This window comes from Cherax quadricarinatus, unplaced genomic scaffold (assembly GCF_038502225.1).
Source record: "Cherax quadricarinatus isolate ZL_2023a unplaced genomic scaffold, ASM3850222v1 Contig32, whole genome shotgun sequence".
NCBI lineage: Eukaryota > Metazoa > Arthropoda > Malacostraca > Decapoda > Parastacidae > Cherax > Cherax quadricarinatus.
Genome location: NW_027195058.1, coordinates 3,662 through 147,840, shown reverse-complemented (window position 1 = coordinate 147,840; position 144,179 = coordinate 3,662). Strand labels below are relative to the sequence as shown.

The following is a 144,179-nucleotide window of genomic DNA, read 5'->3' as shown; positions in this document are numbered from 1 at the left end:
CTGATGTTGCTAGATGAAATATATGGGTGGGATGGCAGGTTGGTTGCTGACCAAAGTTCTGCATATTTCCTTGAAACTTGCTGTCTCTGTTCACCTAGCAGTAAGTAGGTAACTGGGTATTAGTAGATTGTTGTGGGTGGCATCCTGGGGGTGATAGTATCCCTTAGATGGGGCTGGGCTTTGACATGAGCCGAGTAGGGTGCAGTGACACGTATAGCTTACTGCTGAGACCGTTCGGCTCACAACCAGGAGGTCCCGGGTTCGAAACTTTGGCCGGTGAAACTTAGTACAAGAACACAATAAAGGAGCACTGCAGCAGGCCTACTGGTCCATGTTAGGCAGATACAAGTCTCCTGGCATTCCTGTTGCTCCTACTAGCAGTAACTGGGGCATCCTAGTGTTAGACAATTGTTGTGGGTAGCGTCCAGTAACATATTGAGAATTCAAGACCTCTTGGAAGTCATATCCTGGGCAAAAACGAATTTGATGTTGATGAGAGGCTCTTGATCTAAAGAATTGAACTCAAGAACATAAGAAAGAAGGAAAACTGAAGCAGGCCTACTGGCCCATGTGAGGCAGGTCCAAATCACCTACCAGCTTATGCCACTAATTAACTTTCATTTCCCAGGCTCTGTACCACCCCCCTTCCTTCCTATGAGATTAGTGGTGCTACCTAAATATAAAAATTGGCAAAAATGGCACTACGTAACAAAATTCTAGACCTCTTATATACCCATATTGAGAGTAATTTATTGAGACCTCAATAATAATAGCAATTGATTATTAACCATTTTACTGGAAACTACACATGTTCACATAGGTTATCTTCCTAAAACGATGTACTCATGGAAATATATTTGATGTTTCACATATATATACTTGTACAAATCATTATCACTGGTCGTGTACTGGACGTGTGAGTCTTGCCGCAGTGGTGCCACATCTGTGTTCGACCTTAAACTTAATACTCGCAAGATATTTTCAGACTTAATTTTTGTTTACAGACGGCTGTTTCGAATTTTAACTATGTTTGCACTAAAAAAATATAATTATTATAGGCATTAATTAGTATTAAATGATTAAAATTTATTTTTAAAACAAAAGAAAAACTATGCAAACATAACTTAGGTTAAGGTTAATAATACTATAATAGCACTAAAAATCCACTTTTCTAGTGAAATGTATTAAAATACGATACATTAATGTATTAACGATATTATTTGGAAAGTCTAAATTGCGATTGGTATTGCATTATCTGGGGTATTTCCAGAAAAAAAGACCTAATTTATTAAAGCACCATACACATGTGACTCAGGTATATCAGTTAAATTCAGATATAGCTGTTGAAATGAAGGAATTTACCAGTAATAAGATATTTTGTTAGTACATAAGATTATTTGTGTGTATGGCATGGTGAGGTGTTACTCAGCTCTGGTAACTGTGTCACAGGATCAGCCATACTCGTCCTGTAACACGGTGGAGTAGGAGGTAGCGACAGTGTTTTGTCGCATTTTCTCTCAGGTTAGCACCTCTAGGCTTATTTCATAGCCAAAATTACTTTTGAAGTGAATTAAGGAATACGTTGGAGCACATCCAAGGCTTAAAATAATACTTGTGTTGAATGAGAGTTCAGTAAATGGCGGTGCTGAACAGGACGCGGGTTGATGACACGGAGATTGTGTTGCTCATTTAATATTTAGTCGTATTTAGCGAGATAATGAAGGGACTGCAACTTCTGACTCTCCGGAATGTTACGGCCAGTGTGTTAAAGCGTCGGAAGTAGTGGGAATGTTGGAAAGTTTGTATAAAGGTTGTGTTGGGTGGTAGGAGTGGCTGGTACAGCTGGAAGCTTCCCAGGTTACGACGTGTGGACGTACGTCATCACTTTGGGAAAAATGAACGTATTTGTCCACTTACCATTATAAAATGGGGCCAGCTAATAGAAATTGATTATTTAATGAAGGAATATAGTGGCACATGATTATAAGCGGATGGAAAGTGGAGGTGAAGACTTATGTCCAAGGAATTACAGCTATCCTTTATGCCTGCTGTATAGCCCTTGTAGCTTAGCGCATCTTTTTAGTAAGTAAGTAAGTAAGTGAATTTATTCAGGTATACACAAATACAGTTACATAGAATTATCATACATAGCAGCATATGTGTAGAGAACCTAGGATAACCCAAAAAAGTCAGACAGTGATTATAATAACAATATCCTTTATGCCTTATATCCTCCCATTAGATTGTACTTTATTAAGTTTATTTAGGCACAGGTACACGTAAATACAATTATCATGCATAATGTAAATTACTGAGGATAACCCCCAAAATAGGTCACTGACATTTTTGGGTTATCCTAGGTAATTTGCACTATGTATGATAATTGTATTTGTGTACCTGTGTCTGTAAACTGATTAGCGCTTCCTGACGAATGTATGTAGCAAGCTGTTTAATACCACAAATAATTTCTAGAAAAAAGATAAAGTAATACCACTGGCAGTATTTAAAAAACCTCATAATCCATTTTTATGAATTCAAGTTTCTGTATATAGCAGCAGTGATGACGTCACACCACAACCCACTCCTTTTTCTCCTCATAATTTGGTAATTAAATAAATATTTTTTTTTTATCAAAATGTACTTGAGTACTGTTTTATTTTTATATGAACTCTCCGATACTAAATGTGCTGTTCATTGGATATAATATACCTATGACGAGTTTCACAAGTTTAACTACTGAACCCGGCCATGGGCCAGGCTCTGAGTGTATTTACAGAAAAGGACCTTTCTGTAAACAGTTTTACAGCTGGTAAGTAAGTAAGTAAGTTTATTCAGGTATACACAAATACAGTTACATAGAATTATCATATATAGCAGCATATGTGTAGAGAACCTAGGATAACCCAAAAAAGTCAGACTGAGTGACTTATTTCCATTGGTCTAGGTTAGGTTGCATTGGGTTATGTTATTAAGCTTACTTATCAAAATAAAGCTTCTTTCCTGTTTAAAATATAACACCCCATTACATAACCCTGCTTAAAAAAATTTGTTTAGGCAAAATAAGAATATCATTTATCACTTAATTAATTTCCACAACAAAGAACTTTTTCTGTGTAATAAATAACATGGTTTTTTATAAAGTGCTATGATTTCTGTCTTGGGGAAAATGTACATAATGACCAGTGTATTTTATTTGATAAGTTATACAAGTGTTACAAGAATGGTTAATGATAATCTTCATTTTTACAAGCACATGTACAAGGTTATACAGGCCTTGCTGACATAAGACATACTATATAGAAAGCCCCCTTGTTATGCAGAGCATTTCAGGCAGATTAGGTCAATTTTGTCACAAGATGCGACCCATACCAGTCGACTAACACCCAGGTACCTATTTTACAGATAGGACAGGAGGCATCTTAAGGAAACACGTTCTAGTGTTTCCAGCTGTACCGGGGATCGACCCCCAGACCACAGTGTGTGAGCTGAGTGCGCTAACAATTAATGCAAATGAGATATGGGATACACGTAGTGTTTAATAATTTTATGGAGCCTTGAAGAACTCTACTGGGTTATTCTGGGTTGGATCTACATAATGTACATTGTGTCCATTATAACTTTACACACAAGACCATTGTAAAATGTGTGTAATGTAGTTAAAAATAGATTTATTTGACTTAGTTCAAATACCTTGGATCATGATTATCTTCCCATTCCTTGAATAAGACCTGTTTACATTCTATTCCCCAAGCTTAGCACTTCTCAGTAAATAAGCATATTCCTTTTTGGGGGACAACACTACAAATTGGGATTTATTAAACAGTTGTATCCCAAGAGGGTTTATATTGAAATGAATGATTGCAAATAATAAATAATTATTTTTACAAGTGCATGTACAAGGTATAAAGACCTAGACCCTTGTTATGCAGAGCATTTTGGACAAATTAGGTCAATTTTGTCCCCAGGAGGCGATCCACACGAGTCAACTGACACCCCAGGTACATATTTTACTGCTAGGTGAACAGGGACAACAGGTGTCTTAAGGAAACATCACCTAATGTTTCCACAAGTACCTAGGATCAAACTACGGGACAAACACTAATCACCCTCACATACAACCTCCTGGAATTATTTCTACAGTTGAGACCTTCTTTAATATATTTATTTATTTATTTATTAATTTGAACATGATACAGAGAAGTACAAGGAATACAATTTTTAAAGTGCAGAGCATGCACTTTATTGGTATTTAAATGCACGAAGATTTAATGCAAGGTAATATAATTGGACTACATATGCAATTTATTAGATATCACTGAGGTTGGGTAGCACTAAAATATAATAAACAAAAAAATAATTGTATCAAGGGTTAGGCTGGTGTGTGTGCATGTACTTGTGGGCATTTGCAACTTGTATTTTATGATACAAGGTCATTGGCTTCATTTGATGATTTGGTTCTAGGTCTTTGAGGTACAGGCAGGCCCCACTTATACAGCAGGTTAGGTTCTGGGCTACTACTGTAAAATGAAACAGCCTTTTTTCAACTTCAAATGCATAAATTTACACTGATATATTTATTATATATATTTACACTATAATATGTTAAGTGAGCAATGGATGTAGGACATCCAATGTAAGGAAACACGCCCAGTGTTTCTACCCTTGCCGGGAGTCGAACCCGGACACTCACCATGTGAAGCAAGAGCTTTTGCCACCAGGCCATGGGCCACTGTTGGTAAATGTATTTATTGTAGAAAGTCTGAATAAATGAAGACGGGATAATTGAAAACCATTGTACTAGTGAAATGCTGTAAAGCAAGGCCCTACAATTTATAACATTCATCATCACCCAGCACATTGAATTCTGAGAAGATGTGTCACCATAGAAGGCACAGAAAAGCATAATTTATGTACAGTTTTTGTAAACTAGTAATTATTTTATTTAAAAAAGTATGCACTTAAGAGAGGGGAAACTTAAGATGTTTTGGTCCAACTTGGACCACTGGCAGTTGTCAAAGTCTGACTGATTTACCATCTTAAGTATCTCGTCTTTTTGAAAAAATCTACTTCGATTGCATTTATCAAACTTCCACTCTGTTGATAAGACCTTGTACATAATGTTTAAGAACAGCTAAAAAATTTCATATGAACTCAAACAATGCATCAATCAAAAGGCAGGACAAGGGTAAATTCTTGGGACTACACCTGGACACCAAACTAAAAATCACTGCACACCCAGAACATTTCTAAAAAAAAAAAAAAAAAAAAAAAAAAAAAAAAAAAAAGTGTGGCATTCTTTTAAATATACTGTTGTGTATCTTGGACATCCTGTTAAGTATCTCAACCATCCCTACTTGCCTTGTACTATTCTAATCTATTCCTACCTCACTTACGTTATTTGCATGGGGATCACCAACAGCTAATCACTTGTAATAAAGTTGGTAGAATTACCGACAATATGTAAAGTAAAAGGACACAAGTGCAACTAATGTGACATTTATTGTGGCAACGTTTCGCTCTCCAGGAGCTTTATCAAGCCATTACAAACAATACATGGACACAGAGGGTATATAAAGGCTCAAGAGTGAGGTGAATACTAGTGAGGTACCATTTCGATGTTCACTAGTGGTAGTAGTAGTAGTAGTAGTAGTAGTAGTGACAAAAGTAATACAATATGGTAGAGCAATTAATTCGTACATGAGTAAAAGGATATAAAAGCTATTACTTGGGTAACATAAAAATAGGTTGGACAAATATAAACTGGAATGAGGCAGCTTGTTTCAGTGTTCACTCTCTGTGCTTTGTGTAGTATAACAGGAGAGACTATGTGATGGCAGGGTTTACTGTTTTCAGGAGGATTCTTGCTAAGACTTCGGAGATGGTGAAGCTGCCGTTGTTTTGTTTAATTGTATTCGAAACAGCGATCAGTGCTGATTCGAGGCACTTGCGTCTGCGGAAATTAGTTTCTTTGATCACTAATTGGGCGTCTCTGAATTTCATGAGATGATTGGTGGAATTTCGGTGTTGTACACAGGCGTTGTTCAGGTTATCGTTCCTACATGCGTAAATGTGTTCATTGAGGCGGGTGTCGAGGTTTCTGGCTGTTTCACCTACGTAAATCTTGTCACAGCCTCCACAGGGTATAGTGTAAACTCCTGCATTGACTGGTTCGTGGTGCTTGGATTTTGTCCTGGTTAAATCCTTTATTGAAGTGCTAGAAGCGATGGCGACTCTGGTGTTAGCTTGTGAAAGCGCTTTTGAGACGTTCAGTGCAACCTGACTGTTGGGAAGAATTATAACTTTGCTGGGAGTGGTGTTGATGCGTGGAGAATTTATGATCTGAAGAGCTCTTTTCTTGCAGTCTTTGATGAAAAAAGAAGGAAAATGTAACTCTGTGAATGTTTGGTGAATGTATGTACACTCCTCGTCAAGAAACTCAGGACTACAAATTCGGTATGCTCTTAGGAAAAACCCGATGATGATGCCTCTTTTGGTCTTGGTATCTTGACTGGAATAGAAGTGTGTGAGATCATTTTTATTGGTGGGTTTCCGATAAACTTGAAATCTTAGGTTGTTGTCTACTTTGTGAATGAGGACGTCGAGGAAAGGTAGCTTGTCATTGGACTCTTCTTCTAGTGTAAACTGGATCGCCGGTTCAACTGCGTTGAGCCTTGCCTGAAGATCCCGTACATCAAAACGTTTTGGAGTCATTACGAGGACATCGTCCACGTAACGTAACCAAGTGACGCTTGAAGGGATGATGTTGGCGAAGTGTTCGGACTCTAGGTGTTCCATATATAAGTTGGCTAGGATGGCACTTATGGGGGACCCCATTCCCATGCCATAGGTTTGTTTGTAGAGCTTGTTATTGAAAGAAAAACAGTTGAAATTAACACAGAGTTCAATTAAGTCAACAAAATCTCCGGGAGGTAGAGGAAGATTAAGGTCCTGATTGACTTTACGTCGTAGAACCTCGATGGCTTTTTTGGTAGGTACTTTTGTGAAGAGGGAAGTCACTTCCAAACTAAGCAGTTTGGATGTGACTTCCCTCTTCACAAAAGTACCTACCAAAAAAGCCATCGAGGTTCTACGACGTAAAGTCAATCAGGACCTTAATCTTCCTCTACCTCCCGGAGATTTTGTTGACTTAATTGAACTCTGTGTTAATTTCAACTGTTTTTCTTTCAATAACAAGCTCTACAAACAAACCTATGGCATGGGAATGGGGTCCCCCATAAGTGCCGTCCTAGCCAACTTATACATGGAACACCTAGAGTCCGAACACTTCGCCAACATCATCCCTTCAAGCGTCACTTGGTTACGTTACGTGGACGATGTCCTCGTAATGACTCCAAAACGTTTTGATGTACGGGATCTTCAGGCAAGGCTCAACGCAGTTGAACCGGCGATCCAGTTTACACTAGAAGAAGAGTCCAATGACAAGCTACCTTTCCTCGACGTCCTCATTCACAAAGTAGACAACAACCTAAGATTTCAAGTTTATCGGAAACCCACCAATAAAAATGATCTCACACACTTCTATTCCAGTCAAGATACCAAGACCAAAAGAGGCATCATCATCGGGTTTTTCCTAAGAGCATACCGAATTTGTAGTTCTGAGTTTCTTGACGAGGAGTGTACATACATTCACCAAACATTCACAGAGTTACATTTTCCTTCTTTTTTCATCAAAGACTGCAAGAAAAGAGCTCTTCAGATCATAAATTCTCCACGCATCAACACCACTCCCAGCAAAGTTATAATTCTTCCCAACAGTCAGGTTGCACTGAACGTCTCAAAAGCGCTTTCACAAGCTAACACCAGAGTCGCCATCGCTTCTAGCACTTCAATAAAGGATTTAACCAGGACAAAATCCAAGCACCACGAACCAGTCAATGCAGGAGTTTACACTATACCCTGTGGAGGCTGTGACAAGATTTACGTAGGTGAAACAGCCAGAAACCTCGACACCCGCCTCAATGAACACATTTACGCATGTAGGAACGATAACCTGAACAACGCCTGTGTACAACACCGAAATTCCACCAATCATCTCATGAAATTCAGAGCCGCCCAATTAGTGATCAAAGAAACTAATTTCCGCAGACGCAAGTGCCTCGAATCAGCACTGATCGCTGTTTCGAATACAATTAAACAAAACAACGGCAGCTTCACCATCTCCAAAGTCTTAGCAAGAATCCTCCTGAAAACAGTAAACCCTGCCATCACATAGTCTCTCCTGTTATACTACACAAAGCACAGAGAGTGAACACTGAAACAAGCTGCCTCATTCCAGTTTATATTTGTCCAACCTATTTTTATGTTACCCAAGTAATAGCTTTTATATCCTTTTACTCATGTACGAATTAATTGCTCTACCATATTGTATTACTTTTGTCACTACTACTACTACTACTACCACTAGTGAACATCGAAATGGTACCTCACTAGTATTTACCTCACTCTGAGCCTTTATATACCCTCTGTGTCCATGTATTGTTTGTAATGGCTTGATAAAGCTCCTGGAGAGCGAAAGCTAATCACTTGAAACCTGTTGTTACTCAGCAGAAATCAGCTCTTAATATAATATTTATTTACTACAAGTACATGTATAAAGCTAGTTTGTCAGTTTTATCCCAGGATGCTACCCACACCAGTCTACTAACACTCAGGTTCCCATTTTACTGATTGGGAACATAAACAACCGGTGTAGAGAAACATGCCCAAGGTTTCTACCCTCACTTGCTGTGGAAGAAAGAGTTTTAATTACCAGGCCATGGAGCACCCAAAGAATAATTACATTCAGGTTGCATCAATGTACCCCTCCCCTATTTGAAGTTTAAATTTGCTTAATATTCAAAATATTTACTTTATACTGTACATGCTATGTATATAGGTCACTCAATGCAAACACTCTGGATAACTGCAACAGAACACATGAACATTACAAGAAACAAATATCTCTTCAGATATATACCACATGTAGAACTCTACCTGTTCAGTAACCCCATGCCAGTAAAAGGCCCTAAAATATGGAGCTCTTTGCCTGAAAATGGCAGTTCCCTATTTGTCCATGGTTTTAATATTACTTAAATATATCCACTATATAATGATTGTAAATGCTCATGCCTTGTTGTCACCAGTTTAATTCAAATACTCCATAAAAAGCATCACATTGATCTGGTGTAACTCCATTTTGATCATTTAAAACTGTCCAGTCTTTCACATATAACCTGTCTCATTATACTTATGATCGGGATGAGTTACTCATGATGTACTGATATCCAGTGCCTAAAATAATATTCTAGGATTAGAATTAGTACTTTAGTATCCAAGTTTTAGGATTAGTTCACCTGAAATGCTTTGTATAATAAGTGACTTTCAACCAAATGTACCTTTATATCAAATTGTACTTGTAACAAAACTGTAACCAAATGAAATGTTTATCTTGAGTAGCAGGATGACATCACAATAGAGATGGCCTTCCAAACTGCAACATCACCTACAATGAAGGAGGGGTGGAGATGTTGCAGTTCGGAAGGTATCAGACCTGGCAAGACACTAATTTAATGAGTGATGGTGAAATTGTTAATCTTTTTTGGGTCACCCTACTTTAGTGGGAGATGGTTGTTGTACCAAAACAGAGAGAGATATAACATGGGCACTTTAAAAAGACAAGATGGTTGTTGAAGGGAGGGAGGGTAACGTGTAAGAGAATTATGATATATTATTTTATTTTGCACAAAAGTGGGAGGGTTTAGTGGGGATGTAAAGAAAGAAAAGATTTGATATTTTAATTTCTTAAATTGTCTTAGATACTGGGATGAGAGACCATATACCTTTGTATTAATTGCCCTAATGTGTGATATGGTATGTAATATTGATTTTCTTTCAGAATTTCATTTTAATGTACATATTAATTAATACTGTTTTTATTGCAGGTTCAGATTTGTATCCTGGAAAGAAGTTAGTACCTACAACCTACTGCATTCAGCAAAGTGCTGGCTACGATCTGCTCTCCGAGCAGCCATTTACTCCCAGTGTACTGAGTAGTTGAGTAACTCCTGGAGTGGGTTGTGACTGCATTAGGTTAGTGAATCAACTCCTCCCAAGCACTGCGGCAGATTTCAACGGGTGAAGGCACCCAAGAGCTGTCCAAGCAGAAATTTCCTTCAAGTTTAGTTGAGTAACTCTCCTGGTGCGGGTTGTGACCGCATTGGGTTGGTGAATCAACTCCCTCCCTAGCACTGCTGTTCCTTTAACGGGTGAAAGCACCCAAGGGCTGTCCAAGCAGAAATTTAATCCCAGTTTAGTTGAGTAACTCTCTTGGTGCGGGTTGTGACCGCATTGGGTTGGTGAATCAACTCCCTCCCTAGCACTGCTGTTCCTTTCAACGGGTGAAGGCACCCAAGGGCTGTCCAAGCAGAAATTTAATCCAGTTTAGTTGAGTAACTCTCTTGGTGCGGGTTGTGACCGCATTGAGTTAGTCAATCAACTCCCAAGCACCTTTGCTTCTTTCAACGTGTGAAGGCATACATGAGCTAAGCCAAAGTTTCCTCCCAGATCAATTAACTCGACTAGTTGCAGTGTTCGTAAAGATTTTGCTAAAATGGTTGCTCCATATGAAATTGGAGATCCTATGCGTTCCTTTGTTCGTGTCCCAGGAAGTGGAGCAGACAAAGCTGCAAAGCCTATTTGCTGGGACCTTGCTCGCTCTTCAACAGTTGCTGGAGCAGTACCTGTTCAGCCAACAATCCCATCAGCCATCCCAATAACTACATTGTTCAAGCCAGCAAAATCTAATGAAGAAAATAACAGACCTAACAGTGAAGAGCAAGGAGCTGTAGCTCAGGTTGATGAGCAAACCGAGGAAAGAGCATCAGCAAAATCCATCAGTAAGAATGCCTCTGCAAGCAAGCAGGAAAGCTCTGTGGCACAGGCAGCAAGACCAACTGAAGAACCATGTCCAAATATATCAAATTGTACACCTCTGAAGCCTGATGGTGGAGGACAATCTGCAGGTGCACGCAAAAGAAAGCACATCATTGAGTCTGGAAGATTAGAACAAGAGAGTGGACCTTCACTCACAAAGGTTCAGTGCGTGTCACAGGAAATGGAAGAAGACGGTAAAATTGCTACTACTTCTACTGGTGCATCATCACAAGTACAGGAGGAATTATCCAAACTGACTAAAGAACGTGATCAACTACGTCAAGAAAATGAAGAGCTCCGAAACAGGTTGACCCTGTTCCATGATCTCTTCAGGAACAAGAAGCGCCTTTCATTGCTTGTTAGGCGCATGGGCATAATAAACTAACTGTTGCACTCAGATGCAAGTGCCATTGAGTCTGGAAGATTAGAAGGCAGGGAACCTGTAAAAGTGTGTGTTGCTTCCGTTACTGGCAGAATCATAACACGGATGAATTATCTAAACCCCAAGAGCAAGAAGTACCCAACATTTTTGAGTTGCTTTGGCATAAATTTAATTGCTGCATGCAAACATAAATGCAATTGAACATGGATGGCTAAAAAAGTGAGCTCATGTTCAGTATTAGTTGCTACTAATAATGTGATAAATCTGAAAACAAGCAGCACAAAAATAGACTGAGCCTGTTTTGTGACCTCAACAAGATGCACTTGACAAATTAACCATGGCAAAATAAAAATGCCATTCTATTAGCACATGACTGCTCATTATTAGTGTTACTTTGCCGGCACTTCTCCAGAAGGAAATAAAAGCTGCAAATTGGGATAGGTTCTGTTGATTTGCATGATTGAGTAACACTTGATCTGTTTGGTTCTAATGTATTTGTATGTACTGTATTACTGTGGAAGAATTTTGAGTGAATGCTTGTTCTGGAGCTTAAAAGAAGATTTCCTCAATTTATATATGTAATTGATGTGCAGATTTTTACAGTACTGTTCCACTAGTTAATGTAGGGAAAAATGCCTTAACTATAAAGTTAGGGGTTTCTTCTTTTTTCGGTTACTCTTATCGTGGTGGGAGACAGTCGCTGTGATTTATAAGTGTAATACAATTTGCAAATAAAGAACCAATCAGCTCTCAATTAGTGACTAAATTATTACTCCAGGAATAATTTAGTGACTTTAATTTTGTAACTCAATGTTTAATTTTGCAACTCAATGTTTCTATCAAATGCAGACCTAATTACACACTTCCAGTTAACCCTCTCACAGTTGCAATGTTCAAAATGCAACACAAGGCAAAATCTTAATTGAATGTTTAATCTCCTGTAGTTTAACTATAATAGGATGGTCAGAGCACTGATTAGTTCCTTTTGTCTCCTCTTTACAGATACTAGTATTAGCTGAATTCAGTCATGACTACTCGTGTAAGATTATTGCCCTAAGATAGGTAGTGTGAACTCGCTTTAAATAAAAATGTTGTCCTTTCTATAACAGCCTCTTATTTTCACACTTATCAAGTACTACTGTTGGTACTGTTTACTTTGAGGAAGTGTTGCATATTATATCAATAGGTGCAATTGCTTTAACTTAAATCACATAACCTCAAATTATTAGTTCCATTTGTTTTAAATGTTACAAACATTCCTTTGCCGGTTTATAAGCAAAATTAATTTTTATATATTTTTAAATTATTTTGGCATATAGTTTAGAACTATTGTACCTACATACAGAATTACACAAAGTAATTTTGTAGAAAAAAGATTAGATTGTGAGAGGTCTTATCTGGTCATTGAGAAACTGCACCATATATAGTTAAAGAAAAATTAAACAAAAACTTAGGTTGAAGTGCACTAATCTGAATGCCAGTTTTGAAATAGTTTTGATAGTTCATGTTAAATAATGTCATAATTCTACGTTTTGATTCAGTGCCAGTTTATCTGAAGTGAATTTTTTTTTTCTCCGAATTGTAATTTTTGTTACTTAGTTCTTCCATGTGGCTAGGTGCCAGTTTATGGCTGGAATGACTTGTTCCTCCAGTTATTCCTTGTGGCTAGGTGCCAGTTTATGGCTGGAGTGACTTTTGTTCCTCCAGTTATTCCTTGTGGCTAGATGCCAGTTTATGGCTGGAGTGACTTTTGTTGCTCCAGTTCTTCGTTGTGGCTAGGTGCCAGTTTATGGCTGGAGTGACTTTTGTTCCTCCAGTTATTCCTTGTGGCTAGATGCCAGTTTATGGCTGGAGTGACTTTTGTTGCTCCAGTTCTTCGCTGTGGCTAGGTGCCAGTTTATGGCTGGGGTGACTTTTGTTCCTCCAGTTATTCCTTGTGGCTAGATGCCAGTTTATGGCTGGAGTGACTTGTTGCTCCAGTTCTTCCTTGTGGCTAGGTGCCAGTTTATGGCTGGGGTGACTTTTGTTGCTCCAGTTATTCCTTGTGGCTAGGTGCCAGTTTATGGCTGGAGTGAATTTTGTTGCTCCAGTTCTTCCTTGTGGCTAGGTGCCAGTTTATGGCTGGGGTGACTTTTGTTGCTCCAGTTCTTCCTTGTGGCTAGGTGCCAGTTTATGGCTGGGGTGACTTTTGTTGCTGCAGTTATTCCTTGTGGCTAAGTGCCAGTTTATGGCTGGAGTGACTTTGGTTACTCCAGTTCTTCATTGTGGCTAGGTGCCAGTTTATGGCTGGAGTGACTTGTTGCTCCAGTTATTCCTTGTGGCTAGGTGCCAGTTTATGGCTGGAGTGAATTTTGTTGCTCCAGTTCTTCCTTGTGGCTAGGTGCCAGTTTATGGCTGGGGTGACTTTTGTTGCTCCAGTTCTTCCTTGTGGCTAGGTGCCAGTTTATGGTTAGGGTGACGTTTGTTGCTCCAGTTCTTCCTTGTGGCTAGGTACCAGTTTATGGCTGGAGTGAATTTTGTTGCTCCAGTTCTTCCTTGTGGCTAGGTGCCAGTTTATGGCTGGGGTGACTTTGGTTACTCCAGTTATTCCTTGTGGCTAGATGCCAGCTTATGGTTGGAGTGACTTGTTGCTCCATTTCTGCCTTGTGGCTAGGTGCCAGTTTATGGCTGGGGTGACTTGTTGCTCCAGTTCTTCCTTGTGGCTAGGTGCCAGTTTATGGCTGGGGTGACTTCGGTTACTCCAGTTCTTCTTTGTGGCTAGGTGCCAGTTTATGGCTGGAGTGACTTGTTGCTCCAGTTATTCCTTGTGGCTAGGTGCCAGTTTATGGCTGGAGTGAATTTTGTTGCTCCAGTTCTTCCTTGTGGCTAGGTGCCAGTTTATGGCTGGGGTGACTTTTGTTGCTCCAGTTCTTCCTTGTGGCTAGGTGCCAGTTTATGGTTAGGGTGACGTTTGTTGCTCCAGTTCTTCCTTGTGGCTAGGTACCAGTTTATGGCTGGAGTGAATTTTGTTGCTCCAGTTCTTCCTTGTGGCTAGGTGCCAGTTTATGGCTGGGGTGACTTTGGTTACTCCAGTTATTCCTTGTGGCTAGATGCCAGTTTATGGTTGGAGTGACTTGTTGCTCCATTTCTGCCTTGTGGCTAGGTGCCAGTTTATGGCTGGGGTGACTTGTTGCTCCAGTTCTTCCTTGTGGCTAGGTGCCAGTTTATGGCTGGGGTGGCTTTTGTTGCTGCAGTTATTCCTTGTGGCTAAGTGCCAGTTTATGGCTGGAGTGACTTTTGGTTACTCCAGTTCTTCCTTGTGGCTAGGTGCCAGTTTATGGCTGGAGTGACTTGTTGCTCCAGTTCTTCCTTGTGGCTAGGTGCCAGTTTATGGCTAGAGTGACTTTGGTTACTCCAGTTCTTCCTTGTGGCTAGGTGCCAGTTTATGGCTGGGGTGACTTTTGTTGCTGCAGTTATTCCTTGTGGCTAGGTGCCAGTTTATGGCTGGAGTGACTTTTGTTGCTCCAGTTCTTCCTTGTGGCTAGGTGCCAGTTTATGGATGGAGTGACTTGTTGCTCCAGTTCTTCGTTGTGGCTAGGTGCCAGTTTATGGCTGGAGTGACTTCTTGCTCCAGTTCTTCCTTGTGGCTAGGTGCCAGTTTATGGCTGGGGTGACTTTTGTTGCTGCAGTTATTCCTTGTGGCTAAGTGCCAGTTTATGGCTGGAGTGACTTTGGTTACTCCAGTTCTTCCTTGTGGCTAGGTGCCAGTTTATGACTGGAGTGACTTGTTGCTCCAGTTATTCCTTGTGGCTAGGTGCCAGTTTATGGCTGGAGTGACTTTTGTTGCTCCAGTTATTCCTTGTGGCTAGGTGCCAGTTTATGGCTGGGGTGACTTTTGTTGCTGCAGTTATTCCTTGTGGCTAAGTGCCAGTTTATGGCTGGAGGGACTTTGGTTACTCCAGTTCTTCCTTGTGGCTAGGTCCCAGTTTATGGCTGGAGTGACTTGTTGCTCCAGTTATTCCTTGTGGCTAGGTGCCAGTTTATGGCTGGGGTGACTTTTGTTGCTCCAGTTATTCCTTGTGGCTAGGTGCCAGTTTATGGCTGGAGAGAGTTTTGTTGCTCCAGTTATTCCTTGTGGCTAGGTGCCAGTTTATGGCTGGAGTGAGTTTTGTTGCTCCAGTTATTCCTTGTGGCTTGGTGCCAGTTTATGGCTGGAGTGAGTTTTGTTGCTCCAGTTATTCCTTGTGGCTAGGTGCCAGTTTATGGCTGGAGTGATTTTTGTTGCTCCAGTTATTCCTTGTGGCTAGGTGCCAGTTTATGGCTGGAGGGACTTTGGTTACTCCAGTTCTTCCTTGTGGCTAGGTCCCAGTTTATGGCTGGAGTGACTTGTTGCTCCAGTTATTCCTTGTGGCTAGGTGCCAGTTTATGGCTGGGGTGACTTTTGTTGCTCCAGTTATTCCTTGTGGCTAGGTGCCAGTTTATGGCTGGAGTGAGTTTTGTTGCTCCAGTTATTCCTTGTGGCTAGGTGCCAGTTTATGGCTGGAGTGAGTTTTGTTGCTCCAGTTATTCCTTGTGGCTTGGTGCCAGTTTATGGCTGGAGTGAGTTTTGTTGCTCCAGTTATTCCTTGTGGCTAGGTGCCAGTTTATGGCTGGAGTGAGTTTTGTTGCTCCAGTTATTCCTTGTGGCTTGGTGCCAGTTTATGGCTGGAGTGACTTGTTGCTCCAGTTTTTCCTTGTGGCTAGGTGCCAGTTTATGGCTGGAGTGACTTGTTGCTCCAGTTCTTCCTTGTGGCTAGGTGCCAGTTTATGGCTGGAGTGAGTTTTGTTGCTGCAGTTATTCCTTGTGGCTAGGTGCCAGTTTATGGCTGGGGTGACTTTTGTTGCTCCAGTTATTCCTTGTGGCTAGGTGCCAGTTTATGGTTGGAGTGACTTTGGTTACTCTAGTTCTTCCTTGTGGCTAGGTGCCAGTTTATGGCTGGAGTGACTTTTGTTGCTGCAGTTATTCCTTGTGGCTAGGTGCCAGTTTATGGCTGGAGTGATTTTTGTTGCTCCAGTTATTCCTTGTGGCTAGGTGCCAGTTTATGGCTGGAGTGAGTTTTGTTGCTCCAGTTATTCCTTGTGGCTTGGTGCCAGTTTATGACTGAAGTGACTTGTTACTCCAGTTATTCAATATAGCTAAGTGCCATTCCATATAAATAAAAAAATTTGTATACTGCTTCCTATGTTTAGAAATGGAAGCTTAAGTTACTTAGTTAATGTGTGTTAAGCAAAGGAAATTTCTTCATTAAAAGTAGGCATACACTGAGGCCCATTGTATTATAGTTTAATATCTGCATCTGAAAAATTGTATTTTGTATGATTTGTTCAGCAACGTGCTTTGTTTGACTTTCTCGTGAAGTACCCTTTTTTGATGCAGATTTTATAGCTGGGGCTTTGTATATTGCTAATTTGTGAAACGGACCCAATTGCTACACTTCATGGCAAGACTTGATGCTTCACTCCTCGGATGTGTTCTTCTGTCAAGTAATGTTGAAAGATTGTTGCAAGTTTTAGCTTGTGCTAATATTGCTACACTTAATGGAAAGTACATTAACCTGTTAAGTATATGTGTTATTTAATATATGGTTGGTATTAAATAACAGTGAATTGAGTATAATTATGTATGTAAGGGAAACATTGTATTTTACAAATATGGAATCTTTGATAACATCCGCCTAGTTCTAAATGCATGTATAGTAATAATTTGAAACTAACCCAAGAATTGAAAATGGAAGAGTTGTTTTTCACCTTGATAGTGGTTCTGGATGGATAAAAATATTTTCCAGACTAGTTTCCAGTTTTTGTCTTAAAAAAGTTTAGATATCAGTATTGTTGCTAGACTTATTCAAAATAGATACATGAATTGCACATATTAGAAGAGTTCTGTCCTTTTACTAGTCTCAAGTTAGAAGAATAGGATCAAATTAAATGTTAAGTAAGATTGCCGTCAGGTAAAGTCGTGTGTGTTTTGAGAATAATTGAGAGGCATGCATCGACAGACAAAAAGTAAAAAATTATGATTTCTGTTAGAGTTGTTTTATATGAGGGAAAAGTTATCAAAATTGTATCTGATGGCATAAGTGAAAGAATTTTGGAAGAGAACCTTTTTTTGCCATTGAATTAGGGTTAAATTTCAGTTTATTGTAAATACTTATCTTTTATCTTTTTTGTGTCTACAAGCTTTTTGTTGGTGGACCTTACTTTCAACATTGATTGAAAAACTGCGCTTTGCTTTTGCTTTTTTTCCCAAACATTGTCAGTTCTATGTTAAAATAGATTATTCTGGTCATGTTTCAATGTCTGAATGTCACTTAGCAATTGACTATGGACTTTAAGGTATTAAAAGCATTTCACACATATTTTGCTTAGTAACAACATTTTTAATTAAATAAAATTTAATTGTTAATATGACGTCATTCAGCATTGAAACTGTCTTAATTTTTTTTAAAAATAGTTACATGGAATGTTGTAAGCAGTTTATCATGGCAGTTGCCTCGCCTGTCAATAGAGAGGGTTTCCTGCCTTCAATATTTTGTGTTGTCATAGGATAATTAACCTATGATTCATTTAATTCTTATGCGTTCTCATTTGTTACTACCCTGTAATGGATTAACTCAGTTTTTGCTGGACTCTGTAAAGGATTAGTTACATTTCATGAGTTCTCAAGATATTTATTACCCTGTAAAGGACTTTGTAAATCATATGGTTCTGCCGATATTATTACATGCTAAATAACCAACTTATTATAATCAAACAGCATTGTTTTTCAGTCTTTTACATTGTGGTAATATGTATTTTAAACTAAGTTTGAATATTTAGTGGCAAATGTTAATTCAAATCTATCATTTGTAAAAAAAAAAAGCCTCAGTGTCATTCAGTGATGCTAAGGCTTTATTAAAAGGCCACCAAAAAAAAAAAAAAAAGTTTTTGAACGTTTGATAGTGTAGGGTTACAATATATTTTCTTAAGCGTGTGTTAAGACTATATTCATGAATTAATAATTTAATACATTTTGTAGTACAGTAATTAAGAACCTTTTACCGTTACTGCTCGAGCATTTACAAAAGCTCTTTACAAAAATTATTTTCAAGTTGTCTGGTTAGTAGCTCCTTGATTTCAGATTATTAATTTATGATTGTTGTCAGTTAAGATATTATAAAGGATCATATAATGCTTTTTTTGGTGTAATAAACAACAATCTCCATTATTTCTGTCTGTTATTTCATCCTTTGTTTAGCTAGGTTAATACTGGAAAGATAAGCTATAATTGGAATTTAATCATGACTATGTCGGTTATAATTGGAATTTATACATACATGTTGACCCTTTTGGGTTAAACGCTTGGTTATGATTATAATAATCAGGTATAATTTAAAATTGCTTAAATGTTACTTAAAGGGAAGTTCATCGACAACTGTAACTGGCTTTGGTACAAGAAATTGGACCTAATTTCAATATTCTTGGATCGAACCAGTTTGCTACCCATACACTTCCCTTCTTACAGGTGCTGTATGACATCTTGGGATGGGGGGGTTTAGCGCTTACTCCTATTTATTATGCGTAAATGTAATATTTGAAAGATAATTCTTACCTGAATTTAAGCATAAATACTCTTCGAGGCGCATTTGGCCACTGAGGGTTCTTGATCCAAACAATGGGAGCTACCTTTTTCTTAGATTCAGCGCTGTATGACCCTTTTGGGCTTAGTACTTAGTTATGATTATTTTTCTTGCACTGAATCTGATTGCTTCACATTTTCCAGGTAGTGTATGACCCTTGTGGTTTTACCTGGTGGATCAGGGCCTGATCAACCAGGCTGTTACTGTTTGCTGCACGTAATCCAACGTACGACCCACAGCCCGGCTGGTGAGGTACTAACTTCAGGTACCTATCCAGTGCCTGCTTGAAGACAGCCTGATGTATGCTGGGAGACAGTTGAACAGTCTTGGGCCCCTGATACTTATTGTTGTCTCTTATGCTAGTTGCACCCCTGCTTTTCATTGAGGGGATGTTGCATCGTCTGCCGAGTCTTTCTTTCTTAGGGAGTGATTTTCATGTGCAAATTTGACACTAGTCCCTCTAGGATTTTCCAGATGTATATAATCCTGTATCTCTCCCTCCTGCGTTCTAGGTTTAGGAACTTCAAGCGTTCCCAGTAATTTAGGTGGTTTATCGCAGTTATGCGCGCCCTGAAGGTTCTCTACATTTTCTAAGTCATCAATTTCACCTGCCTTGAAAGGTGCTGTTAGTGTGCATAAATGTGCTACGATATATGTACCCGAGGGTTGTATTTGTGTATATATGCTGAGTTTACTTTAATCCCTATTTTTGGGAAAATTCTGTAATTGAAATTGAGAACCCATCAAAAGAAGTGCCAGGATGCTGGTGGGGGGGGGGGGGGTATTATTGATCCAAGGAATTGGACTTTACCCCTCTCTTCCTTGGATCGTATTTCACTGCCTCAAGATTTCCCAGGCTCTGTGTGAACCCCTCTGCCCTGCGTCCCTTTGTGCCATGCACAGGTCGAGAGCATTTTGTGAATCTGTGTGACCCCTACATAGGGGTTTAGCACTTCCTAAACATAATTTCATGAGCATTATATGCAAACCCTTGTAATGTACTTCCTTGTGTGTGGGTAGACTGGTAGAGGGTGAGGCTAAACTGAGTCTTGTGAATGGTGAAGGGCTAGTGATATAAGGAAATGGATCACTGCTTCAATTCCTCAGTATGACCCCTAAGAGTTTAGCGCTTCCCAATGAATATATTGTGAAGAATGCTTTCCAGAGAGGGTCCTTGATGCTGGTGAGGTTCTTGATCCATGGACACCTCTAGGGAGGTTCCTTGATGTGAGGGGCTCTTGATCTAGGGAATTGGATCTGTGCTCCAATTCCCTGAATTAAGCCTGAGTGCCTTCCATCCCCTCCACCACAGGCGCTGCATAATCCCTACGGGTTTAGGGCTCCCTCATGATACAGTGATCCAAGGAACTGGAATTATCTTGTTGGATCGAACCACTTAACTTAAGGCCTCCCGTTTCCTCAGGCACTGTATGACCTCTATGGGTTTAGTGCTTCCCTCTTTAAACCCCTCAAAGGGGGTTCTAGACGTTGGTGAGGGGTTCTTGATCCAGGGAATTGGATTTGTGCTTCAGTTCCATGAATTGAGCCTGATAGCTTCCATCCCTCCCCACATGCGCTGTACAATCCTACGGGTTTAGCGCTTTATTATAATACCCTCTTTTAAAATATACTAAAAGAGTGCTTTAATGTAAAGAATTGTAGCTATCCTTCATGTCCTTAGACTAGATATTATTACCTCTCATATGCTTGACGGTGGTGAGGGGCTCTTGATCTAAGGAATTAGATCTGTGCTCCGGTTCCCTGAATTGAGTTTGAATACCTTCCATTCCCCCCCCCCCCATGCGCAGTATAATCCTAATGGTTTAGCGCTCCCCCCATGATTATAATACCTCTCATTTCCTAGGCGATGTATGACCAATACGGGTTTAGCGCTTCCCATGCTTAATATATGAACATTTCCCTTTAAGAGGAAAGCCTTGATGCCGGTAAAGGGCTTTTGATACAAGGAGCTTGAGATACTCCTCTACTTCCATGACTAAAATAGTTGCTTCCCATTCCTCTGGCGACGTATGATCCACACGGGTTTAGGGTTTAGCGCTTCCCCACAAAAATATGATGCGGATGTCATTAATTACTCTCCACCAGAACTTGAGAATTTATCATTGAAAAAAGCGCTACATGACCCCAGGCTTTTTTTTTTTTTTTTTTTTTTTTTTTTTTTTTTTTCAAAATGTTCATAAGGCCTTCACAAGGAAGGTGCCTTCAGGGGCTGTATGAGGTGCGCGGCGCGAGAGCGAAATTTTTCTTCGAAAATTTATGGAAATTGAGTTATTCATATATAAAAATAGCTTAACTCTTTGGCAACACAATGGTACAAGAATCAATGTTCTACGACGTTTCTCCCCTCAGGGCTGTATAGCCCTTGTGGCTTAGCGCTTCTTTTTTGATTATAATAATAATTCTCCCCTCAGGGAAGGTTCCTTGATGTTGGTGAGGGGCTCTTGATTTAGGGAATTGGATTTGTGCTCCAGTTCCCTGAATTAAGCCTGAATGCCTTCCACATCCCCCCCCCCAGGCGCTGTATAATCCTCTGGGTTTAGCGCTTCCCCCTTGATTATAATAATAATAATAATCTACGACGTTTCTACAAGAAATTATTGCTGTATGGCCCTTGTGGCTTAGCGCTTCTTTTTGATTATAATAATAATAATAATAAAAGAAATTATAGTCATTTATATCAGGTATGGTGACGGCGATGTGGGCAGCGCGTCTGCTCTCAGCCCATATATTTTTTGGAATTTTTTCCTTTTTTTTTTTTTTATCGCTTTTTCTTGCATTATTCTTTCTAATATAATAATTGACGATTTGGCATCATATAAGAGTAGGCGGAGCTTATACGTAGACTTCTAGCCAATCAGGAAGCACCTGAGAACACCGGCAGTATTCCCGCTCCAGAGGCAGGATAATGAACTCCAGGTAGGTCTAGTCACAATCATTACAAGTTACAAAGGTATTTACAGATTACAGAGGTACACAATGGGTCCAGGGACCGGGCTCCAAAGTTTTGATGGCTGAACTAGGTACAAGGTAATGAACTCACAAGTTACAAAGGTAATGAACTCACAAGTTACAAAGTAAGTAAGTAAGTAATGAATACTGTAAGAATGGGAGTGATTATATCGGAGGATCTCACCTTCAAGGACCATAACATTGTATCAATCGCATCTGCTAGAAAAATGACAGGATGGATAATGAGAACCTTCAAAACTAGGGAGGCCAAGCCCATGATGACACTCTTCAGGTCACTTGTTCTATCTAGGCTGGAATATTGCTGCACTCTAACAGCACCTTTCAAGGCAGGTGAAATTGCCGACCTAGAAAATGTACAGAGAACTTTCACGGCGCGCATAACGGAGATAAAACACCTCAATTACTGGGAGCGCTTGAGGTTTCTAAACCTGTATTCCCTGGAACGCAGGAGGGAGAGATACATGATTATATACACCTGGAAAATCCTAGAGGGACTAGTACCGAACTTGCACATGAAAATCACTCACTACGAAAGCAAAAGACTTGGCAGACGATGCACCATCCCCCCAATGAAAAGCAGGGGTGTCACTAGCACGTTAAGAGACCATACAATAAGTGTCAGGGGCCCGAGACTGTTCAACTGCCTCCCAGCACACATAAGGGGGATTACCAACAGACCCCTGGCAGTCTTCAAGCTGGCACTGGACAAGCACCTAAAGTCAGTTCCTGATCAGCCGGGCTGTGGCTCGTACGTTGGTTTGCGTGCAGCCAGCAGCAACAGCCTGGTTGATCAGGCGCTGATCCACCAGGAGGCCTGGTCACAGACCGGGCCGCGGGGGCGTTGACCCCCGAAACTCTCTCCAGGTAAACTCCAGGTAACGTTTATACATGGCTGCAATCATGAACAAATTTTAGAGTAATGAGCAATTCACACTTCTGTAAATTGTGAGTTCATTACCTTTGTAAATTGTTTACCTGGAGTTTACCTGGAGAGAGTTCCGGGGGTCAACGCCCCCGCGGCCCGGTCTGAGACCAGGCCTCCTGGTGGATCAGAGCCTGATCAACCAGGCTGTTGCTGCTGGCTGCACGCAAACCAACATACGAGCCACAGCCCGGCTGATCCGGAACTGACTTTAGGTGCTTGTCCAGTGCCAGCTTGAAGACTGCCAGGGGTCTGTTGGTAATCCCCCTTATGTGTGCTGGGAGGCAGTTGAACAGTCTCGGGCCCCTGACACTTATTGTATGGTCTCTTAACGTGCTAGTGACACCCCTGCTTTTCATTGGGGGGATGGTGCATCGTCTGCCAAGTCTTTTGCTTTCGTAGTGGGTGATTTTCGTGTGCAAGTTCGGTACTAGTCCCTCTATGATTTTCCAGGTGTATATAATCATGTATCTCTCCCTCCTGCGTTCCAGGGAATACAGGTTTAGGAACCTCAAGCGCTCCCAATAATTGAGGTGTTTTATCTGAATTCATTACCTCTGTAACTTGCTCAGCTATCAAAACTTTGAGGCCCAGTCCCTGGACCCATTATGTACCTCTGTAATCTTTTGACTACCGCCCACAGGATGGGTATGGGGTGCATAATAAACATATTAAACTAACACAGAGGCAGGAGAAATACTTCATTGTTAAGCTTATACTCTACGGCTTATTTATCTATCAGAATTGATCTAATATGATATAATAAACACTATAAATAACATACAAACATGTTATATGCTCTAGACTGAATAAAATAAGCCATAATATGGCGAGTCCACCAGCAATATTCGATATAAAATTATTACCCCTCCTCCCCATGTCGTATTCTTTGATCTTGAGTAAGAAAAAACGGTATTTTGAAGAGGATAACCGCAGTAGAACACCAGTTTACTAAGGAAAACACCGAAACAAAAGCGATTTTCGCTATTTTTTTTTTTCGAGACGGAGGGCCGGCCGGTGTTCCAGGCCTATATCTCGGAAGTAACTTATTCACTTATTTCGCTTAACCACGCCTTTATTACTTAATTAAGTGGGATAATATTCACAGAAATTGTAAAATAATGATTGTTCTTAATTTTAGTGATGCACTTTTGGAAATATTCCAAATATTTTGGGATTTATGTGGGAGTAAAGGACAGATTGCAAAAGTCTAAGAACTAACAAACTTTATTTTTTGTGGAATAAAGATAAGATATTTAGAGGAAAGTGCAACACCAAACAATCGTATTAGCATTGTTCTCTGGGTACAAAGTGCCCAAACAACCTTACGTCGTGCCATATAGGACTACCCTCCTGCCAAAGGGCATTTTCAGTAAATCGTTCTTCTTTCAGTTGTTGTTTGGGATATCTTATTGACAAATATTTACAGTAAATAATGTAAATACTTCGTCTTGTGCACCAACAGTGAAAGAAATCTGACGGAAAAAAAAAATAGTTGTTCTTCTGCCCCTTCATGCTGCTCTCGAGCCGAGGACCTAGAGTTATCCTCCCTCCTTTTTTTAACCTGAATACTTTCAATTTTTCAAGACGCTATTTGATCCCTATATTGCTTATTAAAAATAAGCAATAAAATTCGAAGATCCTGGAGTATACCTGGAGAGAGTTTCGGGGGGTTAACGCCCCCTCGGCCTGGTCTGTGACCAGGCCTTATCGTGGCTATATTTGTGCTATGTAACAGCGACAATCAGTTCTAACATAACGAAATCATTATTTTTCATGCACTTTCCATAAATATAAAAGCAGAAGTATTTGGCGCTGTTTAAGTGTACCACTGAACGAACCAGAGGAATTTAGCACTTCATCATAATGATAATGATAGTGTGTATAAATAGTTTAGGAAACAGAGAAGCTGATAAATGAAGCACTTGTGCAACATTTGGGAATCTATTCTGGAAATGTTTCGCTACGCAGTGGCTTCTTCAGTTTAATGCAGAGAAAGGTGGAAGATGAGAAGTTTGAGGTAATCAGTCCCTCAGCCTAGAGGTGATGTGTTCAGTCCATCAATCTTGACAAAGACTTATGTAATTATTTTTGCAATTAAAATACATGTATTCTAGTCTGGTGTTGACAAAGTTACGTGCAGTCGCTAGTGCAGTCGACAGACTTGAAACACCATTAACCATTCATTATCCCTGTGGAACACCTGGGTATCTTTATTCGCCAACCAGTGACTATCAGTCCAATACACAGGTCATTAATTGGAGATAGATGAAATTCAACAGAATGATTTTGAATAATCTTCTAGGCTGCAGGGCTGTTTACCTCATTCTGCTTTCTGCACCTCTGGATAGAATTGATAAAGCCACTGGCTGGGGGAAAAAGTCTGAAAAAAAGATACCCAGGTGCTTTATATGTGCCCAATTCATCAAAGACAACAGGTGTAAGGAGACTTTACCTTCCAGGTATATAGATTCCATGACGCCGTTGAGGCCTTGATCCAAGGAACTGAACCTATTCTCCTTTCTTTGGCTCGAATAAAAGTCCTCAGGTTATTCAACTCTATATATCGTTGGTTAGGCCTCATTTGGATTATGCTGCACCGCATTACAGAATGGATGTAAGATGTTTAGATTTTGCCACCGAAGTGGCTAGTTTATTTTGCGCTGGATGTATTGCGTTATATAACCCTTGTGGTTTAGCGCTTCTTTCTTATAATAATAATAATAATAATAATAATAATAATAATAATAATAATAATAATAATAATAATAATAATAATAATGCCCTAGAAAACATACAAAAAAGGATGACAAAGTTGATCCCATGTATCAGAAATCTTCTCTATGAGGATAGACAGAGGGCCCTGAATCTGCTTTCTCTAGAAAGGCGTAGAATTAGGGAGGATATGATTGAGGTGTATAAATGGAAAACAGGAATAAATAAGGGAATGCAAATAATGTGCTAAAGATATTTAACCAAGACAGGACTAGCAACAATGGGTTACAGTTGGAAAAAAATAGATTTGGAAATGATATAGGAACACTGGTTTGGTAATAGTTATGGATTAGTGGAACAAACTCCCGAGTAACGTAATTGAAGCTAAAACGTTGTGTAGTTATATAAAAATAGGTTAGACAAATACATGAGTGGGTGTGAGTTGGGCCTGACTTGCTTGGGCCAGTGGATCTGATGTAGTTCTTCTTCCTTCGTAAGTGGAGGTGACTTGGACCTGACTGGCTTTAGCCAGGAGGTGACTAGTTGAATTTGCCTAGCATGGGCCAGTAGCCAGTACACCTTCTGCAGTGCTCCTTATGTACTTATGTACACAGTTTATGCCCCCGCGTGCGGTATGACCCCTAGTGGGTTGAGCACTTAGTTATGATTGCAACAATAATAATAACAATATAGCCCGGTGTCTATTATTATTTTTTATTTTTTTATTAACACTGGCCGATTCCCACCAAGGCAGGGTGGCCCGAAAAAGAAAAACTTTCACCATCATTCACTCCATCACTGTCTTGCCAGAAGGGTGCTTTACACTACAGTTTTTAAACTGCAACATTAACACCCCTCCTTCAGAGTGCAGGCACTGTACTTCCCATCTCCAGGACTCAAGTCCGGCCTGCCAGTTTCCCTGAATCTCTTCATAAATGTTACTTTGCTCACACTCCAACAACACGTCAAGTATTAAAAACCATTTGTCTCCATTCATTCCTATCAAACACGCTCACGCATGTCTGCTGGAAGTCCAAGCCCCTCGCACACAAAACCTCCTTTAACCCCTCCCTCCAACCTTTCCTAAGCCGACCCCTACCCTGCCTTCCTTCCACTACAGACTGATACACTCTTGAAGTCATTCTGTTTTGCTCCATTCTCTCTACATGTCCGAACGACCTCAACAACCCTTCCTCAGCCCTCTGGACAACAGTTTTGGTAATCCCGCACCTCCTCCTAACTTCCAAACTACGAATTCTCTGCATTATATTCACACCACACATTGCCCTCAGACATGACATCTTCACTGCCTCCAGCCTTCTTTTCGCTGCAACATTCATCATCCATGCTTCACACCCATATAAGAGCGTTGGTAAAACTATACTCTCATACATTCCCCTCTTTGCCTCCAAGGACAAAGTTCTTTGTCTCCACAGACTCCTAAGTGCACCGCTCACCCTTTTCCCCTCATCAATTCTATGATTCACCTCATCTTTCATAGACCCATCCGCTGACACGTCCACTCCCAAATATCTGAATACATTCACCTCCTCCATACTCTCTCCTTCCAATCTGATATCCAATCTTTCATCACCTAATCTTTTTGTTATCCTAATAACCATACTCTTTCCTGTATTCACTTTTAATTTTCTTCTTTTGCATACCCTACCAAATTCATCCACCAACCTCTGCAACTTCTCTTCAGAATCTCTAAAGAGCACAGTGTCATCAGCAAAGAGCAACTGTGACAACTCCCACTTTATGTGTGATTCTTTATCTTTTAACTCCACGCCTCTTGCCAAGACCCTCGCATTTACTTCTCTTACAACCCCATCTATAAATATATTAAACAACCACTGAGACATCACACATCCTTGTCTAAGGCCTACTTTTACTGGGAAATAATCTCCCTCTTTCCTACATATTATTATTACCACAGTTAAATCCCCCTCCCCCAGTTTCAAGAGATTATAGTATTCGTAACTGGAAATGAACATGTTACATGCTGTTTTATTGATTTTCATGTAGTTGATAGGCTTTAAACTCCAATAACTAACCAACTAACTAACCCTCGCTCAGTCAGGTTAAGGAACTAGATAGGGCCAGTAACTGGATGGGCAACCCCTTGACTTGGGGAAAACAATGGTAAATCAGGAGCTTCCTGTCTCCATCAAAGTATCCGACATTTTCACACACTGTCCTCACCACCGGTATTATCAATACAATGTGCATTAGGGCGTTTTAAATGTAAAAATTGCAAGGCAACGTGAAACTTTTCAGGATTGCGTGCAGCCAGCAGCAACAGCCTGGTTGATCAGGCTCTGATCCACCAGGAGGCCTGGTCACAGACCGGGCCGCGGGGGCGTTGACCCCCGGAACTCTCTCCAGGTAAACTCCAGGTAAACTCCAGGTTATCAACCTCCATCTTCTCACGAACAGAGTTTTCTATGATATAGTCACATGAAGTAACATTAATAACAATAACAATATAATCTACATTTCTACAAGTACATGCACAATGTATACAGGTCTAGCTGACATCAGTAAGATCAGATAGGGGATAGAATTGTGGAAAATACTGAATATATATTTTAAAGAAATACAGTAGTTATATGTAAATAGATGGCCATACTGTATTTAATAAATTTTTTTATAAAAAATGGGAAGCTCTGTGCCTGCGCAGAGGAGACTCACCATTGTTTTTTTGAATTTAGTAACAAACGTTAGTGAATATTGGGAAGAATTTTCGTGCTCTAGAGGTAAAAATTGGGCTGACACCTCTCAAATAGGAGCCGAAATTGTTGGATGTGCATTCCTGCATAACTTGAGATATCAGGCGACTGGACAATACAGCTCCAGGAACCTCAGATAAGTCTGTTAATGTTGTAACTCTGGCCAGTGTTATTTTCATGTATAGACAGTGAGGTTTTCTGAGTATGATACACCTTAATCTCCAGTCAAATTGGTGAGTGATATTAAGATATACAGTGGTCCCCCGCTTTTCGTAGTTCCCAGCAATAGTAAAATTCGCCAATCATAGAGGTATTTTCGTATAAACATGGACTCGCTTTTCATAGGTTGACTCGCAAGTCGTAGTTCATCTGGGACATGTACCCATGGCGTGAGCCAGGGCAACAGCCAGTCTGGCATTGTTTACCAGTGAGCGAAGGTCCCCTCACGTGTTCCAGTGAAATATTTCATAATATTCCATTTATTTTAGTGCTTGCAAGTACTAAATAAGCTACCATGGCTCCAAAGAAAGCTCCTAGTGCCAAGCATGTGGTAAAGAAGGTGAGAAATACGATTGAATTTAAGAAAACCATCATTGAACAATATGAAAGTGGTACAAGTGTGGCCGAACTGTCCAGGATGTATAAGAAACCCTACACAACCTTATGTTCCATAGTGGCCAAGAAAAATGAAATAAAGGATGTTGTTGTTGCAAAGGGAGTAACTATGCTGACAAAAATGAGATCACCAGTACTGGAAGAGGTTGAGAAGTTATTATTGGTGTGGATAAATGAGAAACAATTAGCAGGAGATACTCTTATGACTTCGTTTATTTGTGAAAAGGCTAGGCAGTTGCATGAAGATTTGGTAAAGAAATTGCCTGCAAATAGTGGTGAAGTGAGTGAATTTAAGGCCAGCAAAGGCTAGTTTGAGAGATTTAAGAACCGTACTGGCATACACAGTGTGGTAAGGCATGGTGAGGCTGCCAATTCGGACCACAAGGCGGCTGAAAAATATGTGCATGAATTCCAGGAGTACATAGAGGCTGAAGGACTGAAACCTGAACAAGTGTTCAGTTGTGACGAAACAGGCCTCTTTTGGAAGAAAATGCCAAAGAGGACCTTCATTACACAAGAGGAAAAGGCAATGCCAGGACACAAGCCTATGAAAGACAGGCTGACGCTAATGTTCTGTGCTAATGCTAGTGGGGATTTCAAAGTGAAGCCATTACTAGTGTACCATTCTGAAAATCCTAGAGTGTTCAGGAAAAACAATGTTATGAAGAGTAAATTGTGTGTTTTGGAAATCTAATAGTAAGGTATGGGTCACGAGGGAAATTTTCGTCGAGTGGTTCAATGAAGTGTTTGGCCCTAGTGTGAAGGAGTATCTCCTGGAAAAGAAATTGGATCTCAAGTGCCTGCTAGTAATGGACAATGCACCTGCTCATCCTCCAAACTTGGATGACCTAATTTTCGAGGAGTTTGGGTTCATCACAGTAAAGTTCTTGCCCCCGAATACCACTCCTCTCCTCCAACCCATGGACCAGCAGGTTATTGCAAACTTTAAAAAACTCTACACAAAAGCAATGTTTCACAGGTGCTTGACTGTGACCACAGACACTCACTTAACCCTAAGGGAATTTTGGAGAGAACACTTCAGCATCCTCCACTGCATAACCCTTATAGGTATGGCTTGGGAGGGAGTGACTACCAGGACTTTGAACTCTGCCTGGAGAAAATTGTGGCCAGATTGTGTCGACAAGAGGGATTTTGAAGAATTTGGGACTGACCCTAATGAGCCTATGTCTGTTGTAAAATCAATTGTGGCACTGGGGAGTTCCATGGGGTTGGATGTGAGTTTGGAGGATGTGGAAGAATTGGTGGAAGACCACAATGAAGAGCTCACCACTGAGGAGCTGCAAGAGCTTCAGCAGGAAGAGCAACACATCGCAGCTCAGAAGCTTGCTGCAGAGGAGGAGGAAGAGAGATGGAAGAAGGTGCCTTCTTCAGAAATTAAAGAGATTTTTACTATGTGGGGTAAGATGGAAAGCTTTATGGAGAAACATCACCCTAACAAGGTTGTTGCAAGCCAGGTTGATAACATGTACAGTGACAAAGTCTTGGGCCATTTTAGGGAAGTGTTAAAGAGACACCAGAAACAGAGCTCTCTCCACAGTTATTTTGTGAGACAGGACTCCAGTGACTCTCAAGGTGGTCCTAGTGGCATTAAGAAACAGAGAAGAGAAGCAACCCCAGAAAAGCAAATGGTACCTGAGGTGTTGATGGAAGGGGATTCCCCTTTCAAACTATAAACAATCCACTCTCTCTCCTCCTCCAGTCTCCCATACACTAAGAAGAATCTCCAATAAAGGTAAGTGTTATGCTGTTAATGTTTCATTCATCATTTCCCATTGTATTGTTTATGTACTACATGCATATTTCATGTTAAAATTTTTTTTGTTTTAATACTTCTGGGTGACAGGAACGGATTAATTGTATTTACATTATTTCTTATGGGGAAAATTGATTCGTAAATCGTAAATTTCGTTTATAGTAACGGCTCCAGGAACGGATTAATTACGAACAACGAGGAACCACTGTATTCTCCTTCTGTTATGTAAATGTGTGTGGGTGTGTATATATATATATATATATATATATATATATATATATATATATATATATATATATATATATATATATATATATATATATATATATATAATCATTCATTAATTTTAACATGCAGTCCACAAATTTATATATTTACCAGAATTCCTGGTGATATATATTTCATTTGTAATTAATAGGTCTAGAGCAACTTGTGGATATGACTGTAGGTATCGAAGGGGGACATTTTTGCGACCTAGGTGTCCCAAATTCCTATTTGTCTATGTAACTTTGATAAATAATAATTATCTTTGTTATCATTTACTGTTATGTACATAATGAGTTACATTCAGATAAATGCAATTTTCCACAAGAATTTTGTTTGGATTTTTAACCCCGGAGGGTTAGCCACCATCCTTTGCGGATGATACTAGGATCTGCATGAGGCTGTCATCTGCTGAGGACGCGGTTAACCTCCAAAAAGACATAAACAAAGTTTTCCAGTGGGCAACGGTAAACAATATGATGTTCAATGAGGACAAATTCCAACTACTCCGTTATGGAAAACTGGAGGAGATAATAACTAGAACAGAGTATACTACAGACTCTGGCCATACAATAGAACGGAAAAATAATGTAAGGGACCTGGGAGTAGTAATGTCTGAGGATCTCACTTTCAAGGATCACAACAGTGCCACGATCGCACGTGCAAAGAAAATGATAGGATGGATAATGAGGACGTTCAAAACAAGAGATGCCAAGCCAATGATGATCATTTTCAAATCACTTGTTCTCTCTACGCTGGAATACTGCTGTATATTAACATCTCCATTCAAAACAGGTGAAATTGGAGATCTAGAGAGTGTACAGAGATCCTTTACTGCACGTATAAGTTCTGTCAAGCACCTTTACTGGGAACGCTTGGAAGCACTTGACTTGTACTCATTGGAACGCAGGAGGGAGAGATATCGTAATCAACACTTGGAAAATCTTAGAAGGAATGGTCCCGAATCTGCACCCAGAAATCACTCCCTACGAAAGTAAAAGACTGGGCAGGCGATGCAAAATGCCCCCAATAAAAAGTAGAGGCGCCATTGGTACACTAAGGGAAAATACCATAAGTGTCCGGGGTCCAAGGCTGTTCAACGGCCTTCCATCAACCTACATCAGTCGACTAACACCTAGGTACCTACTTGTTTGCTAGATGAACAAGACAACAGGTGTAAGGAAACACGCCCAGTGTTTCTACCATTGTCTGGGATCGAACCACGGATACTTAGCATGTGAAGCGAGAGCATTACCTATCAGGCCACTGGCCAATGACATACTATTATATAGAAAGCCCTTGTTATGCAGAGCACTTCGGGAAAATTAGGTAGTGTTTGTCCCTAGGATGAGACCCACGCCAGCCGACTAATAACAAGGTACATATTTTACTTCTATGTGAACAAGGTAAGTAAGTTTATTCAGGTATACATAAATATAGTTACATAGCAGCATATGTGTAGAGAACTTAGGATAACCCAGAAAATTCAGACTGACTTATTTCCATTGGGGTCCTTTTAATACCTTATTATGATACTATAAAGGAGATAATATCTTATTATTATACTAATGGCTTGACAAAGCTCCTGGAGAGCGAAACGTTGCCACAATAAAATGTCACATTAGTTGCACTTGTGTCCTTTTACTTTACATATTATACTATAGAGGAGATATACTACTAGGAATAAGGTAGACAGAGTTATTTATATTTACATGTGTGTTAGCTAAATAAAATGAAAAATCATTCTCCTCCCTTTCTGTCGCTACATTCATCAGGTACCTTTTGGCTCTCTTCTTCAACTGGTTCATGCTATGACTGGCTTTGGCATGTGCAGGCAATCTGTTCCATTCCTTTATTGATGTACAATAAAAGGTGTTTAAAGCCTGGCCACTGACTGTGGGTACTAGAAAGTTGTGCTCTCTCCCCCTAGCACTATGACGGCTTTGGTTCCCAACCTTGATAAAATTGGCAGCAAGATATTTTGGACACTATGAGCAATTTTATAAACTTGATTTAACTTCAGTTGGTTTACTCTGTCTTCAACAGTCAGCATATCCAATTGTTGTAATTCATCCTGGCCTACATGCTCTCTTGGACCCAGGTCCAGGATGAATCTTACCATTTTGTTCTGGGTGATTTGCAGTCTATCTTTCAGTTTTTTTTTTGTCAAGGCAGAGTACCATGAACAGCAAGCGTAGTCCATATGGCATTGTATAACGGCTAGACACAGTGTCCTGCGAGCCTCAGTATGTAGACACTGCTTGTCTGTTGAGGAACTTCAGTCTGGCATTCGCTTTCTTTACTGCAATGTTCCCTATCAGTTCTCCTGACATGCTTGGGTCAAAAGGGATTCCCAGATATTTTACTGAGGAAACTGAAGTGATGGGCTCCCCATTACACCGGACATTAAAATTATTTACCCTTCTCAATTCAAGTTTCGTGCCAAAGAGTATTGCTTCAGTTTTCCCGAGGTGTAACGATAGTTTGTCTACTAACCATTTGCTGCAGGACTCCAGTTCTAGTGTTATTACACTAGCTATATCTTGAGGGTCTTTACCTGACACTAACAGAGCACTGTCATCCGCAGGTGTCTTAAGGAAACACTTCCTAATGTTTTCATCCGTACTGGGGATGAAACCACGGACCTCAGTGGTTAGGTTAGGTCAGGAAACGGGACAAGTGTTTCCTGACGCGGGTCTTAGATGACCCGCCGTTGGAGCTTCTGATCTAACCGAGGCCTTCCGCTGGCTTACAGGTCCACCCCTTTAAAAATTATGGTCACTGTGGAAATTTTTTACATAATTTTCTAAATGTAGAAAATATAAATAATATAATAATTGTGTAATAAAATATGATGCTGATTTTACCCTTTCGAAAAATTTCGAGTGGGGGAGGGAGAACAGCTGCAGAGTGACGCAGGGGAGGAGACACAATTTGCAATTTGTGAACACTAGTTGTCGTGGGAAATTCTGTTAATAATTCGGCGTCTTTCGAGGCCAAATTGGGGTGTTTCGGCCTGAATTTATAATAGGAACCTGTGTTAATGTCCTCTGCTGAAGAATTGGGACAGGAAATTTGCAGGACCTCAAGAATTATGTGTGGATGGTGAAATATATGGGATGCAAACATCACTTACAGGGAAGTGCACCATTAGTCTTTGCATTTAGATCTTTAGCTGGCCAGTGTAGGGTCTAGGTGTTAGGCAGGTGTTGTGGTGTGATCTATCCACGGTAATTAAATGGTAAGTGGTAATGCAAAGTTCTTTTCCAATAACACTATTGCATTATATGTATTGTACTAATACCTGGAGGTTACCTGGAGGTTATTCCGGGGATCAACGCCCCCGCGGCCAGGTCCATGACCAGGCCTCCCGATGGATCAGGGCCTGATCAACTAGGCTGTTACTGCTGGCCGCACGCAGTCCAATGTACGAGCCACAGCCCGGCTGATCCGGCACTGACTTTAGGTATCTGTCCAGCTCACTCTTGAAAGCAGCCAGGGGCTTATTGGCAATTCCCCTAATGCTTGATGGGAGGCTGTTGAACAGTTTTGGGCCCCAGACACTTATGGTGTTTTCCCTTAGTGTACCAATGGCGCCCCTACTTTTTATTGGGGGCATTTTGCATCGCCTGCCCAGTCTTTTACTTTCGTAAGGAGTGATTTCTGTGTGCAGATTTGGGACCATTCCTTCCAAGATTTTCCAAGTGTAGATTATGATATATCTCTCCCTCCTGTGTTCCAATGAGTACAAGTCAAGTGCTTCCAAGCGTTCCCAGTAGTTAAGGTGCTTGACAGAACTTATACGTGCAGAAAAGGATCTCTGTACACTCTCTAGATCTGCGATTTCACCTGCTTTGAATGGAGATGTTAATGTACAGCAGTATTCCAGCCTAGAGAGAACAAGTGATTTGAAAAGGATCATCATTGGCTTGGCATCTCTCATTTTGAAAGTTCTCATTATCCATCCTATCATTTTCTTTGCACTTGCGATCGTGGCACTGTTGTGATCCTTGAAAGTGAGATCCTCAGACATTACTACTCCCAGGTCCCTTACATTATTTTTCCGCTCTATTGTATGGCCGGAGTCAGTAGTATACTCTGTTCTAGTTATTATCTCCTCCAGTTTTCCGTAACGGAGTAGTTGGAATTTGTCCTCATTGAACATCATATTGTTTACCGTTGCCCACTGGAAAACTTTGTTTATATCTTCTTGGAGGTTAACCGCGTCCTCAGCAGATGACAGCCTCATGCAGATCCTAGTATCATCCGCAAAGGATGATACGGTGCTGTTGTGTATATCTCTGTCTATGTCTGATATGAGGATAAGGAATAAGATGGGGGCGAGTACTGTGCCTTGTGGAACAGAGCAGCCTCCGATTTAACTCTGTTGACCACTACTCTTTGTGTTCGATTTGTTAGGAAGTTGAAGATCCATCTCCCCACTTTCCCAGTTATTCCTTTAGCACGTATTTTATGGGCTATTACACCATGATCGCATTAGTCAAATGCTCTTGCAAAGTCTGTGTATATTACATCTGCATTCTGATTTTCTTCCAGTGCATCCAAGGCCATGTCATAGTGATCCAGTAGTTGTGAGAGGCAGGAGCGACCTGCCCTGAACCCATGTTGCCCTGGATTGTGCAGATTTTGGGAATCCAGGTGATTTGCAATCCTGCTTCTTAGCACTCTTTCAAAGATTTTTATGAGATGTGGGACGTCAGAGCTATTGGTCTATAGTTCTTAGTTAATGCTTTGCTGCCACCTTTATGGAGTGGGGCTATATCCGTTGTTTTAAGTGACTGTGGAATTTCACCCATGTCCAAGCTCCTCCTCCATAGTGTACTTAGGGCACGCGAGAGGGGTTTCTTGCAGTTCTTAATGAAAACAGAGTTCCACGAGTCTGGGCCCGGGGCTGAGTGCATAGGCATGTTGTCAATGGCTTTTTCGAAATCTATCGGAGTTAGGGTAATGTCGGAAATCTGGCATACATTTATGGAGTTTTGAGGCTCATTCATGAAGAAATCATTTGGGTCGTCGATCCTCAGCAAGTAAATCAAGTAAATCAAAAAGACATGCAGTCCACATAACTTTAATTACCAGACTAACTGGTTTTATTGTTATAATTATCAATTTAATGTCATGTCTAGCTATCTGTGAGAGCTGTAGGGAGTGGACTTCGAAGGAATTACAGTTCAGTGACCTACTGTAACTAAGTCCCACTTACCTCACCCAAATCATTTGCAGATAATAATTCAGATGATGCCCGGTAAGCCTCCTGCAGGTGATTTACTCACATAATATTAATTATTTTCACAGTCATAGTTATAACCATTTAGGGACCTCAGTGTGTGAGCCGAGTGCGCTAGCAATCGAGCTACAGGACAGTAAAAAAAACAAGATAATAATTACTTACTGCCCAAAGATAATTCTTCTCACGAGGTTTCCTTCATTAGGTGGGGGTGTCGGTTGCGTTGGTGTCCCTCCCAGGGCGACCGAGACCCCAACTCTGCTGCTGGTGTGTTCTCCACATCCAGTCCAGCAGCTGCTCATGCTCAGTAACCTCTCAACTGTGTTAGTTGGTGCACGCACTTCACTTCTCTCCACCATCTCTTGCCCTGCAAAATGCTTTCACACGGAGATTTACTCTGACACTGAAGTATAAGAAGAAACTAACAAAGATTTGGGTAAGAGATCATTAACATATTACATGTGAGTGAGGTTACCTAACGCATTAGGAAGGTTAAAGGGCCATGCTCTCAGCTAAGGAAGCATGAAAACGTTTACTGTGCTTCCTTTAAGTGTGTACATTCATAGGTTAACTTTACTACATTTGTACCAGCTCCAGAGATTATCCATACAGAGTAGTTAACTGATATTTAATTTGGCAGGAAAAGTTGAATAGTTAAATGACGGTAATGTTCACACATCAGAACAGTAAGGAACCGTAAGAAGGCTACTGCAGATGTTACTGACATTTCTAGCAACTTCGTGAGGTTAAAATTGTATTCATTTGAGAATTTCACATGTACTAGCTAGTGTTAGCTATGAATTGTCATAGCGGGATGTCTACCCTATATTATCACAATAAAAACTAAGCGCTATATACCACTTACACGTGAGACTAATCAAAAGTAAATTCATATATGTTCAAACTGTTTATGGAGCTTAATTAAACCCAAATAAATATCAGGGAGTCAGTATACCTGGAGAGGGTTTTAGGGGGTCAACGCCCCCGCGGCTTGATCTGAGACCAGGCCTCGTGGTGGATCAGGGTCTGATCAACCAGGCTGTTACTGCTGTCCGTTACTGATGTCTTTTAAGTGTTAATTGCCGAAATGTTTATTTAAATACTTGACATTATATATAAGAATATTAAATTAATTTACAGAAGTTCAGTGTAAGTGTAATTCAGTTATCGGTTATATATATGTTTTAGTTACAAAATATGAATGGGATGATTGGGAGGAAGGCTGGAGTAGGGTAATATCCACATTCTTACTGAAACCTTTTTTTATCCTATTTGTCTTTGTGTCAATTATAACTCATTTTCCTTATATGGTAAACACTACTCTCAAACTGTGGTGTTACTGTGGGTTCTGTAGACCTAGTACAGCACTTGCTGGGTTCTCTATACCTAGTACAGCACTTGCTGGGTTCTCTATACCTAGTACAGCACTTGCTGGGTTCTCTATACCTAGTACAGCACTTGATGGGTTCTCTATACCTAGTACAGCACTTGCTGGGTTCTCTATACCTAGTACAGCACTTGCTGGGTTCTCTATACCTAGTACAGCACTTGCTGGGTTCTCTATACCTGGTACAGCAACTGCTAATCTTCATGTGGAGTATGTACGCTCTTTCTGTGACTTACCTGTGTAGAAGTCGATGCTCTCTGGACTCATAATTTTATATTTTTCCAACCCTTTCTTGTTTCTTGATACTCCATGTATCAAGTTTACAGCTGGAATGTAATATAACTCTCTACTTACTTTCCTTGATGTTCATAACTACCACTCTGTGACTGACATTTCTTTCTCCATTTATGGCAACACTATTCACCTTGGCATGCATGTTCATTATTTTTCCTACTATGCACATCCCTATAAGAGTTGTTTCTTTTCTCTGGGAAGTTCCTCTTCGTTCTCCGCATCTGTGATCCTCAGCTTCTCAACTGAAATTTATCTTCGCATAACAAGCGGCTTTTTATATAGTAGTATGTCATTAATGTCAGCTAGGCCTGTATACCTTGTATATGTACTTGTAGTAAATAAAGATACGTATTATTATATTATTATTATTATCTTTCCCTCTTCGAGCCTTGGCAGACGCTGTCTTGTTGACTCGGCCCTTATATACATTCCTTACATGAATCAACTTCAGCCCCGGATTTGTTTTCGTAGACGTTTGCTCCTCCCATTCTCCCTTATTAAAGTGTTATCGCTAAACCTGTAAGGGGTCATACAGCGAGGGAAGGGTGAGGTGTAATTTCTAGGGCCAAGAACCCCTTAACAGCATCAAGACATTCCACTTGATGTCTCCCATTCACAATTACTTTAATCTTCAGAAAAGATGTGGCTTCATCAGACCTTGACCCTGACTCTACGTGCTACTTACTGCCTTGACCTTACCTCAGGCTCCCACTGTTTTCTTACTCGCCTGTTAATAATAATGTACATATAGGTATATACTTCATTATGAGGAAATTTAAACATGCGAAAATGACTAGCGTGTGTGGGTGAGGCAGATATCTACATTTAATAAAAGAAAAAAAGTACCTCCCATTTCCCAGGCGATGTAAGACTAATAGTAACAATAATAATAGTAATAATTATAAATAGGAAACAAAGTCGGATGAAAAATAAAAAAAAGTCCCAGAAAAAAAAATACATTTGCCAAAAAATATGAGAACTTGACATACTCTTCAGATTTAACTAAACAACCTAACCTAATATACCCTATCACAACCTATTATTTTTTAATCTAACGTAACATTATTATATACATATCGAGTGGAACATCTACAATAAAAACTATTCACAGTATTTAAAAATAACTCCACTTTATGTGACGTTTGTTTTCGGCGAAATTCGTTTTTTTTTTTTTGTTACGCAAACATGCTAGCCACTTGTTTAGTAAGCACACAAAAACGATCCGAATGTAGACTTGACTAGTCAGTAGATTGTGACAGGATTCAAGTGTTGCCCAAACTCACATTTTACGTTACCTAACACTGTAACGTTATCCCCATAACATAAGATTTCACTGGAGAACGTAACATATTAAGGAAATTGAAATACTAAACAGATCATTCACAATGGTCTCAGGCGAAAAATTCATGGACTCATGGCCCCCGCAACTCGGTATCAGACCAGGCCTCCTGGTTGATGTCCTCATTATGGTACATAGTCTGACGTAGGCGCTACATAACGTTTGGTCGGGAATTATATGGAGTAATTTGTTAAATTGCCCCTTGAAGGGACGGTGTCGAACACTTTTGAACTGTGTGTTTATTTTTAGTTTTCTACTTAATGTCCCCGTTTTCCGTTGACTTACATAGCATTGTGCCTCCCGTTTTATTAAGGATTTATTTCGGTGTGTAAATCCGAATATACTCCTTCCAGTACTTTTCATTTGTGAATTATGAAAAATCTTTCTCGCCTGCGCTCCTAGGAATACAGTTTGAAGTATTTTAAGCATTCCCAATAACTCGGGGATTTGAATTGATGAGGACGCTTTTAACCTCACAACGCTCACCGAAGCTGCAAATTTGTCTGCCTTTTAGTGTATACAGCAGTAGTATTTCAATCGAGAAAATCTGCTTCTATATTAACCATAATTATGGTGTCTCAGTTCACAGATTACAGTTTGCAACCCATAATAAAAGGGTTCTCTTGGTGACTTATTTTAAGAGGTTTTATTGTAATAATCATTATATTCGTGGAAAGCAGTAAGTCTGTTTATTATAATTAAAGACAAATGTTGTCAACATTTCATCAAAATTAAAAACCTTACATTATTAAAGTAATCATTATTTAAGTGTAATGATTATTTGGTAATAAGAATAAATCTCTAATGGAGGGTGCTTGCCCAATTTGCTCAAAATGAATCTTACAGTACAAGGACATAACAAGGAAGGGACACAAGCCCATGCCTTAGGACATCTTTTTTTAAAAAAACGTTTTGATATAAGAGAGTTAGAATATAGTGGAGTATGCCTCTAGTGAAGACCAGGTGAAGGTGTCATCGTATTGAAATTGTACCGTGACAGCAATGAATCAACGTGTAGTAGCAGTATTATATTTTCTACCATCATAAGAGTGAAGGAGCACTTCGTACTATTTGCTTATGCTAGTTACGTCCAATTCACACACGTCCACACACCGACTCGCATACCCGTCCAACCAATCTCACCGACGTGACCCTATCCGGAAGTTTATTCCACTCTTCTACAACTCTGTTGTCAAGTCAGGGCTTCCCTGCATCATTTCTAAATCAAAATTTGTCCAACTTGAATCAGTTGCTGCGAGTCCTGTTTTGGTTAGATACTTTCAGCATGTTATTTGTATCCACTTTTTTCTTAGTTTTCCATGTGTGTACACGTCAGTCACATCCCCCTAATTCTACTTCTTTCCAGAGAGTAAATTCAGTGTCTCGAACTTATCCATGGGATCAGTTTCGTTACCCTTCTCTGTATATTTTCCAGCGCATTGATGTCCATTCTGTAATATGAAGACCAGAAGTGAGCAGCAGAATCAAAACGAGACCTTACCTATGGTAAACCGAGATGATGTTCGACCTTAGTACTTATATTATTTATGCTTCTTCATACGAACAATGTGGGATGATCGTGAGGTTACCTTGCTTCTTTTAACACACACACACACACACACACACACACACACACACACACACACACACACACACACACACACACACACACACACACACACACACAAACACACACACAAACACACACACACACACGCACACACACACACACACACACACACACACACACACACACACACACACACACACACATATATATAGGTGAGTGTAAAACGAAAGCCGGTAATTGTTTTACATGATGGTAGGATTGCTGGTGTCTTTTGTCTGTCTCATAAACTTGCAAGATTTCAGGTACGTCTTGCTACTTCTACTTACACTTAGGTCATACTACACATACATGTACAAGCATATATGTACACACCCCTCTGGGTTTTCTTCTATTTTCTTTCTAGTTCTTGTTCTTGTTTATTTCCTCTTTTCTCCATGGGGGAAGTGGAACAGAATTCTTCCTCCGTAAGCCATGCGTGTTGTAAGAGGCGACTAAAATGCCGGGAGCAAGGAGCTAGTAACCCCTTCTCCTGTATAAATTACTAAATTTAAAAAGAGAAACTTTCGTTTTTCTTTTTGGCCACCCTGCATTCGTGGGATACGGCCGGTTTGTTGATATATATATATATATATATATATATATATATATATATATATATATATATATATATATATATATATATATATATATATATATATATATATATATATATATATGTGTGTGTGTATTCATGAGGAGACTTGCTAATAATTTACATCCATTACAACGGATCTAGGAACACGGGGGGCTTCACGAGGTTCATTATCAAATAAGTTTGCAGTTTCAAAAAAAAAAAAAAAAAATGTCGACTTGATGTGGTATAATTATCACAAGGAATTTATGAATGCACCAACGGACTATCCAACTACCAGAGAGAGATCACTCACACACCAACCTGTCCTTATTTTTGCATGCAATTTTTATTTAGTGTTCAACGAAGTGAAATTTGATTGTCTAAAACATCAGGAAATGTTCTTGTAGAAAGACGGCATGTGCGTCTAATAATTTATTTATAGCCCCTATGCTAGGTTAGGTCTTATTTGATGATTAAGACGTGTGCAACCGGTAGGCAGATTCAATCGAATATTATTATTATTATAATCAAGGGGGAAGCGCTAAACCCGGAGGATTATACAGCGCCTGGGGGGGGGGATGTGGAAGGCATTCAGGCTTAATTCGGGGAACTGGAGCACAGATCCAATTCCCTAAATCAAGAGCCCCTCACCAACATCAAGGAACCTTCCTTGAGGGGATTCAATCGAATAGAGAGGTAGTTAAATATGGAGACTGCAGAAGCTGTGAAAGGTAAAGATTATATGATCGGTCCATTAACCTTGGAGTAGTTTTGAGGTGGTCAGTCCCTCAGCCTTGAGAAGTGTTCAGCTCCATATACTTTAACAATATTCACGTATATGGAACTGTTCAAGTTCTTGATCGTATTTGTCAGTAATGTATACCATTATGATAATGATATTAAATCTTTTTTAGTTTGAGTTAGGTAGACCATGTGCATATCACAACCTAATCTAACCTAGCGTAACTGCTGTTAGTAATTATTATTATTATTATTATAATCAAAAAGAAGCGCTAAGCCACAAGGACTATACAGCGCTGCAGGGCAGGAAGGAAGCGAGGGCATCAGGTGGCAAAAGGGAGATGGATGAGCAACAGGTTACGGATAACAGCGGGGCAGTGGATGGTGAAAGGGTAAAGGGCAGCAAGAGACTGAACCAGAAAGGGCTGAGGGGAGTGCGAAAAGTATCATCAGAGTTTGTGGAGTAAATCAGTCGTTGTCAAGAAGTCAATGAGAGAGTCAGGATTAAAGGAGGGTCCATCAGCAAGAAGGGAAGGTAAAGAGAGAGTAGGAGAACGAAGACGACGTTGGAGGTAAATTCTGCGTGCTCGCTGATAGAGAGGGCAGTCTAACAGAATGTGGCTAATCGATACTGGAACTTGACACTGCTCACAGAGAGGAACAGGGTGCCTCTCCATGAGATACCCATGAGTAAGACGAGTGTGGCCAATGCGAAGGCGGGAGAGAGTGGTCTCCCAACCTCGGCACTGATGACAAGAAGACGGCCAGTAACCTATGCTCAGTTTAATAGAATGAAGTTTGTTACCGAGCAGAGTTGACCAACGTTGTTGCCAACGGGTGCGAAGGTGGGTAGCTATTGCAGCAAAATAGTCCAGAAATGGAACACCTCGATAGGAAATTGGTAGGTCATATACTGCTGACCGCGCAGCAGTGTCTGCCTGTTCATTGCCCTGTACGTCGACATGACCAGGGACCCAACAAAAAACAATATCTTTATGTTTGGTAGAGATACGGCGTAGCCAAAGTTGGATACGGAGAACTAGGGGATGAGATGTATCAAATTTTCGTATAGCCTGTAGAGCACTAAGGGAGTCTGAGACTACTACAAATGATGACACAGGCATAGATGCGATACGAATAAGTGCTGCAAGAATGGCATACAGTTCAGCAGTAAAAATGCTAGCTGAAGATAGTAAATGCCCTCGTACGACGCTGTCCGGAAACACTGCTGCGAATCCGACGCCGTCTGAAGACTTAGAGCCATCTGTGTACACAGCGGTGGCATGAGAATGAGAGTGGAAGTGATCAAGAAAAAGAGAGCGGGAAGCCACCGTAGGCAGTTGAGCTTTCGAGCAAGGGAGTGAGAAAGAACAGACCCGAACAGCTGGAACTTCCCAGGGGGGTAGGGAAAAGTGAGATGCTACATGAACATATAAAGGTGGTAACTGAAGGGAAGACAAGAGTGAAAGTAGGCGAAGAGAAAAGGGACGGAGCAAACAGGGGCGGCGAACGAATAAAGAATGTCTACTAATATCGGTGACCATTCTATAAATGGAAGGATTGTGTAGATCGTGAGAGCGTACATAGTAACGAAGGCAATGGGCATCACGGCGATCAGACAAGGATGGAACATTTGCTTCTGTATAGAGGCTCTCAACAGGGGAAGAGCGAAAAGCACCAAGGCACAAACTTAAGCCTTGGTGATGGATAGAGTTAAGGCTAGAGAGAGTAGCAGGAGAGGCCGCGGAATAAATCTGGTCACCATAATCGAGTTTCGATAAAACGAGGGCTGAATGTAGGCGAAGCAGAGTTCGACGATCAGCTCCCCAGGAAAGATGAGCAAGGGTTTTAAGAAGGTTTAGCCGGCTGTGACAAGTTGCCTTCAGAGAGGTAATGTGAGGTTTCCAGGTTAACCGACGGTCAAAGAGAAGGCCTAGAAACCTGACTGTATCACGTTCGGGGATACGGGAGCCATAGAGATACAAAGGATGATCGGAGATAACAGAGCGTCTAGTGAAAGTAATTTGGTGAGTTTTGGTACTTGAAAATTTAAACCCATGTGTGGTGGCCCAAGTGGAAACACGGTCGACCGCATGCTGGAGAGAAACTGCAATAAGGTGACAGTCAGCGCCTGCACAAGCAATAGCGAAGTCATCAACATAGAGTGATGACCAAATATTGGGTGGAAGAACAGAGGCCAAATCATTTATAGCAAGGAGAAAAAGTGTTGTGCTTAGAACACATCCCTGAGGGACACCTTCAGCTTGGACGAAGTCCGGGGAAAGAACATTATTGACTCGAACACGGAAATGTCTGTCAGTTAAAAAGTTCTTAAGGAAGGATGGTAGATTGCCTCGGAGGCCTAAGGAATGGGCCTGGGCCAAAATATTATACCTCCAAGTTGTGTCATATGCCTTCTCAAGGTCAAAAAATATGGCAATAACTGAGTGATTATTCGCAAAGGCATTACGAACATACGTATCCAAGCGTAGTAAGGGGTCTATGGTAGAACGACCCTTACGAAAGCCATATTGACTAGCGGAGAGACTGTTGTGAGTCTCTAAATACCACATTAAACGTCGATTTACGAGGCGTTCCATCACTTTGCAAACTGCACTTGTAAGAGCGATGGGGCGATAGTGGGAGGCATCATGTCCTGTAGTACCCGGTTTGCGGAAAGGGAGAACAATGGCAGATTTCCACAGCTGGGGAAGAACTCCTTGTGCCCAAATAAGATTGAAGAGGTGTAAGAGGACTACAAGGGCTGACCGATGTAAATGTTGTAACATACGAATATGAATGTCATCAGGCCCAGCTGCCGATGATCGGCAAGCTGAGAGCGTTGCCTCCAGTTCTTGAAGTGTAAAAGGCACATTATACTGTTCTTCTCCGAGAGAAGAAAAGTCCAAGGGTACTAACTCTCTGGCAGACTTTGAGGAAAGAAACGAGGGGCATAGATGGAGCCCTCGGGAAATACGGACCAGATGTGTGCCAAGTTCAATGGCAACGTCGAGAGGGTTTGCTATATCAACACCAGTGACCCGTAGAACAGGAGCCGGGTCAGGAGAGTATTTACCACTCAATTTCCTCACTTTTTTCCAGACTGCACTCATAGAAGAAGCAGAGGTGATGGTGGAAACATAGTCTCGCCAACAAGTGCGTTTAGCTTCACGGATGACACGGCGAGCGATCGCACGCTTCTGCTTAAAATCAACAAGTCTCTCAGCGGTTCTATTGTACCGGTACCTGCCCCATGCAGCACGTTTCAAACGTACTGCACGAGCACAAGCAGGAGACCACCAAGGCACGCACTTCTGAGAATGCCTGCCTGAGGTTTGGGGTATAGAATGAGAAGCTGCGGTATAAACTGATGTCGAGAAGATGTGTAGGAGCTCATCAATGGAGGATGAAGAAGGAACCTCACTAAAAGCAGTGAGGTGTGAGTAAAGATCCCAATTTGCCCGATCAAATTGCCAGCGAGGGCTACGGGAAGGTGGTGAATAGGAAGGAGAAGTAAGAATGATCGGAAAATGATCGCTGTCATGTAAGTCTGGTAGAACAGACCAGGTGAAGTCTAGTGCAGTGGAGGAAGAGCAGACTGATAGATCGATGCAAGAGAGAGTATGAGTACGAGGATCAAAATGGGTGGGAGTACCCGTATTTAAAACATGGAGGGGGTGAGAGGCAAGAAAAGCCTCCAACTGAATGCCACGTGAGTCACAATGAGACCCCCCCCAGAGGAAATGGTGGGCATTAAAATCACCAAGTAACAGAAGTGGTGGTGGTAAGGATGAAACAAGAAAGGCAAAGTCTGGGATAGAAAATGCTCGAGAAGGAGAGAGATATAAAGAACATATTGTAAACCACTTATTCAAGTGGATACGGGCTGCAGTGTAATGCAGCGAGGTATGGACAAATAGTTGACAGTACGGAATATCATTGCGTAGAAGAAGGGCACTTTCATTAAAGGTCCCATCTGAGAAAGGATCCGAAGAATACAATAAATTATAGCCTGAGATAGGTTGGAAAACAGCCGAGTGTAATTTTGGTTCTTGTAAGCAAGCACCAACAGGGGAAAACCTGGAAAGCAACATCTGAAGCTCACCCCGATTACCCCTGAGGCCGCGGATATTCCACTGTAAATAGGCCATGATTGGCGATGAAGAAAATATCAGGAATCTGTAGGTAAAGGCACCTACGGACTAGAGGGGTTAGAAAAGTCAACGTGTGGTGGCATTGGAAGATGTTCAAGTAGCGAAGGAACGGAGCGTTGCGAAGAATGGGGTTGTGAAGATGGAGGAGAGGGAAGAGAAGGAACAGGAAGTGAATCAGTGTCCATTGAAGGTTTAGTCTCTGCAATATATTCTGAAATGGCTTCAAGTGTTTCTGAATTCAAAGATGTATGGGAAACCATATTGGAGATAGGAGGAGGAGGGTGAGTAAAGATTGGGACAGTAATGGACTGTACCAAAGTAGAGGGGGAGGGAAAAGTGTAAGGGACTGGAGATGAAGTGTGGGGGGGGACAGAAGAGGTAGAAACCTGGGAGGTGACAGAAGAGGGAGAAACTTGGGAGGGGACGGGGGTGGAAGGCATAGTACGAGGAGGAGGGTGAATCTCCACACTTGTAATAGAGCCAGAGAGAGGGGAAGAACTAGGTACAGAGACTGGAAAGGTAACGTGTGGAGGTGGAAGAAGGGAAGGAAGGGGCAAAGAAGATTTGAGCAATGTGGATTTTTTGGACTTCTGAGTAGAGGGGCGATTGGTATTAGGTGTCGTACGAGGTCTTGTCGATACTGGGGCTTGTGAGGAAGGACGCGAAGATGTGAGAACAGACTGAGTTGTAGTCGGGATGTCAGAGCCAAGGACAGCAAAAGGATTAGATGCCGTAATGGCTATGGGAGGGGTAACAACAGAGGAGGCTGCAGAAGATGGGACCCCAGAAGTGGGGGGATGTTTGGAAACACGAGAATAAGAAACACGGGGTAGTCTCCCTTGGAGGCGGAGATGAGTAACTGCCATAGCATAAGGGAGACCTTCTGCCTCTTTGAGGCAACGGATTTCACGTTCATTTAAGTAGACCTGGCAACGGCGGGAGTACGAAGGGTGAGCTTCATTACAATTAAGGCAAGATGGAGGTTGACTGCAAGATGTATTAGAATGGTTGTCGGCACCACAGACTGGGCATTCGGCCATAGATCTGCAATATTTCGCTGGGTGACCAAAACGCCAGCAATTTCTACATTGTTGCGGTGTAGGTATCACCTTTCGAACTTGTAACCGATGTCCCGCGACATATACAGAGGACGGGAGTTCTCGGCTGTCAAAAGTTAAACGAGCCACATTGCAAGGGTAACGTCTCCGCCCCCGGGCAGGAAGGACATAAGTGTCTACTTTGAGGATTGGGAGATCCTGGAGTTCCAGCTGTTCAAAAATGTCATTGCCACATGACTGGAAATTCTGTTGGACTATGGTATGGGGCAGAATGACTACCACTACAAGAATTGAGAGAAAGATGTTTTTCAATAGTGATAGGAGTAGTATCGATATTCGAAAGGAGAGAAAGATCATGAGCTTGGGTAGCATTCTGGACAGTGACGATGCGCGTACCGCTCTTGAGAGCGTGAAATGAAATATCTCTGCCAACATGACGCAGGAGCGCTTTGGCAATACTATGGTCAGAAAGGTAGGCAGAAGAAGAAGTTGGTCTTAAAGTAAAGAATTTAGTCCATTGTGTGGTCCGAAACTGAGCGTGGAGAGGGAGTGCTTGACGTGTCGGTCGTTTCCGAGTAGAATGGGAAGGTAACGACGGAGCATCATCAGGAGATTGACGTTGGCGTTTAGGAGTAGGACCGGAGTGGGCGATTTGAAAATTGCCGTACCGTAGAGGGAGAAGCCGGAAGCATAGTCAAAGGAGAGCGGAGTTCAGACAAATCGAAGGAGTCAGTCGAAGCCCCGGTACCTGAAGCGGGTGAGGAAACAGCACCAGCAAGAGGTACAGGGGCATCAGGAGTGTCCGAAGAGTGGTCTAAACACAAGGCAGGGTCAGAATGGGGTGCGGTATCAAGAAGGGGCCCGGGGGTAGTGGTTTCATGGACTAGGGCTGCCATGGTTAGGTTACTCCTTTGCTTTTTGTTTTTAAGAAAAAAAAAGAAACAAGAAAAGAAAATAAAAACAAAAAAAAGAATAAAAAAAGGGGGGAGCGGGGAGGAATAGTTCCCAGGAGGAATGAAAGGGCCGGAAATCTCCCTCCGCGCCCAAGAGGACTCGACACCGCTAGTAGCGCAGATGCAGCATGGAACCCGTGCCATACCCTACCCTTCATGCCAGTAAACCAGCAATCCGGGATAGCAACCTCACATCTGCCGAGCTACCTCGGTGGACAAAAGAGAGGGCGGCCGGATATCCGCCACAAAGCATACCTCCTTCAGCCACCACCCCCGGAATCCGAAAGGTGGCTTCCAGAGATACACCCGTCGCCCAAAAGACACCCAAAGCTACTCCGGGATACCGGAGAGGGATCGGGACATCCCTAGGCAATCCAGATTCCACGGCAAACTACGCCACCGCCAAGAAACCTCAACGGAATGGGATCGACCCCGGTGTCCTTTCCCCTACCTAGGAACTAGCGCGCCTGTGGGAGAAATCACGAAGGCTAAAAAGAGGAAGGGCAAAAGGGAGGGGTGAGGAGGAGGAGGAGGAATGGAAAAAGGGGAGGATGGGGAGGATGGGATAGGGGAGGGGAGAATGGGGGGTAATTAGGTTCGGTCTGAGGAAGAAGACCGACAGGGCTAATTCCTCAGACCAAGAGCCTCTTCACCACGCCAAGGAGCCCCCCTTGAAGAGGAGCACCGGGAAAGCCCTGAACCCGCTTTAGTCACAGCACATTGGGAATGGGAGGTAATTAGGTGTAATCTAAGCAAGGAAAGAGTACCTTCAGTGCTTTGGCTCAAGAGCTCTTCACTAACATCAAAACATCCCCTTGCAGGGAGATGTATACGGGTATATCAATTATGAATCCAGTGACAGGAAGACAAGGGAATGCTTCATGCGTAAAACAGGCAGCTGTTATAACCGCTTCTCACTGACGCAGAAACCAGGATTATCCGGTTGATGGACAATATTGGTCTTGTTAGGGTAATGGATCTCGACACTGACTGGCTGTAGAACGGTTGCTTTGATGGGTTTAAAGTCTGTCAACTGCTTGAGGATCATTTTTTTTTTTTTATATTTTATTTAAAACCAATACAGTTTAACATAAAAATAAAGAAACAGTATGGAACCTAATCAAATTAACTGACAAACGGATTGTACTTACATGCTCGCAAGATATTACAACAAAAACTTACATCAAGAACATAACTAAAAACAAAATTACATGTCACAGGGTCATGAATTGACATATATACAAAACCTTGCATATATATAAATTGTACATATAAATGACATCTGACAAAGGTTCAATACACTTGAACATAAAATATACAAAGAAGTTATATCAGTTAAATCCCATCCTTCACATTAATCAAAAAACCATAACCTATCATCATAATCTGACTAGATAATCTACATACTTATCCCTAACAATACAGCTGATCATATCCCAACATACAAATAAACAGAAAAGAATACAGCTTAGAACACAATAACAAGCTCTATACTGTTACAATACACCCATATAAAACTTTCAGACAAATGGACTACGTCACTAAACTGTCTAGATATGTCTGTATACCATACAGACTAAAACTTAACATCAAGAACTTGCATGAACACCAAACCGGTATCAGGGTACAGACCTTAATTATAAACTTTAAAAAGAATCAATCATGCGTATATAAAGTATTACATAACGTCTGACCCATGACAAAGGCTCAATACAATAGAAAGAGATATATATTTATATATATACACATACACACCCACACACCCACACCCACATCCACACACACACCCACACGTACACAAAAATTTTCACAAAATCACATTAATCATATGCACTGTATGCACAATGCAAAACAGGATATAAGTATCTCTCATCGTGCAAAAACCCAGCACGTAACATAAATACAAACTAAAACACACTGCATGTCGCAAATAACTTATTTCTCAAGAATCATGTTATACAAGACTGATACACATCATAATTATACATAAAAAATCTACTATATTATACCTACATTCTGAAAAGTGTTATATCTACCATAACGAGACCTTGAGCTCTACATCCACACTTGGATGCCATAAAGTCCCAATGAAAACCAGGAAACCATTCCAAACCCACATTTACAACACTCTCACGACCCCCCCCCCCAGGGAGGCGAGCCCGCTGTTGCCCCCTGACTCCCTCCAACCTATGAAAACCCCTTCATTCACTCATATCCAATCACAGATTTACGAGAATCCCTAACGTTAGCATTCTATACCCCTCTGAGAAAGCCTGATCCCACCTCCTCCCATACAAATCTCTGTTACGACACCTCGTACTATAGAACGTTACCGCAAGAACCTTTCTTCTCTCCTCACTATCCCCTCTCCCCCTCATCACCCACGACATATATATATAATCTACCATGATATAATCTAAAGCTCTTATGACACCCTCGTCTAACCCACCCATATCTAGACTTAGAGCACGCAAAACCGACACCCCACGGCCCCCCACCCTCTGTACCAACCTACATAACCAGCACCTAACCTCCTCTAGCCCTTCACAAAAGTAAACTACATGGTACGCTGTCTCATCCCCTCCACAGATACCACACCCCCCACCCTCTACAACCTGTCTGTTTCGTAATATCTCACCAGACGGAAGGATCCCATGCAGAAAACGAAACATCACCTCACGCGCCCGAGGTTTTAACTTCAATTTACTAAATCTAAACCAAATACTCTTCCACGCATACATGGGGAACAAACCCTCAACTGGGACAACGCACCTACCTACAAGTAACCTACACAAAACCCTTATACGAACCTTTCTCAGTTCCCTAACCAACATAACAGCCCTCAAAACTATTTCACATTCCCTCAACTCCATTCCTCGATACCACATACCCAGCCTGTCGTGTATCCTTCCCAAACGCCCCGCGTTCACACCCTCACGCAACACTTCCCATTTAATGAACACACATTTAGCCCTCCGTCTCAAATCCAACAACCCCAACCCACCCTGACTTACAGGTAACATTACAACCTCCCTCCGTAACCAATCACAACGTGAACCCCATAAAAATTTGTACACCCGTCTTAGTATCCCTGCAATCGCTGTCCCTGTAATTGGGAACACAGCTGCAACATACCAAACCTTACTATACAATAAAATGTTCACGACTATCACTCGCTGTATCAGAGTTAGGTGCTGGGGTCTCAGAACACCTAGACGCCCCACGATCCTTTCCAATAACCTATCCGAATTTTCCTCCCGCGCCGCAACCATGTCATCCCTATAAATAATACCACAAATCTTTAAAGACACCGCCCATTCTTTAACAACATTACATCTCCCCCCCACACCCCCCACCCAAGAACCCAACCCCATGCACCTTGACTTCGCACTATTTACCTGCATACCCGTGGCACTTCCAAATAATTGCACCACCTCGTCCAACACTCTCATTGACATCCCTGCACGAAAGAGAACAGTGGTGTCGTCAACATATCCAATTAACCCCGGCCAGGCCCTCCCTCCCCCCCACACTTCCCGCACATGGCGTACATAAGCTACGGTCAACCATTCTATAAAAGGGGTCCTGGAAACACGCAAACAATATTTGGGACATGGGGCATCCCTGTCTAAGGCCTCTTCCCATTGCAATTTCCCTCCCCATACACCCATTAATCTGTATCCTCATTTTCGCCCCCTTGTACAACGTATTTACCCACTCGACTATTTCCTCCCCAAAACCCTGTCTCCTAAGTATAACCTGCAAAGCTCCCCTTTCCACTCTATCATATGCTCTCTGCCAGTCTAGAGCCAACAAAGCCGCCCCTCCACCCCCACCCTTAGCTTCCACAAAACTTCTCAGTATCCCATGTCCTTCAATCATCGACCTTCCCGGCAACCCGAACTGAGATTTTGACACCACCCTCTCCACTACACATTTGAACCTATTACCTAAAATTTTTGCAAACACCTTATAGTCTGCACACATCAGTGATATGGCTCGGTACTCCCGAAGGGTGGGCTGCCCCTTGACCTTCGGGACCAGCACTACTACTGCTGTTTCCTGCTTCTCCCCCAACTTACCCTTCTCCTTCATACTATTAAATAACCTAACTATAAATTCCTTTATCAACGCCCAATGTTGTAAATAAAATTCTACCGGGAGACCATCAATACCGGGAGCTTTCCCCTTCCTCATTCCCCTTAACGCATTCTCTATTTCCTCTGCCGTAATTGTCCCACCTAAAGCCTTTCGATCACTATTTCCTAAATTACACGTCACATACGTACACACCTTGTCCAATGCCCCGTCACCCACCCCCCCACTGTTCCAGTATTTCTCGTACCAAGCCTCCGCATACGCACACATCCCCTTCGTGGTTCGTATCTCCTGCCCTACTCTATAATTCCCAACCATCTCCGTTACCTCTAAACATGGTATAGCCGTCAGCGCCTGCCTTTGCTTTTGATGCCGCAAAACACACGCTGACGGCTTGTCGCCCCAAAGCACTTCCTCCACCCCTGCCTGCATCCTTACAGCTTGAAACCTTTCATTTTGCAACACCCTCAACCTCCCCTTTATTTCAGCTATTTCATCCATAGGAAAATTATTCCCACCCACCCCCCTCCCATAGCAAGCTCTTAACCTATCCTCTAAATAGTTAGCCAGTCCATATTTTAAATTATTAATACGTTTTCCTTCTCTCACATAAAACTTTCTAATCCTTTCCTTTGCGACACTATCCCACCATGTCACAATGTCATCCACTCCCTGTTCTTCCACACTAAGCTCTCTCCATAGGACTGAAAACCCCTCCAACCCCTCCTCATCTCCTAACACACTTATATTCAATTTCCAATAACTTCTATATATGTCCGCGAGCGTCCCCCACCCAACCTCCACCACCACTGCCCTATGATCTGACATTGTAGTCTCAACAGTACTGAAAGATTTCACGTTCACTCCCTGAGAAAGGTACACTCTATCTAGTCTCGCAGCATAACCACTCCTAACAAACGTATATTCAGTCTCCCACACCGCTCCCCCAAAGGCATCACGTAACCTAACATCCCTTAATAAATCCCTAAGAGCCACAGACATATATCCAGCTCCTCTTGGGTCCACATCAGCCACCCTGATTACACTATTCCAGTCCCCACCAACTATCGCCACCTCTGGCAGTGCACTTAAGAAAAACACAAGATCCTCACACACAAAATCATTCTTTACCTTTATGTTATTTTCTGCCGGCGCATACACACTCACAAAAGACACACGCTTACCCATCCACCACCCATCCACACGCAACACCCTCCCTCCCCCTCCTCCCTCGCTTCTCTGCAAAACAAACGGGCTCGTCTCCCTTATTAAAATTCCCACACCACCTTTTAGACGGGGAGATGGCAGGGTAACTACCCGAAATCCTGCCACCTCCAACACCCTACCCTCTTTGAAATTGTGCTCCTGCAGGAACACAACATCCACTCTAGATTTATTCAGAAAATTACGAAACCAATCTCTCTTCATACCGCTACATAACCCATTAACATTTACAGACATACACCTAAGGCCTATTAAAGTTTCCACCCCTGCTTCCTCTCATCACTCTTTACAACTCCAGAGCTTGAATTTACGTTCAACACCTTCAGAGTGCTCTCTTTCCCTCCCCCCTTCTTCCGGTGCCTCCTATCATGGCTACCACCACCTACACCACTACCTTCACACTTGACCTCAGTCTTTTTCCCAGGCCTTTGTGCAGGCGTAAGGACGTCATCAGAATCTGATGTAGCCGCCCTCTTTCTCGTGACAGTCATGTTACACATATCTTGATCAGATGTTACCTCTCGATGAACCTCCACCTCCACCTGAGAATGGTGTAATGAGTCAATGGATGACTCCAAACCACCATCACGTCCCAAATTATCATGTCTCAGACTTTCTGGAAGCGACGATTCTCCAATGACACCACGCTCAGATGTAACATCCCTCTCTGGTGGTGACAACGTCTTCAACACCTCCACCAATTCCTCCTCAATCTCATGAACCTTCTCTTGTACTTGCTGCTCCTCCTTATCCACAGGAGACGACACCTGATCAGGCAGTTGGGGGCGGGACTCCAACTCACCACCAGTCCTGTGTGCCCGATCCACTATCTCGCTCCACAAAACACCACGCCCTCCATCCGATGTTTGTTCCTCACCTGCCACCTTTGAAGCAGGGGCTGCGACGTCCACCACAGGTCCAGGCACATGTCTTCGCTTGTCACAGGTCGCCGCTATGTGATCATACTCACCACATATGCGGCACGTACGTCGTTGTCCTGGGTACATTACCATTACCTGCGTCCTGAAATCTTGTAGGTACACATAGGATGGTATTTGGTGCCTCAAAGTCATTTTGAGGTTGAAAGAACCCTCTGGAAAACCAGCATAGGCTCCTGCCGCCCACGTACCATGTTGAGCATAATGCACCGTCCCATACTTCTCAAAAACTTTCCTTATATCTGCCTCGTCCGCCTCAAAGGGAACGTTGCGTAACTTGATCCACGTATAATACCGTGAAACATCTATCATTCTTACAGTGACAGCTGGTGTGACGTTAAGACTCACGTCCTGAAACCTGGTGATTAACGATTCATAAACCGTTGCAGATAGCAGTTTGACGAAAATTCGTTGTCCTCCGTTCAATGCTACACCATACAAGTCACAATCTTGTACTCCATAAGTCTCCCGTATGATCTTTGGCAATAAGACTTGCGCAGAACTGGTCGTTATCGTTCCTTTAAGTAGCTCGATGCCTACAGTATTTATCCTTCGTCTCAGACTAACCGCCATCTTGACGATCACAGTGCACCTAAGTTGTTAGCCGAGGTGTGACAGCACCACTTCACACCACTGCAGCCAGGTAACTGACAAGGGCGCTCGCCTACACACAGCAGAGGGGTGCAGAGCACTACCGCACACTACCGTGGTCAGGCAGCGAATGTTGAGGATCATTGAGGCTGCATTTTGAATTGACCTGCATAGTCTGGGTGAATAGACCTACTGCAGTGCTCCACTGTTTTTATGTTCTTTTACCTATACAACACCAGTCAACAATTCTCAAGAGTCTAATAGGGATTAATGTAAACTCTTAGTGTATATATACTGAGAGATACACGGCTTTTAGTGCATCAAAGTGGTGTGTCTATACACTGAAAGGTACGCACCACTGTTTACACATACATGTACCATTCAGTGTATATGTACAGATACATCACTCAGTGTATATACCTGCCTGAAATAGAATGATGTACACAAATGTTCGTTGAATATCCTATCCGCCAATCTATTTCTCATTGCATTTATTTCGTTACTGTAGGATGTTCATTTATTTATATCTAGCAAAAAAAAAAAATACTGCAATGGTTAAATATCGATATATAATATCACTTATAAATACTGTGGAAACAAACAGGACATTTAGTTTTACAAATATATATAATGGTTATAATCATAATCATAACCATGATATTTAAAGAGGTGGACCGGAAGTCCTCGGTCAGATGACCAAAAGCTCCAGCAGTGGGCCAACATATGACTAAGATCTGCGTCAGGAAGCACTTGTCCTGTTTCGTGTTAAATAATAATAATGTGTGAGGCTTGTGCTAGTATTTTGCATATCCTGCCTAATTATATAAGTAGTTTAGAAAATCGACAGGATGGTGAAGGAGACACTTTACATAAGTGTCATTCATCACATCCTGCCTAATTTAGACACTGCCTTGTCGCATTGTTTGTTCTGTGCACATGTACACCGAAAGGTGTATTTGTCTCAGCGTATATATGCCTAAAGTTTACTTTAATACCGTTTTTAGAAATTAAACTATGCTTGATTGATGGTGAAAAGGTTAAGACCGTAGTGTAATCGATAGATTTTAAACCCATTAACCATAATAAGGAAAATAGGTTAAAAATCATATTGACAGCATTAAATAAATAAAACTATCAAAACTATTTTTATTGAGCTAGTACTAAAGTATTAAAAAAGGATTACCTTATTTTGATTATCTTGCAGATATCTAAACAATGAAGGCTTTCAATATAAATTTAACTTCCAATTACAGATGCTTTATTAAGAACTTGCTGGTTAAAAATTCCCTTTGTTTGCTGGCAGATTGTGTTTAGATAACAGGTCTAAGCTGCCAAGTATTATACTAGACAAATTTGCAAAGAATTACTTGCAAGAATTGAGCAACACAATACTCAAGCGCAATTTTCAACAAAATGATGGAGTTTTAAAATCCTTCGCTTTGATGTTGGCGAAGGGCTCTTGATCCAAGGAATTGTATCTATCCTTTCACTGGATAAAGCCGGATTACCTCCCATTCCCCAGGCGCTGTATGACACATTAAGTATAATAATAATAATAATTACTCAAAGCGGAAAATTGTCCAGATAAATGTTAGTTCTGTAACCTTTGAATTTGCCTTCAGTGACGTCATAAAAGATTACGTATTTTACACGGCTGTAGGTCACTTTTTGCCTCTGAAATTTTGGTGATGTCATTGGGCATCACGATTGTAATCCACACTTTTAGCTGTGTTTGTGTCGTCATTTTCAAGAAAAATAACCTATTATTTCTTAGGAATTTCCGTTATTATCTATTTCGTCTTTGGAAGTCTCAATAAGGAAGCGGGTGCGAATTTTTTTTTTTTTTTAGCAAAATTTGATACATCAGCAGTTTGCTGCTACCGTATTCTATATGATTGTTACACAGTAAGAACGAAAGTTGTTTGTTTCTCTTTTATATTCTATCACGCAGGATGGGTCCTATATAGTGTTGAAATCTGTCAGCCTGAGCTGGGAGACTAGTAGGGCAATAAGGATATTGTCAAGTATTCCATTATGGTTTCATCAGCTGAAAATTCTTCGAAAATTTCTTTCCAGCAGAGGTGGAGTTCTGTTATATATGTGTAAATTGCCTTCTCAGGATGTTTTATGTCAGCGAGAAGGGTGTGGGCCTGAAGAGAGGAGTAAGTGTTAAAGGGAGTGGGATGATGAGTGGGTGGGTGTAATGGTGTCGGGTGAGGAGGGTGTTTGTGAGGGGAGTGTGGGTTGAGGAAAATAGGATAGGATGAGGTAGGGGTGAGGGTGATGTTGTTAGGAGAAGGGTTTGGCAAACATGAGCTTTAACTGAATGAAGATTAATCATACATGAATTGAATAAATGTGTGCTTGCCATTCATTCATTAGAGGTTTGCCGGTACTTCCGGCCCGGGTCTTCTCCATATGGTGACCAGGCTGTGGCCCCCGGTTGGGGGTGTCGTTCATCTTCTTTCTTCTGTCTTCTTTCTTGGGCCCTCCGGCTGGAGGGTAACCTCTTCTTCTCTCTTGCGGCGACTCCCCGGACGGGAGTGTCATCTCGCTTCTCATCTTCATCAGCAGGCGTCACTTGGTCTTCATCAGCAGTGTGCTTGCCTACTAGTAGTAAAAAGCTTAATTCACAAAAGGTTTTGCGCTTGTTTTAATTATTTTCTGCCTGTGCGGCGTTTACTGCTTGTTTCACTGTCACAGTGGAAGAGGTGACGCCAAGAGCATTACAAAGGTCACAGAGTGTGTATATATACGAGTACAGCTGCTCTTCCTTTCCGTCCTGGTGGTATTACCAAGACGCAACGGGAAATATTTTCAGAACTTCCATAACTGCCTTTGTTTTGGCTTTAATCAGGAAACACTGCACGTCCCTTGTTCTCACCAAGTGTAAACACAGACGTTTAATAAACCAGGAATAAAACTAGACGTTTCGGTCCGTCCTAGACCTCAGTGAAATTCACTCGCGACTTAATGGTTGAGACGGGCCGAAACATCGTTTAGTTGCAGCTTTAATTTATGGGTTAGTTGTGAGTATTTTCCATCCATATTACTGAGACTTATTAACCATACCACGGGCGGGGTTAGAACCCGCGATCAGAGAGTCACTAAAGTCACATTGAGACTTATTCTTCGACTGGTTTACTGAATGAGAAACGCGGTAAATTAACTATGCAATATGTCAGCAATAATAATACGTTACGATAGTAGCCTACATGAACCTATATCTGTAGTGAGGCAAAGGTGGCGTGCCGAGCGGGAAGACTCAATTTAGGTAGGTTCCTTGGACGCTGCTGAGGGGATTTTTCATGTAGGAAACTGGACTTGTCTTACTCTTCCTTGGATGGATCTGAATGCCTCCCATTTCCCCAGGCGCTGTATGACCACTACAGGTTTATAACTCATCCATAAATTTATTAATATTAATTATTCATGGCTTCCTGTCATTCCTATCAGTAAGAACAAAAAGGCACAATACCGTGACTGGAACAATACACATAACTCGCACATAGGAGAGAAGGTTATGACGACGTTTCGGTCCGACTTAGACTATTTACAAGGTCACGCTAAGAGAAAGCTCCTCTCTCATATGTACGGGTTATTTGTGTATTCCTGTCAGGAAATATAAGTAAAAAGAAAAAAGCTCCAGATTATTCTATGTGGTAAGGCCACATCTAGATTATGCGGCGCAGTTTCGGTCTCTGTATTACAGAATGGACGTAAATGCACTGGAGAAACCGTTCCAACGAAGACAGAAAGAGCGCTCGACCTGCTCCTCTGAAAGATTAATGAAGGACATGATTGAAGTATACATAACTAAGATACCAATAAACAACTAGGATATAAATACAAGTCTAAGCATATCTAACAAATATTGAACTTAAAAATTAATTAAATTACAAAAGGATATAAGAAAACTATGGTGAGGCAGTTCAAGTTGTAGATTAGTGGAACAAACTGACACGTAGCGTAGTGATGTCATCGGGTTAGAAAATAGGTTCGGCAAACTCGTGAGAATGAGTTGAACGTTCTTTGCATGGGTCACTCGGAATTTCGCAGAAATGTTATATTCTTCCGCTTTTAAGGAATATAGGAATGTACCGCTTTAGTAATAGCGTTGAAGATATGTGGGACAAACTACCGATAACACCACTAAAATGTGTTTGACAGATTGAGAATGGATAGTGTTAATAGTGGCCTGCCAAACATTGATCAGTAGACCTATTGCAGTGCTGCCTTTCCTTGACTTGTGTTATATTGTAAGGAACAAGTAGGGGAAGGTTTAGGCCAGACTCCTCTGCCAACCACATAAGTGAGCGCTTTCCAGTGACCAGCTGACTCACTCACCTTGAGACCAGAGACCAGCATCAATCTCACACACACACACACACACACACACACACACACACACACACACACACACACACACACTGTTTGCAGATGACGTGAAGTTGATGAGAAGAATTCACTCGATCGAAGACCAGGCAGAACTACAAAGGGATCTGGACAGGCTGCAGACCTGGTCCAGCAATTGGCTCCTGGAGTTCAATCCCACCAAGTGCAAAGTCATGAAGATTGGGGAAGGGCAAAGAAGGCCGCAGACGGAGTACAGTCTAGGGGGTCAGAGACTACAAACCTCACTCAAGGAAAAAGATCTTGGGGTGAGTATAACACCAGGCACATCTCCTGAAGCGCACATCAACCAAATAACTGCTGCAGCATATGGGCGCCTAGCAAACCTCAGAACAGCATTCCGACATCTTAATAAGGAATCATTCAGGACCATGTACACCGTGTATGTTAGGCCCATATTGGAGTATGCGGCACCAGTTTGGAACCCACACCTAGCCAAGCACGTGAAGAAACTAGAGAAAGTGCAAAGGTTTGCAACAAGACTAGTCCCAGAGCTAAGAGGTATGTCCTACGAGGAGAGGTTAAGGGAAATCAACCTGACGACACTGGAGGACAGGAGAGATAGGGGGGACATGATAACGACATACAAAATACTGAGAGGAATTGACAAGGTGGACAAAGACAGGATGTTCCAGAGATTGGACACAGTAACAAGGGGACACAGTTGGAAGCTGAAGACACAGATGAATCACAGGGATGTTAGGAAGTATTTCTTCAGCCACAGAGTAGTCAGTAAGTGGAATAGTTTGGGAAGCGATGTAGTGGAGGCAGGATCCATACATAGCTTTAAGCAGAGGTATGATAAAGCTCACGGCTCAGGGAGAGTGACCTAGTAGCGATCAGTGAAGAGGCGGGGCCAGGAGCTCGGACTCGACCCCCGCAACCTCAGCTAGGTGAGTACAACTAGGTGAGTACACTCACTAGTCTTGTAGGCGAGGTCAGGGGCTGAAAGTCCATCTGGTCAAAAAACACATTGATGAGTTATATGTATTGTAAGTGGTTACTTCAGTCCAAGCTCAAGATGATGAAAGCAAGGTAAGCATAAAGAACATTATTATTATTAATATTGTATTTTTTTTGAGAAGCACTAAACCAGTAAGAGTCATAGAGCACCTGGAGAAAGGGAGGGATGGGGGCTAATCAGGTTTAATACGAGGAAGGGAAGAATAACCTTGGGTCCAGAGCCCTTCATCAGCATAAAGGAGACCAGTAGTCGTTTATATAAATAAACTTGTAAAAAACGTATATATATATATAACCACACAAGCAAATTATAAAAAAGACCGGCCATGATACGTCTGGCAGTGAAGCGGCCGATGAAAAAATAGGCAACACTGAATTTTGAACGTGTATCTCTCATGGGCTGGCTGGAAAGAGAGGCGGGGCTCATTAGCCGGGGCTCAAACACCCAGCAAAGAGTCAAGTACTCACACATCGTAGTGTTACATTCCCCACACAAGAATAAGCGCGTACTGGTCAAACATGAAAAGAAGACATTTCGCATGAGTGACCCCGAAAGTTGTAACTCGTTATAACTCGGGAAAGCTAAGCATTGTTGCTTTTTTCCATAAGGGCACTTTTTTGTTTTTAGGTTCTCCATCAAGATGGGACCCACAACACTCGGGTATTTAATTTACTGCTAGGAAACTTGTATGTCTCTCCTTGCCCAGGATTCAATCCGGGTTTCTTTAGCTGTGTTGACCGTTCTGCCACTATGAAGACAGAACCAGCCCCATGGCTCAGTAGGTTTCACATCAGTATAAATATTTACAAAGAGTGCTATAAGCAAGCGTGTAAAGAATTATAAACAGAGGAATGTATGTTTTTCATTTTACATCAACAAATCCTCAAATTGAAAATGTTGCAAGCTTTCTTCATTTCTTTTACTATATGAAGTTAGCGTCAGGTGGCCGCAGGAAAACATTGAACAGACCAAGACGTATGTTGACGGAAGATCTTAAATAACAAACCTTCACTGCACTTCTCATAGCTTTCATTGGCTGCTTTTGTTAGTAGAAATTCTGCAAAATGTTGCAATTTTTGTTTAGAAGTTCTTGAATGTGGTACGTTGAAACATACAGAGCAGTCAGCTGTCTTATAGAGCTCCTCTATATAGCAAACATTTTCGTAAATGAGATCGAAAAACATCCAAATTTGAATAGCACGTACAATACTATGAAGGCATTTCATAGCCAATTTTGGATATACATTTTCAGTTGCATTTTTCTAAAAACTACACTATATAGAGAGGCTCTATAAGAGAGCTGACCATATTATTCTCCTCTCGGTATATAACAGAGCACTTATAGGTGTTTAATTTTAAAGCAAATTATGCTGCAGCTTCAGTTGGCACTTTACGAAAGAGGGGATGCCCACTTACTTCCCTGTGCTGGACTGGCAGCAGTAAAATAGGTACTTTGCAGTTAGTGGGCTCTTGTTGGTCGCAGCTAGGGATTCGAACGGAAATAAACCACACTGCTTTTTTTTAGGGGGGAGCTGTCCTAAGTTATTAACACTCCGAGGTTAATCATTATATTTATGGGCAGCACGTATCCCACAAGTCATTAGAGCGCCTGAAGAATGGGAGGTAATCAGATTTAATATGATGAGGAAGAAAAAGTAGGAGAACAAGAACAAGAAAAAGAAGAATTCGATAAGCGAATGGCATAACAGTTTAAAAGACAGTTGGGATAGTGAGAGAGGGTTGTCGTAAGAGAGAGGTTATCATAGGCGAGGGCAGGTAATCGTACAAACAGGATACAACCACCTCTTTCTCTCCACAAAGCAGCAGCCCCTCAAGGGAGGTTCCTTGACGCTTGTGAGGGGCTCTTGATCTAGGGATCTGTGCTTCAGTTCCCTGAATTGAGCCTGAATACCTTCCAAACCCCCCCACAGGCGCTGTATAAACCTACGGGTTTAGCGCTCCCCATGATTATAATAATAATCCACAAAGCAACACACCCCATACTTCCTGAACACACAAGATCCCTCCTGTTCTTATATAAGGAAAACAACAATTATAGACAAGCGTACCCGCTCGCTCGGGCTTGTCCCCCACCCCCACACGTCACGGGTATACGAGGGAGTAGGAAACCTCAAAATAACATTCAGGAACTAAATAAAAATCCTCCAGGATCTTATATACAACATATGTTAGGCCAATCATTAAGTACTCGGCCCAAGCTTGGAGCCCACACCTGATAAAGAATATGAAGAAACTCGAAAAGGTCCAATGGTATGCAACCAGGCAGGTACCAGAGCTGAGAGTGATGCACCATGAAGAGAGGTTGAAAAAACTTAACCTGACGACCCTGGCGGAGAGAAGTACAAGGGGAGACATGATTACGACTTACAAAAATCATAAGAGGGATAGGGCAGATAGGGACAGACCGTTTGAATTAAGACGAGCAAGCTAGGTAAAGTTTTATCATGAGACAACAGTATTAAGAAAAACAACCGCAGTAAAAGAGACAACAGGTAGTAAGAGACACAACAGTAGTACGAAAGACACAACAGTAGTAAGAGACACAACAGTAGTAAGAAAGACAACAGTAGTAAGAGACAATAGTAGTAAGAAAGACAACAGTAGTAAGAGACACAACAGTAGTAAGAAAGACACAACAGTAGTAAGAGACACAACAGTAGTAAGAGACACAACAGTAGTAAGAGACACAACAGTAGTAAGAAAGACACAACAGTAGTAAGAGACACAACAGTAGTAAGAGACACAACAGTAGTAAGAGACACAACAGTAGTAAGAGGGACAACAGTAGTAAGGACACAACAGTAGTAAGAGAGAGACAGCAGTAGTAAGAGACAACAGTAGTAAGAGAGACAACAGTAGTAAGAGAGACACAATAGTGGTAAGAAAGACACGACAGTAGTAAGAGACAACAGTAGTAAAAGAGACACAACAGTAGTAAGAGACAACAGTAGTAAGAGACAACAGTAGTAAGAGACAACAGTAGTAAGAGAACAGTAGTAAGAGACAACAGTAGTAAGAGACAACAGTAGTAAGAGAGACACAACAGTAGTAAGACACAATAGTAGTAAGAAAGACACAACAGTAGTAAGAGACAACAGTAGTAAGAGAGACACAACAGTAGTAAGAGAGACAACAGTAGTAAGAGGCAACAGTAGTAAGAGAGGCACAACAGTAGTAAGGACACAACAGTAGTAAGAGACACAACAGTAGTAAGAGAGGCACAACAGTAGTAAGAGAGAGACAACAGTAGTAAGAGACAACAGTAGAGAAACAACAGTAGTAAGAGAGACAACAGTAGTAAGAAAGACGCAACAGTAGTAAGAGAGACACAACAGTAGTAAGAGACACAACAGTAGTAAGAGACACAAAAGTAGTAAGAGACAACAGTAGTAAGAGACACAACAGTAGTAAGAGAGGCACAACAGTAGTAAGAAGGACACAACAGTAGTAAGAGACACAACAGTAGTAAGAGAGGCACAACAGTAGTAAGGACACAACAGTAGTAAGACATAACAGTAGTAAGAGACAACAGTAATAAGAGAAACAACAGTAGTAAGAGAGACAACAGTAGTAAGAAAGACGCAACAGTAGTAAGAGAGACACAACAGTAGTAAGAGACACAACAGTAGTAAGAGACAAAAGTAGTAAGAGACTAACAGTAATAAGAGAGACAACAGTAGTGAGAGACACAACAGTAGTAAGAGACAACAGTAGTAAGAGAGGCACAACAATAGTAAGAAAGACACAACAGTAGTAAGAGAGACACAACAGTAGTAAGAGACACAACAGTAGTAAGAGAAACACAACAGTAATAAGAGACAACAGTAGTAAGAAAGACACAACAGTAGTAAGAGACAACAGTAGTAAGAGACACAACAGTAGTAAGAGAGACACAATAGTAGCAAGAAAGACACAACAGTAGTAAGAGACACAGCAGTAGTAAGAGAGACACAACAGTAGTAAGAGACACAACAGTAGTAAGAAAGACACAACAGTAGTAAGAGACACAACAGTAGTAAGAGAGACACAATAGTAGTAAGAAAGACACAACAGTAGTAAGAGACAACAGTAGTAAGAGACACAACAGTAGTAAGAGAGACAATAGTAGTAAGAAAGACACAACAGTAGTAAGAGACACAACAGTAGTAAGAGAGACACAATAGTAGTAAGAAAGACACAACAGTAGTAAGAGACAACAGTAGTAAGAGACACAACAGTAGTAAGAGAGACAATAGTAGTAAGAAAGACACAACAGTAGTAAGAGACACAGCAGCAGTAAGAGACACAACAGTAGTAAGAGACACAACAGTAGTAAGAGAGACAACAGTAGTAAGAGACAACAGTAGTAAGAAAGACACAACAGTAGTAAGAGACACAACAGTAGTAAGAGAGACACAATAGTAGTAAGAAAGACAACAGTTGTAAGAAAGACACAACAGTAGTCAGAGAGATAACAGTAGTAAGAGAGATAACAGTAGTAAGAGAGACAACGGTAGTAAGAGACAACAGTAGTAAAAGACACAACAGTAGTAAGAGACAACAATAGTAAGAGAACAGTAGTAAGAGACAACAGTAGTAAGAGACACAACAGTAGAAAGAGACACACAACAGTAGTAAGAGACAACAGTAGTAAAAGAGACACAACAGTAGCAACAAGGGTGGTAAAAGACAACGGTAGTAAGGCACAGGAACTTGAGTGGGTTTTCCCGCAGGTGGTACTCCTAAATTCTTCATTCAGGGTACACATGAACAATAATTAATGGCAATACTGGGAAAGCTTTGCTCATTTGTAGTTAAGATTGTTAGTTCACCCCACATACAAGTGAGGCTCGCTGCAGCCAGTTGGAACTAGTCTCACAAGTTAGTACGTCTTGAAAATAATATTCGTAGTGCAGAATCTTAGTGGATGAGTGACCCCGTCTTCGGAGACGGCAGATAACTAAAGATTTTAGGGTCCGAGACTTGAAGCGTACTGTTTGTGATTTTATGATTTACCATTTTGTCGGCGTTTGCTATCTACTACCCATTTAGGCTGAGGCCTAAATAGTCTAAATAGTGAAACTACTACATTTATCTTTCACATCTGGGTATTTTATACCTCTACCTGCTCGTCTAGGTATTTGGTATATGTAGCAAGAGTGATGGTAATAAAGATTTTTTTGAAAACTACCCGTTTAGCTTTTGGTCGAAGGATTGTTTACACGTACAAATGGATATGAATAGAAGCTGTGTGTGTTCAGTCTGTCCTCGTGTTGGACGAACGTAAAAACGTACGTGTGTAGGGACATTCTTGGCCACTGCACGAAGAGTATTATTATTTACTACTACTACTTCTACTACTGCTACTTCTACTACTACTACTTCTACTTCTACTACTACTACTACTACTACTACTATTACTACTACTTCTACTTCTACTTCTACTTCTACTTCTACTACTACTACTACTACTACTACTATTACTATTAATAATGATAATATTATTATTACTTTTATTTTAGGAAATGTTTCGTTCCCAGGAGGTTTCACAATAAAATGTTTTAGTGTTGCACAAGTATCTTGTTTACATTCTGTTGGTGTACATATATACAGGTTCCTGTAACCAGAAGTTTGTAAGGTTTATCTGCCATATTAAGTGTTCATGGGACAGAAAAGAAAGACCAGCAATCCTGCCAGAGTACAAAAGGTTTATCTTTCTTACGCTTGACATTTATGTGCCAGAACGACAGTACCTTTATGGATAGTTACTGGTTACTAGCCTACTGCATATACCCACGCTTGGCATGCTGGCCACATTTCTAGATAAAGTTGTCATTCTGGCCACATTTCTGGTCACAACTGCGCTACCATCTCGCTTGAATGTAAACACGACGGGTGACAAGTTAATGTAGTATGTCCCTCAACTTACACATTTTGCTCAGGGAGTGTTGCACTGCCAGCTGTATACTGAATGTTTACTGTATATCCATGAACCAACAGTCAGTGGGTGCTCCTTGTACTTCGTCAAGAATCAGCGTCTTCACACGTTTATCAGATGACTATAGTGACCTATTAGTGTGTTCATGTGTTCTGCTATACCTCTGACTTGTGGGTGCTGGCTGGCTCTTCTCATTGCTTCTAATATATATTTTCCTGCTACACCTCAGAACATCGTTACTGTAATTTTATTGTGTTGATTTTTCTCCCCCGGCTTATAGACTCGTTTCTCGCTCTTTTTACTATGGTCATTTGTGGTCATTTGTATTGAGGAACTCAGGGTCATTACGGAAATACTGTTTCCTCTCTTTCTTTAGAATATTTACTCTGCCTCACCAAAAGGAATTATTAGTATTTTATTCACGGAGAAGCACGAAATCCGTGAGGGGTGTTCATCTCCTGGGGAATGGGGGGTAATCAGGTTTGATCCAGCATCAAGATGTCTTTGACGGGGACCAAAGGGAAGCCTTACTACTTGGGTTCCAGTCAACATTGGTTCCTTGTGCGTGTAGCACAAAGTGGGGTAATGATGTTTGATGACACTACAGTAAATAGCATTTCAGATAATGAGGAAAAAATTATCAGCCTTAAAACTGTAAATAATGATGTTTGGAGGCTTACCACTAAGGAGTTCCTTGCTATCTATAGGTAAACTATACCTTAAGTTAGATCAAAGTTAGATCTTATTCATTTGTAAGAATTTGCGAAGATGAGGCTGTGCATGATTGTGCAGGGTAGCTGAGGTAAAGGTGTCACATGGCGACACGTATGTAAATATGATGCATGTAGTACTAGGATATATTGAAAACCGGTTCGGTTTCAAATGTGATTGATACATAATGATAACGCTGGGAATTCTTTCTCATTGTGGCCATGTTTCATAATATACATCCGTAGACAGAATTGGAAGGCACGAGAATGTTTAAAGTTAAACGAGGTTAGTTATGATTATTATTATTATTGATATTCGGGGAAGCGTTAAACCTGCAGTAGTCATACAGCGCCGGGAAATGGAGATAATCCGATTAGATCCAAGGAGTAGCTCAAATTCCTCGGATCAAGAGCCTTTCACCAGCATCAAGACACCTCACTTGAAGGGTAGACGAGGTTAAGTAAAGTCAGAGTGGGTGGTGTAGGTAGAAAGTGCTTGTGTTCACCACAAGGCTGTGCGAGTGAGTGGTTGTCATCAGGGTGGCCCTGGAGACATAAATACATTCAATCCATCGGTAACTATTTTTGTGTGTGGCTCAATCAAGGTGCTGATAATGGTTTTTCATTCCTCAGCAATAGGCTCTGATAAAAATAAAACATTATATAAACGTTTGCTTAAATTGAAACAATGTGAATAGGTATGTGAATAAATAAATTATTTATATTTATACCTTACTAAAGAATCCCGTTTCATTAGACTCTCATTAATATAGATTATTTAAAACATTAAAATAATGAGCTAAAATTATAACATTGAATCTAAATTAGGAATAAATACATTACTAGTGTGGAAAATTGCATTTATCTGAATGTAAATGATAACAAAGATAATTATTATTTATCAATATTACATAGACAAGTAGGAATTTGGGACACCTAGGTCGCAAAAAATGTCCCCCTTGGATACCTACCACTGTCATTACCACAAGTTTCTCTGGACCTATTAATTAAATGAAATATACATACACCAGGAATACTGGTAAATATATAAATTTGTGGACTGTATATTAAAAATAATAAATGGTTATATATATACACAATTACTTAACAGAAGGAAAATATATCTTAATATCACTCACCAATTTGACTGGATATTAAGTTGTATCATACTCAGAAAAACCTCACTAACTAAATTTATGAAAACACTGGCCAGAATTATACACAAATCTAGAGAGCTTATCTGAGGTTCCTGGAGCTATCTTGTACAGTCGTTTGATATCTCAAGTTATGCAGGAATGCATGTCCAACAATTTTGCCTCGTATTTGAGAGGTGTCAGCCCAATTTTAATCTCTAGAGCACGAAAATTCCTTCCCATTACGCTAACGTTGTATCCAATTCAAAACCAAGATGGCGAGTCTCGTCTCCGCAGACGCAGGCTTTCCGTTTTCTATGACATAAATATTATTAAATACAGTATGGCCATCTATTTACATATAAATACTGAATTTCTGGAAAATATATACAGTATTTTCCACACTGCGGCCGGCCGGAGTTCGTTGCTAAACGATTCAAATTACTCCTTCCTTTAGGAGACGATTCCAGCCAGTTCTGGCTTGAGTGACTGTTCTCCTAGTAGGTCTTACTACGATTTCATCTTCCGGCATCACTTGGTCTGTGTTATCTTCCATATCACTCGTGTCACTTTCCCTCAGATTTTCATTTATGTTTGATTGAACACCTAATTCCAAGGGAATCAATTTATTAATTGTGTGTAAACTTTCCTGGCCACAACACAACACTGACATTCCTGACAACACCTTGTGCATCTGGGTACAAAGTCAATACTTTGCCCAGAGGCCACAGTGTTTGATGTTGTTCAGTGTCAATTAACACAATGTCACCTGGTTGAATGGTCTGTCGATTTACTGCCTCTGTCGCACAATAAAAGTGTTCACGTAGTGTAAGAAGATATTCCTTACGCCACACATTAGACCAATGATCAATTACTTTATTTAACATTTTAAATTTATTACACAACACTGCCGCATCATTGTAATCTTCATCACTTTCTTCCGGATTATCTCTATAGATAGGGGCAGCTTCCAATTTCCTTCCACATATTAGGTGAGAAGGTGTTAATACATCTGCATCAGGTGTATCACTCATGTACGAGAGAGGCCTATTATTCATACGATTTTCTGCCTCCACTAACACTGCACGGAATTCTTCCAAATTAATTCTCTTCCGGTGTAGTACTTTGTGGAGACACCTCTTCACTGTGCCTATCAGTCTTTCGTACAGCCCTCCCTGCCAAGGGGCTCTAGGAGTAATAAATTTCCAGGTACACCCTCGCTGGGTTAACAGAGATTGAACATCGTTACTATTATTTAATTCTATCAAGTGTTGAGCACCTGCTACAAAATTTGTGGCATTATCCGAAATCATTAACCTCGGACAGGATCTCCTAGCTGCAAATTTTCGAAACAGCTGTATAAACTGTTCTGCAGACAAGTCCCGTGCCACTTCTAAATGAACTGCCCTAGTAGCAGTACAGGTGAACAAACAAACATACACTTTCAGTGGAACACCATTTGATGTACCTGTTAAAATTATTGGACCTCTATAGTCTACACCTGTTACATCAAATGGTTTCACTAATTGTACACGCTCCTTTGGCAGTGGTGGAGGACCTGGGTACATATAGGATCTGGCATCCACACGGCGACATATTACACAACATTTAATCACCCTTTTTACACTTTGCCGTCCTTGTGGAATCCAGAAAGTTTCCCTAATACAATTTAAGGTATCTTGTACCCCACCATGCATTACATTTTTATGGGCATTTAGAGCAATCAAATTTGTTAGATGATGAGTTTTGGGCAGTAAGATAGGGTGTTTAGCATAATCACCCAATTCAGCATTTTGTAACCTACCTCTGCACCTAATTACATTGTTCTCTAAATACAGCCCCAATTTCTCTATTATAGAACCTTTCACAATTTTTCTTTCCATCATCAATTTAATCTCATTTCCATAGATTTCCTCCTGTACCCTCTTTATCCAATATTCAAGAGGATGTGAAAACTTATATGAAATATTTATCTTGTTTAGAAATTTAAACACCAACTTAGTTACATTGATTAGTTTGGGTAAAGAAGAATACCTATTTATATCAATGGCTAAGGAAGGACAAACTATTGGGGCGGTGGTCACAGTAATTTCAACAGGAGCAATATACGCCTTTTGTACAGGCCAATTAGCTTTATTTACCAACCAGCCCGGTCCTTTAAACCATGATACAGCATTTACAAATCTAGCATAAGGTAAACCTCGAGACAAGAAATCAGCTGGATTCTCCTCACCAGGTATATGATTAAATGTTAACATATGCTGACCCAAACTATTATACTTCTCTTGCATCTGATTAATTTCAGCGACTGTTTTGTACGTAGACAATTTTACTGTTTCCATTCCGAATCCATTGTAAGGATACCTCATTATCCTGCAACTTATTTCTTATATAATTAGCTAATTTGACACCTACATAAATGGCTGTTAATTCCAACTGAGGTAAGGTACGTGATTTAATTTGAGACACTTTAGCCTTAGACATAATAAGAGAAATAACACTATTACATTGAAGGTAAGCAACTGCTCCATATGCCAATTTTGAAGCATCACAAAAAATGTGGAGTACATTTTCCCCATTTGGATTGGCCACCTGGCATGGGAACTCCAACATTGGAATTTTTTCATAATCACCAATTAATTCATCCCACCTGTTAATGAATTCCTCAGGTAGAATTTCATCCCAAGCACATTTAAGTTTCCATGCTTCCTGAATTAATAATTTCCCTCTTATAGTAAGGGGTGACACTAAACCTAGTGGATCAAAACATTTGGAAACTTCAGCAAGCAAAACTCTCTTAGTTAATTTATTGGGCATACTGTAATTATTAGGTTTTAACATTAACAAATCTCTCTCAGTATCCCAAGTTAAACCCAATACATTACTACATTTTGGCACTTATCTCCAGGGTAATCTTTACTTATTTTGTCCTTCAATTTGGACGAATTACTATTCCATTCTCTCAGAGGCATATTTGCACTTTGCATTATTTTATTAGCCTCTCCATAAGTCATTAACAGTTCCTCTTCAGTTGACGTCACACCCAGGAAATTGTCCACATAAAATTGTTTGCTCATTACTTTACTCAATGGACTTAGCGTACATTTAAGGTGTGCATTTATCGTCGCTTGAAGTAGGAACGGACTGGATGTAGCACCAAATAATACGTTCCTAAAGCGAAAGGTTTTCAGAGGGCTAAGTGGGTCAATAGGATTCTCAGGCCATAAGAAGCGGGTACAATCCCGGTCAGCCTCTTGTAAACCCACTCTCAGGAAAGCTTTACTTATGTCAGCCGTAAAGGCATAATTCTTTACTCTGAAATTTAATAAGATATCTCCTAATTTTTCCATCAACGACGGACCTGTCATCAAACAGTCATTTAAACTAGGTACATTTTTGTTACTCCTGGCACTACAATTAAACACAATCCTCAAAGGAGTGGTCTTAGAATCCTTCTTCACTCCGTGATGTGGCAAATAGTGACCATAAATTTTGGCTTGCTCAGGAGGTACCTCTTCTATAAATTTATTAATTAACTGCTCAGCAATTATATCATTATAGGCAGTTAACAATTCTGGTGTCTTACTCAGTTCGCGGAGCTGAGCCTTTAATTGTCCATATGCCATTCTGTAATTAGTGGGCAATTCTGGATGGTTCAGTCTCCACGGAAGTCGTACCCAGTATTGTCCAGATTCAAATTTTACATCTTTCAGGTACTGCTCCTGAGTAAAAGAATCGTCTGGACTTTGTTCATTTACATTTATTCCAATGCTGTCTAATTCCCACAATTTATGCACTGGCTCAACACCATCCTCTATGGAAGAATTATACTGGGGTACGATTTCATGAGTAAGACACACAGTTATGGTGTTTGTAGTTTCCTCTAGTCATGAATTATTATTACGAGGAATCCTACCATACATTACATGTCCTCCTGCAGTCTTTAAAAGGGTGACACCACATTTCTTTATCATACCCTTTACAAAGGAGGCATAATAGTCATTACCTATCAAAATATTTATTGGGCCTACAGAATCATCACTTACACCAGGTGCTAAATTTACATTATGTGAGAGTCTTTCTGTAGCTTTACTAAGCCCAACTGGAGATATTTTCTCTGGAAGTCTATCTACAATTACTGCATTAACACGTTTTTTCTCATTGCCCAACCTGACAGTTACATAAACAGTGTCACACAATTGAGCCCTTTTATCCGAGAGAAAACCAGATAATTTTAGAGTTGTAGAATCTCCCATCTGTACTTTCATACCATCAAGACATTTACGTTTAATGAAAGTACGTTGGGATCCTTGGTCTAATAATGCAGTTACAATTTTTGATTTATGCCTTTTATCATCAATTTTTACCTGTAACACAGGTAAGGCTACTTCAGCAAAACCATCATTATTAACATTAGCAGCAATTTTTACATTAGCTACTGTTGTGTCAGGATTGTCAACATTATCATTATTATCAACATTATCATATAGACCTTTACACATGACTATATGGTGTCTTCCTTTGTGACATTGATAACAGAAGTTTAATTTGGCATAACAATCCTTTACATTGTGATTACCCAAACACCTGATACATCTGTCAAGTTCCTCCAATCTTTCAACTTTATCATTCCATGAATTGTATGCATTGCAATTCTTAGAAAAATGAGTACCCTTACAGAAGAGACAATCTCTCCTTTCTTTGACTGGTTTCTTATTAACTGGGCTACTCTTAGGAGGGTACTTATTCTTCTTACCTTGTGGAGAATCATTATTCCTGATTCCTGCTCCTTGATATGCCCCTATGTAACTCCTTTTAGGAAATGAATTTTGTTTATTAACATTAGGATAATTTTTCCCTTTGTGAAACTTGGCAGATACCTCAGAGTTATCATGTGTTGCATCTTTAAAATGAGTTAGTTGGCTGGTCTGCAACTGAACAATTAATTCTTGTAGACCTAGTCTTATTTCCTCCAGACCAAAATAACTCTTTTGATATTTGTTGGAGAGCCATTCTAGTGTTTTACAATTTAATTTATTCTGTACCATGGCAATCAATAACCAGTCTGATTCCTTCAGATTATATTTATTACTTAAATTTTGAGAGTGCTCTCCAGTTTAACTCTAAACTGTTGTAAACCTTTGTAAGCGTGATCTGGAGATTTTAAATTAACAATGATATTCACTAGATCTAACCTACTTTGTTCTATATTGCCATTAGTGACTTTCAACAAGTGAACTGCTTCCTTGTAAGAGTCATCTACATTGGGAAAGGCTTGTATCAGTATGTAAGCATCTCCTCTTACCTGTCCTTTGAGGTAAAATAATTTAGTTACACAGGCTAGGTCACTCCTGTCATGCACGGCTGCTTTAAAAATTGACCAAAATTCCACCCAATTTTCACCAGGATTAAATACAGGTAAACATAGTTCTGGGAGTTTTGGCAAAGACATATTATTTGTTGGAGCAGACTGATTAACTGCCTGGTTTACACATTTTAATTTATTCAAGGCCTGACTTTTACAAGAAAGAATCTTTTCCTCTAATTCATAATACTGATTAATCATGAGATCTACTTAAGTCTCATCTACACAGTTTACTAACAAATCTCCTTCATATTTGTTGTAATATAATTTGTATGAATCATATCTATTACCTAAAGCATCTAAATACAATTTTAAATCATCAGTATTCACAGTTTCTTGATTCATTAATTCCAAGCACTTATTATATGCCTTGGTTACATGACCCTTTCTAGCTTGCAATGACGCTTTCTTTGCTCTATATTCCATATGTTTGTCTTCTATATTAATTTCCTCATTTTCAGCCATGATGCAATGTACTAAATTCAACTCAATTAATAACACTGATTACAACTTACAATACTGATACAACTTACCTTTGAATAAATCCCAGCTACTTGAGCTTAGCAATTACATGTATAATATAAATTTTAAATGAGCATTAATACAAACTTGGCTCATCAAATTTAATATTATACAAATTAATAAATCCTTGCCAGAATTTGGCTTAGCAAATTAATATTATACACATTAATATTAGTTTCACTTGACTTATCAATTACACATACACTGATATAAATCTTGGCCAGAATTGTCTATCAAATTAATATTGTATAAATACATTAATATAAATCCTAGCCACTTTGGCTTTGCAAAATTAATATTATACACATTATTATAATCTTTAGCCACCCTTGAGCTTAGCTTATGAAAATTAATATTGTAATAATTATAATCCACTACACATTAAGTAAATTCGTGAACTTAACATCCACCTCCTTCTGTCATTTCACATATAATTATTAAGTAATTAACTAATTAATGACTTCATTAATTACCTCCGGTTCAAGAAGGACCAACGGGCAAATTAAATGTGGAAAATTGCATTTATCTGAATGTAACTAATTATGTACATAACAGTAAATGATAACAAAGATAATTATTATTTATCAATGTTACATAGACAAGTAGGAATTTGGGACACCTAGGTCGCAAAAAATGTGCCCCTTGGATACCTACCACTGTCATAACCACAAGTTGCTCTGGACCTATTAATTAAATGAAATATACATACACCAGGAATACTGGTAAATATATAAATTTGTGGACTGTATATTAAAAATAATAAATGGTTATATATATACACGATTACATAACAGAAGGAAAATATATCTTAATATCACTCACCAATTTGACTGGATATTAAGTTGTATCATACTCAGAAAAACCTCACTAACTAAATTTATGAAAACACTGGCCAGAATTATACACAAATCTAGAGAGCTTATCTGAGGTTCCTGGAGCTATCTTCTCCAGTCGTCTGATATCTCAAGTTATGCAGGAATGCACATCCAACAATTTCGCCTCCTATTTGAGAGGTGTCAGCCCAATTTTAACCTCTAGAGCACGAAAATTCCTTCCCATTACGCTAACGTTGTATCCAATTCAAAACTAAGATGGCGAGTCTCGTCTGCGCAGACGCAGGCTTTCCATTTTCTATGACATAAATATTATTAAATACAGTATGGCCATCTATTTACATATAAATACTGAATTTCTGGAAAATATATACAGTATTTTCCACAACTAGTAATATGTATGACATCCATAAACGAAATTTTAAATGTTGGATATGTAAATCATATAAAACTGATACTTGTAAATTTCTGACACCTTGTGTCAGAAATTTGCAAATTTACAAGTTGACAGCTGTCCTCTAGACGCAGTAATTAATGACTCGGGTACTCAAGCCAAAATTACATGCTGAACCTCTGTTTGAAGCTTCGTCTCCATCTCCCAAGGAAACTAGTTAGGCTGTTAATTTATCTAAACCTAAAGCATAATGGTGTCTTGAAACATGTGATTCTAGTTCCTAGAGATTGTTTATTTACATGGATCTTTTCTGTCACCAAATTATACGGACCAGTCTGTTCTTAATTTATACAAATGACTAGAAAACCACTTGATTCCTCGCCATAAAACACATCTTCAAAATGCCCAAGGACTCTGAATCTTAAGTAATATATTCACCTGAATTAATTTTATTATAGGCTCTTGTGTTTCTGTACTTCTTGACTGTTCAAACATTTTGTCTTGGGTTCCTGAGTTAATTACCAAGAATAAGACGTGGGTCTGAAACCGATACCTGGGGGCCAGAGTTGCATACCATTTCTTTAATTAATCATGGGAGTTGTTCAGGCGTTGCAATTTTAAGGCTGTTTGTCTTTGGATGGGATTTAAATAAGAAAATAACAAAACATTAGTGCTGAAAGGGAGAAAGCCAAGGACGGAAAAAAATCTACAGAATTTCTGTGATAATATTAGTTGTTGGTCGCAGGTTCTAGCATTTATCCTACGTGCTATTATACCCTGCCCGTGTTTTTCTAGTCCATGACTCGAAAGATAAATCTCGCAGCTATGTAAGTCATGGTATGATGGAGACACGAGTCAGCTGATTTTCCCTGCTTTACACACGAGTTTTCTTTATTTTGTTTTAGATATAATTACGAACTTGCTCCTATTTCCCAGTATGTGTAAACATGTATGTATTTATATAAAAAATGGGAAGAGTGTGTGTGTGTGTTCTGTTTTTATGAGTGCATGTGTATTTTTTGTAATTTTATGCATATTTTTTTGTGAACATTTTTGATGAATTCGTGTGTGTTTTTTGAGTGTATGTGCGTTTTTTTTACTTGCGTGCTCGTGTGTAGTTTGTGCTCAGAGCTCCCAGACCCAGTAGTATATTTCTTGAACATTTGGAATTTAATATGACTTGGAACCAGTGAACCAGTGGTTGGTGGGTTCCAGTACGGGCCAGATCCAACAGCCTGGGCTCCCCTCCTCCTCAAGGCCATAAGAGTGCTAAACATAATTTCATATGTGGGAACGGGGCTCACTTCCTAAGATAAATTCTTCCCGTGTACCTTTGTGGGCGCGGCGTAATGTTGAGGTGCAGGGAGTGTTAAGTGTGTACTCGTCTAGTTATGTTTGCAAGGGCCGAGTGATATCCCGTGGACTCTCCTCTTAGCTGCATAAAACTAGTTTCTTGATGGTGAGAACTGTCGTATGTATCCTTAAAACTGTGTATAATATTTGTCACTTTTTTTTTCTAAGCAATTCCGCTTCCTAACCAGCCTGAGGCTGGTTAGAAAGCGCCGCTTATTCAATATAAAGTGTGTCCCTTTCTGCCTTATCAGAGTCTTTGTGTATCTTGTACGTGTGTGTGTGTGTGTGTGTGTGTGTGTGTGTGTGTGTGTGTGTGTGTGTGTGTGTGTGTGTGTGTGTGTGTGTGTGTGTATGTGTGTGTGTGTGTGTGCGCGCGCGAGCATGCATGCAGTTTGTCTCATGATGTTTGAATTACCACACTGTGTAAACAAAGATTACTCACGGTGAAGAAAACTAAGACTTTATATGGATTATTAACCCCGGAGGGAATTATAACAAAGAATAACCAGAGAAAGCCAAGCAGTGGGTTATTTTCACTGTGGTCCTTAAGTCCTTCTAAAGACTGATGGACCTAGTAACTCCGATTAGTTCCTAAGTATCTATTCTCTGCTAGGTGACCAGGACCATCACGTGCTAGGAGGCTTCCGCATTGATCTCACCTTGCCCGGGACTGAACCCAGTTTCTTTCTGTTGTGTTAAATTAAAGTTCCATTTGCTCCTCACTCAAGAAAAAAAACACTATTATTGTGCAACTTTTTCCTCTGCCTTACGTAAGGAATTACCAGCAAACTTTTAACTCACAAGTATTATGCACTAAACATCTATAAATTAGTCTGTGTACATGTACTTGTATCATATAATAAGATTTGTATAACTGAATCCACATTAGAAAAGGCGAGTATAAGTGTTGCAGCATCACAGTGACGTGTGTTGAGGAATGCAAGGTGATACTCCTAACCCGGCGGGCAACTTCCAAGTATTTCCTAGTGATCACACTCTTGGCTTTCTCCAGTTTCAGTCAGTCCTGGGGCTATTGAACGCCACTTGAAGCAGGGTATCCAGAGGTACCCTGGATACCCCTGCTTTATCCAGTCGTTTTGGAAGGCGTCGTGTCATATCGTCTGACCATGCTCATAACTGTTATGGACCGTATTTATCGATTATTGGTCTTTAGGGACCCACTTATACCTAATATTGAAACGTGTATTGTGTTTTCCCTTCGCTATCTCTGCATCTGGTGCATTAGGATCACCTGAGTCCATTCCTCCCTTAGTTCCGATATTACTCTCAGTCACTGCAGCTGTGACTGCTGGCTTTCCTGTGCTGGACTCGGTAATCTGATTGTATATTACGAACAGGAGAGGTTCAAGCACTGATCTAGAGGAATTCCGCTAGTCACCCGTACTTAGATACCAGCCAAGGTATTGTGTCCTTTATTCTTCTGCCTCCTAATTGTTATTCCTGCCTGCCCGGCTCGGGTTGCACAACACCCTTGACTGGTCGTGTCTCACAACACTTGCTGGATCTTGACAAGTACTGCTACCCTTGACTTGTCTTACAACCCTTGCGAACCTTAGATTTTTCCGCACCCGTCGTTTGGGTTCATACGTGGTGCATCACCAGTGAGATTGTTGTACTGATAACCTAAGTTTGAATCCAGATTTGAAAACCAGATTTGATCACCTGACTTGACAACGAGACACGAGCACATAACTTTGCCCAGCGCCACGTAAATTTGCAACGCCACTCACCCTGCGATCTCATGTGCACCATAAACGCCATATAACCCTTAAGGGAGCTAGTCACTCGTTGCCCTCTACTATCTCTCTTTGTTGATCAATTGATTTGCCTTTACTAGCAACTTTATTTTGAATATTGTCTTTTAAACATATCCCTGAGGTATCTCGGTAATATCTGCTGTTTTCAACCCTAATACTGCAGCCTGATTGTTTTTCCATACGGTGTATCTGTCAGTGTATATACACCACTAGTTATCTGTATACTCGTATGTACCATGAGTGTGTATCTCAGTCTGCATACACTACAAGGTGTATATCTCAATGATAATTTACTTTATTTCCTTTACTAAGAATGAAAATATTCTTGACTAGTGGTGTAGATTTTTAATGATCCTCGTGCAGTCGATAGGATATAAACCTAACACCAACCAACCGCAGGCACGCACAGGCAGGCCAAGAGACCTTGATGCAATAATATTTTTATTTTAGTTGAGCAACTAACATTGTATTATTCTGAGTGTCGCGTATTTCTATATTTATTTATGCGATGCGCTAAGCCCTTGTGGGTTATTCAGCGCAAGGGGTGGCGGAGGCTCGATCTACCGTGTAGTAATCGCGAGATAGGCTAGCCAGGTATATTCACTTGGTTGCACAGATAGGTAGGGTGTTGTCAGAGAGGGGGAACGAGCGTGAGGATGAATTAACTAACTCGAGGCTGCAACATCTCATTGTATTTCTTCCTCAGCTGATCGTGTTCCTGCTCATGTTCCTTCAGTATGGTTCTAATCATGTTCCTCGGCTATCATGTTCGCAGCGGTTCTTGCGTGCAAGAGGTATTTTTTTATTATTATTATTAATTGGCAGACTTGGATACATCAGCAGTGCTGCTACCCCTATTCTATACGAGAGGTACACAGTGGAAACCTAAGGTAACTTTCTTTTCCTGTCATATTCCATCACACAGGATGATTCACATAATAATAATAATAATAATAATAATAATAATAATAATAATAATAATAATAATAATAATAATAGGTTTAGCACTTCTTTTTTATTATAATAATAATAATAATAATAATAATAATAATAATGATAATAATAATAATCATCTTTGTTTCTACAAGTAAATGATGCGACTATACAACCTACTTGACATTATTGGTATATGTTATTCCTGTGGCTATGCAGGGCATTTCGGGCAACTTAGGTTAATCTTGAGCAGAACTGAGAGACATTATTTACCGAGTGTGTGTCAAGGGATGTAGGCCAAGCTGAAGATGCACCATTTATAACATACCACAACTGAAAAAAAATATATATAAGATCAAGGCTATAAAAAAATCCAACTGAGCAAATGGAAAACGAGCTTCCACTCTTGCTTGGTAGACATTACTGTGTCATAATTGTAGTCTTTAAGATCCCTTCATCAATTTTCCATCTGACTCTAATAATCTTTCATCTGACTATTAATCTTCCATCTGGCTTTATTAGTCTTCCATCTGACTTTATTAATAACAGTGAAATGATGTTTGTGGTTAAGAGGGCGGGCTGCAGGATGATGTGTCAGGAGAAGATTAAGTTTGGGAAAAGTTCAGTATTCTGGATAGTGGGTTAGGTTAGGTTAGGGTCTAGGAAAGAAGCTGGAGAATCATATGTCAAGACTAGGATAATTATCTGTGTTGCAGGAGTCTAAGGTGTGTGTGTGTGTACTCACCTATTTGTACTCACCTATTTGTGGTTGCAGGGGTCGAGTCCTAGCTCCTGGCCCCGCCTCTTCACCGGTTGCTACTAGGCCCTCTCTCTCCCCGCTCCATGAGCTTTATCAAACCTCGTCTTAAAACTGTGTATGGTTCCTGCCTCCACTACGTCATTTTCTAGGCTATTCCACTGCCTTACAACTCTATGACTGAAGAAATACTTCCTACTATCTCTCTGACTCATTTGTGTCTTCAACTTCCAATTGTGGCCTCTTGTTTCTGTGTCCCCTCCCTGGAACATCCTGTCTTTGTCCACCTTGTCTATTCCACGCAGTATTTTATATGTCGTTATCATGTCTCCCCTGACCCTCCTGTCCTCCAGTGTGGTCAGGCCGATTTCCCTTAATCTTTCTTCATAGGACATTCCCCTTAGCTCTGGAACTAACCTTGTCGCAAACCTTTGTACTTTCTCTAGTTTCTTGACGTGCTTTATCAAGTGCGGGTTCCAAACAGGTGCTGCATACTCCAGTATGGGCCTGACATACACGGTGTACAGTGTCTTGAATGATTCCTTACTAAGGTATCGGAATGCTGTTCTCAGGTTTGCCAGGCGCCCATATGCTGCAGCAGTTATCTGATTGATGTGTGCTTCCGGAGACATGCTCGGTGTTATACTCACCCCAAGATCTTTCTCCTTGAGTGAGGTTTGCAGTCTTTGGCCACCTAGCCTATACTCTGTCTGTGGTCTTCTGTGCCCCTCCCCCATCTTCATGACTTTGCATTTGGCAGGATTAAATTCGAGAAGCCATTTGCTGGACCAGGTGTCCAGTCTGTCCAGGTCTCTTTGAAGTCCTGCCTGGTCCTCATCAGATTTAATTCTCCTCATTAACTTCACATCATCTGCAAACAGGGACACTTCTGAGTCTAACCCTTCCGTCATGTCGTTCATATATACCAAAAATAGCACTGGTCCTAGGACCGACCCCTGTGGGACCCCGCTCGTCACAGGTGCCCACTGTGATACATCATTACGTACCATGACTCGTTGTTGCCTCCCTGTCAGGTATTCTCTGATCCATTGCAGTGCCCTTCCTGTTATATGCGCCTGATGCTCTAGCTTCTGCACTAATCTCTTGTGAGGAACTGTGTCAAAGGCCTTCTTGCAGTCCAAGAAGATGCAATCAACCCACCCCTCTCTCTCTTGTCTTACTTCTGTTATTTTATCATAAAACTCCAGAAGGTTTGTGTGTGTGTGTGTGTGTGTGTGTGTGTGTGTGTGTGTGTGTGTGTGTGTGTGTGTGTGTGTGTGTGTGTGTGTGTGTGTTGTGCGTGTGTGTGTGTGTGTGTGTGTGTGTGTTTTAACATGATGTTGCATTAATAGAAATTTAATATGCAGGTCGAGCTACACGTCCAGCATTACTAGGCTGAGATTAGTATCCTCTCGGATCGACTTCCATTGATGATTTACTCACTCTTGATATACATAAACTAAAAATTTAATGATCGTTGTGGCTGAATTATAGCAATTGATGGATTCTGGGTATTCATAGCATCAATTTGCTGAGTTTTGGGTATCAGTCCAAAAGTTTACAGTCTTGGGTATCATAGCAACGGTCTGCTGAGTCTTCGGTATCAGTCCACCAGTTTGCTGGGTCTTGGTTATAACACAGGTTTGTTAGCCTTTGGCATGCATAGCACCAATTTACAAGTTTACTATACGACGAATGCTTCTCAATCTCTCTCTCTCCTTACAGCAGGATGGCAGAGAAGCATCAGCAACAGGGATGCCCTGGGATCCTTAGGACAGCCTCTTCCGGAGTCCTCAGGAGGTCCTCCTCGGTGGAGATCCTCGCTGGAATCACTCCGATCAAAGTCGGCCTCACCTCACCGGCCAACAAGAACAGCGACCAGACCATGACCAACGAGTCGGGAGGTGATCTTTCCACAATGCTTTCAAGCATAGATTTCATTGACGACTCTCCCTCAGCCACTCCTCTAGATACAAATGTTGCACCGACGGCTTCAGCTACTGGGAGGATGTCGCCGCCAAATGCCACAGTTTCGACCTTATCATCGAACGATACTGAGGCGGTTACGAAGGCGGGGCCAACCGCGCCCAAGACTGCCTTTCCGAAATACAACGGATGTTTTGCTTCAAAGACCCGTGACAAAATAGCCAAAGCCCCTGTAAATCCCCCTTCAAATTTCCTAAATTTAAAACTCTACAGCCCAGCGACTTGCAGAAGAAAAAATCGCTTAGCAGAACTGAAGGCGAATGTAAGGAACATGCTGCCTCCACTAGTAACGACACATAAGGTTGACCAGACATCTCCTTCCGGCTCGCCCATCATAAAGGAAAGAGCACATGTCTTTACCATAGTCCCATCTGTGAAAAGGGAAGCAGTGGGTGCCCCCCAGAAACCAGCAACGGTTGTCCCGTGTGAAGGAGATCCCTTCGACCAGAGGCGCAAGATTTCACCTTCAGCATCACTCCAGAGTGAAGGTGCGTGAAGGTCATCTACAGCAGTTATATACAGTCACCACATTAAACAGTAATATGCAGTTTTGCATAGAGTTTAAGCTCTATTAAACCATTGAGGGTATTTCGTATTTTTTTTTTTTTGCTTCCAGAGTCTTTACCAGTTTACTTGGGGCCATTCCTAGTTATTTATGGTTATTCCAAGTGTATTTAGTCACTCCAGTCTGTTCATTCATTCCCAGTCTGCTTAATCATTCACAAAATATTAAGAGTAATTCCTAGTCTGTTTAGAGCAATTTTTAGTTGAGTCATTCCCAACTTTAGTCGTTCCGTCACTTCAAGTCTCTGTAGAATAGATCATTCACGTATCGAACCTTTTATTGAATACGGTGATTGGTATTGTGTGTATACCAGTGTGCTGGCTGTTGATGATAGATGGTTGCTGCAGCAACTGGTGGTGATATCTTGTTGATGTTACAGAGGTAGAGGAGGACAAGGAGCCAGTGTGGCAGAGGCGCCTCTCCCAGCTCTTCGTCCCGCCCACCGACAACGAACTGGAACCCGAAAAGGTGAGTCCCTTTTGCTTTTGCTTTTTAGTTTCATCCCTTAGCGTGGTTGGTTGCGAGAGCAGCACGTCCAACTGACAATGAGCGGACGGAGGATCGGGCCTCCACCACTCCTGCTGCTGAATGACCCACACGGGTTTAGCGCTTCACATAAATATGCCTAATAATTGACAGCTTTTTCTTTCTGTCTCAAACCGACAAAGCAGCCAACCACCCTCCCTCCCTCCTTCCGTTCCTCCTCCTCTCCCTCCCTCCTTCCGTTCCTCCTCCCCTCCCTCCTTCCGTTCCTCCTCCCCTCCCTCCCTCCTTCCGTTCCTCCTCCCCTCCCTCCCTCCTTCCGTTCCTCCTCCTCTCCCTCCCTCCTTCCGTTCCTCCTCCCCTCCCTCCCTCCTTCCGTTCCTCCTCCTCTCCCTCCCTCCTTCCGTTCCTCCTCCTCTCCCTCCCTCCTTCCGTTCCTCCTCCCCTCCCTCCCTCCTTCCGTTCCTCCTCCTCTCCCTCCCTCCTTCCGTTCCTCCTCCCCTCCCTCCCTCCTTCCGTTCCTCCTCCTCTCCCTCCCTCCTTCCGTTCCTCCTCCTCTCCCTCCCTCCTTCCGTTCCTCCTCCCCTCCCTCCCTCCTTCCGTTCCTCCTCCTCTCCCTCCCTCCTTCCGTTCCTCCTCCCCTCCCTCCCTCCTTCCGTTCCTCCTCCCCTCCCTCCCTCCTTCCGTTCCTCCTCCTCTCCCTCCCTCCTTCCGTTCCTCCTCCACTCCCTCCCTACCTCCTTCCGTAACCACCTCCCCTCCCTCCTTCCGTTCCTCTTCCCCTCCCTCCCTCCTTCCGTTCCTCTTCTCCTCCCTCCCTCCTTCTGTTCCTCCTCCCCTCCCTCCCTCCTTCCGGTCCTCTTCTCCTCCCTCCCTCCTTCCGTTCCTCCTCCCCTCCCTCCCTCCTTCCGTTCCTCTTCTCCTCCCTCCCTCCTTCCGTTCCTCCTCCCCTCCCTCCCTCCCTCCTTCCGTTCCTCCTCTCCTCCCTCCCTACTTCCATTCCTCCTCTCCTCCCCCTCCTTCCGTTCCTCCTCCCCTCCCTCCCTCCCTCCTTCCGTTCCTCCTCCTCTCCCTCCCTCCTTCCGTTCCTCCTCTCCTCCCTCACTCCTTCCGTTCCTCCTCTCCTCCCTCCCTCCTTCCGTTCCTCCTCTCCTCCCGCCTTCCGTCCGTTCCTCCTCCCTCCCTCCCATTCCTCCTCTCCTCCCTCCCTCCTTCCGTTCCTCCTCCCCTCCCTCCCTCCTCTCCTCCCTCCCTCCTTCCGTTTCTCCTCCCCTCCCTCCCTCCTTCCGTTCCTCCTCTCCTCCCTCCCTCCCGTTCCTCCTCTCCTCCCTCCTTCCGTTCCTCCTCTCCTCCCTCCCTCCTTCCGTTCCTCCTCTCCTCCCTCCCTCCTTCCGTTCCTCCTGCCCTCCCTTCCTCCTTCCGTTCCTCCTCTCCTCCCTCCCTCCTTCCGTTCCTCCTCTCCTCCCTCTCTCCTTCCGTTCCTCCTCTCCTCCCTCCCTCCTTCCGTTCCTCCTCTCCTCCCTCTCTCCTTCCGTTCCTCGTCTCCTTCCTCTCTCCTTCCGTTCCTCCTCTTCTCCTTCCCTCTTTCTTTCATTCTACTTCATTTGCCCTGTTCTCTCGTTATATTTCCTTCATCCTTCCTTCTTTTCTTTCTTTACCACAGCCTTCGTACTTACTGTTTCCTTAGCCTATCCCCCCTCTCTACTTTCCTTAGCCTATCCCCCCCTCTCTACTTTCATTCCCATCCTGACTGATTCCATCCTTCCTTTTTGTTCCTACTTCTATCCTTCATTTCTACTTCCTTGTCCATCCTTCCTTCCCACTTCCCTCCTTCCCATTTCCATCCCTCATTGATCTTTCACATTTCCTTATCTGAATTCTCTCTCTTCCTCTGCTCCTTTAGCTACAGGTAATCACACCCCCCACACACACACACAACCCACCACAGAATAGCAGGAGGCCAAGACAAGAGTATGATGAGAGCAACAGAGCAATGGTGGACACACTAGCTGAGGTGGCCAGAAGGGCCCATACGGATAGGGTAAAGTTACTAGTTGTGGGTGATTTAAATCACAAGGAGACTGACTGGGAAACCTGGAGCCACATGAGGGACCAAAAACGTGGAGGACCAGGATGATGGAGGCATTACTGGAAAACCTCGTGCATCAACATGTTAGAGACACTACCAATGTGGCCGTGGGGTATATATTCACCAAGAAACTATACACACGCTGCTCAGTATTTATTGTTTAATACACACGAGATTGTTATTAATACACATGGGATTGCTATTAATACACATGAGATTGTTATTGTATTCATGGAGGAATATGTAAACGCTCTCAAGGTTGTACAGCGCATGTGGAATTGGATGGGTGGGGACAGCGCATGTGGAATTGGATGGGTGGGGAAGGGGTAATCAAATTTCAACCGAGGAAGGGGAAAGTGGCTTCAGTGCCTTAAATCAAGAACCCTTCACCAGTTACGAGGCACTCATCCCCTTTTAAGGGAACAGATATGAGATTTAGAGTAAAAAAGAACAAGTTTAGGCAGGCTTTTGTTTACATAACACTAGGGTCGTAAGGCTTCTGGAAAGACTAAGTCACAAATAATTCACACTTAGATTATGACAGCTTGATAACTTGAACACTGAGTGGATGCCCCTTATGATGCTGTAAGCCAGCGGAAGGCCTCGGTCATATGTCCAGTGCGTAATGTGACGAATGGGTCTTGTGGCTGACCCATGTCAGGAGTATGTCGCTTTATCTCGTGGCAAACAGCTCGCATCCTCCTGTGCCAGTTGTGCTGGCCAGCCAGGAAACATGTTGTGTTGAAAATGGTATAAAATGCCGACAGATTGATGAGTAAGACACATATGCAACAGTTGGGTATCTTTATTGATGAAACGTTTCGCCTACACAGTAGGCTTCTTTAGTCAAATACAGAGGCAGCAGGTGTAGCAGTGTCTTCAGGAAAGATGTTGAAGGTAACAGTGTGGTATGGTGCCCGCCTACCATCAACACGATTCACATAATAATAATCACTTAAGAAAATTGAAAAGCAAAACTCCTCAACAACTCTCGTTTAGTTTACTTCTCCCTTTGTAATCCCTTGCAGATGTAAATTTAACGAGAGCGCTTAGGAAATTCGGTTTTCGTATTTCTTATATGGTTAGTCTGCACCAAGGCAATCACGTGTAAAATGGGATTTTGCTCCTTCGGGACGCTACTCAACAACTTGCTGTATGCATCATTATTCAGAGGATAGTGCTAAACCCATAGAGTTCATACACAGACTAAGACTAGAGAAATGTTTCCAACATCTCTGTGGTGCCTCTGTCTCGCATTTGAAACAGTTTGTTCCTGTCTGCTCTTATCGAAGCTTCTGAGTACGTAGCTTATAACTTTTACGTTCTTATCATATATCCCTTGGTCCTTCTCTCTTATATGTGCGCGTGCGTGCATGTGTCAATGTGCGCACGCACATTCACACATGCACGCACGAGTATGTGTGTGTGTGTGTGTGTGTGTGTAGAGCGGGTGGGTGACGTCGCTAAAGAAAGAGTTCTACTTAGAATAGCCAATAGTGTAGCCAGTGTGGCTGTGATGTTTGTGCTGCCTTCACGCTCTCTCTACCCTTGTGTTGACGACTGACTACTCCAACACTTCCCGTTTTTCTCCTCAACACTCGGCTCAAAAGTAAACTTAAGATTATATTAGTTTGCTATTTGGACACTAGGTTTCATAATTTTATTTCTTCGTAAACTTCCTGTTTCTAGCTTAAGTTAAGAGTAAACTAAGAATGATATTAGTGTGTTTGGTGGACAGCTAATGTGTCAGTCCTGTTTCATTCTAGACTGTTTCTAGCTAAACTAACACTGAAGGAAAGTAACGTGACTATTATTAGTGTGTTTTGTGTACACCTCATGATGTAGCTCTGCGTCTTACAGGAGAGGTGAGTAAATACTCGACATTCACTCTCCTCAAGGGAGGCTCCTTGACGTTAGGTAAAAGGACACAAGTGCAATTAATGCGACATTTTTATTTTGGCAATGTTTCTCTCTCGAGGAGCCTTGACAGAGCTCCTCGAGAGCGAAACGTTGCCACAATAAAAATGTCGCACTTGTGTCCTTTGACCTAACATATTGTCGGTAATTCAACCAACATTATTACAGGTTCCTTGATGCGAGTGACGGGATCTTGATCCAGTCAGTTGGATTTGTCCTCCCTTTCCTTGGATCGACTCTGGTTGCCACACATTCCCCAGACGCTGTATGACCCCTACTGGTTGAACACTTTTCCTTGAATATAATAATAATAATATAAGAGGGTAAAATTATTGTAAGCCTCATGTTGACACCATTCATGTTTTACACTGTGGTGCTCAGTAGTGACCTCTGAATGGTAAGGAGGGTGGTGATAATTAGGTTTGATCCAAGGAAAAGGAGGGACCTTCCAATTCTCAGATCGAGAGCCCTTTGCGAGAACACCCCCTCCCCCTCAAGGGAGGTTCCTTGACTCTGGTGAGGAGCTCATGATCTAGGGAATTGGATCTGTCCTCCTGTTCCTTAAATTGAGCCTGAATGCCTTCCATCCTCCCTCCACAGGCACTGTATAACCCATACAGGTTTAGCGCTCCCCATAATAATTTGCCAGCAACATGACCATGCTGAAGGAAGGATTCTTGGTTTGTTGGTTGGTTGTTGATGTGTTAGGTTTAATTAAAGCCTATCGACTACACGAGGGCCAAGAATATTTTAATCAGTATATTTAAATTAACAGATCTCTCTCTCTCTCTCTCTCTCTCTCTCTCTCTCTCTCTCTCTCTCTCTCTCTCTCTCTCTCTCTCTCTCTCTCTCTCTCTCTCTCTCTCTCTCTCTCTCTCTCTCTCTCTCTCGCTCTCTCTCTCACTCACTCATCATTATCTTGCACTTGTTGGTATCGAACTCCAGCAGCCACTTGTTGACCACCTATTCACCTAAACTTGTTGGACCTCTTATACACTTCTTGGAACCGCTCCCAAATTCTTCCCAAATTTTATTAATTATAAATGAATCCAATTTATATGTCTGTCTCATAAATATGCAAGATTACAGGTACGTCTTGCTACTTCTACTTACACTTAGGTCACACTACACATACATGTACACGTTTATTTATACACTCTCATCTGAGTTTTCTTTGATTTTATCTTAATAGTTCTTGGTCTTATTACTTTTCCTTTTATATCCATGGGGAAGTGGAATAAGAATCTTTCCTCCGTAAGCCATGCGTGTTGTAAAAGTCAACTAAAATGCCGGGAACAATGGGCTAGTAACCCCTTTTCCTGTAAAGATTACTAAAAAGAATAATAAGAAGAAAATTGTCAAAGTGGGAAGTCTGAATGTGCGTGGATGTTGTGCAAATGATAAGAAAGAGATGATTGTGGATGTTATGAATGAGAAGAAACTGGATGTCCTGGCTTTAAGTGAAACAAAGCTGAAGGGGGTGGGAGAGTTTCAATGGAGAGGAATAAATGGGATTAGGTCAGGGGTTTCAAATAGAGTTAGAGCTAAAGAAGGAGTAGCAATAATGTTGAAGGATAAGCTATGGCAGGAAAAGAGGGACTACAAATGTATAAATTCAAGGATTATGTGGAGTAAAATAAAGATTGGATGTGAAAAGTGGGTTATAGTAAGCGTGTATGCACCTGGAGAAGAGAGAAGTGTAGAGGAGAGAGAGAGATTCTGGGAAATGTTGAGTGAATGCGTGGGGAGTTTTGAATCAAGTGTGAGAGTAATGGTGGTTGGGGATTTCAATGCTAAAGTGGGTAAAAATGTTATGGAGGGAGTAGTAGGTAAATTTGGGGTGCCAGGGGTAAATGTAAATGGGGAGCCTTTAATTGAGCTATGTGTAGAAAGAAATTTGGTAATAAGTAATACATATTTTATGAAAAAGAGGATAAATAAATATACAAGGTATGATGTAGCACGTAATGAAAGTAGTTTGTTAGATTATGTATTGGTGGATAAAAGGTTGATGGGTAGGCTCCAGGATGTACATGTTTATAGAGGGGCAACTGATATATCGGATCATTATTTAGTTGTAGCTACAGTTACAGTAAGAGGTAGATGGGAAAAGAGGAAGGTGGCAACAACAAGTAAGAGGGAGGTGAAAGTGTATAAACTAAGGGAGGAGGAAGTTCGGGCGAGATATAAGCGACTATTGGCAGAAAGGTGGGCTAGTGCAAAGATGAGTAGTGGGGGGGTTGAAGAGGGTTGGAATAGTTTTAAAAATGCAGTATTAGAATGTGGGGCAGAAGTTTGTGGTTATAGGAGGGTGGGGGCAGGAGGAAAGAGGAGTGATTGGTGGAATGATGAAGTAAAGGGTGTGATAAAAGAGAAAAAGGTAGCTTACGAGAGGTTTTTACAAAGCAGAAGTGTTACAAGAAGAGCAGAGTATATGGAGAGTAAAAGAAAGGTGAAGAGAGTGGTGAGAGAGTGCAAAAGGAGAGCAGATGAAAGAGTGGGAGAGGCACTGTCAAGAAATTTTAATGAAAATAAGAAAAACTTTTGGAGTGAGTTAAACAAGTTAAGAAAGCCTAGGGAAAGTATGGATTTGTCAGTTAAAAACAGAGTAGGGGAGTTAGTAGATGGGGAGAGGGAGGTATTAGGTAGATGGCGAGAATATTTTGAGGAACTTTTAAATGTTAAGGAAGAAAGGGAGGCGGTAATTTCATGCACTGGCCAGGGAGGTATACCATCTTTTAGGAGTGAAGAAGAGCAGAATGTAAGTGTTGTGGAGGTACGTGATGCATTACGTAGAATGAAAGGGGGTAAAGCAGCTGGAACTGATGGGATCATGACAGAAATGTTAAAAGCAGGGGGGGATATAGTGTTGGAGTGGTTGGTACTTTTGTTTAATAAATGTATGAAAGAGGGGAAGGTACCTAGGGATTGGCGGAGAGCATGTATAGTCCCTTTATATAAAGGGAAAGGGGACAAAAGAGATTGTAAAAATTATAGAGGAATAAGTTTACTGAGTATACCAGGAAAAGTATACGGTAGGGTTATAATTGAAAGAATTAGAGGTAAGACAGAATGTAGAATTGCGGACGAGCAAGGAGGCTTCAGAGTGGGTAGGGGATGTGTAGATCAAGTGTTTACATTGAAGCATATATGTGAACAGTATTTAGATAAAGGTAGGGAAGTTTTTATTGCATTTATGGATTTAGAAAAGGCATATGATAGAGTGGATAGAGGAGCAATGTGGCAGATGTTGCAAGTATATGGAATAGGTGGTAAGTTACTAAATGCTGTAAAGAGCTTTTATGAGGATAGTGAGGCTCAGGTTAGGGTGTGTAGAAGAGAGGGAGAATACTTCCCGGTAAAAGTAGGTCTTAGACAGGGATGTGTAATGTCACCATGGTTGTTTAATATATTTATAGATGGGGTTGTAAAAGAAGTAAATGCTAGGGTGTTCGGGAGAGGGGTGGGATTAAATTATGGGGAATCAAATTCAAAATGGGAATTGACACAGTTACTTTTTGCTGATGATACTGTGCTTATGGGAGATTCTAAAGAAAAATTGCAAAGGTTAGTGGATGAGTTTGAGAATGTGTGTAAAGGTAGAAAGTTGAAAGTGAACATAGAAAAGAGTAAGGTGATGAGGGTATCAAATGATTTAGATAAAGAAAAATTGGATATCAAATTGGGGAGGAGGAGTATGGAAGAAGTGAATGTTTCCAGATACTTGGGAGTTGACGTGTCGGCGGATGGATTTATGAAGGATGAGGTTAATCATAGAATTGATGAGGGAAAAAAGGTGAGTGGTGCGTTGAGGTATATGTGGAGTCAAAAAACGTTATCTATGGAGACAAAGAAGGGAATGTATGAAAGTATAGTAGTACCAACACTCTTATATGGATGTGAAGCTTGGGTGGTAAATGCAGCAGCGAGGAGACGGTTGGAGGCAGTGGAGATGTCCTGTCTAAGGGCAATGTGTGGTGTAAATATTATGCAGAAAATTCGGAGTGTGGAAATTAGGAGAAGGTGTGGAGTTAATAAAAGCATTAGTCAGAGGGCAGAAGACGGGTTGTTGAGGTGGTTTGGTCATTTAGAGAGAATGGATCAAAGTAGAATGACATGGAAAGCATATAAATCTATAGGGGAAGGAAAGAGGGGTAGGGGTCGTCCTCGAAAGGGTTGGAAAGAGGGGGTAAAGGAGGTTTTGTGGGTGAGGGGCTTGGACTTCCAGCAAGCGTGCATGAGCGTGTTAGATAGGAGTGAATGGAGACGAATGATACTTGGGACCTGACGATCTGTTGGAGTGTGAGCAGGGTAATATTTAGTGAAGGGATTCAGGGAAACCGGTTATTTTCATATAGTCGGACTTGAGTCCTGGAAATGGGAAGTACAATGCCTGCACTTTAAAGGAGGGGTTTGGGATATTGGCAGTTTGGAGGGATATGTTGTGTATCTCTATACGTATATGCTTCTAAACTGTTGTATTCTGAGCACCTCTGCAAAAGCAGTGATAATGTGTGAGTGTGGTGAAAGTGTTGAATGATGATGAAAGTATTTTCTTTTTGGGGATTTTCTTTCTTTTTTTGGGTCACCCTGCCTCGGTGGGAGACGACCGACTTGTTGAAAAAAAAAAAAAAAAAAAAAAAAAGAAATATGAATATTTCTTTTGGTTTATATAAATTGGATTCATACTGTGATATCACCTGTTTACTGTGATCTTATTGCCATGCGTGTCGTGAAAGGCGATTAAAATGTCGGGAGTAAGGGGCTAGTAACCCCTTCTCCTGTATACATTACTGATGTTAAAAAGAGAAACTTTTGTTTTTCTTTTTGGGCCACCCTGCCTCGGTGGGATACGGCCGGTTTATATATACATATATATATATATATATATATATATATATATATATATATATATATATATATATATATATATATATATACATATATATATATATATATATATATATATATATATATATATATATATATATATATATATATATATATATATATATATATATATATATATATATATATGTTATAGCCACACACACACACTGTTACCATTTTTTATATGAGCACTGAAGTATAGTACAAGTATTTGTAGTATATATAAACCCACTTCTTATCACAGTTTCAGATATTTTGATTGTAATAATTTGTGACTGCTTTAGTATCACGTTTGTGGAGTGAGTGTGACATGCACATATAACGTACATCACATATAACCACATTACTGGAAGTCATCTTAAGTCAGCATTAAGTCACGTAGATCATTGCTTACCATTTGAGTATTGGGGGACCCACCACTTGTAGTGTAGATTGTTCTGTACTGTTTCAGCGTGAGAGGTTAGATAAACCCAGGTGAAGCTACTTCGGCTGCCTGGTCCTTCAGACGAGCCTCCAGCTGGTTAGCATCTCACCAGAATCTGTCCTCACTGTTAGTGTTTATGGTTGTGGCAGTTAAAGTTCTCATACTTACACTCTCACCCCAATTTTTACACACGTTTTGGTTTATTGGTTCATACCCACTGTACATAGTATAAATACCTGTATATATGTTCTGCTGAGTTTAGCCATGGTTCTCTTTTCTTTTACTGCAGTTTTTCCTCTCCCGGACCTACGATTTAAGCTGACTGGCTTTCCACAAGAAGGGTTTGAGACGTATAATGCCTCAAGAATGGCACTCTGATTATGCAGATTATAATCTTAGACCCAGCAGGGATTATTAAATGCCAGGAAACGGAAAAGAATGCAGTGAAAAATATGGTCTGTCAGAACTGTCTTCATCTTTACTCTATGGACTGCGCTATAAGCTGGTATCTACCATGATCAGTTATTGCAGGACCCTCTAAAGTATTTGTGGTCGTAATAGTGGATACAGTAGTGTTTTTGCTGTTAGTTGGATGATGCCTGTATCTAGACTGTCTAGATTAATATGAAGTTCCATGAGTCTGGGCCTGGGACAAAGTGCATAGGTATGCTTTCAAGAACTTATTACAAAAATTAAGTGGAATTCGGGTTATGTCAGAGATATGGACAAACTTCTGTATCACACTCATAACAAGAATCACGCGGGTTGTCATTTTTCAGTCTGTTTAGGGCTCACCGGACATATGTTTAGCGGCTACACTGAACATGTGTTCTGAATCGTACTTTGTCTTTAATATTTTGCTTATTTCTTTGTTGACATTACTAAAAGTCCATGTCTTCAAACAAAAGTCTTGTATGTGAGATGGTTTTTGCCTTGGATATTGGGTTACTTTAAAAATTTGCTAATGATAGTTTATTGTTACTTTGACATAGGAATTATATGATGCTCTCAGTTTTATCTCAGTGTGTTTTGTTTCGCTAGCAGAATTTTTTATTGTCGAGAGTCTGAGATCTTTAAAAAGTTCTATGATGGAAGCGTCGTTCCTTTTCTTACTTGCAGCTCCTTTTTCTTAATGTATGAGTCTGGAACATGTTCTAGTGCCACGGTGCTCATCCTCTCGAGGTACTGGTTTTAGATTCCTCTTACCCGTGATATCATCCTATCACATTTCATAAACCTCCTAATTTATTACTTCCACGTTAATATGTTTGTCGGTGAAATTTAATTGATTAAAAATACATTAACGACATTATATGTTAGGCTGCTCACTTCTGATATCTAAGCAGGTCTGCGCTTCGATTAGATTGTGGTGCGAGTCTGAAGTGTTCGATGCTTATATTCCGCGTGGACAATTTTGACCTACATTAGAGACAGGATTTTGTTTTATGGTTACCCTAGCTTACTCATGAATGTGTTTATTATTTTTACTTTAGAGTGGTCAGTACAATAGTCGAATATGTTGACGACACATTACTCCCTAAGACATGTATATGATTTTTACGAGCAAACGTTAATCCCGTCATACATTGTCTTGGATAATAGATTTTCCTGAATGTTCATGGTGTGAATTTTTTTTGTTCTTGTTTGTATTGTTTTGTGTGTTGCAGGAACATGAGTAGTTTTGTATTATTTTGTGTGTTGCAGGAACATGAGTAGTTTTGTATTGTTTTGTGTGTTACAGGAACCTGAGGAATCAAGCCAGCTACTGCCCAAGCCTCCTTCAGGACTCATCCTGCAGAAGCAAGTCTCCTCGTCTAGCTCTTCCCTCGATAACCAACCCAAGAAGGACAAAGAGGCAGACAGAGGGAGTGAGAGGAAGAAGAGGGAGAGCAGAAGGAAGGTCGGGGTGACTGAGGAGAAGGATAAACCAAAGAACCAGCCGAGGATCATCTTTCAAGACGCGAAGGTCAAGAAGGAAGAGGAGGAACTACCAGCACCTGGCACGCTTGATGATGCTCATGGCAGGTGAGTGAGTGACAGCAACAGGGAGGTGAGTCAGTAATAGGAGCAGGGAGGTCGGTGAGTAACAGTTGTAGGGAGGTGAGTAACAGTTGCAGGGAGGTGAGTAACAGTTGCAGGGAGGTGAGTAACAGTTGCAGGGAGGTAAGTAAGAGTTGCAGGGAGGTAAGTAAGAGTTGCAGGGAGGTAAGTAACAGTTTCAGGGAGGTGAGTAACAGTTGCAGGGAGGTGAGTAACGGTTGCAGGGAGGTGAGTAACAGTTGCAGGGAGGTGAGTAACAGTTACAGGGAGGTGAGTAACAGTTGCAGGGAGGTAAGTGAGAGTTGCAGGGAGGTGAGTAACAAAAAGTAGGAGCAGCGAAGCTCGTGAATAACAGAGAAACAGGACTGAAACGTCATCGTAAGTTTTTCTCTATCCTATTTCAGGTTATTTGTGTATTGCTCCAGTCACTGTATTGTGAGTTTTGTTCTTCACAACTGTACCCCAGAACTATGATGGTACATTATCACAACTGTACCCCAGAACTATGATGGTACATTATCACAACTGTACCCCAGAACTATGATGGTACATTATCACAACTGTACCCCAGAACTATGATGGTACATTATCACAACTGTACCCCAGAACTATGATGGTACATTATCACAACTGTACCCCAGAACTATGATGGTACATTATCACAACTGTACCCCAGAACTATGATGGTACATTATCACAACTGTACCCCAGAACTATGATGGTACATTATCACAACTGTACCCCAGAACTATGATGGTACATTATCACAACTGTACCCCAGAACTATGATGGTACATTATCACAACTGTACCCCAGAACTATGATGGTACATTATCACAACTGTACCCCAGAACTATGATGGTACATTATCACAACTGTACCCCAGAACTATGATGGTACATTATCACAACTGTACCCCAGAACAAGGATTTTTTTATTTTTGCCCTCTTAGTGGAGTCTAGCCTATCGAACACGGTCCCACGAACACGGTCCCACGAACACAGTCCCACAAGCCCGGTCCAATGAACACGGTCCCATGAACACGATCCCATAAACACGGTCCCATGAACACGATCCCATGAACTCAGTCCTATGAACACGGTCCCACGAGCACGGTCCCACAAACACGGTCCCATGAACACGGTCCTATGAATACGGTCCCATGAACACGGTCCTATGAACACGGTCCCATAAACACGGTCCCACAAACACGGTCCCACAAACACGGTCCCACGAACACGGTCCCACAAACACGGTCACATGAAGACGATCCCACAAACACAGTCCCACAAACACGGTCCCACAAACACGATCCCATGAACACGATCCCATGAACAAGATCCCACGAACACGGTCCCACAAACACGGTCCCACAAACACGGTCCCACAAACACGGTCCCATGAACACGGTCCCATGAACACGGTCCCATGAACACGTTCCCATGAACACGGTCCCATGAACACGATCCCATGAACACCGTCTCATGAACACGGTCTCATGAACACGGTCCCATAACACGGTCCCATGAACACGGTCCCATGAACACGGTCCCATGAACACGATCCCATGAACACGGTCCCATGAACACGGTCCCATGAACACGATCCCATGAACACGGTCCCATGAACATGATCCCATGAACACGATCCCATGAACACGATCCCATGAACACGGTCCCATGAACACGGTCCCACAAACACAGTCCCACAAACACGGTCCCACAAACACGATCCCATGAACACGATCCCATGAACACGATCCCACGAACACGATCCCACAAACACGGTCCCACAAACACGGTCCCACAAACACGGTCCCATGAACACGGTCCCATGAACACGGTCCCATGAACACGTTCCCATGAACACGGTCCCATGAACACGATCCCATGAACACGGTCTCATGAACACGGTCTCATGAACACGGTCCCATAACACGGTCCCATGAACACGGTCCCATGAACACGGTCCCATGAACACGATCCCATGAACACGGTCCCATGAACACGGTCCCATGAACACGGTCCCATGAACACGATCCCATGAACACGGTCCCATGAACATGATCCCATGAACACGATCCCATGAACACGATCCCATGAACACGGTCTCATGAACACGGTCCCATAAACACGGTCCCATGAACACGGTCCTATGAACACGGTCCCATGAACACGATCCCATGAACACGGTACCATGAACATGATCCCATGATCACGATCCCATGAACACGGTACCATGAACACGATCCCATGAACACGATCCCATGAACACGATCCCATGAACACGATCCCATGAACACGGTCCCATGAATACGGTCTCATGAACACGGTCCCATGAATACGGTCCCATGAACACGGTCCCATGAACACGGTCCCATGAACACGGTCCCATGAGCACGGTCTCATGAACACGGTCCCATGAACACGGTCCCATGAACACGGTCCCATGAACACGGTCCCATGAACACGGTCCCATGAACAAGGCCTACGTCTAGAACCTAATCGTTGCGTTAGTTATTATTATTATTAAAGATTCGCGGGTATTCTCCCGGCCCGGGCCTTTTCCAAGTGGTGGCCCGGCCTTGGCTCCCTCTTTAGGGAGTGTCTGAGACCTAAGTCTCCCATGGGAGGAGGCACAAGTACCTCCTCATCTTTGGGACCAACTGTCCCCAGGCCTAGCCACAAGCTAGGCCTCTCTGGTCTGCCATCCCCGTCCCAAGGGGGCAAATGGGAATGACAGTCTTATGAGCTAAAGGCTCGGGCTCAGGCACCTACTCTACCCTAGAAGGGTTAGGCATGGTGTCGATCGTTGCGTTAGTTTTAAACCACGTGTGTGCGCACACAATCACACACACACACACACACACACACACGTGTATGTTATTTAAAGGGTCACTATTATGACTTAAATATGCATTTTATAATTGTGGATAATATTTGAAAGGTTTATAGTTTTGAAAATTGTTATTGTTAGAAAGAAAAACAGAGAACATTAAGTCGCGGGTGAATGTTCCCACAGAACATCAGGTTTGATGCAAGGAAGGGGAGGGTTGCTCCAGTTGCTTGAATCAAGAGCCCTTTACCGGCATCAAGACCCTTTTGAAGGGAACATAGTAGACAGCCTGATGAATTTACGACACAGCTGTGTGTGTGTGAGTGTGTGTGTACTCACCTATTTGTACTCACCTATTTGTGGTTGCAGGGGTCGAGTCCTAGCTCCTGGCCCCGCCTCTTCACCGGTTGCTACTAGACCCTCTCTCTCCCCGCTCCATGAGCTTTATCAAACCTCGTCTTAAAACTGTGTATGGTTCCTGCCTCCACTACGTCATTTTCTAGGCTATTCCACTGCCTTACAACTCTATGACTGAAGAAATACTTCCTACTATCTCTCTGACTCATTTGTGTCTTCAACTTCCAATTGTGGCCTCTTGTTTCTGTGTCCCCTCCCTGGAACATCCTGTCCTTGTCCACCTTGTCTATTCCACGCAGTATTTTATATGTCGTTATCATGTCTCCCCTGTGTGTGTGTGTGTGTGTGTGTATGTGTGCTATTTGTGTGTGCATGTGTGTGTGTGTGTGTGCATGTGTGTGTGTGTGTGTGTGCTGTGCGTTGTGTTTGTGTGTGTTGGGGGAGGGGGGGACGTTATCATCATACGTTGTGATCATACATGTACCTAGGATGGTTTACCTTCTATTCTCCATCCCACAGTGTGAGTTTCCAGTCATACACCGTCATACAGGATGTTTTCTTCGTCATACTTCATGCAGTATGATGGTTTTCCTGGCATTCTTTATCACACAGGATGGGTCCCATACACTGGGTAAAATCTGTCACCATGAATTGGGAGACTTCAGCAGAGTGACGAGGATCTGGTCAAGCAGTCCACTGTAGGTTCAGTAGGCATGATAACCTGCAAGTTATCGTCCTAAAAGAGCTGGAGTTATTTGTACGTGGGAATTTTCTTCTCTCGAGATAATTAAAATGAAATTCATGAGAATAGACATAATATTGGTCAAGGACGGACCGAAACTCACGCGTTTCGGTCCGTCCTGGACCAGTATTAAGGTTCAAGGGAAACCGACTCATCCGTAGAGTCCTCTTTTATAAAGTGTGGGTTAGTAGTGAATTATTCCAGACCACGGTATTGACTTGTTCTGCACAGCGGGGGAGACGATCGCATTAAGGAGGGTGGGAGGTAGATAATTTTTGTGTAAAGAATGTGGAGCAAAAGAGAACATCATCGGTAAGAGATAAAGAGATAAAGCAAGATAGCAATGACGGAATGTATGACCGCCTGAGCTCTACTTACCTCCCGCGACCAGTGACTATCTGGGCCTCGCGCGATCTGTCAGCAGTGACTGGTGCGTTCTGTCACCGGTGATTGGTGCGTTCTGTCAGTATTAACTGGTGTCTTATCTTCGGCATTGATCTCTTTGATAAGTGTATCACCAATTTGAGTTCTGATCCCCAGGCTCCACATATACGCGTTTACCCCAGCAGTCATTGTGCCAGATAATTCCTGGTTCAAGAGACAGGTTAATAATACTCGTGTCTCGTCTGGGGAGACAGGAAGATGTCATCCGCCAAGGAAGCTTCATCCAGGACTGACAAGGCAATCCCTCCTCCAGAGGAGGCTCTGAAAAAGGAAGGTGTGAAAAAGGAGAGGATAAAGCAAGAGGAAGGCTTGAAGAAGAAGGATGTGAAGATGAACAACGTTAAGGAGGAGGACTTTAAGAAAGAGGAGGTTAAAACTATGGGTATGAAGGAAGTAGACAACGCGAAGGAAGAGATTATGAAGAAGAAAAAGAACTTCACTCTTGCTCTGGGGAGTGTGGGAAGTGGCGAGGACCCCAGCAGCGAGATTCATGTAGGAGGCGGGGAGGACAGGAAGGGCTTCAGGAGCCTAGAGAAAATATCTACCACAGTTGACGTCACAGAGTAAGAGGCCACGTGTTTCTAGTGTTACTAAATTATGTTATTTTCAGGGCTGCCAAACAGCGCCTGGGTGATGAGAGGTAATCAATAGTCTGAGTCAAGAAGGTGGCTCCAAATTCCTTGAACGAAGAGCTCTTCACTGGCATAGATAGGGCTACCCCTAGTTGAAGGGTAGAAATTTCTGTATCACGATTAGCTGACGGAGGATCAAGCCTACACCACGCCTTTCTCTGAATAACCCAGTCATGAAGAGAGGAGTGTCGGCATTATATGGAAATTTCAACAACATATATAGGTACAACATAACAGAGATTAATTAAAATGGATCTGTTAAATTCATAACTGTGTATATATAATGATGACAGATGCCTCTCCAGACCTGAGAAGTGCAGGGTGTTAGGGACGAGTTGAGGTTATACTTGCAAATGTTTGTAATATATATGTATATAATATATATGCGTGAGTGTATGTGTACGTACTCACTAAATTGTGCTCATCTGTTTGTGGCTGCAGGGGTCGATTCACAGCTCCTGGCCCCGCCTGTTCGCTACTAGGTCCACTCTCCCTGCTCCATACATGTATGTGTGTGTAGCTCTAAATTTAGAGGTTTGGCTATATTCTCCTCACTCCAAGTACAGTATTAAGTATAACAATACATTGATTTACTGGCTGAATGTTCAATTCCTTTTGCATACCGTGTGTACGTGCAGTGCGTGGACATACATAAATTATACACTTGACTTTGTTTTATATTAGTTTTACCTGTATTAAAAGTTTAGGAGAGTAAGATACCAGACGGGAGCGGCGTAGTTAATATTGGCTCCTGCAAGATATATGTGCACGAGTCCCGCTAATACTGGGCTCTTTTTTTTATGCTCATATATAAAAGCCTGGAGTGGTTTGGGGTCTTTGGTGACGTTTTTTAGTAAGGTTTGTGGGTTCTCTGTTACTGTATGTGCACAGGTGTTTCTCTGCTGCTATTATATGTGCACAGGTGTTTCTCTGCTATTATATGTGCACAGGTGTTTCTCTGCTATTATATGTGCACAGAGATGTTTCTCTGCTATTATATGTGCACAGAGGTGTTTCTCTGCTATTATATGTGCACAGGTGTTTCTCTGCTATTATATGTGCACAGAGGTGTTTCTCTGCTATTATATGTGCACAGAGGTGTTTCTCTGCTATTATATGTGCACAGAGGTGTTTCTCTGCTATTATATGTGCACAGGTGTTTCTCTGCTATTATATGTGCACAGAGGTGTTTCTCTGCTATTATATGTGCACAGAGGTGTTTCTCTGCTATTATATGTGCACAGAGGTGTTTCTCTGCTATTATATGTGCACAGAGGTGTTTCTCTGCTATTATATGTGCACAGGTGTTTCTCTGCTATTATATGTGCACAGAGGTGTTTCTCTGCTATTATATGTGCACAGAGGTGTTTCTCTGCTATTATATGTGCACAGAGGTGTTTCTCTGCTGCTATTATATGTGCACAGGTGTTTCTCTGCTATTATATGTGCACAGGTGTTTCTCTGCTATTATATGTGCACAGGTGTTTCTCTGCTATTATATGTGCACAGGAGTTTCTCTGCTATTATATGTGCACAGAGGTGTTTCTCTGCTATTATATGTGCACAGAGGTGTTTCTCTGCTATTATATGTGCACAGAGATGTTTCTCTGCTGCTATTATATGTGCACAGAGGTGTTTCTCTGCTATTATATGTGCACAGAGGTGTTTCTCTGCTGCTATTATATGTGCACAGGTGTTTCTCTGCTATTATATGTGCACAGAGGTGTTTCTCTGCTATTATATGTGCACAGAGGTGTTTCTCTGCTATTATATGTGCACAGAGATGTTTCTCTGCTGCTATTATATGTGCACAGAGGTGTTTCTCTGCTATTATATGTGCACAGAGGTGTTTCTCTGCTGCTATTACATGTGCACAGAGGTGTTTCTCTGCTATTATATGTGCACAGAGATGTTTCTCTGCTGCTATTATATGTGCACAGAGGTGTTTCTCTGCTATTATATGTGCACAGAGGTGTTTCTCTGCTGCTATTACATGTGCACAGAGGTGTTTCTCTGCTATTATACTATGTGCACAGAGGTGTTTCTCTGCTATTATATGTGCACAGAGATGTTTCTCTGCTATTATATGTGCACAGAGGTGTTTCTCTGCTATTATATGTGCACAGAGGTGTTTCTCTGCTATTATATGTGCACAGAGATGTTTCTCTGCTATTATATGTGCACAGAGATGTTTCTCTGCTATTATATGTGCACAGAGGTGTTTCTCTGCTATTATATGTGCACAGAGGTGTTTCTCTGCTATTATATGTGCACAGAGATGTTTCTCTGCTATTATATGTGCACAGAGATGTTTCTCTGCTATTATATGTGCACAGAGGTGTTTCTCTGCTATTATATGTGCACAGAGGTGTTTCTCTGCTATTATATGTGCACAGAGATGTTTCTCTGCTATTATATGTGCACAGAGGTGTTTCTCTGCTATTATATGTGCACAGAGATGTTTCTCTGCTATTATATGTGCACAGAGATGTTTCTCTGCTATTATATGTGCACAGAGGTGTTTCTCTGATATTATATGTGCACAGAGATGTTTCTCTGCTATTATATGTGCACAGAGATGTTTCTCTGCTATTATATGTGCACAGAGATGTTTCTCTGCTATTATATGTGCACAGAGATGTTTCTCTGCTATTATATGTGCACAGAGGTGTTTCTCTGCTATTATATGTGCACAGAGGTGTTTCTCTGCTATTATATGTGCACAGAGGAGTGCTTCAACACATACATATTTGCGTGAATGTTATTTAAATATTAATACTTGGAGAAAATTGTCGTCTGCCTCTTAACTCAGAAAGTTGAACGACAGACAAACCAGAAGTTTTAAAATAATGAAATACGAGACTGTGTGCTATTATTTAGAGCTTAAGTGTGTTAGATGATACTCAAAGTGTTAGATAAAACTAGAAGTGGGTCAGAATCATGAAATATGTACGATTTCTTAAGGACCACTTTGACCGAACCACGGAACAGGTGGGGTTTGAACCCGTGGCAAGTGAGCCTTAAAACCCCACCCGTTCCGTGGGGTTTTAGGGTTTATTACGATTTCGTGAACCACTTTGAACGTTACCATCCTGTCTTTTTTAATGACAAGCCAGCATTATTCTCATATGTGTATTAAATTAGAATAAGGTTTAAGTGACTGTTGGCGGGGACCCAAAACATCTGGTAAATTATCTGTGAAATTTACGTGAGCTGTATTGCTGGCTTAGTTAAAAACAAAGTGCATTAGCTGCCTCATTAAGACAGCTCAGTGTTACACCCATTCTTGACTTACAAACATTAGTGAAAAACAGAAAGGTGGAGATGTGACACTAATAACAGGAGACAAACAAGAGGGTGGAGATGTAACACTAACAACAGGAGACAAACAAGAGGGTGGAGATGTGACACTAACAACAGGAGACAAACAAGAGGGTGGAGAAGTAACACTAACAACAGGAGACAAACAAGAGGGTGGAGATGTAACACTAACAACAGGAGACAAACAAGAGGGTGGAGATGTAACACTAACAACAGGAGACAAACAAGAGGGTGGAGATGTAACACTAACAACAGGAGACAAACAAGAGGGTGGAGATGTGACACTAACAACAGGAGACAAACAAGAGGGTGGAGATGTGACACTAACAAGAGGAGACAAACAAGAGTGTGGAGATGTAACATTAATAACAGGAGACAAACAAGAGGGTGGAGATGTGACACTAACAAGAGGAGACAAACAAGAGTGTGGAGATGTAACACTAACAACAGGAGACAAACAAGAGGGTGGAGATGCGACATTAACAACAGGAGACAAACAAGAGGGTGGAGATGTAACACTAACAACAGGAGACAAACAAGAGGGTGGAGATGTAACACTAACAACAGGAGACAAACAAGAGGGTGGAGATGTAACACTAACAACAGGAGACAAAAAAGAGGGTGGAGATGTGACACTAACAACAGGAGACAAACAAGAGGGTGGAGATGTGACACTAACAACAGGAGACAAACAAGAGGGTGGAGATGTAACACTAACAACAGGAGACAAACAAGAGGGTGGAGATGTAACACACTAACAACAGGAGACAAACAAGAGGGTTGAGATGTAACACTAATAACAGGAGACAAACAAGAGGGTGGAGATGTGACACTAACAACAGGAGAAAAACAAGAGGGTGGAGATGTAACACTAACAACAGGAGACAAACAAGAGGGTGGAGATGTAACACTAACAACAGGAGACAAACAAGAGGGTGGAGATGTGACACTAACAACAAGAGACAAACAAGAGGGTGGAGATGTAACACTAACAACAGGAGACAAACAAGAGGGTGGAGATGTAACACTAACAACAGGAGACAAAAAAGAGGGTGGAGATGTGACACTACCAACAGGAGACAAACAAGAGGGTGGAGATGTGACACTAACAACAGGAGACAAACAAGAGGGTGGAGATGTAACACTAACAACAGGAGACAAACAAGAGGGTGGAGATGTAACACACTAACAGGAGACTCAGCGTGTGGAGGGGTAACAAACCAGCAACAAGAGATGAACCTAGCACTGTTTGACCCTAACGAGTTTAGCGCTTCACAGTGAATATATAATGCATAAAATATAGGAGGCCCCGAGCGTGCCGTGCCTCAGGTGCCAGCAAAAGTCTTGACACTCACACCGTGAGTTAGAGTTTACGAGTGTGTGTGTAAGACACAGGAGACAGTGTGAGGACATTGCATTCCCCCCTCCCCCCCACACCAATATATATATATACTGTCCCTCACAACCCAGCCAAACCCGCACCTGCATATATATATATATATATATATATATATATATATATATATATATATATATATATATATATATATATATATATATATATATATATATATATATATATATATATATATATATATATATATATATATATATATATATATATATATATATATATATATATATATATATATATATATATATATATATATATATATATATATATATATATATATATATATATATATATATATATATATATATATATATATATATATATGCGTGCGTACATGCACAAAATAAATGAAATGAACATTTGTCAGTGAGAGGCAATGTGTGTTGAGCTCCAGCTCCTGGCCAGTTACTGGTCTGTTTCTTGAGTGACAAAACACCCTCACTACCTCAGTGATGAACTCCGATGAAGTCAACGTTCTTCTACAACCTCCTCCAGATGTATTGTAAATCTTTTTTCCTGAGACAAGTAGATGAGTTTTGGAAGATTGATTGTTGTTGCTCGCTGCGTCAGGTCTGCAGTGATAAACTTGATTGATACACAATCAATATGGGTTATCATATGATTAACAAGACAGTGTGGATGAGTGCCTGTGAGTTTCTCCTCTCGTGACTCGCATATAACCCGCGCTTAGTACACGTAAATTGTGTTTACGTTTGGGTCGGTCCTGGAACATTGCCAAGTCACAGCTGACTTGACACTGGTACAGAACCTATACCTGGAGTATACTTCTACCTGGAGGGTGTTACGGGGGTCAACGCCCCCACGCTCCGGTACATGACCAGGCCTCGCGGTGGATCAGGGCCTGATCAACCAGGATGTTATTGCTGGCCACACGTAAACCGACGTACGAACCACAGCCCGGCTGGTCAGGTACTGACTTTAGGTGTCTGTCCAACTCCCTCTTGAAGACACCCAGGGGTCTATCGACCGAAATTTCGTCATAAGTTTTCTCTAAGTGCGGGATATTTGTGACCAGTTCCAGCCACGGTGTTGTTCCAGCCACGGTGTTGTTCCTACCACTGTAATCCTAGATCCTTTCCTAGGATGCAACTGACAATAATCAGCTAACTCCATGATGCCTAATCACTTCTAAATGGTCAAGGACAGGAGTAAAATAACTTCTAGAGAATTTTTTAAGTTATCAGGTTTTTTCCAAGGGAAGGATAGCTCCAATTCTCTGGATCACGAACTCTTCACCAACATGAAGGCATCCTCCCTTGAAAGGACAGAGACATGAATAAAGATTTAAACTTGAAGTGCTGGTGGCGTTATCTGTGAGATTAGTTTAAGAGGGCAGGCAGGCGGGTGTAAAAGAGGGCAGGCAGGCAGGCAGGCAGGCAGGCAGGCAGGCAGGCAGGCGGGTGTAAACAATGATAGGTTGGTGGCGGCGGATCGAGTATGGTGCATTATGTCGACACTTAGTAGGTGAGAAATTATCCTTTCTCTTTCTTCTTTACCGTCTCTCCTTCACTCTCCCTCATCCTCTTTTCCTCACCCTCTCTCCCCACCTCTCTCCTTCAACCTCTCCCTCTCCCTCTTTCACCTCCTCTCCACTACTCTTTCATACATTGATATATTATGTAGATTTAACTTAGAATAGCATAATGTATTTAAGCATTGTGACTTATTGTCAGACCTCGCGCGTTTGTGTGTTCGTTACTAGTTGTCAAAGGCACTTCTTGTGTGTACTTACCTATATATGGTTGCAGAGAACGAGTCACAGCTCTTGGCCCCGCCTCTTCGCTAGTCGCTAATAGGTCCACTCTCTCCCTGCTTCAAGAGCCTTATCGTCACTCTCCAGATTTACGTCCTATTAGCTCCGTGGGCCCTGTCGTACCTGCTCTTAAAGCTGTGTATGAAGCCTGCCTCCACCGCTTCCTTACCAAGATCATTCCGCTTCCCGACCACTCTAAGACTGAATCAATACTTTAGATCCAATTCCATTAGCCTTTCCTAGTAACTCATGCCCCTTAGCTAAGGAACGAGCCTTGTTTCATACTTCTGCACTTTCTACAGTTTCTTCACGTGCTCTTTCAGCCGCGGGTACCAAACTGGTGCTACATACTCCAGGATGGAACTAATGTATATTGTATAAAAGACCCGGAATGACTTGTCAGGGTAGGTAGTGTTGTAAGGGTGGATAGTGAGGTCAGGATGGACATTGAGGCCAGGATGGACGGTGAAGTCAGAGTGGACAGGGTTGTCATGGTGGACAGTTGTTGAGATTCCTGAAGGCTACTCTTAGATTCGCCAGACGAGCATTGGCTGCAAAGTTTATTTGGTTGGTTTGAGCATCTGGAGATATACTGGGCACTATGCTCACCCCTAGGTCTTCCTCTTTGAGTGAAGTTTGCAATCTCTGTCCCCCCTAGTCTATACCCTGTTTCCGATCTTCTTGATCCTTTCCCAAACGTCATTACCTTGCATTTACTGGGGTTGAACTTAAGCAACCACTTATCTGACCACTTTTGAAATTTGTCCAAATCCTTGAAGCTTTTCCTACTGTGTAGGAGAAACGTTTCAGAATAAAGATACCTGTGTTGCACATGTATCTTATCCACAGGAGTACATTCACTGTTATTCCTGCCTGAATCTCTTTTGTTTTTGGTCCAGCCTCTTGTGGAGTACAGTATCAAACGATAGGGTTTCTTATAGTCTTAAAAAATGAAAATCACTCATCCTTCTCTTGTCGCTTAATTTTCCCGATAAAATGTAATTGTAGCAGCAGTTTTTATTAAAGTTGTGATTATTTACGTATTTTAAATACAAATTTATGTTAGAAAATTCCTCAAACTGGTCTGAAACGTCGAAATGTGCCATAAATTCACAATAGAAAAAGACTGTGTGTGTACTCGCCTAATTGTACTCGCCTGATTGTAGTTGCAGGGGTTGAGACTCAGCTCCTGAGCCCGCCTCTTCACTGATCGCTACTAGGTCCTCTCTCTGCTTCCTGAGCTTTGTCATACCTCGTCTTAAAGCTATGTATGGTTCCTGCCTCCACTACGTCACTTGCTAGGCTATTCCACTTCCTGACTACTCTGTGACTCGTCTGAGTCTTCAGCTTCCAATTGTGACCCCTTGTTTCTGTGTCCCCTCTCTGGAACATCCTGTCTCTGTCCACCTTATCTATTCCACGCAGTATCTTGTATGTCGTTATCATGTCTCCCCTGACCCTTCTGTCCTCCAGTGTCGTCAGTCCGATTTCCCTCAACCTTTCATCGTACGACATTCCCCTGAGCTCTGGGACTAGCCTTGTTGCAAACCTTTGTACTTTCTCTAACTTCTTGACGTGCTTGACCAGGTGTGGGTTCCAAACTGGTGCTGCATACTCCAGTATGGGTCTGACGTACACAGTGTGCAGCGTCTTGAACAATTCCTTATTAAGGTATCGCAACGCTATTCTCAGTCTGACATCTGTGAACAAGGACACTTCAGAGTCTATCCCTTCCATTATGTCATTCGCATGTATCAAAAATAGCACTGGTCCTAGAACTGACCACTGTGGTACCCCGCTCGTCACAGGCGCCCACTGTGCGTGCGTGTGTGTGTGTGTGTGTGTGTGTTTGTGTGTGTGTGTGTGTGTGTGTGTGTGTGTGTGTGTGTGTGTGTGTGTGTGTGTGTGTGTGTGTGTGTGTGTGTGTGTGTGTGTGTGTGTGTGTGTGTGTGTGTGCGTGTGTGCGTGTGTGTGTGTGTGTGTGTGTGTGTGTGTGTGTGTGTGTGTGTGTGTGTGTGTGTGTGTGTGTGTGTGTGTGTGTGTGTGTGTGTGTGTGTGTGTGTGTGTGTGTGTGTGTGTGTGTGTGTGTGTGTGTGTGTGTGTGTGCGCGCTTACGTGTCCCGTCTTAATTTATTTATTACGTAGTTTAAAAAATATCATTGGTTGCAGAACTTACAATCGCATCTTACATTTAACATTTCACATTATCTCTTCGGCCACGTCATTTAATTTATATCTGTGACGTCATGTTATCTCTCTTGAAGGTATTAAAAAACCTGTAGCAATCTAGTGTATATCCTCGTGTAGCCTATCATGTTATATTTCCTCTCTTCATGCTGCCAGCCAGAGTGGTCAACTCCAGAGTTGTAAACTTGTTTTTTTTTTTCAACATACCGGCTGTTTCCCACCGAGGCAAGGTGGCCCACCGAGGCAAGGTGGCCCACCGAGGCAAGGTGGCCCACCGAGGCAAGGTGGCCCACCGAGGCAAGGTGGCCCACCCAGGCAGGGTGACCCACCGAGGCAGGGTGACCCACCCAGGCAGGGTGACCCACCCAGGCAGGGTGACCCACCCAGGCAGGGTGACCCACCCAGGCAGATGAAAACTATATAGTTTATCTTCTTTTAACATGTTGTAATTTACATAGAACAAGTCACTAACTCCCTTGCTCCCACCTGAAATCTTTATTTATAACTCTAGTTTTTAGTTTTTTCAGTTCTTTTGATTCGACGAGGTTCGCCGGTACTGTCCCGGCGCGGGTCTTGTGCAGTTGGTGACCCGGCATTTAGCTCTTTGATCCACTTGATAGATCTTCCTGGGACTCTTGCTATCTGATTCACGTTTTGAGGCTTGATACCACACAACAGCTAAAGATATCAATTGTGGCCTGATATACAGTGTAAACAACTTTTGAAGCGTCTCTCCATAAATATATTTGAAAACTATTTTATATGGTTTCCTTTCTCTGTGTAAGATACTGGGAGCCACAACTCTGTCACACGATTTATAATTCAAAGTTTATTCTCTATAAGGATTACAATGCTGAGTTTACAGAATTTGGTTATTGTGTGTTTTACATGTAGTAAAATAATGATTACGGAGTGTACCACTAGAACACCTAGCATGGCTAGGCATTTCGGGCAGACTTAGTTTAATTCTTAATTTTAAAATATTACAAATTATGAGGTAAGTTGGTATTATGGCTAAGTGACTAAATACTAGTTTGTGAGTTTAGCAATGTGAATGCTTTTGTTTTGGCACAGTACATAGTTTCATTATTGGAGTATCACAGGATTCATTATTTTAAGATTGAGATTAATATTTCTGTTTATGGTCAAATGGGTGAGTGAGTGTAAGTGTGAACCACCAGGTGGTATTCGTGTAGTTAGTTGACGGGGTGTATCAGGGAGATAAGATGTTTTCTAATGGTAGTTTTGAAGGTGATGAATGTGTCTGCAGTTCTAGAGTTCTCAGGTAGGGTGTTCCAGATTTTTGGGCCTTTGACATACATTGAATTTTTGTAAAGGTTTAGTCGGACACGAGGAATGTCGTAGAGATGTTTGTGTCTGGTGTTATGCCTGTGGGTTCTGTCACAACTATCAAGAAAGCGTTTTAGGTCAAGGTTGATATTGGAGTTTAAGGTCCTGTAGATGTAGATTGCACAGTAGTAAGTGTGGATGTACTGAACAGGGAGTAAGTTTAGATCTATAAAGAGTGGGGGGGGGTGTTGCCAGGGATGGGATTTAGTGATTATTCTTACTGCGGCTTTTTGTTGGGTTATTATTGGCTTTAGGTGTGTTGCTGCAGTTGATCCCCAAGCACAAATAGCATAGGTGAGGTATGGATAAATAAGTGAGTGGTATAGTGTGAGAAGGGCATTTTGCGGCACGTAGTATCGTATCTTGGAGAGGATCCCAACCGTTTTGGATACTTTTTTGGTTATGTGTTGGATATGGGTGCTGAAATTCAGGTTGTTGTCAAGGTATAGGCCTAGGAATTTGCCCCTCATTATGTCTGGTAATTAGAGTGTTGTCGATCTTAATGTTAATTAGATGATCTGATTTTTGCCTTCTGTTTCCATTACATGGTACATGTGTGAGTTTGTGTGTGTGTATATGTATGGCTTAATGGAACTGGTGTTGATTTTTAGAAAGCTGGCAGACTGCTCCCTAACAATAGGAAAATTCTTGGCGCCTGGAGAGTACAGTGGTCCTGCTGATGCTGCCAAACCAACATTGACTCGCCTACATATTTTCACTCCCACTTACCGATATAAGCTTTTATTATTATTATTATTATTATTATTATTATTATCTTGAACCCGTATAGGTCACTCAACAATAACTCTGATTCGCCATTAGTTTATCCAACGATTGTTTTTACTATATATATATATATATATATATATATATATATATATATATATATATATATATATATATATATATATATATATATATATATATGTATGTGTGTGTGTGTGTGTGTGTGTGTGTGTGTGTGTGTGTGTGTGTGTGTGTGTGTGTGTGTGTGCGTATGTGTGTGCATAAAGAAGATGTACGAGTATATAGCTTCTAACTTTTATTTTTAACATTTGAGTGAAAACATTTTTGAGTTGTTTGTATTGTTCCTGTACTGCAGTGGTTCCCAAACTTTTTCAGCTTGTTACCCAATTTAACATGCCACATAAAGCATGTTACCCCTTTCACAAAATGTTGTTATTATTGATATATATGGCTAAACGTGAACGTATACAGCCTCGCATACTCTGCTAATCCTAGCAAAACCATTGAAAACGTAAGAACCACACATACATTATATATAAAATTAACAATAGCTACAAATTCACAGTAACAGTGGGTAAATACTAACTATATACTGCACAGGGCAGTACACATACATACCAGCTTATGTCTACCTCGGCTGATGCTCACAGATAAACTGACAGTGTGAAATAGAGGCAGCCTCAGGAAGTGAGTGACGCGTACTGGACAGGTCGATCTGGGCTACTGAGTGACTTTTGTCCTGAAGCATACTTGTCAAAATACTTTTGGGTTTCCACACACTTAGCTATATATTTCTTCTTTTCTAATACTGTATATTAGTTTTTGATGTTTATTGTTATTTGGTTTAACTTTATTACTTACTTATAATAGGTTTACTTTACAACTTTATATACTAAGACAAAGTTAACAATAATCCTCATACCGGGTACCACATTGTTTTCTTGATTTTCAGAATTCATAACTTTTTTTTCTGTCACCCCTCCATTACCCCCCAAAAATGGTTAAATTACCCCCAGGGGGTAATTTACCCCCAGTTTGGGAACCACTGCTGTAGTGTGATGTGATGTGTAGGAATGTGCACGTGAACAAGCTTCCTGAATTATGTTGACCACTTGAAGCTAATATTCAATGGTTGGTCACCTACAGCTGATGTCTTACAACTGATCCCTTGTTGCATATGCACCCATTGCCCACTAACTCGTATTTTCTCTCCCCACTTCGGGTGTTGTTGCTTCGCATGACCCTTGATCTGACCTGGCATGCCCTCCCACGCTTGCAGTGATGCCTCCTCCTCACTCTCCACATCGGACGAGGAGGACGCTGCTGCTGACGACTATACCTCCTGGGATGACACTATATGCTCCAACCGCTCGGCATACTTCAAGAAGTACTAGTAAGTGTCTTGAACATCTAACCACTTGGTAACAACCACTAACATACTTCAAGAAGTACCAGTAAGTGTCTTAAACACATAACCACTTGGTAACAACCACTAACATACTGCAAGAAGTATCAGTAAGTGTCTTAAACACATAACCACTTGGTCCGGTGGCCTGGTGGCTAAAGCTCCCGCTTCACACACGGAGGGCCCGGGTTCGATTCCCGGCGGGTGGAAACATTCGACACGTTTCCTTACACCTGTTGTCCTGTTCACCTAGCAGCAAATAGGTACCTGGGTGTTAGTCGACTGGTGTGGGTCGCATCCTGGGGGACAAGATTAAGGACCCCAATGGAAATAAGTTAGACAGTCCTCGATGACGCACTGACTTTCTTGGGTTATCCTGGGTGGCTAACCCTCCGGGGTTAAAAATCCGAACGAAATCTTATCTCTTAACATACTTCAAGAAGTACCAGTAAGTGTCTTGAACATCTAACCACTTGGTAACAACCACTAACATACTTCAAGAAGTACCAGTAAGTGTCTTAAACACATGACCACTTGGTATCAGCCACTCAGTATATTTGAAGAACCACTTAGCATATTTCAAGAAGAGGTATCGTTTTAAGAACACGCCCCATACTCTCTTCTTCATCTTACATGAAAGTCAGAGGACTCAACTGCCTCTTTCACCACTTCGCACAAATATTTACACTTAAAATAAGATGAAAGTTGACCAACAACGTGGATTTGGCGTCTTAGAGATGCCGCCTCTTCCCTGCACTGCAAGTATAGTAGGTGAGTACACACAGACACACACACACACACACACACACACACACACACACACACACACACACACACACACACACACACACACACACACACACACACACACACACCCCTGTCAGGATACAGGAACTGGAGTCTGCTGAACATAAACATTACTGGGTGAGTATAAAGCATAGTCAGCAGGAATCACGAGTTGGGATCTACTGACAATTAGTTTGACCACAGGAATAGTGATTGCATCCAGTGCATTATCATAAATAGTAGCACAGTAATATGATTGTTAAACTATGCATGTAAATGTTTAGATTATAATCTTGATTACGGCTATGTCATTTGTTTATTACAGCACTCAGAGAGGCATCATAGGAGGTAACCGTGGCGAAGACAAGTCTATTAAAGTTTTCGCAGCTGCTTCTGAAAATTCTCTCTCATCACTCATACGAGAGAAAATGGGGGTAAGTGTTTTGCTCACTAGGGATACTATACTTTCATTTTATATATATATATATATATATATATATATATATATATATATATATATATATATATATTTATTATCACACCGGCCGATTCCCACCAAGGCAGGGTGGCCCGAAAAAGAAAAACTTTCACCATCATTCACTCCATCACTGTCTTGCCAGAAGGGTGCTTTACACTACAGTTTTTAAACTGCAACATTAACACCCCTCCTTCAGAGTGCAGGCACTGTACTTCCCATCTCCAGGACTCAAGTCCGGCCTGCCGGTTTCCCTGAATCCCTTCATAAATGTTACTTTGCTCACACTCCAACAGCACGTCAAGTATTAAAAACCATTTGTCTCCATTCACTCCTATCAAACACGCTCACGCATGCCTGCTGGAAGTCCAAGCCCCTCGCACACAAAACCTCCTTTACCCCCTCCCTCCAACCCTTCCTAGGCCGACCCCTACCCCGCCTTCCTTCCACTACAGACTGATACACTCTTGAAGTCATTCTGTTTCGCTCCATTCTCTCTACATGTCCGAACCATATATATATATATATATGTATATATGTATATATATGTATATATGTATATATATATATATATATATATATATATATATATATATATATATATATATATATGTCGTGCCGAATAGGCAGAACTTGCCATCTTGGCTTAAATAGCAACGCTATTCTTGCTATATAGGACAAGCGAAAATTTGTGTATGCAATAATTTCTCCAAAATCATTCTGAACCTAAAGAAAAAAAATATGTTTCACTGTGTTTGTTCAGTATTAAATTATTGTAAACAAATCTAAAATACATTTAGTTAGGTTAGGCTAAAATAAATTACTCTTGTTATAATAAGGTTAGGAAGGTTTTCTAAGATTCTTTTGGTGCAAAATTAAAAATTTTTACATTAACATTAATGAAAAGAATATATCTTTAAACGTATAAGATAAAATTTCAGAAAGGACTTAATTTTAAATGAGTTCTTGCTAACTGGCCAGTTTTACATATTCGGCACGACATATATATATATATATATATATATATATATATATATATATATATATATATATATATATATATATATATATATATATATATATATATATATATATGGTTAAGAAAGACACGTAAGCAAACACTACGACATATTTATTAGAAAACGTTTCGGTCCTGGGACCTTGATCACTTCTAACATACATGTTATTAATTAAAGATTCGCCGGTATTCTCCCGGCCCGGGCCCTTCCAAGTAGTGGCCCGGCACTGGCTCCCTGTCTAGGGAGTGTCTGAGACCTAAGTCTTCCATGGGAGGAGGCACAAGTACCCCCCTCATCTTGTGAGCTACAAACTCGGGCTCTGGCACCAACCCTGCCCTAGAAGGGCTAGGCATGGTGTCGATCCAGTGGAATGAGGCACAACTCGTTCTCACCGAACCAGACCTCAGACGCCGACGGTGCCTAGAAGCCTCACTAATCGCCGTCACCGACACTATAGAACGCAACACTGGAAACTACAAAATTTCAAAAACATTGGCATACATGATACTTAAGCACCACCAACCCAACAACACAGGAGTCACATGATTTCTTCGTCTACCCGTCCTCATCATAGGCAGAGGTTGTTTTGATAAGGACGTGCCTCGCATGGGCCAGTAGGCCTTCTACAGTGTTCCTCCATTCTTATGTTCTTATGACATTCCTCAGGTCACGTGCGTCACACCTCACTCTCCGCCTATATATATAATGCCTTTCTACCTCTGTATGTTAGAAGTGATCAAGGTCCCAGGACCGAAACGTTTTCTAATAAATATGTCGTAGTGTTTGCTTACGTGTCTTTCTAAACCAACTTGTCGGTATTTATTACCAAGGTTTATACCATATATATATATATATATATATATATATATATATATATATATATATATATATATATATATATATATATATATATATATATATGCAAAACAACCACTCTGAAAGAATAGAGAAATTCCAAGCGCTTTCGTGACTACTCACATTATCAAGGAACTATGAAAGTGAAGCATCCAAGGAAGCTATATAAGGGGTCCGGCCAGCACCTCACTATCACTGACTTAAGAAATCGTAATGACACGATTGCAAATAAACCATACCCCCGGCCGGGATTGAACCCGCGGTCATAGAGTCTTAAGTCATGTTGACGGCAGTGAAGGGACTTGAGCTAGAGTTCGTCACGGCCACGCTAGCTGGAGATTCGTCTGTAAAAACTTGCATTTGTGGTCACAGAGGTGCCTGTGCTAACTTTCCTATGGTGTAGAAATATACCTAGTTGGATGAATCTTATTGTGGCTAGCTGGTCTAGTGGCTAACGCGACGGGCTGGAGTTTTGAGACTCTATGACCGCGGGTTCAATCCCGGCCGGGGGTATGGTTTACCTCACTATCAGATCCCACAACGGTTAAACACGTGACACGCGGCGAGCCAACTTGGATAGGTCCTTTGCACAACTCACCCAAGCTATTCTACCCAAGAAAATTTAAAAATTATTTGTCCAGTGTATTATTAAATTCTTCCCAAATTCTATTAATTATAAATGGATCTAATTTATATAAACCAAAGGAAATATTCATATTATTGTCAAAACTGCTTTTTATGAAACAAGATTCAATTATATTCCTGTCGACCATGGACTTGCTTGATACTACTTTCTCAACTTTTTGAAAATCAATTGGATGGTTAAAATTGATTTTCAAAAAGTTGAGAAAGTAGTATCAAGCAAGTCCATGGTCGACAGGAATATAATTGAATCTTGTTTCATAAAAAGCAGTTTTGACAATAATATGAATATTTCCTTTGGTTTATATAAATTAGATCCATTTATAATTAATAGAATTTGGGAAGAATTTAATAATACACTGGACAAATAATTTTTAAATTTTCTTGGGTAGAATAGTTTGTGGGTGAGTTGTGCAAAGGACCTATCCAAGTTGGCTCGCCGCGTGTCACGTGTTTAACCGTTGTGAGATCTGATAGTGAGGTGCTGGCCGGACCCCTTATATAGCTTCCTTGGATGCTTCACTTTCATAGTTCCTTGATAATGTGAGTAGTCACGAAAGCGCTTGGAATTTCTCTATTCTTTCAGAGTGGTTGTTTTGCATATTTTGAAATCACCTGTTCACTGTGATCTTATTGCATATATATATATATATATATATATATATATATATATATATATATATATATATATATATATATATATATATATATATATATATATATATATATATATATATATATATATATTTAGGTTTACTATTCTTATATTCTTTCATTCATCAGGTTAAGCACCGTTGAGTCTTTCCAGTAATTGAATAACCACCCATTTGGACATTCTTAATCATGTACTAGCCTCGTGTCAGGACCTGGGGTTGATAATCTCTACTGATAAAACAAAGATACTCAATAGGCGTCCTCCTCAACAGAGAGGCACAGTTCGTCAGATCCAATTGCATGATGGGTCTCTTCTAGAATATGTAAGCAGATACAGGTATCTAGGCTTTGAGGTTCCACTACTTGGACCTGTTGTAACAAGACTTTGTCGCCAATACAAAGAAAGACTGAGAACACTTAGAGTTGTGGCAGGGTTTCACCCCAGGTATGGTGCTAATGTTAAAATTGTGAAAATGATGTATCTTGCTTATATTAGATCATTGGTTGATTATGCTGCGCCACTACTTGCACTCGTGTATGACTGGAAGCTTGGAGGGCTGGAAAAACTGCAGAACGAAGCAATGAGGATCATTTTAGGATGCCCTCGTACTGCCAAAATTTTAAATATGCAAAAAGAACTTGATATTCCAAGCATCAGAGATCGTGTTGTGATGAATGGTTTGAAAAACCGACAAGTTGAAGATTGAGACACTTATGCAGCATATGGGAATCTTTATTCAGGAAACGTTTCGCCACACAGTGGCTTCATCAGTCCACTACAAAGAGGAAGGCGTAAGGAGAGGAGGAGTATGAGGTAATCAGTCCCTCAGCCTGGAGTCGATGTGTTCAGTCCATCAGTCTTGTAGAATGTACAGCATATGGCCGTAGACGTGGCTTATATACTGTAGTGAGGTGACTTGAAGCAGGCGGAGGCGGGATCATAGTGGTACCATCCACTAGTCGAAGTAGGTCTTTGTCCAAAGGTTGAACAAGCGTTGAAGAATTCTTTGTAAGATCCCATGATGCTGCAGTGTCTGACAGTTGTGATGAATGGTTTGAAAAACCGACAAGTTGAAGATTGAGACACTTATGCAGCATATGGGAATCTTTATTCAGGAAACGTTTCGCCACACAGTGGCTTCATCAGTCCACTACAAAGAGGAAGGCGTAAGGAGAGGAGGAGTATGAGGTAATCAGTCCCTCAGCCTGGAGTCGATGTGTTCAGTCCATCAATCTTGTAGAATGTACAGCATATGGCCGTAGACGTGGCTTATATACTGTAGTGAGGTGACTTGAAGCAGGCGGAGGCGGGATCATAGTGGTACCATCCACTAGTCGAAGTAGGTCTTTGTCCAAAGGTTGAACAAGCGTTGAAGAATTCTTTGTAGGATCCCATGATGCTGCAGTGTCTGACAGTTGTGATGAATGGTTTGAAAACCGACAAGTTGAAGATTGAGACACTTATGCAGCATATGGGAATCTTTATTCAGGAAACGTTTCGCCACACAGTGGCTTCAGAGATCGTGTTACTGAAAGAAATATCCTAATTGGGGTTAATATGCTCAGGCAAGCCCATTCAAACCCCTGCACAGAAGAGCTCCAAACTTTCCTCAGCACTGGTGAACACTCTTCCAGATGGATCGAAAAAACTGGAACCGACCTCCGCATGAATCAGATACATGATGTATGTCAAGTAAGGCAACAGCGGCACTTCTCCGCTCCATGGGATATTACCCCATTCCAAACTACCATTCCTCCATTTCCCCTCAAACTACTTCTTAAATCACAACCAAAACTTTGCCTTGATGCCTTAAGCTGTATTGATAACTTAGTCACACAGCACACACTCTCGCAAATTATTTACGTTGATGGTTCTATTCATCAATCCACTGGTGCAGCTGGTAGTGCTGCTGTTGCCGTACAGAGTGATGGCTCTCTTAAAGAAATTGGAGCACGTATCAATAATTGGTCCTCTACCCTTCAGACAGAACTGTTTGCCATACTCCTTACGTTGAAATGCATCTATGTATCTAAGATTGACAGTTTAATTGTAAATAAATGGTATAAAATACCGACACACCAAAGTACCTACTACACAAGCCATCGATCTCTTGCGCAGGAAAATTGACGATTCACTTGATCTTCCTATTCCAGCCAGTGATTTCATCGACCTTGTTGAACTGTGTTGGCTTTACGGGTTTCTCTTTCGAAAATCACCTCTTTCAGCAGACTTTTGGACTACCCATGGGTTCGCCACTCAATGCGGTCCTGGCGAACCTACACATGGAACATCTAGAAGCCGAACGTTTCTCCACCATTATTCCTTCGTCTGTCACCTGGCTCCGTTATGTTGACGACATTCTCCTCATAACTCCTAAACGCTTCAATGTTAAAGCTCTCCAAGACAAGCTCAACCAGGTCGAGCCTTCAATCCAGTTCACACTTGAAGAAGAAGTCGACAACACTCTTCCTTTCCTTGATGTTCTGCTTTGCAAAGCTGACCACGAACTTCGTTTTAAAGTCTATCGAAAACCCACCAACCAAAACGATCTTCTCCACTTTTACTCTCACCACGACACCAAAACCAAACGTGGTGTAATTATAGGCTTCTTCCTGCGTGCACTCAGAATCTGCAGCAATGAGTTTCTTGAAGAAGAATGCACGATGATTGAACAAGTATTTTCTAAACTCCACTATCCTCGTCACTTCATCAGAGACTGAAGACGACGAGCATTAAACATCTTCAACACACCCAGAGAAGACACTGCCGAGAAGAGATACATAGTCCTCCCCACCAACTCCATTGCCAAACATGTTTCCAACATCTTTTCCAATACCTCATTTCAAGTATCTACCTCCACAACCACGACCATCAAGGACATTACCAGTGATAGACAGGTCAAGCTTCCATCCTCTGCAGGGGTATACATAATCCCTTGTAATGACTGCAACAAGTTATACGTGGGCGAAACATCAAGGGACCTCCAAACACGTATTTCAGAAGACCAATACGCAAGCAGGTCTGACGACACAAGGAATGCCTGCGTACAACACCGCAATTCACACAACCACTTGATAAACTACAGAAACTCAAGACTTATCGCCACAGAAGACAACACTCAATACCGAAGAATCCTGGAATCATCACTTATTTCTATATCCGACAACTTCAACCAGAATAGTGGCTTCTATAACATAGCTGAACCACTTGCCCAAGAAACTTCTTCATCGCTATCCCACATAAGAACACTGTAGAAGGTCTGCTCACAAACTTATCCAATCTCCTTTCCAAGCTACCCAAGATTTTAGACTATAACCCCACTCGGTACATCATCAGATGCAGCATTCTCCACCTGACCTCAGCATTCTGAACCTGACTATAAATACTCGCGTTCCTTCCACCCCAGGTAGTTCTGTTTGTGACTTGAAAAAGCCCACTGTGTGGGCGAAACGTAGTCAATAAAGGATCACATTATACTGCATATGTGTTTATATTTCCAGTTTAATTGTAACTGATTCTCTGTCATCCATAAATGCTCTCGACTCATTAAGCATAAATTGTGGCATGCTTGTGTCAGAAGCCAGACACAGGTATGGTAAGATTGTGGACAGTGGAGTCAGAGTGCACATGCTGTGGATTCCATCTCACATTGGTCTTCGGATGCATGATAGAACTGATAAATTGGCTAAGCTGTATGCTTTCAAAGAGGGAGTAGATTACAATCTTGGCTTGTCAGGTAGTAGTTTGAGAACAATAATACGAAAAGAACTTCAACTGAATTTTATTGACTTAAGACTCAGGGAGACTGACACCAGTCAGTCCACCTATCATCATTCTGTCATGCAGGAGGAGCCACATGTCTATGGTGCATCCAACAAGATAAGCAGACTCTTGGATGTCACTACCGCCCGACTCCGGCTGGGTTTCAAGTATCTTTGGCAGGTTAAATCACCACCACCAGATGTAGACCAAACGAAATGTAAACTTTGCCAGATGGACTATTGTCACACCCTGCGTCATTATGTACTGGAGTGTGATAAAATTAGTGAATTTAGAGACAACTCACTCATCAATGGCAAAGTATTTTATCCACAGTGGTATATTACAGACCATTCTGGAGAAATACCCTGACTTTGCTAGCTGTAAATAAAGCATTACCACGTGTGTGTGTGTGTGTGTGTGTGTGTGCCTGTGTGTGTTTGTGTGTGTTTGTGTGTGTGTGTGTGTGTGTGTGTGTGTGTGTGTGTGTGTGTGTGTGTGTGTGTGTGTGTGTGTGTACTCACCTAATTGTACTCACCTAATTGTGATTGCAGGGGTCGAGACTCAGCTCCTGGCCCCGCCTCTTCACTGATTGCTACTAGGTCCTCTCTCTCTCTCTGCTTCCTGAGCTTTATCATACCTCTTCTTAAAACTATGTATGGTTCCTGCCTCCACTACTTCACTTGCTAGGCTATTCCACTCCCTGACGACTCTATGACTGAAGAAATACTTCCTAACGTCTCTGTGACTCGTCTGAGTCTTCAGCTTCCAGTTGTGACCCCTTGTTCCTGTGTCCCCTCTCTGGAACATCCTATCTCTGTCCACCTTATCTATTCCCCGCAGTATCTTGTATGTCGTTATCATGTCTCCCCTGACCCTTCTGTCCTCCAATGTCGTCAGTCCGATTTCCCTCAACCTTTCCTCGTACGACATTCCCCTGAGCTCTGGGACTAGCCTTGTTGCAAACCTTTGTACTTTCTCTAACTTCTTGACGTGCTTGACCAGGTGTGGGTTCCAGACTGGTGCTGCATACTCCAGTATGGGCCTAACATACACAGTGCACAGTGTCTTGAACGATTCCTTATTTAGGTATCGGAACGCTATTCTCAGGTTTGCCAGGCGCCCGTATGCTGCAGCAGTTATTTGGTTGATGTATGCCTCCGGTGACGTGGTCGTTGTTATGGTCACCCCGAGGTCTTTCTCCCTGAGTGAGGTCTGTAGTCTTTGTCCACCTAGCCTATACTCTGTCTGCGGTCTTCTTTGCCCCTCCCCAATCTTCATGACTTTGCATTTGGCAGGATTGAATTCGAGAAGCCAGTTTCTGGACCACATGTCCAGCCTGTCCAGGTCTGCAGTCCTGCCTCATCCTCATCCGATTTAATTCTTCTCATCAACTTCACATCATATGCGAATAGGGATACTTCAGAGTCTATTCCTTCCATCATGTCGTTCGCATATATCAAAAATAGCACTGGCCCTAGAACTGACCCCTGTGGGACCCCGCTCGTCACAGGCGCCCACTGTGATACCTCTTCACGTACCATGACTCGTTGCTGCCTCCCTGTCAGGTATTCCCTGATCCATTGCAGTGCCCTCCCTGTTACATGCGCCTGATCCTCCAGCTTCTGCACTAATCTCTTGTGGGGAACTGTGTCAAAGGCCTTCCTGCAGTCTAGGAAAATGCAATCAACCCACCCCTCTCTCTCATGTCTTACTTCTGTTACCTTGTCATAAAACTCCAGGAGGTTTGTGATACAAGATTTGCCTTCCATGAACCCATGCTGGTTTTCATTTATAATCTTGTTCCGTTCCAGGTGTTCGACCACTCTCCTCTTGATAATCTTCTCCATGACTTTGCACACAATACATGTCAGAGACACAGGTCTGTAGTTTAGCACCTCATTTCTGTTTCCTTTCTTAAATATGGGGACTGCATTTGCTGTCTTCCATTTCTCAGGTAGTTGCCCAGTTTCAAGGGATGTGTTGAAGATTGTGGTTAGAGGCACGCACAGCATCTCTGCTTCTTCTCTAAGGACCCATGGGGAGATGTTGTCCGGTCCCATCGCCTTTGAGGTATCAAGGTCACTTAGCAGCTTCTTCACCTCCTCCTCGGTTGTTCGTATGTCATCCAACACTTGGTGGTATATTCCCTCTTGATGTTCCCTTCTGTGCTGACTTCCCACAGCCCTTCCTGTCTCTACTGTAAAAACTTCCTTAAATCTCCTGTTTAGCTCCTCACATACCTCCTGGTCATTTCTTGTGAGTTCTCCCCCTGGTCTTTGACTGTTGTCTTCCTCCTGATGTGGCTATACAACAGTTTCGGGTCAGTCTTGATTTTCGATGCTATGTCATTTTCATACTGTCACTGGGCCTCCCTCCTTGCCTGTGCGTACTCGTTCCTGGCTCTGCGACTGATCTCCCTATTTTCGTGTGTTCTCTGCCTTCTGTACTTTTTCCATTCTCTGTTGCACTTTGTTTTTGCCTCCTTACACCGTCGGGTAAACCAGGTGCTCGTTCTGGTCTTCCTGTTGTTTCTGTTGCCCTAGGGAATAAACCTTTCCACTGCCTCCTTGCATTTTGTTGTTACATATTCCATCATTTCATTTACTGGCTTTCCTGCCAGTTCTCTGTCCCATGGGACCTCCTGCAGGAAGTTCCTCAACCCTATGTAGTCTCCTCTTTTATAGTCAGGCTTTTCCCATTCTACTCCTGTTACTCTCTCCACTTGCAGCTCTACTATATATTCAAAGCACAGAACCACGTGGTCGCTAGCTCCCAGGGGACTCTCATACATGATATCCTCAATGTCTGAACTGCCCAGGGTGAACACAAGGTCCAATCTTGCTGGTTCATCCTCCCCTCTCACTCTGGTAGTGTCCTTAACATGTTGGTGCATGAGGTTTTCCAGCACCACGTCTATCATCTTGGCTCTCCATGTTTCGGGACCCCCATGTGGCTCCAGGTTTTCCCAGTCAATCTCCCTGTGGTTGAAATCCATAACTAGCAACTTTGCTTTGCTGGAGTGAGCTCTTCTTGCCACCTCAGCAAGTGTGTCCACCATTGCTCTGTTGCTCTCTTCATATTCCTCTCTTGGCCTCCTGCAGTTCTGTGGTGGATTATACATCACTGCAATGACCACCTTGTGTTCCCCAGACTGAAGTGTACCTAATATGTAGTCTCTTTCTCCCATCTTATCTATGCCTTCCATTTTCTCGAATTTCCATCTGTTTTTTACTAGCAGAGCAGCAACCCCACCTCCCCCTCTGCCCCTTCTATCTTTCCTCATGATCTGGTATCCTGGTGGGAAGATTGCATCTGTTATTGTCCCTGTGAGTTTTGTCTCTGTAACTGCTATGATGTCTGGGGACTTCTCATTGATTCTTTCTTGCCATTCCTCATGTTTATTCGTTAATCCATCTGCATTTGTGTACCAAACCTTCGACTTCTGTTCTTGCAAATCCCTTATCCTGCCCTTCAACATGTGTATATCCTCCACTGGGTACACCCCGGCCACAGCCCCCCCTTGTAACAATCCTGTAATCTAGATTCTAAATAATTTGACAAACCATACCGCAATTGATTAATGCGTTTACCCTCCCTCACATAAAACTGACGTATTCTTACCTTAGCCACACTATCCCACCATCCTACCACATCCTCCTCAGTCCTTCTGTCTGCCCAGAGCTGTTCCCAAAATACTGCAAAACCTTCCAATCCCTCCCTATCCCTCAAAACCATCGTGTTCAGTTTCCAATAACTTCCCTGCCTACGAGCCAAAGCATCCCACCCCACCTCCACTAATACCGCCCTATGATCGGAAGACACCATCTCAATAGTTTTAAAAGACTCTACCAAAACCCTCTGAGATAAATATAACCTGTCCAAACGAGCCGCATATCCCATTCTTATAAACGTATGTTACACCTCCCACAGACCTCCCCCGAAAGCATCACGTAACTGAAGGTCTCTAAGCAGGCCTCCCAAGACTGAGGAAAAATATCCCGCCCCTCTGGGTTCCACGTCTGCCCTCTTAACTACACAATTTCAATCCCCCCCCACAATCGCCACCGACGGTAACGTGCGTAGGTAGTACACGAGCTCCTCCCGCACAAAATCCATCTTCACTTTCACGTCACTTTCTGCTGGGGCATACACACACACAAACGCCACTCTCTCCCATCCACCATCCTTCCACACGTAATACTCTCCCCCCTCCCCCCCCCTCTTTCCTGTGCAATACAAACGGGCTCGCCTCCCTAATCAACACACCCACTCCTCATTTTAAGCGCTCAGACGGCAACACATAAGCCTGATACCCAGGCACCTCTAATTCACGACCAAGCTTAAAATTGTGCTCCTGCACAAAAGCTACGTCAATCTTGTACCTATTCAAAAACATCCTGAAGCACTCACGTTTAACACCATCACACAGACCATTAATATTTATTGTTACACACCTGAGGCCGGCTTAAAGTTTCCCTCCCCGCCTCATGTCATGACTCTTCCCTTTCAAACCATTTCCCTGGGCTTTGCCTTTGCCACATACTCCACCCTCCTTCCCAGCCATCCCCCCCCCCTTCTGTTGTGGCCCTCTCGTAGAGTCACTCTGAGCACCATAACCCCATGTCTTTTTTTCCTGGCCTTTGCGCCGGCGTCAGAACATCGTCCGAATCTGACGCTGCTGCCCTTTTCCTTGTAGCTCCTTCAGTTTCCATATCTGAGTCCTGGGAGCCAGCACAATGGACTTCCACCTCTACCACCCTTAATCCGCCTCCATGTCCTTCCATGGCACTCACACTGTCCATCACAGGTGCCACCTGATCCTCCCCCCTCCCGCACACACCTGCCCTGATCCCAGGTTCCTGCTCACTGTGACTCTCCACCTCCGTAGACTCTAACATAGCCTGTATCACCGTCTCCAACTCCTCCTCAATAGCTTTCACTTCTGCGCCCACCTGCACCTCTTCACTTGACAGCTGTACTGTTGATGGGCCAGGTGATTCATGGATCTCCACTTCTTCTGATTCCACAGGAGGAGCCATCACCTCTTCACTCCACAAGCGACCACGCCCTCCTCCTTGCCTCCGTTCTTCCTCAGGCATCGGTTTCTCATGGACAGGTGCTGCGCCCCTTGCCGGCCCAGGAGCCATATTCCGCTTGCCACAGACTGCCGCCATATGGTCAAATTCGCCACACAGTCGGCATGTACGCCTCTGCCCAGCATACGCTACCATGACCTGGGTTCTAAACTCCTCGAGATATACATACGAGGGTATAGGATGCCTTAGCGTCATCTTGAGATTGAAAGAACCCTCAGGATAACCTGTGTAAGCTCCTTTTACCCATTTACCAGGTTGGGCCAGATGTACAGTGCCATAACGTTCGAAAACATTGCGTATATCCACTTCATCAGCCTCAAAAGGCACGTTTCGGAGCTTAACCCACGAATAATGTCGTGATACATCCGTCAACTTGACCCTCACTGCCGGTGTTACGTTAATGCTGACATCTTGATAACGATCCACCAACGCCTCGTATACTTGAGCAGTTAGCACCTTCACGAATATTCTATACACACCGTTCAGTGCCACTCCATACAAATCCTCGTCTCTGATGCCGTATGTCTCTCTCACAATTTTGGGCAATAACACATCAACTGACGTAGGCGTTAAAGCCCCACTAATGAGCTCAATGCCCACAGTATTCACCCTTCTGCGCACACCTGGCGCCATGTTGTTGACTGAGTAGCTCGTCTGGGAAAACAGTAGAGGGGTGCAAAGCACGACCGCACTCTACCTCATCCAGGCAGCGAATAACATATATTGACGATTTTGTTCATGATTGTAGCCATACATAAACATAAGTAACCATTCTTACAGGATTCATTACCTTTGTAACTTGTGAGTTCATTACCTTTGTACCTAGTTCAGCTATCAAAACTTTGGAGTCCAGTCGCTGGACTCATTACGTACCTCTGTAATCTTTTGACTACCGCCCACAGGATGGGTATGGGGTGCATAATAAACATTAAACTGGACACAGCCTTGCCCCTTATCTACAATAGCCTTGCTTATCTCAAGCCAAAAGCAATTCCTCAACACTACAGTATGGATGTACCATAACATATTTATTTATTTATTTATTTTGACATGATACATAGTTGTACAAAGAAATATAGTGATTGGGTGTACATGCCAAAAGCCCCTTGTATGCAGAGCATTATGGGCAGGCTTAAAATTAACTTAAGATTAACTAAGCAATGATATATTCAGTGGTAAAAATTACAGTAAACAAATTACAACATGAAGTACAAATGAATATTTCAGATAAGAAGCATTAGAGTTATATAAATTTGTAGCATAATAATGTATAATATAATCGAATCAGATCGAGTAAAATCAATGATTTGTAGTGCAGAAACAGGTCATGTGGTCATTAGATGAGTTACTGTGCATTCAAGAGAATGGAATATTCTATTAGGTAATGTAATTAAAAAAAAAAACAATTTCATAGGGTCACAGGTTATACGTTTATTTCCACCATATCTCTGTAAGTAAGTTTATTCAGGTATACACAAATACAGTTACATAGATTATCATACGTACCAGGATTTGTGTAGAGAACCTTGGATAATCCAAAAAAGTCAGACAGTGACTTATTTCCTAAAAGGCTTTAGTGCAAATTTACATTGTCATTTTATTGGCAAATATCAGAGTCTATTCAACATCTGGTTTTATTGCGATTTATCCTAGTTAAGGTATACATTTTCAAGCGGTGGATGGAATGAACTACTTGTAATGACGATAAGACAGAGATAAGATTAATCAGATTAACCTAGAGGGTTCGCAATCGTGTCATTACGATTTGGTGAGTCATAACCCAAGAAAATCAGTCAGGATGCTGTTACATACATGTATAGTGATGCTGCCAATAATCCTGCAAGTAATGAATTAGACAAGAGCAAAATACATTGAGAAACATAAATTGCACTCAGACAGCTGATCTTATGGAAGAATGAGTGACTTTATTATTGCAGAGTGCAGACAAAAGCATGACAGGAACCCAGAAAAAGTCAATCGTTTTATGCCTAATGTAAGTTCGACACATTTCACCCTGATCGTCATGCGCGAGAAGATGCGACAGCGTAATGGGTGTGAACTGCTTGTAATGTATCAGCCCATCCTCTTAATAACAAGCAGTATCAAGTGCTTGTTATTAAGACAGTCAAATGGGTGACTGCTTCACAAGCCTTAAATAGTGATTATCTGAACATGTATTTTCTGGTGTGCTCGGTGGGTCCCCTTTTCCTGTTTCGCTTCAAAACTTTTTCTCGCCTTTGCGTTAAATTTAATTTATTGGCGTTGTGGCATGTTATAATTGGTTATTTTTTAATGATAGACGACAGCTTAACTTTATTAAACCTAACCTAATGTAAATAATGTTAATTGAGAAATTGGCTGAAAATCGTATGTGAGAAATCAACAGAATTTGCAAGGATGAGTTGAATGTTTCAGAGTCAGAGAGAGAGTAAGACATGCACTAGGCGTGGCATTAGTATAAGAGTAATGGCAGTAAGAATGGCATATGTAGTAATTATGCCATAAGCTGTAACCCATTTTTTAAAAAAAAAACGGCCGTCTCCCACCGAGGCAGGGTGACCCATAAAGAAAGAAACACTTTCACCATCATTCACTCATCACTCTCTCGCGAGAGGGGCGCCGATACTATAGTTCAAACTGCAAATATTCCCACTCCTCCTGAGTACAGGCACTACTTTCCACCTCCAGGACTCAAGTTCGACTAACCGGACTTGAATCCAGTGGAAGACGAGGGATAATGACAAAAATTCAGTACAGTATTATGGCATTTCTCAATTAATTGATAGGCCTCTATGTTGTATTCCTCCAAACAAATCATACTGTATTTCAGAGATAACCTTCAAGCACACACCGTCTTTTATATATTGCTCTTTTACTGAGAAATATTTTCAGGCATAACCTTGTTTTCTGTCATCTTTAGAAGATAGGCTACATAAGTGTCCTTATTTATTTCAGTGATTTAGAAAAGTCATGCATGGGCATTATATTATTGTTTTATTACTAGTTTTAGAAAGAACTAAATCCATGTGTTTCATTCAGCCCGTTTTAGATTCAGATTAATTATTTCAACATGATACAATATTTGTACAGAGATGAGTGACATTCAGGTGTACAAGCAGGAAGCCCCTCAGTATACAGAGTATTTCGGGCATATTGTTGATGACAAGTTCAGCAGAATTGATTTTAACAGTGATCAGATATGAAAAAGAAAACATACATTCTTTCTATTCTCTTAACAGAAATCGCAGCAACCAGCAAGAAAGACTCGGGCAGATTTGGGACTGATGGTGCTTGTGTTATCACTGTTCATTATCATTGTGCTGGGTATCTCCCTCACTACGTACTTCTACAACCTTCACTTACTGGAGGTCAGAAAACTTTCATGTACTCGGTTGCATTGCTTAATAATAATGCAGTGCTTAACGTTTTTTCCACGTTTTTATAGTCTACTTTGTAAATATTGTAAACATTTTATTCTTTAAGTGCACGTGTCATATTAATCATGATCCTATTATTACTGTAGCATTTTATTCACAAAAATAGCACTAAACCCATATGGGTCATCAAGCATTATCAGTAACCATAGACTTTGTTATATTTTCATATTATTCCTATTTACAGCTATCAATATTTAACTGCATCAAGTTTTATGAGACTCCAAGAATTCTGGAAATTTATAATAAAGACTGGAAGCCTCTAACTACAGTACATCTAGGGACTACCCTCTCTGCCAACGCTATACCAGAAGACTGCACGCATTATCTTCATTATCTTCAAAGACATAACTACTCTATGCGACACCAAAGAATTGATGAAGATTATGAGTAAGTATAATTTATAATGGGAATATATTTTTTGTACATGAATTGTATACATTACCGACAAGATGAAGAATTAGACACATGTGCAACATCTGGGTGTCTTTATTGTTGACGTTTCGCCATCCAGTGGCTTTATCAATACAATAACATAACGTGAAGACTGTAGAACTATATGCAAGAGATTAGGTAATCAATCCTTCAGCCTTGGAGTTGGTGAAGAATCTTAGATTCTTCAAGACTACGGTACTCTTCAACGCCAAGGTTGAGAGACTGATTACCTCATCTTTTATATAGAAGTTTCGCCACTGGATGGTGAAACGTCTACAAATAAAGATACCCGGATATTGAACATGTGTCTAATTCTTCAATATATTTTTTAGGACACCGGGCGTCTCTCACCAAGGTGGGGTGACTTCGGTGGCTAGCTAAAAAATGTGAACATATTGTGCAAATATTATAACTTTGTCTATTTGAGGTACCTGAGTATTGAGTTAATGGCCTCTTCTTTTATTAGAATCATTGAACAAATGGACTTTAAAACCTTGAACTAATAAAAAGTGTGCTAATAATGAACTTTGCACATATTGTATTTCCTTGTATGTAACTATGTTTTCCTTCACGCAGGGATATGATATGCTTGGACTGGACTGATATGGCTCAGTTGCATCTTCGAAAATTGTATGCTGAAGGTGATATCCAGTGTTACTCAGTGTGGTGGGGAGCAGCACATGAACACATGAAACTCAGAGACTGTTTAAAAGCAGACACAGAGCATGGAGTGTGGTGGGGTGGTGGGGAAATGAGCGAGGGTGGATACCCGGTTACAAATGCACACATTGCACCCATAAAAATGGTGACAGGCAAACTGGGAAGAGATTCTTGGGGTCAACTCCTACGTCGTACCTGGCTCTCTAATCGAGCTTCTCTCTTAACATTACCAGAGAATTTCCGAGGAGAGGTATCCATTAATTACGAGAGTGATGGGCAAGTATGCTTCGAGTCGGGACCTAGTCTGTCAGTTATAGCACCATTACCAACAATGAAGTACCATCTTTGCACAGGCCCAAACCTAACTTCACTTATATATTTCATGCAGAAACAAGCAGTAATGAAAAGAAAAATTGTTGCTGAGTCCGCCTCAAGTCTTGTCACACATGTTTTTGAAGTGGAAGAAAAAGAAACTATAGGTTCACCACAGAGTCATCCAGACGCTGCTGGCCATCAGAATGTTTCACGGACAATCCGTGGAATATTAAAAGAAATCTTTAAGGAAGAAGTAAAAGAGCGTGTTCAGGAGAGGCTTGAACACCCTGTTTGGATTCCATGGATGCCACCTCAGTATTCAGCAATTACACAAGCTGCAGTATTAGAATATGTAGACAGTATTCTTAGTAAAAATTATGGATTTTGGGGGCATGTATTACTTCCGTCTTCTTGGCAAAGTAAACCTGGCAGTTTAGAATTTGATTTCGAAAGATTTCCTGATCCATCATCCTTGGAACAGAAACTGGAAACTAAAGGCTTCCGTTTGGCTCTAACTATTCACCCTTTTGTCAGTGTCCATACTTCAGCCTTTAATGCTGGGACAAAAGAAAATCTGTGGGTGAGACAGAGAAATTCCTCCCTACCTGCACTGGCTAATTATGATGACAGATATCCTTCAGTAGTTACAGATTTTAGTAATCCAAGAGCAAAAGAATGGTTTTCCTCTCGCTTGCAACACCTGCAGAAATCATACAAAATTGATCGCTTCCATTTACAGCCAGCAGATGCTCATGCTCTCCCAGTTTTTCATGAATATCACGCTCCCCTTCCTGGACCTGACTCAGTATTAGTACATTTTTTGGCTGCTGTAACTGCCGTATCACCTCCTGTGAGCACTGAAGGTGCAGTCACACCACCAATGCCTCCCACTTTCCTGACACTTGGTACAGCTGATGAATCCTGGAAGGGCTTGGAGACACTGGTGCCGCGTGTTTTAACTCTGGCTATGTTAGGGTATCCTTTAGTTGATGTAGGACCCATTGGTGGCGTGGCTAGAGATGGTCATGTTCCTGAGAGAGAACTGTATATACGATGGTTGGAGGCAGCAACATTTCTACCAGCTATGCAGGTTAGTGTTGTAAATTTTCCTCTTTAAGTTTGCTGATGTAAATAATGTCAATTCTTGTGAATAAATTACACAAATATATTTTAATAAAGAACAAAAAAGGCGCACTACCGTAACTACAACAATACACAAATAAGCCGCACAGAAACGAGAGAAACTTATGACTACGTTTCGGTCCGACTTGGACCATTTACAAGCGACTTGTAATGGTCCAAGTCTGACTGAAATATCGTCATAAGCTTCTGTCCCCCTCAAGGGAGGTTCCTTGATGCTGGTGAGAGGCTCTTGATCTAGGGAATTGGATGTGTGCTCCAGTTCCCTGAATTGAGCCTGAATGCCTGCCATCCCCCCCACGTGTATAATCCTACGGGTTTAGCGCTCCCCCATAATAAACAACTCTCTCTCCTATGTGCGGGTTATATATATATATATATATATATATATATATATATATATATATATATATATATATTTATATATATATTTATATATATATTTATATATATATTTATATATATTTATATATATTTAGTTGTAGCTACAGTTAGAGTAAGAGGTAGATGGGAAAAGAGGAAGGTGGCAACAACAAGTAAGAGGGAGGTGAAAGTGTATAAACTAAGGGAGGAGGAAGTTCGGGCGAGATATAAGCGACTATTGGCAGAAAGGTGGGATAGTGCAAAGATGAGTAATGGGGGGGTTGAAGAGGGTTGGAATAGTTTTAAAAATGCAGTATTAGAATGTGGGGCAGAAGTTTGTGGTTATAGGAGGGTGGGTGCAGGAGGAAAGAGGAGTGATTGGTGGAATGATGAAGTAAAGGGTGTGATAAAAGAGAAAAAGGTAGCTTATGAGAGGTTTTTACAAAGCAGAAGTGTTATAAGAAGAGCAGAATATATGGAGAGTAAAAGAAAGGTAAAGAGAGTGGTGAGAGAGTGCAAAAGGAGAGCAGATGATAGAGTGGGAGAGGCACTGTCAAGAAATTTTAATGAAAATAAGAAAAAATTTTGGAGTGAGTTAAACAAGTTAAGAAAGCCAAGGGAAAATATGGATTTGTCAGTTAAAAACAGAGTAGGGGAGTTAGTAGATGGGGAGATGGAGGTATTAGGTAGATGGCGAGAATATTTTGAGGAACTTTTAAATGTTAAGGAAGAAACAGAGGCAGTAATTTCATGCACTGGTCAGGGAGGTATACCATCTTTTAGGAGTGAAGAAGAGCAGAATGTAAGTGTGGGGGAGGTACGTGAGGCATTACGTAAAATGAAAGGGGGTAAAGCAGCTGGTACTGATGGGATCATGACAGAAATGTTAAAAGCAGGGGGGGATATAGTGTTGGAGTGGTTGGTACTTTTGTTCAATAAATGTATGAAAGAGGGGAAGGTACCTAGGGATTGGCGGAGAGCATGTATAGTCCCTTTATATAAAGGGAAAGGGGACAAAAGAGACTGTAAAAATTATAGAGGAATAAGCTTACTGAGTATACCAGGAAAAGTGTACGGTAGGGTTATAATTGAAAGAATTAGAGGTAAGACAGAATGTAGGATTGCGGATGAGCAAGGAGGTTTCAGAGTGGGTAGGGGATGTGTAGATCAAGTGTTTACATTGAAGCATATATGTGAACAGTATTTAGATAAAGGTAGGGAAGTTTTTATTGCATTTATGGATTTAGAAAAGGCATATGATAGAGTGGATAGAGGAGCAATGTGGCAGATGTTGCAAGTATATGGAATAGGTGGTAAGTTATTAAATGCTGTAAAGAGTTTTTATGAAGATAGTGAGGCTCAGGTTAGGGTGTGTAGAAGAGAGGGAGACTATTTCCCGGTAAAAGTAGGTCTTAGACAGGGATGTGTAATGTCACCATGGTTGTTTAATATATTTATAGATGGGGTTGTTAAGGAAGTAAATGCTAGGGTGTTTGGGAGAGGGGTGGGATTAAATTATGGGGAATCAAATTCAAAATGGGAATTGACACAGTTACTTTTTGCTGATGATACTGTGCTTATGGGAGATTCTAAAGAAAAATTGCAAAGGTTAGTGGATGAGTTTGGGAATGTGTGTAAAGGTAGAAAGTTGAAAGTGAACATAGAAAAGAGTAAGGTGATGAGGGTGTCAAATGATTTAGATAAAGAAAAATTGGATATCAAATTGGGGAGGAGGGGTATGGAAGAAGTGAATGTTTTCAGATACTTGGGAGTTGACGTGTCGGCGGATGGATTTATGAAGGATGAGGTTAATCATAGAATTGATGAGGGAAAAAAGGTGAGTGGTGCGTTGAGGTATATGTGGAGTCAAAAAACGTTATCTATGGAGGCAAAGAAGGGAATGTATGAAAGTATAGTAGTACCAACACTCTTATATGGGTGTGAAGCTTGGGTGGTAAATGCAGCAGCGAGGAGACGGTTGGAGGCAGTGGAGATGTCCTGTTTAAGGGCAATGTGTGGTGTAAATATTATGCAGAAAATTCGGAGTGTGGAAATTAGGAGAAGGTGTGGAGTTAATAAAAGTATTAGTCAGAGGGCAGAAGAGGGGTTGTTGAGGTGGTTTGGTCATTTAGAGAGAATGGATCAAAGTAGAATGACATGGAAAGCATATAAATCTATAGGGGAAGGAAGGCGGGGTAGGGGTCGTCCTCGAAAGGGTTGGAGAGAGGGGGTAAAGGAGGTTTTGTGGGTAAGGGGCTTGGACTTCCAGCAAGCGTGCGTGAGCGTGTTAGATAGGAGTGAATGGAGACGAATGGTACTTGGGACCTGACGATCTGTTGGAGTGTGAGCAGGGTAATATTTAGTGAAGGGATTCAGGGAAACCGGTTATTTTAAAAACAGTGATAATGTGCAAGTGTGGTGAAAGTGTTGAATGATGATGAAAGTATTTTCTTTTTGGGGATTTTCTTTCTTTTTTGGGTCACCCTGCCTCGGTGGGAGACGGCCGACTTGTTGATATATATATATATATATATATATATATATATATATATATCTTTCAACAAGCCGGCCGTCTCCCACCGAGGCAGGGTGATTCAAATCATTCGGGTAAAACCAGATATTAATATCAAGCTTTCTCCAACATGATATTTTCCCAGAGAATCTTTCCAGATTCATACAAGACAATATAATGCATAAAATGTAATAAAAATACTGTTAGTGTATGTTATGGCGTTCTTATGTTTAAACCAAATCTTTCTCCATGAACATTTCTGTTGTTCATATGCTGTACTTAAACCATTATGGATTATTCGTAGTTACTGGTAATACTGCAACGTTGCAAAGGAAGCAGTCCACTTGAATTTTCATTAGTCTTTTGCTTTACACATTTATGAAATGTCTGTTAAGACCTGTGTCACGGATAGCAAAAATACTTTGACAAAGACTTGGACCCAGGTAACACGAGTCCAAGTCTTTGTTAATGGTGGTGTCATTATCATATATTTTCATTTCATTTGTATTGTAATTTCGGTGCACTTCTGGAAAGACTAAGTTTTGAATGAGTAATGGTGGATGTGTTTCATTCATTGAGTTCACGAGTACACTAAGAGACAACGCAGTAAGTGCCAGGAGCCCAAGACGTTCAACTGCCTCCCATCATACATAAGGGGGATTACCAATAGACCCCTGGCTTTCTTCAAGAAGGCGCTGAACAGGCACCTAAAGTCAGTACCTGATCAGTCAGGCTGTGACTCGTACGTCGGTTTACGTGCGGCCAGCAGTAACAGCCTGGTTGATCAGACCCTGATCCACCACGATGTCTTGTCTCAGACTGGGCCGCAGGGGCGTTGACCCCCGAAAAGTTCTAACAGTATTATGAAATCATCAATATGAGAGTGTCTATTCACTCCATTTCTTTCAGATGCAAAATGCTGGGCCTATACTATATAGAAAGCCTTTGTTATGCAGAGCATTTCGGGCAAATTAGGTCAGTTTTGTCCCCAGGATGCGACCCATACCAGTCGACTAACAGCCAGGTACCTATTTTACAGATAGGTGACATGGATGACAGGTGTTTTAAGGAAACATCCTAATGTTTCCACCCATACCGGGGATCGATCCCCGAACCTCACTGTGTGAGCTAAGTGCGCTAGCGATCGATCTACGAAAAAAAAAATTAAGCATATTCACAGCATCAGTATTTATGACGGAGGCTTCCTTTGCTTGGTAGAATATTATTTGTTTGTTTTTTTCTTATATTTTTTTTACCCTAAAATTTGGAGTGTTTATTCCAAGTTATTAATATTTCATTAGAAATTGTTAAATCTATCAGAATAGTAATTCAGTTTGGATACTTAATTATTCTTGTGAGGATTGCAAAGTACTGTTTTAGTGTTTCTTTAAGATGTATTATTGTCACTATCATTCCATGACTCTTTGATCATTCCTTAAAAGTATAATGCATGAACTCAAATATATTTAGTGTTTTTTTTATTTAAGGCATTTGGACTAACATATTTTACGTCCCAACAGATCAGTGTTTTGCCACACACGTACGATCATGAGGTAGTAAATTTGGCAGCTGAATATTCAGAGATTCGGAAAAATATTGTTCTACCTCGCATCCTTAAGAATATTTCGAGTTCTCTGGAACTGGGAACTCCATTACTTTACCCACTGGCACTCTTTGCTCCAGACGACTCGGAAGCTGCAAAAGTTGACAATCAATGGATTTTAGGGGAAGATCTACTCGTAGCTCCGGTTACACAAAGAGGAAAGCGAGCCCGGAGTATTTACCTTCCAGAGGGAATCTGGAAGGATGAAATTGATGGCCATTTGCGACGTGGGGGTCGTTGGATCAAGAATTATAAAGTTCCTCTAACAAAAACACCGCATTTTACTCTGAAGTCAATAGACGATCAAGTCTGATAAGCATTATGAGTGACATTTATTCAAACTTTAACAAAATGTTCGCAGAACTGCAGTTGTTGTCTTTATGAATCGAAATCACTATTCTATGTGATTTCTCTGGCTTTTTCATGCATTTCTTAAAGTAAACTTCACCTTCATTAGCACTTCATGTATAAGGACAGACTTTTGGTGTAAATGTATTTCAGAATAATGAGGAACTTAGTACTATGGTGATATTCTAAATGAAAACAAAAATAAACACTTTCAGTATTTTCAAGTAGGTCACTGGTAATATGTAATATTTCTTTTAAAATTTATATTATTTTTTTGTTGATTAACGAAACAGTTTCTCAAAAATTTCATTAATATTTAAACGAAAGATAACAACATTATCCCAGAACAGAAAAAGTTGTTCCTTGTCACTGACATACAAATAATGTTTCGTATGTTTATTTATTTACAGAGTTAATATAATGTACCAACACAAGATGATGCAACACAGGGAAATGTTTATTCACACAGTTCAGTGTGGATAAACAGTGACTTATATTAACAGTGACTGTTATAAATTACGTGTGGTAATAAAACTCTCACTAAGCTAGGTTTTTGTAAAAAAAAAACGTTATGGCCTTTTTTTCTTATCTGAAATGTTGCTCGCCAAATGCTGGAATTTTGATATCTATGCATTTATAAACCCTTAAACAACCCGAAAAGTTTATTGGTATTCAGCCCCTCCTGCCCTGAACTCTTCTGCGCTGAAGAGAAGACAGGTATAGAACAAGTATTTATTGTGATGCCAGTGTGTTTTATATATAGTGTAATAATGTTACAATAGAAGTTTGTTCTCCATTTGTGCTGTCTTCATTACTGTTGGCAGCACCTCTCTCTATCCAGCTTGCACTGTCGTGTAAGTAGTTGCGAGACTGGCTTCACTATCTCCTGGTCACCTTCATACCTACTCTTAAAGCTGCGTGTGGAGTCGACTACCCAGAAGCTGAAGATGTATTCCTTAATATCCCTGTGGCTCATTTACTTTGATTTCTAGCAGTAAAAAACATTTAAAGTAATTTTTTTTATTTAAAAATATTTTATTATTAATAGTCTGAGTCTGAATAGAAATCTTGATCTACATCTTATCATTTATAGTAATTGCGGAAATAATCAACGTTAAGAGACCATACAATAAGTGTCAGGGGACCGAGACTGTTCAACTGCCTCCCAGCACACATAAGGGGGATTACCAACAGACCCCTGGCAGTCTTCAAGCTGGCACTGGACAAGCACCTAAAGGCAGTTCCTGATCAGCCGGGCTGTGGCTCGTACGTTGGTTTGCGTGCAGCCAGCAGCAACAGCCTGGTTGATCAGGCGCTGATCCACCAGGAGGCCTGGTCACAGACCGGGCCGCGGGGGCGTTGACCCCCGAAACTCTCTCCAGGTAAACTCCAGGTAATGATAAGAAAAAATTCCAAAATGTGTATTATATAATGACATGAAATCCCATAAATATAAAATACGCATTCATCAGTGTATTTTAGCTATGTAGATATTACTGGTTTAAATGCTTCTCTGTAATTTACTGATCATTTACATGGCAGTAATGAATTGCAAGTTGAGAAGTTGCAAAGCCACAGATTTTATTACTATTATTTGCATGTACATGTGTGTACTTTATGGTACATAATGTGTTGTATGTAATGGTACTCTGAAACATCTGAAGAGAGCATTATCCCCCCCCCCAAAAAAAAAAAATGTAAATACGGTAAACATTTTTTTTTTTCAACAAGTCGGCCGTCTCCCACCGAGGCAGGGTGAACATATTGTAAGATATTAAATATTTTTTTTATAATTTAGTATCTGTACATCAGTATAATGAATATTTGCAAGTGTTTCATTCTCATATGGTTGTGACTATAAATATGTAATTGTATTTCTTGTACATAATATTTTGTGTGTAAGTTGAGAGTTATATTTCGAGAAATATATTTGAAAACTACCATGTACAGTACCTGTATTATTTATATAAAATATGTGTTATAAATATTTGTTCATCTGTGTCACTTATCACAAATATGACTGGAATCATATCCTCAAATTGCTCACACTTTTGATAGGAAATTTTAGACGATGTTTCGTTGACTGTTGGACCATTATCAAGTCACAGTTGAGCCAGAAAATTATGAGCCTCACTGATCTTTCAGTGCCAAATGTAATTATTGAAAGTGTTGCAGAATTTTCCTGTTTCTACCTAAGTAGTGGTTTCCATATTATATTTAACTATTAAAATTGATGGTCATTAAGTCTGCTGGAATGTAGGTACATTATTATTGTTAACAAATAATCATGAAGTATAGCTGAGCATACAATGAGTGCAATTTAATATTTAAGCAATTAAATCACATATAACAAATGTAATAACAACAATGTAGATTGTACTATATTTCATAAAGTGAAATAAACCCTTGTAGGTTATTCAGAGCAATTAATGGTTCGACTCGGCCATCCATCCAGTAACTGTGGCCTGGTCTCTGATCTGCTGTTGGTGATGTTTATCAGTAACAAATAAACTAAGGTAGAAACTGAATTTAGATGGTGCATTGAGGGTTCTGTGGAGACAACTTTTTTTCAGTGGCGGTAAGGGGAATGCACAGTACCAAAGTAGAATGGTAATAACACTTATATGGGGTGTAGCATAGGTTTTAATAGGTGCGACGAGGGGAATGATGGAGGCAATAGAAATGTGTTTGAGGGTAATGTGTAATGTGAATATTATGGAGAGAATTCTGAGCTTGGAGGTTAGAAGGCATGGGGTTACCAAAAATATAATTCATATAGCTGAAGAGGGGTTGAGGAAGTTTTGACGTTTAGAGATGACGGAGCCAAATAGGAACATTAGGAGGATATATAAATCTGGGGTAGAGGGAAGGGGGAGTAGGGATCGTCCCTGGAAAATTGGAGGGAGGGGGTAAAGGAAGGTTTGAATTCTAGTGATTTTAACATCCAACAAAGTTGCGTGAGCAAATTAGTTCAGAGTGTGTGGGGCAAGTATTATTTTTTAACTTTGACATGCATTTGAAGTGCAATCGAGATATTATTTATGAAGAGATTCAGGGAAACCTGTTAGGTAGATTTGGGTCCTGAGAGTGAGAAGTACTGTGCCTGCGTTCTGCAGGAGAGGAAAAATCCGCTGAACAGATAGCATTGTATTTACACAGTTCTAACTGCTTAATGCCTTATCATTCATAACTGGAGAGAGAACTGTGACCTCATCTGCAATATTACATTCCAATTATTTGAAAAAATGCACATGCTGATGCAATTTTCAATGCTTATTTAGGCAGTGCAATTGAGTATATGCATAGATTTTCATTAACATGATTTTTATTAAATAATAGCATTGTATATTTTACATTCTTAAATGAGATATACATATTAGTTTATGATATTTGCTACATATAGTATTATTTATTAATGAAAAATTACATTTGGAGGGACATACCTTGATGCTAGTGAGAGGCTCTTGATCCAAAGAATTTGATTCATCCTCTCCTTGGGTTGAACCTGAATGACTCCCAAGCACTATGTGACCACTACAGATTTAGTGCTTAACGCTGATAAAAATTAATAATAAAAAATAATTATATATGGCAGCCTCACATTTATTTAGGATATCCTAGCAGTCAAGTGCAGTCTGTATAGTTTGGGAGTTTTGAATGACTTAGTGAGCAGCTTATCCAGGCTAAATATTTCTCAATGTTTTGACAGCTATAGAGAGCACCTCTCTTTTGTCAAATTTTCTAACTTAAATTATGAATGTAGAATGATACCTACCTGTAACAAGGTTTGTCATTGTAAATATAGTATGGTACCTACCTGACATACATTTGCCACTGAGTGTAGCATGGTACCTACCCGCTTCATAAGTTTGCCATTGTAAGTGCAGTATGGTTCTGTAGTTATCCGCTTCATAAATTTGTCATTGTAAGTGCAGTATGGTACTGTATTTACCTGCTTCATAAATTTGTCATTGTAAGTGCATTATGGTACTGTATTTACCCGCTTCATAAGTGTGTCATTGTAAGTGCGGTATGGTACTGTACTTACTTGCTGTATAAGTCTGCCATTGTAGTCTAGAGTGGCACCTACTTGTTGCTGCTGCTACATACGTTTATCATTGTGAGTTTAATGTAGTACCTACTTGCTACATACGTTTATTGTGAAAGCATTTTGGAATCTACTTACTCTGTAAGTGTGCCATGGTGAGTAGTGGTAATTATCTGCTACGTAAATTTTGTAACATTGCCATCTTGTAATGTTTACATAAATCTGGTGATCCCAGGCCACTCCTTGCGTCCAAATATGTATTGTGAAGTTCTTAAAGATATGTATTTACCATTTATTGCTGCAATTTATTCTTCACACAGAATGTAAAGCATATGCAACAAATAAACCCATAATTGAATTTTTGGTTTACGTTTCCTGATTCCATATAGAGGCAATTATTTGAAAATTCAAATCCTGTACAAGAAATATTAACTTTAAATCACCTTAAGAACCTTTAATTACTATGTATAGTATAAAATTATTTACGATACACAGAATATAAACTAGCAACGTGTGAGACGGCAGCGGTTTGCAACCTTGTCTGACACAAAATTTAAAATTTCAGTTACTGTATGATGGTAAGGGGCTCTTGTTCTTAAAGAGATGGGTCTGTGGTCCACTTTTTTAAATCGAGTCAGAATTCTTTCTACTCAACACCCCCCCACTCCTCAGATGCTGTATGACACCTACAGGTTTAGTGCTCCCCATGAATGTAACAATAATCAGGTAAGTATCCATATCTGAAGGGAAAAATCTGCATATCAGCCCCTTCCACACAGGAGAATCTCGTGGTTAGACGTCCAGTACCTCTGAGAAGTACTGACCTTCATTGATGATCTGACACCTTTTGATTATTTCTTCCGTTTATCAGTGAGATTGTAGGGTATATTTCCATCCTGTTTTTTTTTTTTTTTTTTGACACTGAACCCCTTCCCCCCTGAGTTCGGCCTTCAGAGCTGATTCTCTATTATTTCATAGATAAAATTGACCTACTACACCAACTTTGCGTTTCCCTTTTCATTTGCCTCTACGTACACCGACGCCCTGAGCATAGGTAACAAGTTCCCCGGGGTTCTCCCCAGGATGTTTTTCATCATGCATTTCTTGCTGGGTAATTAATTGGGCGCCATTCATCAAATTATTTTTTCCGCTCTGACTATTAATATTATTATTATTATTATTATTATTATTATTACTACTACTAGTTTCATATTATTATTATTATTGTGTATTATTATTATTATTATTAGTTTCATATTATTATTATTATTATTTACGTATTATTATTATTATTTATGTATTATTATTTTAATTATCATCAAATTAAATGTTACACTCCTACAGGTCATACAGTTAGGGATTTCCAAGGCTTAGGGAAAAATAATATTTAATGAGCTAAACCCGAATGGGTCATACAGTGCTGTGAATAGGGGTGTGTGAGACTAAAAATATGAAAAGGTGTGAGGATAGTTGTTAGTGGAGGTGGGGGCTAGCGCCAGTGTAGAATCGATATTATTATTGGTGTAATAGGTTAGTTTCCGTTTAAGTCTAAGAGAGAGAGAGAGAGAGTCTCCGTCAAAGGTGGAACTTTCAGCAAGAAGGTCAGAGTGAGTGTATTTAGAACGATGAAGATTTCGGAAGTGAATCCTGCACAACCGCTGATACATAAGTCTTGCTCTACCCCAGCCTTGAGCATCAGTGATAAATTTCCTCAGTTTTCCTGCTCGGGACGTTTATCTTCATCATGTCTTCTGGTCAACTGTTCGGGGCGCCTTAAGATTAGGTAAGGTATGTCAGGAAGAAAGAGCAAGTGTTTCCTGACGCGGGTTTTCAGTAATATGATGACCCACAGCTAGAGTTTTTGGTCATCTGACCGAGGCCTTCCACTGGCTTACCCGTCCACCCCTTTAAAAATTATGGCTACGATTATAACCATTAGATTACAAGATAGATATACCTTAAGCCTAAGGAAAGCTTGCTGCTTTTGACTCGGGTGAGGGTATGAGTAGGCGTCTTGGCTGCCAGGGTTTAGGCAACAGGGTCCCCTGATGTAATTGGGACAATATTAGTCCCGTTTTTGCTTTCGGGGAAGCAAATCATGTTCATTTCAGTCCAGATTTGGGCAATATATTTTCCCGCACTCCCAGGAGGCAGGGCTAATAAGACGTAAGTTTTAGTGACTCTTAACGCCCCAACAACAACAACAATAACAACAACAGGTAATCTGAGACAATGTAGTCTAGTGCTGAAAAAAGACACGTAAGAGAAAAATGTATTTTTATCTTCAGTCAAGTACTTTATGAAGCCTCTTGTAGGTTAAATGCCGTATTTAAGGGAAGGCTTACTTCTGCTGTACTTGTCTTCTCCCAAGAGCCTCTGGTACTGGCCTGTGTTGCAGGCTAGTCATCCAACACCTAAGTATTGGTATGTATCGCGTATTTTTGTAGTTATTCAGACCTTTCAATTCAGATGCTTTCCGTGTAGGCCTTTAAAGGGAGGTCCTTGATGGTGGTGAGGGGCTCTTTAGCCAAGAAAATGAATTCATTCTCCCTTTCCTTGGATCAAACCTAAATGTTTCCCTTTTCCAGGCGTTATATGATCCCTACGATTTTAACGCTTCCACATGAATAAAAATAATTCCAGTGTAGGGAGAGATATTGTTCGTGTAGTAATGCCATAAATAATGAGCTTATATCATATATTTATCCATTTATCACTTCCAGTATGGATGACATTCAAATAAGCTGACTAGTCACGTAATGGAAAACCTTAATAGTGTCAACCAGGAAAAACAAACAAGACTATGTCTGGCTCAGATACAATGTCATGAAGACTACTGTTCATAATACTCCCCTCATGGGAGGTTCCTTGACACTGGTGAGGGGCTCTTGATCTAGGGAATTGGATCTTTGCTCCAGTTCCCTGAATTAAGCCTGAATACCTTCCATCCCCCCAACAGGGGCTGTGTAATCCTACGGGTTTAGCGCTCCCCATGATTATAATTATAATCATCATAGTACTCTGTTCTAACCATGCTCTATGACCCATACCAATTTAGTGCTTTTAACAAAGTAATGAACCGTATGGATTTATCGATTAGTTATGGTTATAATAATAATAATTACCAAAGTAATCCGCTCTTACAAAAAAAATCTGAAAATTGTGGATTATTCTAGCCATGCTATAATACCACGGATTATACCATCACTACTCCTCCTCACAGGACTCAACGAATGACTCTCCCACAAAGGGTCCGTCGCTTTATTCATAAAGATGATTTCCCACGACCCATGATATTAAGCAACCTCCCTGATAAAGAGGATTGGGTACCACCAGAACCCTTCTATGTATACTGAAAAAATCATCGCCCCCAATTAGGGAGACATCTTATATAACTTTCTAAGGTAAAAATTATGCTATTTACTATGGCTGGACACCACCTGTAAGAAGCCATTGTCACGAACTTTATAAACTGGCCAGAAAATTATTGCCTTCTTTGTCGCATAAATATCTTGTGCAATCGCAAAAAAAAAAAAAAAAAAAAAAAAAAAAAAAAAAAGCAATTGCAACCTATATAATTACTACCAATTCAGAGTCATGTACTTATATATCTGTTATATCTATGTGACTCTGATGGGTTAGTCTTATACCCCTTAAATAAATATATTATCATTTTACGTACACTTTTTAAATCGCACCAAAGTGGTTGGGCCACTTACCTTTATATCCTACCTCTCACCCCCCTCCCACCCTTTTCCAATATTTCCATCCTTACCCATCCTTCTTCCTTCCCCATCTCACCAAAGCTCTGGTCTGAACAATCGAAAATATTGTAACTGTTCTTTAAAGGCGTAATTATATGAAACTCGTTCAGAGAAGTTTTATTTATTCAGCGTTGCAAGGTCGAGATTGACAAGTGACTCAAGACAAGTATTTAAAATTATCAAAGGGCATAACAATCTTGAATCATAAAAAAAGGAGTTTTTGACATTGCCAGAGTCAGGGAGTGTGCCAAGGATATAACAGGCATTACCTCTCTGGATCGAAACATTGAGGCACTGGAAAAAAAATACATGGCATTTCTGGCATCCTCTGTTTAAATATTTGCAGTTTCATTTTATTGTTTATTATTTTCTATGCTATTTAATACTTTATTCTTATATA

The 144,179-nt window shown here is 41.2% G+C and overlaps 2 protein-coding genes across 7 annotated transcripts in view; both read left to right on the top strand.

Annotated features, from left to right (window-relative positions):
• LOC128693566 (uncharacterized) overlaps positions 1–18,539 on the top strand; it is a 38,592-nt gene extending 20,053 nt beyond the window's left edge. The window contains exons 1-3 of one of the 5 annotated variants that reach the window (XR_011391031.1): positions 1,391–1,521; positions 9,942–12,983; positions 13,259–18,539. Coding sequence is in view for 4 of the 5 variants with exons in the window: in XM_053783345.2 (XP_053639320.1) it covers positions 10,610–11,317 (708 nt within the window). In the remaining variant the exon portion in view is untranslated. Of the gene's footprint in view, positions 1–1,390; positions 2,091–9,941 lie in introns of those variants that run through there. The other 4 variants (XM_053783344.2, XM_053783346.2, XM_070079870.1 and 1 more) reach the window with 4 other exon arrangements.
• Positions 18,540–36,489: 17,950 nt separating this feature from the next.
• LOC128693568 (uncharacterized) lies at positions 36,490–140,373 on the top strand. Of its 2 annotated transcripts, XM_053783347.2 has the most exons (10): positions 36,490–36,648; positions 81,991–82,739; positions 83,196–83,284; positions 94,361–94,644; positions 111,742–111,855; positions 112,979–113,087; positions 128,397–128,525; positions 128,779–128,981; positions 129,603–131,091; positions 135,537–140,373. In XM_053783347.2, the coding sequence occupies exons 2-10, from the start codon at positions 81,995–81,997 to the stop codon at positions 135,930–135,932; spliced, it is 3,558 nt and encodes a 1,185-aa protein (XP_053639322.2). In that variant the 5' UTR covers positions 36,490–36,648; positions 81,991–81,994; the 3' UTR covers positions 135,933–140,373. The 2 variants fall into 2 exon arrangements, with proteins under 2 accessions (XP_053639322.2, XP_053639323.2); XM_053783348.2 differs by lacking the exon at positions 111,742–111,855.
• Positions 140,374–144,179: the final 3,806 nt, after the last annotated feature.

Coding starts and splice junctions, on each gene's coding strand:
- LOC128693568 (XM_053783347.2), top strand. CDS start 81,995: ATGGCAGAGAAGCATCAGCAACAGGGATGCCCTGGGATCCTTAGGACA. Junction 82,740..83,195: donor AGCATCACTCCAGAGTGAAG/GTGCGTGAAGGT, acceptor TTGATGTTACAG/AGGTAGAGGAGGACAAGGAG. Junction 128,526..128,778: donor ACAACCTTCACTTACTGGAG/GTCAGAAAACTT, acceptor TCCTATTTACAG/CTATCAATATTTAACTGCAT.